The 117,352-nt window shown below is 33.6% G+C and overlaps 4 protein-coding genes and 1 long non-coding RNA gene across 8 annotated transcripts; 2 read left to right on the top strand and 3 right to left on the bottom strand.

The window, feature by feature from the left end:
- Window positions 1-15,116: 15,116 nt before the first annotated feature.
- Window positions 15,117-18,819, bottom strand: LOC128228908 (uncharacterized). Its single transcript, XM_052940452.1, has 5 exons — window positions 18,691-18,819; window positions 17,700-17,955; window positions 16,566-16,663; window positions 16,136-16,225; window positions 15,117-15,918 (listed from the first exon to the last, which is right to left on the bottom strand). Exons 2-5 carry the CDS (start codon window positions 17,864-17,866, stop codon window positions 15,875-15,877), a joined length of 399 nt encoding a protein of 132 aa, XP_052796412.1. The 5' UTR covers window positions 17,867-17,955; window positions 18,691-18,819; the 3' UTR covers window positions 15,117-15,874.
- A 12,864-nt stretch (window positions 18,820-31,683) lies between these two features.
- Window positions 31,684-36,113, top strand: LOC128228355 (neuroplastin-like). Its single transcript, XM_052939636.1, has 5 exons — window positions 31,684-31,881; window positions 32,114-32,212; window positions 32,608-32,898; window positions 33,101-33,230; window positions 33,977-36,113. The coding sequence occupies exons 1-5, from the start codon at window positions 31,731-31,733 to the stop codon at window positions 34,020-34,022; spliced, it is 717 nt and encodes a 238-aa protein (XP_052795596.1). The 5' UTR covers window positions 31,684-31,730; the 3' UTR covers window positions 34,023-36,113.
- Window positions 36,114-36,756: 643 nt separating this feature from the next.
- Window positions 36,757-62,096, bottom strand: LOC128227897 (uncharacterized). 4 transcript variants are annotated; one of them, XM_052938830.1, is made up of 9 exons: window positions 62,004-62,096; window positions 61,538-61,575; window positions 52,811-53,573; window positions 52,443-52,509; window positions 51,602-51,715; window positions 46,648-46,716; window positions 46,370-46,501; window positions 44,570-44,642; window positions 36,757-41,980 (listed from the first exon to the last, which is right to left on the bottom strand). In XM_052938830.1, the coding sequence occupies exons 3-9, from the start codon at window positions 53,534-53,536 to the stop codon at window positions 41,839-41,841; spliced, it is 1,323 nt and encodes a 440-aa protein (XP_052794790.1). In that variant the 5' UTR covers window positions 53,537-53,573; window positions 61,538-61,575; window positions 62,004-62,096; the 3' UTR covers window positions 36,757-41,838. The 4 variants fall into 4 exon arrangements, with proteins under 4 accessions (XP_052794790.1, XP_052794789.1, XP_052794788.1 ...); XM_052938829.1 differs by lacking the exons at window positions 61,538-61,575; window positions 62,004-62,096 and adding an exon at window positions 61,218-61,330; XM_052938828.1 differs by lacking the exons at window positions 61,538-61,575; window positions 62,004-62,096 and adding an exon at window positions 60,995-61,110.
- Window positions 62,097-65,525: 3,429 nt separating this feature from the next.
- On the top strand, window positions 65,526-88,984 carry LOC128228212 (AP-3 complex subunit mu-2-like). The gene is made up of 12 exons (XM_052939375.1): window positions 65,526-65,646; window positions 68,271-68,349; window positions 69,109-69,214; window positions 69,997-70,109; window positions 70,718-70,842; window positions 72,755-72,914; window positions 73,714-73,827; window positions 77,083-77,156; window positions 78,020-78,125; window positions 81,504-81,713; window positions 83,075-83,143; window positions 87,323-88,984. The coding sequence occupies exons 1-12, from the start codon at window positions 65,612-65,614 to the stop codon at window positions 87,386-87,388; spliced, it is 1,257 nt and encodes a 418-aa protein (XP_052795335.1). The 5' UTR covers window positions 65,526-65,611; the 3' UTR covers window positions 87,389-88,984.
- A 5,297-nt stretch (window positions 88,985-94,281) lies between these two features.
- Window positions 94,282-113,276, bottom strand: LOC128229267 (uncharacterized). The gene is made up of 2 exons (XR_008260064.1): window positions 112,399-113,276; window positions 94,282-97,962 (listed from the first exon to the last, which is right to left on the bottom strand). It is a non-coding gene; the product is annotated as an uncharacterized LOC128229267 (long non-coding RNA).
- Between the last annotated feature and the right edge of the window lie 4,076 nt (window positions 113,277-117,352).

The raw sequence follows: 117,352 nt of genomic DNA, 5'->3' as shown, positions 1-117,352 counted from the left end.
ACCAAAATTTAAAATCATCTCCCCTCGTTGTATCCATAATGAGTCTTATAGATTGTAGTAGATAATAAACACTGTTACTGAATAACTCAAACGAACAGAATAAACGGTTGAGATACATTCAAAATAGCTATACACAATAAATAACGATTCATTAAAACGAGTAGAAATAAAAAATGATTTGAACAAATAGCAAGGCATATCACAGATAGAAAGTTCATTGGTTGTCAACAGAGCCAATCAGCAAATTAAACATAAGAGTTTAAATAGCCGAGTGTACAGAACGAACCAGCAATCCACAACCCTGCAATTCACCAGAAGTGTCCCATAAAGGTTTGAAATACAGAACGGATTAACCAGCAATACACAACCCTGCAATTCACCAGAAGTGTCCCATAAAGGTTTGAAATACAAAACGGATTGACCAGCAATCCACAACCCGGGCAATTCACCAGAAGTGCACCATAAAGGTTTGGAAAAACGGATTGACCAGCAATCCAAAAGCTGTTCAAACCAGACCGGATGTGTTCAATAATACAAATACACTTCCTAGTTTAGCGAAACCTCGTAGTTATTGTAGAACATATTTTCCTCAAAATGGGACACCCGTCCATCACCTGAAAGTAAATATTACAATCCTTACTGTATTTGTTTTTCTAAACTATTTTAATCGTCTGATACTGAAAGGTATGTGTTATGAGTAAATATAATAACAGCAGCCAATCTTACCATCCGTATCAACGTGTTTGAGCACCCAATCCGCGAGCCAGCCACCTGTATCTTTGCAAAGGGTGAGGACTACGTACAGCATGAAGTCATCTAAAAGCGTTCAAGCGGATTGATAATATTTTTTGTAATGATTTCTCACGAAATTATCCTTTAATCAATGAAAAATTTGAAATACAATACTCGTTCCGAATTAAAAAGATACTTAATTACTACAATAAAAAATACACATTATGTTAACACTTTGATACACACAGAATAATATGTTATTCTATAAATCAAAACATACAGCTAATCAAGCGAATTAAAGGTATCATTCATCCTGATAACAAAATCAACGATTCTCCGTACTGTTTATTGATATGAGCTACTTATAGTATATCACTACGTTTGTATGCACAAACCATTTATAAATCCTGAATACCTCTGCATATCAGATGATGAGCAGGCAGTGCCAAGTATTGCCCTCTGGAGCATCTGTCTCTGGTCATAGGTCTTGCACATGTTGTTTTCTCCGAACTCTTGGGCATTTTCTCTGAATACAAAAGCAACAACATACGGTCTTTCTGCTATCATTTGGGCCTGCTACACCATGGAACATTTGAAATATCAATTTAACACTTTTTGACGTCCGTCGCTTGTTTGAATTAACCTCCGTTCTTGTATGTACTTGTATACTTTAATTGAAGGCAAACGAAGGTACACGTTCATATAATTGTATTACTTTCGTCCTGAGTTAATATTCATATATTTACACCTCAACTTCCATCCCTTAAATGAACTGCCATTCGGTAATTGCGTGTATCAATCGATGGGTGCAACATCTTCAGATATGTTCGGATCGCAATTCACCGCATAACAATGTAAATGAAAACAATTGATCTTGTTATTGTTTGTATTGTGTCAGCAGGTCCCGTAAAATATAAATCAACATTTTAGGATGTGTTAAGTTATTATATTTTAAACGTTTAGTTCTCAAAAGAGTTTCAATAATACGTTTAAAAATGAGTTCAAGTGATTGATCTTTTCCCGCATTATTGTGACGTCATTTGAAAAAAAAGTTTCCGGTTACAGTCGGATCGTTCTATTAACAGAATGGTTAAGAAATGATTTAAAAGGTTGTCCAAAATGAAATGAAGTATTATTAACGTTTCTTAAATGAAATAACGAACTATTGGTGTAAATATAAAGAATGAATTGCGGGGTTGACGTCATTATCGGGGATACGAACGCAAAAGGCTGGTCAAAGTACGCGTGGAGTCCTTAGGACTCCACACATTTAGAACAGCCCAATTGCGTTCATACCCCGATAATGACATCAACCCCGCAATTCATTCTTTAAATTAACTCTTACTCTTATGTACAATAATGTCTTTCGAAAATTATTGTTATTTAAAATGCACTATTTTCTGACGAAACAAAACGTGATACTTCATAATGACAGTCAAACTAAGATACTGACGGCAGGAAGTTTTTAACAAATTTTGATATATGCTCAAATAATGTCTTTAAAATTCAAGATTGTAACACTTTTCAACAAAAGTCTTATAGGTCAATTTTTTTCTCAGTTTACAAAGAGTCCTCATGGGCGAGTTGTTTTGTTGTATTTTTTTCTTTTTTCTTGACCGTACAGGCGTGTTTTCGCCCTCCACTCAAAGAATTTTTTTTATACTCTATTATGTTTTCCTTCAATAATGGGAGTATTTATCAAGTTCGATAAATATTTATTTGTGTAAGTCAGCAGTCAGTCAATATAATGTCGAACACTTAGCAAATGAATATGCATTGATCAAATTAATGTTTAAATGATAAAAAACATTTTTTTTTAGAAACACAAACCTATAATTAATTAATAAAATCAACATATACTTTGTAGTCATTAAAGATGCTACTTACAAATAGTGGAAGGACTTTCCAGATACACATAAAACGTCCATTCCGAAAACAGTCAGAACCAACACGACAAACAATTTCATATTGTGTTAAATCTGTAAGTAAAAACAAATGTTAACATATTTCGCACCATTTTTATTACCATAATTGTCGAAAAATAAACAATGAAAACTACATGGAAAAGCTGTAGTCAAAACGCTAACGAAGGCCCCGTTAAAATATCCCGTTTACATACACCGCTGCATTTTTATTACCATTATTGTGAAAACATAAACAATGAAAACTACGTGACAAACGGATAAGGTCAATCGGACAGGAAGAGATATTCACGTTACAAACTAAACTTAATCCGATCCCTATGGTAGGATATTACTGCTGATAGATAACCTGATAGTGTACGCGAATTGTTTCGTCTTTACCACTTGATTTTCGAGATAATTATCTAGCTATCTAGTTAATTTTCACGATACTTTTTTTGGTAAGATAAATATAATTATACTAAAAACAGGCGTAAACGTGCACATAACTGCCACCTATTACCCTGTTTAGCTATCCAATACTCACAGGTTATAGTTATGGTTTTTGAATTCCACTTGAGAACGTTACATACTTACTGGTCAACTAGATAGGATTCGTGGTACGACTTAGCCATAAATGCACTTTTGGCTTCTAGCAGTAACTGGTTATCTAGTTATAATTTGCGAATTCCACTTGAGAACATTACATATTTACTTGCTAACTAGGATTCGTGGTATGACTTAGCCATAAATGCACTTTTGGCTTCTAGCAGTAACAGGTTATCTAGTTATGATTTGCGAATTCCACTTGAGAACATTACATACTTACTTGCTAACTAGGATTCGTGGTACGACTAAGCTATAAATGCACTTTTGGCTTCTAGCAGTAACTGGTTATCTAGTTATAATTTGCGAATTCCAGTTAAGTAACGTGATAAGTGGTTAACTTGATAAGATTCGTGTTTTTATTAATTATCGCGAAAATGGGTGGTTCAAAAGAAACTATTCGCGAATGCTATCAGGTTATCTTACGGCAGTAATATGCCACCATGGGTGCCTAAATGATAATACTACGGATGTCTTGTTTGCTTTCGAAACATTTATCTTACTTCAAAATTAACTAATACGCGCAATAAACTTCATCACATAATAAACGCATCAGTATATAATATGAATTGTGCAGTTACAACCAGCATCAATGTTGACACAAATTCACATTGCAACGAATTTTTAGGCTTTATATTAATACAAAATCAATACACATGCCTTTTATTTTGTTAATAATTGTCTTACTTTATCTACCATTCATTATCATGATTAATCGTTTAAAATTTAATGATACTTATTTGAAGGGTTTATTAAAAACATTCTAACAAAAAACTTTGTATTAAATCAAAATGTAAACAACATATTAAATATCATATCAGATCGAAATAAGTAATAAAAATATCGAATGATATTACCTATTTTCCCTAATATAAGCTAAACGTTTTGTTTTGTTTTTGTTTTATATATAATCCAAACATATAAATATATGTATTATGTAAAACTGAATGAAACCTTAGATACTGAAACTGAGCTTTAGTGGGAAGTGAATCTTATTTTATAGTAGATTTCATTTATTACTCAGGCTATAGATTCCCATCGAATTATAATCCCTCCGTACGCCTACCGGAAAAGTCAATTAAATCACGCAAGTACTTCCACCCTTACATATTTATCAATATATTGGTCCGACTATGAATGCACGACATAAACCATGCATTTCTGTGGTAACACACCAAGATTATCATTTTCAAACTATGACAAAAGTTAATGTAATATTAATTGATTTTAAGAAAATGGATAAACCGACTACTGGTACTGACAAATTTATATGAATGAATTTATTTGAAACTAGACAATTAGATAAACATCATATGTCCCATATATTATAATTCATATCATATGCCATAATGAGAGTAAATACACTGTTTACGCCGCTTCATGTTCTTACTATTGTATAGAAAGGAAGGTAAAAATTCCCATTTGCACTCTTCTTAATATGTAATATTATATACCAAACAATTTATTTGTATGTCTGATCGCACCTTCTCTGAACCTTAACTGTTAACACAAAAAAAGATTTAACAAGCTTACAGACAGATTAAGTTGAATGCAAATTGTAGTGTTTTTATTACTGCTGCCTTCTTTTCCTACCACACACTCGCACTTGTCCATCATATGGAAGCCACTAACGAATGGATCCATGCATGGAGTGGGTATTTATTAAATGTTCCTCCAGGTTTGAACTCCGATTCGTTGTTGCAAACACAGTAACATTTAATGAACACATTCAATTAGACCGAAGTTGTCTGTCATTTACACATTCAGTTTGAGCAAATGACCAAGAAAACTGTTTATCAGTGTCCTGCTTTTGAATGATCGAAGTATTTTTAAGTTTATGCCATATATGTCTATTCTAATATATTGGGAAATATGTGAGCTAATTTAAATGCGTTATGATTGCAATAATACTATGTTCCAGAACGAGGAAGATACAATTGAATAACATAAATATTGTTGGATATATGATATTTAACAATGCCTTTCACATTGACTCACTTGATCATTAGCGCCCGTAGTGAACGTAGTATAATACTTTGGCACTTAACTTAATGACAGTGTCATTAATATAATGCTAGGTGTGTTATGATTCACTCTACGTATAGCTCAGATTAAGTTATAAACGATGACAGATAATGAGTAATTCTGACTATAAGCTTATTACAAGGCAAACAACATTATCTAATATTGAACATTAAAATTAGCTTTCTCTATATTAATATGGGTCTCAAGTATCAATACTAATGGAAACAAATGATTAACTACAAGTAGACGAGAATTATGGGAATAAAGTGCTGAAATAAGGTATCATTACCAAATGGGAAATTTTACGAAAATTTAGCTTAAGATAAAGCTACACATAAATGGATGCCCCCTTATGCCCGTGTTTCACGAATGGGCAATATATTGTCCAATTCATAAAAAGTAAGTTATCGTTTATCAATCGAAAATAACCTTTACGCATACAACATACTTTTGTAACAAAAATCGACTAGTTAAACATTGGGAAGATGTACGCTTTGAACAGGGCCTGAAAATTATCGAGGTATATATTATCTTTATTTCATTTGTGAGATGTATTAGGCACGCGTGTTTAAATTGACCGATTTTAAACAAGACGATGACTACAATCGAGAAGGCTGGAATGTGAGTTTAGATTAATTTCATAGTAGTATGCAATACCGCAATTGTTTAATTGTAACGTAGTCAAGCATATCAAATGTGAACTAGGCAGAAAAGCCGTTTGTTTCGGGTCATGTTATCACTTTTGAACAGGTTCACCTTGTAATTTGATATTTTACCATTTAATCATGTTTCATCAAACTTAGGATACCCGCTTGAACCATGAAATGTCTCATGTCTGTAATTAATATATACTTCTTGTCATAAACCACAATAACCGAACATTAAATGTTTCAATTAAAATCTAATATCGACATAAATTAAAATCAGATACAGCAACGAACAACCAAATGATTTGAACGGTTCTCTGCGGTGCAAAATAAACCAGAGAACTGCAATAAAGTATCTTTTTAGTATTCATCGCCATAATTTGAAACAGTTTTGGATTTCAATACATATATTACTTCATTCTCTGTTTTTCTTTGGATCATCAAAATGAAACTATAATTTATCAGTTACTCGGCCTGTAAATATGTTTAACATACGTTGCTAAGGCGAGTAATGTCAGATGGATGTCCTTGGATGTCTTCAGTGTACCTTTTAGGAGCAAGCACTGCTGCGCAATATGATTCATTTGTTTTATGGTGATGCATCCGATCATTGAGTTCTAGAATTGTTAAATTATGTGATTATTTATAAATATTAGACAGGATTGATTTTTTGGTCATATAAATTAATTTGATACCCTGCCAAGGGTAAGGGTTAGCCTTACCCTTGACGGATGCTTCCTAACATATTTGTTTTTAAATGTTTGATCATTGGGGTTTTGCCCCTTAAGTTTTCATTGTTTTATTATCATCATATAGTTTTACACTATGATAAAGTTACTAAGTAAAGTGTGAAATAAACAATGCGGACATATAAAATACAAGTTGAAGTTTGTGTTCTGCTCTATTTTAACTGAAACTGGACATACAATGCCACATTGATAAAATATGATTAACCTATTTTTCTACTCTGTTGTCGTTTCTTAATACCAAATATTGTAATTAAGAGATGTGAGCTATAAAAACAGTGTTTTTTCCATTTGTTTCGTGTCTTTTTAATCAATTGAAATTAAACAATGTCAGTTATAAAGCTGTTTAATCAGTTGGCTATCAGTTGGTTTATGTATGATGATTATGATTATTATGATAAGAATTATTAAATTATTTGGAACACTCATTCCAGTGTACTGAGGCAGAAATGTTGACAATTTGACAAATTAATCGTTATACTAACCCTTTAGTACCGCTATCAGCATTAATATGTTCAATCACTAAATAGTCCTTTTATAGAAGAGTCATTTGCATCGGCGACATGTATCACTTATTACATCGTATATCTGAACGTGTCATAGTATATATTACCAATGTATCAAATTCATCAAAGAGTGGGTACCCGTTTAAATCATTCGCTGGTTCATATTGGTAATTAAAGCATATTTCTTATCGTCAACGCGTGTCAAGAGAAGTATATTAGAAATTTCTTACATGCAGTATCTGTATAAATTAAACTGTTTAAAGAAATAATTCGGGACCGACACTAATTTAATCTTTTCATTTCAACTAAAGTGTAGCTATCAGCAACGAAGTGTTTTTATAAGCGGTTTTTCCTGAACTAAATATTCTAATAAGGCGTTTAACGACTTAGTTTCACTACGTAAAAAAGTTACACGGTTTGGTAAAATATCAAAAGTTTCACCATTTTCGTTTATGTTTTGTTATTTATAGCTCTGATGCTATAATGCACTGAATCAGGATAATACATGTAATGAGTCTTAGTTAATATCTAGACATTGTCGTTATTGTGCTAATAAAACATTCCAGACCAGAGCCAAATATTTTTTTCAACCGAGAATAAACGGTTTGATGAAATTGCATCCGTTTTGATATGACAAAAAAGCTTCTCTCTAAATACAATCTCATGGTGAGTCTATGAAGATAAAGGAAAAACCTAGTAGTCATAAATTTAATGAATACCATGCGTAGAGGAACATGTTTAGGTCAGACACTTAACGATAAACATATAACGGTACAATCAACAATGATGGAAAACATGCGCATACAAAAACCCTAATATATCATTATGGATGACTGCCACTGAATTGTCAGACAAATAGGAATATACCTGGAAGGGAGGGGCGGGCTTTGTGTGGTTAAAGAAGTAATTAAGTAAAAACGTTATCAATAATTGCAAAATTTAAACAACATCAAATCGGAGCGAGCATCAACTTACAGGCAATGGAAAATAAAGTAAATCATCAATCTTCAACTTTAAAACTTCAAGTACCCAAGGACCATGTACATTCACCATCGTTCGAAACTAAGTATAAGAATGCCGTTTATACAAAACATAACCGACAAAATTATCGCAATTGAATGTCTATTGCACTTCATGGTTTATGTACATACCTTAAAATGCAATAACCATCACTTCTTCTTCTCACAAGAAGAATATATGCACTTAATATCGTTAATAAAACGAAACGAACTAAGACATTTATTTTATGGTTTACGACATAAAAGCGGAACAGTGTAGAATTACTGAGTGTTTATTATCTATGACGTTATTGATGTCTCTAGCATCTTATGTGTATTATATTAACAATTCAGTTGCAAAGAAGTGTCAATGACCGAAAACCTGTACCAACGTTTATATTTCAAAGATGGAACATTAAAAACCAGTAACAGTAATAGTTATTTATTTTAACTTACGATGCGGAGAGTTTGTGACATTAAAAGAAATTGAAAAAAAAAACAAAAAAACACACACACTCGTAAAGTTTATTATCTGAAACGTTTCGGCGTAACGCCTACATCAGTATAAAAACATTAAGACATTCAAATCAAATTCTGAGCTTTAACAGATGACTTTGGTTTTACCTTTTTCAAGTCAAGTTTTAACAGTGGGCGCCATTTTACTGAAACTGACCGTTACAACCTATAAAATAATGTTGGATTGTTTATATATTTTACCAGGGTCTGAATTTTTTAATAATTTTTAAACATGGTTTTATTCAAAATTGAAAATTGAAATCTCGATTTCATGACATGCAGCATCAAAAGTTAATCCAGGCCAATTCTGGTCTTGACATACCAGCCAGGTAAGATTTGGTCAATGAAATAATAAAATATACAGTGAAAAGCCCTGAAATAAAAAAAGACAATTGCCAAGTCTTTTCAGTGGTCATGACAAGGATAATTTATATTAAGGACTAACACATTCAGTCTTAAGTTTGTAATACTGGGAATTGCACAAAATATGGGCAAGAGCGTCATCGTGTGGCGTCAACACTACGACAAACCACACAATATTATCTTGATAATCTGTTTAATCAATTGACAAGTCCACTTAGAAGTTATTGCTGCTCTAGAACGTTGCTTGTTGAGACTTATAAGTCTAACCATTGGACAATCATACGATATGCAATAATCAATTCTTTAGATATGGTCCTATAATTGGTGAATTGAGCGTTTGTATCACAATTGCCAACTGGTTACAGTGACATATGCTGCACAGTTTACATCGGGGTAACGTCATCTTGATGGTGATAGTGTTCAGGTATTGCTATTTTTTCCTCACTATTCTTGTTGTGGTTAATGCTATACGTCGTTTGACAGGTTATTTATCCAGATGCCCTCTCCATATAACCTTCTGTTGTTGTAGAATATCCTCTCAAAGTGCGATATGTAACCGTCACCTGCGGTATAAAAAGTACATTAAGTTTAAACGACATCATTATGGAATGTACAAGCTCAGTGGATAATAATTTAGAACTGTATTATCAAAAGCGAAATGCATACCTTAATGCATTCTAGAAAAGAGAAATACATAGTTCTCACCACATGTAATTTACATCATCAGTTAAATATTGTTTATGCATACAGATTTAAATTATGTCATTAAATCGTAAGGATTGTCCGGTTAGCGGAGTGGTTAACGCACTCGCTTCTCACAAAGGCGACCCGGGTTCAATTCCAGGCCAGGACGAATTTCCGTATGAAAACAGTTTTCATAACGGACGTTTCTGCCATTGTCAAATGACATTCAACTAATTCGGACCTTTTAATGGATAATCATTTCGTTTCATTCATTTTGACGCTGTCGTATATAATAAATGAATGGTTTTATAGACTTCCGTAAAGAATCATTTTCCGTATTTTTTCGTTTAGCCTGTTTTCAGAATGAAAACGCCTGTTTTCAGAGTATTTCATATTTCCTATTTTTTCCATTTAATTAAGACGATTTATTATCGAAAAAACATTTTTAATCGAAAATAATAACTTTTTAACCTGTATGAAAAAATGTTTAAATAGCAAGATGAATTTATTCAACACATATTTGGAGTCTTACTGGTGAGCCCAAACATCGTGCAAAACAGCGGCAGAAAACAGCAAATATGTCAACACGTAATACTAATACCTACCGTCTTTGTCGAATATTTCCCTTACCCAGCCAATCAGCATGTCACCCCCGTCTCGAACACAGATCAAGGATAAAATTGACCCGCATTGTATCTGAAATAAGACGTATTAGGAGGATATTGTGAGAAGGAATAAAAATAGTGACGGTCTAGCAGAAACGGAACGCGTTATGCAAACCTTCTTTAGCTGTTTGACTTACCACTATGCTACGAGTCCATTCAATTGGGCATAAAATCTGGTGACCCCATATCGCTACGTTATGACATTATTTAAAAACTTCTGTTTTATCATTGAAAACTGGAAAATACTAGAATATCTTGTGTACATATAAAAGGATCCCAGCCTACACATTCATCTGAAATAATCAATGCTGTTTTCAATATTCAAGTTTTGAAAGAAATACAATTTATTGCAAACGTATTAAGGATAATTACGTTGCATTCATACCTGATATATTTAGAAAATAGTCTTCAAGTGCCTTCAGGAACGTTATCGTTCCAGGAGTATTACTGCATAAAGCGTGTTCTGAGAAGTGCTTTAATGTTCTGAAAGAAGAATGATAGTTTAGTTTATTAACAACTAACATTATCAAACTTGAATATACTACCTAAATGAACATAACATTATTTCCAATGCGCGTTAAAATATGTGTATATACATGCATAAAAAGTCCAATATGAATGGCAATGTATGACTACAGCTAAACACTGTAGTACAGACGACAAGTAATACCATGGATATTATGAACATGTGAATATGTACAATTTTACTACAATTCAAGATACTGGAGCATCTGCTGAAGTACGACGTCGTTTAAAGACACAAGGGTCAAAAACGGGATAAACTCTTTTCCCGGCATAATACGTTTTTAAACAAAGATTACAGCAAAGATAAACAGCAAAAAACATGTACGAATAAATATCATAAAACTCACATTCGATGATAATGATGATGCCTGTCACCGGTTGGGTCAGTCTGTAAAGTAGTGTCAATCCCGGACATTGAAGCTGCGTAAAATCCATCAATTAAAATTATCGTTACAACTACCTTCAGAATGGATTCCATATTCATTAATAATTGCGCAATATACTGTCCATGTACAACTATATAGTTTTGCTCAAAACAACAACAGATTTTCGAGAATATTCACTCCGTTTAGGGTTATTTCCTCTTCATTTAATTCTAATGTAATTTAATAATGTTTCTTTCTGAATGAACGTGATTAACATTAGATTTACAACACGAGAGTGTACAAATGCAGCAGTAGACTGCAGTTTAAATAGCCAAGACTAAGTTTAGAATGTGTAAGCCCTCGTACACTCCTGCAGAATGTCACTATAGGTCTACGTAGGATGCTGCACCTAAATGTTGTTCTTTTAAGCTCGTCCCAGATTATGGCACAGATAACAACAGTGGTTCATTCGGTTTACTGAAATGACATTTGAGAGCAAAATATAATGTAAACAATATGCACTTTAACGTTTAAAGTATGTGTTACATTGCACTTTATTAAATCGTTTACATTGGTCATCAATATCACTTCCTAGAACCAATTAAATTTGTCTGTGGTGATGATGTTGCACCTTTAACTCTTTCCGATGTCGAGACATGAATTTTCATTCTGCATCCAAGTAGCTTTTAGTTTTACCGATTTCGAGGGTGTCGGCTATTGCCTATTAGCGCGAATATATGGCATTTGTTTAGTGAAGTATCTAGTTTTAAAATTAATTTCGTGCATTAACTGTTATTATTTGGAACATAAGATGCATTCACAAAAACCATTGCCCAATTGTTGTCACTTAAACAATTAAACAAAACTATTTGAGAACTATTTCTCCATGTGCCGGAAAAAGAAATGCCTTTTCGTTAGGGGTGTCCCACAGGTAGCACTTTTGTTTAAGTACACCATTTTGAATGAAACAAAGGGCAGTCTAAGCCTCTTAAAATTCCACGCCTTCGGTTTATTACCGGAGTTTGATAAGGTGCTTAACTTCATCAAACACTTCGACAAACCTGTTTCCAAAATAATGTTTTGACAGTGCTCCGTCAGACGGCCATATTGCGAAAAGGGTTGTCGAAGCGTTTTAAGAAACTACACTCTCAGTGTAAAAGACCGAAGGCGGGGCTCTGTTAGCAGCGTAGACTGCGCTATGTTTCCTTGAAAATGGTGAAGGGATAGGAAAGTTTTCTTTGTTTAAAGTCTTCATTCGAGGCAAAATATTGCATTCCGACGTAGCATTTATGACGCAATTTATCACGTGGTATACACACACTAGGTAGCAGCTTAGAAAGCATTTGTTTTAATTCAGTGTAAGATCGTAAAGACAGGAATAATATATATTTTCACTCGCATACTACAATTCATACAGCGTGTTTGAATTAGTTGCACTTATTGCATGAGCCGAAACCTTACTTTTAATGCTTTTGTGTTTGACCGCCATAAAAGTTCGTAATTGTGTCTGTGAACATTTTAGGTCATTGATTTGCACTTAGCTTTACTTCTGCTTAGAACTGTCAAATAGACACCAACTGACGACATACTACGAAACGTTATGTCTTTTAACCTGCAATATTTACACGTCAACTTCCATTCCCTAAATGAACTGCTTTTCGGCAATTGCGTTTATCAATCGACGAACGCAACATCTTCGGATATGTTCGGATCGCAATTCATCGCATAACAATATACATGGACATTTTTGATCTTGTTATTGTTTGTATTGTGTCAACAGGTGCCGTTAAATATAAATAAACATTTTAGAAAGTGTTTAAATATGATATGTTAACTGTATCGTTGCCATAAGTGTTTCAATTTTACGTTTAAAAGTGATTTCAAGTGGTTGATCTTTTCCCGCGTTATCGTGACGTCATTTGATAAAACGTTTCCGGTTACAGACGGGTCGTTCTATTTACAGCATGGGTAGGAAAGGATTACTGAAAGGTTTTCTTTAATGAAATAAAGTATTTTTTTAAACAACTATCTAATGAAATAATCCTTCGGACTCCACACACTTTGACCATCCCAATTGCGTTCATACCCAGGTAATGACATCAATCCCGCAATTCATTCCTTAAATGTAGAATCGCATTGCATGCATATCGGCTTCCCTTCCGTGAATCCGCGAGCAGTGTCTTTAAAGATGAATCTATTAAAATAACTATACTGCTATCTTATGGATAGAACGGTTGACTAATTGAGTGCGAAAAAATAAAGCATCCGCTACGTTATGCTTAGAAATGATAGGTCACAATATTATCATACAAAACAATACTTATATATAATTCATGTTAGAGTGATCCTTGTTACCAAGAATTTCAGTAAAAAATGAAATCGTGAGAAAACGTTTGTACTTTTAAAAGTATACATCATTTTGTTAATAACCAGCTTACCTATGCGTCAGTTATCTTAAGAATTTTAGCCAACCAGATGGCAAATTTATGAAGTTATGAGTTTTTATATTCAAAGATCAAGACTAAAGTGAACGTGTTGAAGTTTTGATGACAGCGGACCCAGAGTGCATATTGATAAGGAAAATGATATGGAATTATAAACGTTATTTCATAGGTAACTTATTGCGGCTTCCTTATTACATTTAAAGTGAATCGCTCGGGTTTTGTACTAAAAAAATAGTTTTCCCGGTAATGCATCTGAAAACACTTATTTTATCATGATTTTACTCTATGATATCGAAATTACAGAAAAAATACAGTTATAGCATAGAAAAGTATTTTGGTTTTAATGGAGTTCGAACCCACGGCGGTAAAGTCATACAAAAATAGAAAACAGCAGGTAGTCCACATGGCCACAGGGACTTTAACACAAGTGGTTGGTATGTTGACCTATTTAGGATACATTAATAACATCACGTGATAATGTCAGTCAAACAATCTCGCGATAACACAGCCGTACTTTCCAATCGGGTAATAAACGCTAATGGAAATTGTGGTATTCAAAGATGATATTTGAGCAAAATTAATAAAATTAACATTTCCTTATGGGTTCCAGCTTTTGGAATTTTTGTTTTAACTCTCCTAACAATATGCTACAGTATTTCGTAATTAAAGATAGCATTTTACAAACCATGAGCGAGTTACTTTAACCATAGACTGAATATATTTTTAATATTTTTGTCTGGTGGTATCTACGTATACTAAACATTTATGCAGATACTTAATTAAACTAAAATGTTAAATGTTCGGGATATATGGTTATGTCGATGAGTTAAGTATCGTCACGACACATTTATGATTTAAACGTGTACCTAATTTTGGCTAAAACAGGATAAGGTGGTAACGCAGACATTGATACTGCAAGATAAACACTTTAGAAAGTAATAAGCTTATCCTAGATAAATAAACCTTCTTTGTTATATGTAATGCTTAACAATCTAACAATTTAACGAGTGTGGCATTAAATATTTCTGCATTTAATGGTATACCATTCATTTTTCTTTATTCTTCGGGACGAATTGAGTGTGTACAGTACAAAATCAGCAAAATATGTGTGTTGCGACAACACAAAAAATCAGATTGACATTAACTGTTGCAATATGCGATACAAACAATGTACATTTTTTTGATGCGTCGAATATTGGAAGTACGACAGACCTCTCTGCACCAAGGTTGCATTTCATTATTAAAAAATAAAAAATGTTTACCGTGCCTTAATAAAAGTGGGGTTTTCTGTTCAAAGTGGCTTTATAAATCTGGCGAAGTACGCGGAGTCTTGAACGATGTATTTTATACTGTTCAACAGGATCCTCCTTATTTATATAAAAAATGATAGACATACAATTAAATACATGTAGTTTTTAATCACATATAAAATTGAAACATATTTCAATATACATATAAAGTAAATATGTACACATGAGTTTTTTAAATCAAATGTACGCAACACTATGCGGTCGATCTTGTTGTATTTGTGTTTTTTTGTTGTTGTTTTTTTTTATTTTGGACGCGCATTAGAGTAAATAATAACATGGTGGAATAAGGGATGCAAAAAAGCAAAATATAATTTAACAAAGATGACTAGACAATGCAGTGTCTACACGTGTTCGTGTTGTCTGCGTACAACATATTAAGTATGTTTGTAAAATGAAAACAACAACATTGACAATCAATGAATCCACAAATACCCCGAAAACAGGGTTATCACAGACTGTAGTGATGTGCATAAGGATACGCTAACGTAACGAATCGGAAACATTGGCAATATTTAGAAAGGTCATTTTGTCAAAGAGAATTTCTCGTATATTTTCGATGTTCTCTCAACATATGTTCGTTTCTTTCTTGTTCTTGAAACTAGAGGGTTTCTGGTAGTATCGCATACGCCCAGCACATTGGAGAATTGTATTCAAAATGTTAAAGGGACTTAAGATTTAGACACGCTATATTTCCATTTTAATCGTCAGACCGTAACATCCCTTTGGAAGGAGACAGATTTTTCCTCAATAACGTATCCGGTACAAATATACTGTTACACGTTACACAGATGTATTACATAGCTGTTCTTCATTGTGTGTGACGAACGCTGTCGTAATGGGCTCATCTGTCTATCTCCCTTTCAAAATGGCTGATGTATCCGTCACCTTTGAAATATAAACGTAAAACAATTTGTTTAGAGCGAACGTAAATGTGTATCTTGTTCGATTGCTGAGCAATATACATTACAATTTATGACCTCAGCGTAATAGTACTTTTAAAAAAGCAAATTGCGTATATTATAATCACAAATTCAAATGCCTGACGAAAATCAGACTGGTTCAGAATTGCTTTTCTTTAAACCAGGTTAGATTAAGAACATACCGTCTTTATCAAATATTTCCTGAACCCACTTAGTAAGCATATGATCTCGTCTCTTGCAGATATCAAGGACAAATGCGATTTTCATATCATCTGAAACAACAAATATGCATTGAAATATTATGTAAGAGACAAGCAAAGAGAAACCCCTATCAGATATACAGATAAGATAAACTGTCTGACAAATTGCCTGTACATAATATTGTCAATATGTACTTTAGTATAATTTTATACGAATAAAAAATACAGCGCTATATGTGCTGTGACTCTGTAACACGCTTTTTTACATGAACAATACATTCCACATACGATGAGTCATAATATTCCAAGACATACATATAAGTTGTACTACGTACTTTTAGGTAATTAGCCAATTACAACATAGTATATTCAATACAATTAGTGTAATAAAAAACGAATGTGTTTAACGAACCTGATATGTTATGGAAGTGCTTCTGGAGCGCCCTGAAGAATCTAACCTTGCCGAAACTATGGTTACACAGACCGTGTCTGGCGAAGTGGTGTACTGCTCTGTTGAATAGGAAAAAGATCTTATAATAAACTCATATATCACGAATAAATAGCCTTCCTTTCGCCAGACGTATGCTAACAGCAGTTTGCATGTGATCGATTCAAATTATTGATTTGATTGACTTATGCTACACGCTCGACGCAATTTCAACGATCCATAGAGAGGATACTACTACATTTTACAGACACCACACAACTCATAACGTTATTTTTATATTTGAGCTGTTATTCACATTCACATCAAATACAGATATCGAACATGATCGGATTGAGAATAAAGGAAACACCTACACCTATTTGATGAACCACCTGCACAACATTCATCTCATACAACCATGCATCCGAATTATGACTGTTATATACAGATATTATCAGTATTGTTGAATAAAGCTGCATTTCCAATTTACGAGATTTTTTTTATAAGTTATTTTAATAAATCACTGACATTTCATTCGTTTCTAAAGGAATATGTGTTGTAAATATTCGAAGTGTTAACAAAAACGTTAATAAACTTATATTGAAGGGGCTATACACTGTATGATGAAATAGCGAAAAAAAATGTCGAAAACTGACATTTACTTGGTATCGATGTGTACAATGCATTGAAAATAACTAACTGAAGTACTACATAGTTTACAAATAATTTATTTTTTGCAATGTTTTTCATAGTTTTCCATTAAAAAAAGATTACTTGGTATGTATATCTAGTAGAATTCATTCTTATGCTTGATTGGCTAGTCGATGTTACCACGTGATATTATCAAGTTAGATATACAGCTTTGGATACAACACTGGGCTGCAATTTTGGCGACATCGGTTTGAACCCGGTCCCTGACTTGATTTCTTACATGTTGGTATTTTTTTTACAATTATAATATCAAAGAGTAAAACATTTTATTAAAAAATTGTCCTGAGAATCGTTACAGAAAATAATGATGCCAATCTTTGGTATAGTCCCCTTTAAGTACAGTGAGTAACAAACAACTTAAACAATCTAATAGAATAAACTATTATGTAATTCTCTTTTTCAACTTACGGTCCATTGTATTTCCGCAAACCGTCTTCAGCCATTATGATAAGACCATCATTTTGCATTTGTTCCGCACCAGAGACGTTTGACTCAAGAGACCGTCCCGCCACAATAACCACCAACAGCGCCAAGGTCAGCATCGGAATAAATCCCAAAAAGTTTACGGGCATCATGTTTTGTTTTTTATTTCTTAAGTATTTAGCAAGTTTGTTCTAAAAATTCCTCCCTTCACGGCACTCTGGTTTAAGAAGTTTACAAAAAGCTGAAAATAAAACAAATTTGATGTTTGATGATAAGTCACACAAAGTATATCCGAAGTGTTTTCAGCTCTCATTCACAGCATTCATACAGCTGAAATTATATTCGGTTTTTAAGCACAACCGTTCCAACAATGAGTTCTGAGTTACATCGGTATCCTGAGAAAGCTGGTTATGTCATTAAATGATACAGACAAATAAACATCCTAATATAGTTTCATTATCGCAACCGAAATTACTGCGAACACAAATCATGTATGCGTACGACAGATGTAATTCATAAAGTTTATACTGGCAAAATAAGTAGAGAGCGATTAAGCTAGTCGTCATACTCTATTATTTGTTATCGTAATCCAAACATTTCAAGGTTTGTATGAGTAATATCTGTACTTGAAATGAAGCCAAACGGATACAGTGTTTGTGTGAGATGTATTGAACGTCGCCTGACCTTGTTAACAACTGATAACCCACCCACTTGTAAGGTCGACGATAAACCTATTGGGAAATTTAGTAGCAAGTGGTTTATTTCATATCAAGCAAACGTTAAACTATGTCCGTGAATAGTCATGCTTGTGTTTATTCTTGTATGAAAAATCGGATATATATTTATGAATAAAATCGAAATATATATTTCTAAAAGCTTCTATTCTTTTTCCAACATTAAACTTAAATCTATCTATCAAACTAATGCATTTGGCTTATGTATTAGTTTAATTATTAAATTACTAAAAGTTGGTTACCTTAGAGAATTATTGGAATAATCCAATAGTATTATTTTAATCACTGATGTTTTAGTATTTTATTAAATCAAAAGATTAAGTCAAACTTCTATTTAGTATGATTAAGCGGCACGTACAGCCTTATCCCGTTCGTTGTATTCAATTATTGATACTTCAGTAGCAAACTAGCGGTTTAAGTATGTATGGAGTGGGTTATAACAGAAAGCTACCACAGAGGCTACGGGTGTTATGTTTCCCACCAGTGTGAAATGAGATCAACACAGAAACTGGAAATACCATTGACATGATATAGCTTGGCTGCTCGCTGTATGAAACATCTCGAATAATAGAAATAAACAATTGCACTTTTGTGAAAAACTTTTCCCCTCTCACCATAGATTCGTAACACAATGACGAATGCTTAATCTTATTCACAATATTCTTTTAGACTGATATTAAGTGTTGTATATCGCATATTTGAGGATAATATATTATTGCCAATTTGCTTCAATATTTTTATACCTTAATATTTATTATACATTTGATACATTTTATACATTTTATACATTTTATACATTTTATACATTTTATACATTTTATACATTTTATTTTCTCAAGATTTCTTTTTCAAACTGCATTGACCAATTTCTAACGTTCAATTAATCAGGTGCATGTTAAGGTATACTAAACGCCTTAATACATTAAATTATACATATTTATTTAGATACCCACACTAATGATGCGGTATAGTAGAATTGACAGTAATGTATTAAAACACGTTCATTCAAATTTATTCCGAAATTACACCACTTCCTTTATGTTCCTTTATATTTAAATGTATGGGATTTTAAGTCAGTTTTTATTTAAACTGATGAATACGCACTGCAAATTGGTCTGATTTCATTGCGTAGTTTCTCTACTTTAAAACTTCAACGACAAGCTTACAATCTTTAAGGTTTGTTAAGTGGTCTACATTATACTGTGTAAACTACTTACTAACTTGGCTGGTCACTGTTTATATCTACTGCTTCACCTAACTAAAAATAATGTTGACTGACTGCTTAAAATATATTAGAAAAATATAGAAATACTGTCTTCTCATTGAACAAAATATAATGTTGACCATAATTACATAAATTACCGAGGAAATTCAGCAAAATTCTGCTATGTAATCCTTATCAATTTACAGAGTGTCACTTGACAAGTCATTAAATTTGCACCACCAATTTTTAATAACCTTCTGGGAATGTTGGTTTTGGCATTTTTCTCTATTAATATAGTTCAAACGAGGACAGTGTTAATCGCAATACCATACCAAATAAGGACGCTTTTGTTTCGTTTATAATACCCAAAGCCTGTCATAAAATATCCTTAATAGTTTAAATAGTTGTGGGCAGCGTGGGGGCTCACTGTTTTGAAACCTTATACTTGTTTATATCTTTGATATTTATAGTTTATTTAAAGTAGATCATTTTCAAACTGCATAGTCATATATGACAGGAAGTAATAGTTGATATATGATGTCTTAATAATCCAGGCCGAATAAAATATCTTAATTTATTTCTAAACTAAATCAATTTCCTTATATTTTCACAATGAAGAAATTTGAAGGGTCCAAGTGTATTTAACATAAAAATCATGTTTATTACATGAATGAATGTAAAGAAAGTATTTTAGATATGTTTAAGTTATTCTATCGTATGACAAATAATATACTTAATTAGGGAAAATAATTTACGTTATAAATTGACCTCTTATACCTGCCCACTTAACTCAGTTTGTTGTATTTACTGATAGTGCGCTAGATAAAATGGTTGCACACGGTAAACTGTGAAAAGAAAGATTGTACTTTAATATGACAGACAATGCGACGATTCGTTTGTGACATTTAAAGGGCACAAGCGGATGTTATTTGGTATTTACTGTTTTAAAGTCTGATATGGACACATATGTACTTTAACTTTAGTTGTGAATTAAATGTTTGAGGTATTCTCTGGCAAAATCAAAAGATTTTCAACAATCCAAAAACAAGTCTTAAGGCATTCATTTGCATTAAAAATACGTTTAAAATCGCAGATTAGTTTGCACGCGAATATCATACCTCGCGACAATTTATTTTGTGTTTTAAATGTTCATATATTCAGACCTTGAATTTTAAATTAGCATTTTAATTACGGGATGCGCGAAAACATTCAAGACGAGTATCTAAGTAAGATTCAGCTTAGCATAATAAGATATGGTTCCTACACCGCAGCAGAGTAAGATATGTTGCCTGCCTACACCAAAGCAAGGTAAGATATATCACCCGCCTACACCATAGTAGAGTAAGATATGTTGACTGCCTTCACCATAGCAGAGTTAGATATATTTACAGCCCTAGCAGAAATTGACTAGCTGTACAACCTTTGCAGAGTAAGATATGATGCCTACCCAAAAGCGGAGTTACACATTACACATCGTTATCGTAGCTCATATTAAGACGAGGTGCGTTCAACTTATCCGAATAAAGAATGGTCCGTTAATTATAGCATTTTAAGGCATGGTGCTTGCATATTATCGAACTATAGTCATATATCTTCGCGCTTTGAGAAATAGTGCGTCAATTATATCGGATAAAACCTTTTGGCATTATGTGTACCTTGTGAAGCTAACCGGTTATCGCAAATTAAAGGCCCCGTTTGCGTACGAAATAAAACCAATTTAAGTACATTTAAATAGATAAATCATTGAAAGCCTTTTATCAAAACAATACAATCCTTTAAAGTCTACGTGATATTAAATATCACAAACTTATCTCCGCATTGTATGTCATATAAAAGTACATGTGTTATTTATTACTACAACTTAGTATAGCGAAAACGTTCCTACATGAGTTCGTGGAGTTTTCTACGCCATAGATAAACAGACTTTATCGTAGAACTACTTCTGATATTTGGATTTAAAATTACAGCAGCTGCTGCTGTGTAATATTAAAGGTTGTAACATGTACTCAGTTATTCTTTCTTCCAAGCTCTAAAACATTTACGTAAGTTGAATACGAATTTTTGTTCAATTACTTCTGACATACATTACGACATTGGCAATAAAAAACTTTCCACATCATTTGTTTTGTCATACAAAACTTTCACACATTGTATCAGCTGTCTTTCTAGTAACAATATACGGCGATTCCATGCATTGTGTTGGAAGGCACATCAAACTATTCTGCATTAAAGGGTACTTGTGTTCCTTCATACACCATGAAGGGCATTTCAGATTTAATAGGGAAACGTTTAACTTCGACCCTTCTGTTGTCAGCGACTTGCTTCAAATTTATACTTAACACATCTAATGATCAAGTTTCATTATCGATTGTTAAAGAAACAGCTTCATTTGGTAAAAAAAAAAACAATTCATTGATTGTTTTATATTTAATTCCTTTAGTTATTATTTACTTGTTGTTCATATGATACGAAAAAAAATGTTCAACATAGACATGGATGAAATATCACAGAACAACTTACTCCTGTTTAAAGCTTTAATCTCGAAAAGTTTCTTATGACAAAACCTATTACATTTTTAAATTTTATAAACGAAGACATGGCAGCTAGACAATTGCTCATTACATGTCACACCATGTTAAAGTGGCTTTACTACACCATAAAACAATGTATCAAAGTATGAAAAGCAGATGAAGAGTACATAGGCTTTGATAGCCAATAGCTGTTCTTTGATTATAATGCAGCGCAGATAACAGTATTTATACGCTTGTCGATCTCATTAGAATGTAAGCGGATAGTTGATATTACTTTAATTAATTACTGCTCAGGAGGTTCAGTAATGTAAAAAGTAGATTTTACTAACCACGATAAACTACTTAATGATTCAAACGGGTACAATGTCCTTGTTGAAAACTGATATAGAGGCAATATAGACTACGATACAGCATAATAAACGTCATAAAAGAAATTATTGTCGCTGAGACGAATAACTTTTCGTTGAAGGACATATGTGATTATTGACAACGTAATGATGAAAATAGCGTGGTACTGAAACGTTTAATGTTATAAAGTTCCCTGTTTCTTCGCTTTTATTTTAATGGTTAAAAATTAAAGTCATCTTCATTTGATCAGTTCGCTGCAATTAGTGTGATCCAAATATAATGAAGTAAATCACGATCACTAAGTTAATGACGATCATACCTTATCAATTGTTTCAGATTTAAACCAGTCAATAACTTTCTCTTTACACATGCAAATACCTTACTGGTCAAAAGAATTGAGGGGACATGGATTACTAATTCACATCATATTTTCTGTCGCGTAACAATACTTGTAAAGACGTGACGTATCAATCGAATCACGCTAAAGTATTTTAACGGCAACCTTTGAAATTGAGACAAATAAATTGGATCATGCTCGGCAGTTTTAAAAGAAAAGACATCGGACAGGATCCATAAGACGCCATTTTCAGTTAATTATCAGGTAAGGTATTAGGTAATTTGGGAAATTCCGAAATTCGCAGAATCTAGTTATTACTTTCGAGGGATAATTTTCTGTTCCTAAAGTTAACGCATTTAAATGCTGTGTAAACTATGTTTTTTCGTTTGCTTCGGACGTAAATTCGACATAGTTAATCAATCATTATTCATCACCGCTTCTTTTTAAGTCATAAAATAACCTACAGAAATTATATCAGTTTGTATTTTGTTAAAAAATATAATGTGCATCTATGCTTGATACTGGAAGACCCATTAAACTTTATTGCATTTTAAGGGTTCTTGTGGTAATGTCCATACACCATAAAGGGCAAAGAAATTTCAATTATAATCATTTGAACCCCGTTGGTTACGTCGTCTGCGTCTTTCTGCAGAATATTACACATTAAACTATTCAATCTTATTAAATTCTAATAAAAAAGTTGCACTTTGACAAAGAAAATTGAACAAGATGCCGAATTTTCAGATCTTTATTGAAGTTAACAAAGTTGTTAACGTTATCATTGTTAACGGTTTTTTTGCGCTGAAATTGTTTTTGATACATTTGCAATCTGCAGTGTTGCTAACTAGACTTGAGACAAAATCTACTAAATATATTTGAATATACAATAGATTGCGTTTAAAAGTTAACAATGATGCCATTAATCACGTTGATGATGCACACTTACTCCTAAATAAAATTGTCCGCAATAATACAACTGTTTTGATATACAAAAAGGATGAATAAATATCTAAAACAATGGTTCTTATGAAGGATACCGAGATTAATTTGAAACACGGTATTTCTTCCTTATGAGATGGTAGTAGAACACTGTAAATCTTACCATTCACCAATCATTTAATATTTTCGCGATGTTAGCTATTAAATACACATTTTCAATATTGTTATCAGTAAATAATAGTTTTCATAAATGCATTATTTAGTAAGTTATAAATGGTTTATCACTCACAATTTATGTTTGTTATACATTTGCATGTATTGATATTGAATAACAGTGTGCCCTTAACAAAATTCTCAACAATCGCTCCATTATCACATATCAATTTACTCTCGTTTGCAGATTTAGTCTGGAATATTTCTTTACAACACTCATTATCTTGACTTGCAAATACAAAGACACGTAAGCTATGCATTTCCTCGTTGCATGTGACGTCGCATTCAAGTGCCTTTATTACACTACGTGAAGTATGCGAACCTACCGGAAATCAGATGAAGAATATGACAGTCGATAGCTGTTCTGTGGTTTTAATGCACCGCAGATAACAGTTTTAATACTCTTGAAGGTCGAATGAGTATCATTAAAATGTTTGCAGGCATTTGATTGATTACATTTAATTGTTACTGCTCGGGATATGTGGTGATTCAAACGGGTATCCTGTCTTTGTTGAATACTTTTATATTGGCAATATAGACTATGATTCAGCAAGATAAGCGTCGTAAAAAGTAGAAATTTCGGCGAGACAATGACTTCCTTTGTAAGACATAGATGATGCTTGACATTGTAATACGTTTAACAGTGTGGTAATGTACAGTTTGTGGTTTATACTCCTCATACCACATACATGTAGTCATCTTCATTAAACAACTACCCTAAATAAAGTGGGATTAAAATAACCTACTAACCTATTAGTTATTTGCGGATTATTCATTACCACAGATGTATCTCCAATACAAATTAATCAAAGCACATTGTTTCATATCAGTTTTACGATCCAGTATGTTTTGTCGTCACACTGCTAAAGTGTTTGGTAAACATAATTTCATATCGTTTAAAACGTTTAAAAAGACCCTTTGAGTTATTTCTATACATGTGTTCCTTAGCATACAATTATGTTTAGTAACGAGCACTCAGAAGGCCACCAAACACAAACTACCCAGTCATTCAATCACAGTCCTGTCATGCCGTTACTCAGCTACTGAAAGGTCACCGAACATGAACCATGTACCAGGGCCTTTTTCATACTGTCAACAGGGTCTCCTAGTACAAACTCATACTTCAGAAAATGTTTCAGATAATGCGTTAGGTACTGCAATATCGACATCTGCTAATATACACACCGGTATATAAGTGTGGTTACTCGTGCGCATTCCACAAACACGCCCAAGACCACGTTACAAGCATGAGGTCGATTAAAAGCATCTGCATTCAAAAGGTTCAGCCGTCCAGCTGTTTCGTCCGTTTTAGATGGATTTTACCTTGTTAAGAATACATATACAGATAAGACTTCACCTTTTTATAATGAGAGCATCTGACTTGGAATGCATCTTAGGCCTATGTTGTTATTGGTTGTTTTTCTTTAATGTCATATGACCCTCACTGGTGTGTAATATTCTTAACTGGAAGAATATAACACACCCAGTATACGCTGTTTCTATTTATCCTTGATAAAAAGGAGTACAGTACCTATTGTACACATTTGCATTTCAAAACATAATTGTGGAGACTGCAGAGTAATACGGATTTTATTTTGACAGTTTCATTGATTGAGGTTAGGTAAATCACAACTGCGACTGATATCAAACCACCTCAAAATCATTAAAAAGACAGATATGTCGAGATGGCGCCAATCAGTTTTACTTGATATGATCGGGTTGTTAACGATAACCACACAAGTGATTTATAATAAGTTTATTATTGACGCTATGTTTTATTAAACCTCAGTTTTATTTTCAAAATCAGTTCAACTCAGTTATATAAGGGTAGGTTAGGGTAGGTTATAGTGTCGAATAGAGTTCACGAATACTAATAACGTGGGCGTGTTTTTTCAGATTTCATAAAAATGGCATACTGCCAGAAGTAACCAAATTACTTTCAATAAATGAATAATAAGTTTAGCCCACTCACAAGAATATATTTGTTTGCTGTAAACAAACATCCATAATTAAGATTGGTAGGAAAATATGGAAATTTGTAAAACATGATCATCTATTTTAATTGCGCTGAAGGAAAGAATGGACCAATTGGCTAATGTGCATTTTAACCATTACATTTTAATCAAAGTTACCCTTTTACCACTTATTGAAATTTGAAAATGTAGATCCTTTGATCCCTTTATTAGTATCTCTTTTTTTATTAACTATCGCATTTTTACAATATTAGAATTTAAATAATGCATCTGAAATTATGAAAATATCAATTGTCGGAAAGAACCTTTGGTTTCCTATGTAGCATGATATCCACTTGTATAGGCTTAATATTTTTTTAACGTAATCAACTTTGTCAGAAAACTGCGGAAATAAAATCATCTAATCGTGCAACACATTTCTTAATGAACAATAACAAGAGCGCATGATAACTTGAACTCGAGGCAAACAGTGTGGAGAAGTCATACACAAGTCATAATGGTCATTGGCCTTTCTGAGAGTGAATACAGACGGTCCTTCCTGATTCAGCTGAATACAATCGATAAAGAAAGGCCACAAGAGAGCTTACCCCCATGGATTAAAGTGAAGAAGCAGACTTGATTGTACATGTTATCCTTAACAACGTGTCATAAACCGACTATTATACGTCAACGAATTTTAGTTTAGACAGATATATTAAATATTTTATCATCAAAAGCGGTATCAAGAGGAGTTTAAATGCGTTTCTTCTCGCATATCATGTAAATTGGTTTTATGATAGAATTTATCACCATCTTATTATGTCATATATTAAGCGAAATGTCAGAGAACAACTAAAGCAATGTCTTCTAGTTAACTCAAGTGTTACCGTACATTACAAGGCGGATATTTCACCGTGTGTTGTCTGTTTTTGTTTGTATATTTGTGTTTCGTTCAGTTTCGTACGTTATGTCTCCATACAGGGATAATACTTGATTGTTTGACAACTTGAGTTGTCGCTTCAGGTTCATTGTAGTTGATTCAGAGTGTTACAATGGTGTTTTGCTTCGTATGGTTTCTAAAGGTAAAGGTATCCGACCCAAAAATTTGTGAACGTTGTGACAGTTTTGGTAACGCTATGGTATGTTTTATATTTGAAGTATACAATATGAACGCATTGTTTATTTTACATACTTATTAGTTACTTAGTACAGGTAAATAACATGAGTCGAGTAATACAATTATCCAATTGAAACTACAGGGACAAACCCTATAAGCCCTGTTAGGAGGCATGTGGCAAGGGCCTAAACGACAAATTTGTGGTGTTTGTATTTATAAAAGCAATATTTGTGCGTTTGTGTCTCTAGTTCACGGTCGTTTGGGCTCTTCCAATGCGGTTATCCCACCACTATCGGTAAAGCTTTTTTGATGCTTGTGTTTGGATGGTGGGATAATAGAACACGATTTCATTTACAGAGGTATTAAATTGGTTTATATGGCCAAAGCATCACACGTATCCCAACATGTATAAATAATCGCAAAATTAAAAATATAAGCTTCATCAGAGCATGCAATTACATGAAACAGTGAAAGTTTTAGTAAAAATAACATAGACACTGATAAAGTAATTCCAAGAACTCTATGACCGGATACAAAATTCACCTGAAATTGCGAAAAAGTGCTAGCTCATAATGAAATGACGTCTTGACACATGAATCTGTTAAACTACTTTTACAAGCCGAGTTGATAGAGATTATAGCTTAATTATGATGAAACAAAGAGAAAAGACTTCTGAAAACATAGTAGTGACATGCACAATCAGTGAGCAAGAAAGTGATTTTTATTGCAACACGAAACCTTTTTTTAAATTATTACACTTAAAACTACCAAGATACTTTAGTGCAGTTATCTAATTACTTTTGCACAGCAGATAACCGTTCAAATTAATTGGTTTTTAATGGCTGTATCTGTTTTTAATTTATGTCGATACTTTATTTTTAATTGAAATGTTTAATGTTCGGAACATGCGGTATATGACAAGCCGTCTATTTTGATTACAGACACTAGACCTTTCATGATTCAACCGGGTATCCTATCTTTGATGATATATGACAGATTGAATAGTAGAATATAATATTACATGGTGAACCTTTTCAAAAGCGATACCATGACCCGAGACAAACGGCTTTTCTGTCTAGGTCACATTTGATATGTTTGACAACGTTACAGTGAAATGTTTTCGGTATTGCAAATCAATAGAAAATAAATCTAAAATCAATTTCCATATTTCTTCATTTGAGTCATCGTCTTGTTTAAAATCGGTCAACTTAAACACGAGTGACTAATATATCATACAATTTATATAGATAGTTTGTATATACCGCGATAAGTATTCAGTACTTGTCTTTGTAGGCAATCGTTTATTGTCTATATAATCGATATTATTTTACACTTGAGACTTATAATTATATAACAAATAATGATCCTGTAGTTCAATATAGTTTTGACTGTTTCTGGTAAGTACACACGAAAGTACAAGTAAGTGAAGCGCCAAAATTGATAAATCATTTTGTTCCTTATTATTTTTCCTGATTATTCTATAACTACATATAGAAAAATGAAGTTCAAAATAATTCCATTAAATCATGATATCAATACATACAAAGCATACTTTCGTATATGTATATTTGCATTATAATTGCGTTATTTGTGAATATTCAATTTCAATATCATTTTCAAAGGATAATAATTCAAAACACTTTCAAACCTTATGTTGTCAATTTATTGCTAAAATTGTTTCAAAGGAGACACTTGTCTTCTACACCAATGCAAATGGCAAGTTATTAGAACACATGGACACTATTGTAATGTTTTGTTTTAATGATATTTGCTTTTATGGTTAAACAATGATACAAAACGCCTATATAGTTTTTTCCTGTGGTAATATACTTCATTTGTAGGGCTTTATTACTTATTTGTATTGTCACCAAGTAAGAGATGAAATTAATTGTTTGTGGTTAACAGGCTTTTAAATATAATTGATAACAAATTTCAAAAGCGATACCATGACCCGAGACAAACGGCTTTTCTGTCTAGGTCACATTTGATATGTTTGACAACGTTACAGTGAAATGTTTTCGGTATTGCAATTCAATAGAAAATAAATCTAAAATCAATTTCCATATTTCTTCATTTGAGTCATCGTCTTGTTTAAAATCGGTCAACTTAAACACGAGTGACTAATATATCATACAATTTATATAGATAGTTTGTATATACCGCGATAAGTATTCAGTACTTGTCTTTGTAGGCAATCGTTTATTGTCTATATAATCGATATTATTTTACACTTGAGACTTATAATTATATAACAAATAATGATCCTGTAGTTCAATATAGTTTTGACTGTTTCTGGTAAGTACACACGAAAGTACAAGTAAGTGAAGCGCCAAAATTGATAAATCATTTTGTTCCTTATTATTTTTCCTGATTATTCTATAACTACATATAGAAAAATGAAGTTCAAAATAATTCCATTAAATCATGATATCAATACATACAAGGCATACTTTCGTATATGTATATTTGCATTATAATTGCGTTATTTGTGAATATTCAATTTCAATATCATTTTCAAAGGATAATAATTCATATGCAGATATATACATCGGTTATTTATTTTGCGCTGTTGATGGTACCTTGTACACATTGTTTTTTTACAGCTATATTGGAATAAGCAGAATTAAGAGTTAAATTTGTTACTGCTTGTTATGATCGTTTAACATAGTCTTGGGCATTCACAATTACTTGCCACTTCACCATTTCACCAATTTCTCACCTAAGAAATTAATTAAGGCAAATACACCTGCTAAAGATGGTTATTGTCATAAGCAATTGTTTGCCTAATTTGTTATCAATTATATTTAAAAGCCTGTTAACCACAAACAATTAATTTCATCTCTTACTTGGTGACAATACAAATAAGTAATAAAGCCCTACAAATGAAGTATATTACCACAGGAAAAAACTATATAGGCGTTTTGTATCATTGTTTAACCATAAAAGCAAATATCATTAAAACAAAACATTACAATAGTGTCCATGTGTTCTAATAACTTGCCATTTGCATTGGTGTAAAAGACAAGTGTCTCCTTTGAAACAATTTTAGCAATAAATTGACAACATAAGGTTTGGTACTGATACATTCTTTTGTTACTGTGTGGTTGCAACTTGCTGTCACTTTGTTTGTACAAATATGTTGATAGATGTACACTCACTGTGTGATAAAGCAGCAGAGGTCTCTACTTTTCTACTGTGATATTAGTCATGTAAATTAGTTAGCAACCATCTGAAGCCTGAATCTAGTATTTAGATTTCCTTTTAAAAATAACATGACCAATAAAGTGATTAAAGTATATAAATTTGAGGTATGCAAGAAAAACATCCGACCCTCTAGAACACTGCTTATTTAATAACTCAGCAATCCTTGTTACTTATGTGCATGCACTTGGTTTTAGATTATTTTCTCTATAGACCAGATACACATAATAGGTATATTATAATTGTTATTCTGATTCATTATGAAAACCTACTGTGCATCTACTGTGCATGTATTAACTTGAGTAAGTGGCGCCGGGAATATTAAACAGATACACTCAAGTCATATCACAGAAGTTTGTTTAAGATTATTCAATACTGGCACAATTAATATTAAGACATATACTGCCTATGCTACACCTAGTATTTCTTTTTAGCCTAAATTTAACCCATGGACATGCTGCCCTTTTTCTAAAATATGTTCTCTGTACACAAGTTTATTGTTGTTGAATTAAAGTTATAAAAGAAGCACATAAATAACCAGAAGCAATGAGAGTTTGAGTATATTCAACTTAAATACTTTTAGATTGGTGTAAACATTGTCACAATATGGTAGTGCCCTTTAAATATACCATGCCCTTCAATCCTCGATGAAACACTTATCACCTGTACCAGTATTTCAGTAAGAAAATATGAACTGATGCTGAACTGCCTATTACACTTCAGCAAGCCTTGCTATTAACTTTTGCCGTTGTGGATATGATGCATCATGATGATACACCATGATGGGCATTAATTAACTTAATAACTATTAAAGATGTCTACAGACACTTGTTATTTTGTAATATTTGTTATGAACCAGGGGCCAAATTCAATAAACAACTTAGAACCATCTTAAATTTAACTAAAGAGAACAATCTGGGTGTTTTGATTGGACTTTAAAAATTAATTGACCAAATGACTGAATGTAATCACTAAGGCATATCTAAGAATAAGGCTGAAAGCTATATTAAATAACACACTAGACCATGTTTTGCTGTTGTACTATGTTGTTGTTATAAAAGGGGCAGAGTTACTGTTACAATATCATGTACTTGTGTATGTATGACTTTTTGTGAAAAATTGAAAAAGCAGAGCACAGGGTATATTTTTCAATATTCTGATATATATATATATATATATAGTTGAAACAAACCTTCAATCTCTACAAAATAGGGTAGTTTCACAGCAGCCAGATACTGGTGTTAAACCTCTTGTATGAAATGATGCTGAAACTGTTGAATTTCCGGTATTAGTTGTTTGCAAGACAGATGCAGCCCTCATACATTAATAGAATGTGAGTACTTATAATAGACCACGATTTTCAATAAACATTATTCTATTCTGTACAATGTATATTTTCACATTTTAGTGGACTATGAAACTGCAAACCTAACAGCCAACATGCCAGAGGTGGAGCTGAGGTGTACTCTGTCGGGGATAGGGCCTGCAACTGTCTTTGAGTTTGAGTGGAAGGGGCCTGATGGTAAATTGCTTGAGGGCGACCGCTTCAAGAACTTCCATGGAAATGGAACCCTCGTCATTAACAAGCCTAGTCAGTATAGTTTGAATGATATTCTCTAAAGTGAAATAAGATTTGTTGTCAGTAATTTATTATTGCTGATAATTTCAGATTGTTTCATTACATAGCCCTTTACACACATATTATACTTTTATTGATGCATAAATGTACTTTTATGCAAAAAGGCTGTAGATATTGAACTCATATGATTGACTTACATGTATGGTATGTATGAGTTCTTGACATTGCCATATGACTGTTACAGCTCGTGCTGACATGGGGGAGTACCATTGTACAGTAGTGTTCAACCCAAAGAATGAGAAGGAGAAGCACTCAATCACACCAAAACCAGTCTTCCTCTATGGTAAACATGAAAGTCCAATATAATATGGGTGCAAGTTACAACTTAAGTATATCTTGCTGCATGTATTCTTTGTTGCAGAGAGAAATATTGGTCTTTTCTGTAAATGCATGAAATCAACCTCCGTGTAAGACATGTTGCGTCAATCTTCCAGGAAAAGAAAAATGCATTATTTTATGAGTTTTCCTTAATTTCTTTGATGATCCAAAAATGTTTGAATAATATATGAAACAGTTCCATCCATCTCTCTGAAGTAGACATGAGTTATTCAGTCATCAAAACCAATCAACTATTATCCTTATTATATGACTGTTTGGACTGAACATTTTAACAAGCTTGTAAACTCTAATGATGTATATCAATGGGGATGTGCCTAATTGTCTGATTTCTGTGTGAAGCTGGGCCTGCTATAGTAAGCAACGACAACAACAAGAACATGGTAGAAGGTGACAAGCTGGAATTGAAATGTGAGGTGACAGGCTACCCAACCCCCACCATCGGCTGGTACAAGGGTGACCAAGTGCTCAACACCACCATCACGATCCAGTTTGACAAATACAAGGGCATTGACAATGGCAAATTAGTCATCTTCGAGCTTGGCTATGATGACGCTGGCAAGTACAAGTGTGAGGCCATGAATGACTATGAACCATTCATAGTAGAAGCCGTGATGGAGGTCCGAGTTAAAGGTAAGATTAGTTTGAACATTAAATATTCAGCATTGATTACAAAACTGTATTAAAGTAAAGTCTTACAAACATGTTTTACATTGTTCAAAACAAACCGGTTTACCGCATACTACATGCTGGTATTGATCATATTTTATTTGAAGTTCTTTGAAATGTTTTCAATCTTATAAAGACCTTAAAATACTGTTTACTCCCTCTACAGACAAGTTGGCTGCCCTGTGGCCATTCCTTGGCATTGTTGCTGAAGTTGTGATCCTGTGTGTGATCATCCTTGTATACGAGAAGCGTCGCAGCAAGAAACTCGCAGAGGAGGATGAAACTGATGGACCTACGTAAGTCACTTTTTGTTTTAATTTACAGTTCTGACAAATTTCTTAGTGAAGTCACACAATTTCCCTGTCTTAATAGTATATTGCACTTTTGACACTCCTCCAACTCTGAATATTTGTAAATTCATGCATATTAATTGTCAAACCTTCATGTCTGGGATTACTTTGGGATTAAGTCATCCTCACACTCATTTCAGTCAATAGATCGATAATGACCTGTTGTAAAGTCCTTACACATGGTATTCACATTGGTCATTGTCATAAGGTGAACTCTATTGATAAAAGGTTAATAGGTTAAAGGTCAAGTAATGGCGACCCTCATAAGAAACAGTTTCCAACCTATAACCTCACCTGTGAAAGACTTGTTCAAATGTCCTCAAACTTTGTATGGTCATGGCCTAGGTAGATAACCTCTAAATTGTATTGAATTTGGGATCACTTTGTCAGTTGACCTTAACAAGAAAAAATGTTTCCCGCTAAGTGTGTGGAAAACTCTTGACTCCTACAGTCCCCAAACTAAGTGGGATTATGTATATTGGCCAGTCGATGACCTCTTGATTTTATGGTCGGTAATTTAAAGGTCAAGGTTGTAGTGACTCCATTTTCATTGAAATTGGTATTAAATTTGGTTCAGCAATGATGGGTTCTCTCAACAGAAATGACATCTGATTAACATAGTTGTATCTCAAAATGGTTGCTTCAGTAATGTGGAAAACTCAAATAACATGCCTTTTTTATTTGAACTGCAGGGAGAACACAGTTGACCACAAGGATGTCCGCCATAGAAGGACTTAGACATTGAAACAACAACTCTCAGATATCTTGAAACATTTCCAATTCCTCAGACCTATTGTCAACACTGCGAGCAATCCACAACTGCAAGAACACTTCATTGATCTCTGTCTGAACAAGCAGAGAGGCATTGTGTCAAATTTCTCGGATTTATCCAGTTGTTAGTAGTGTTGATGCAGTCGTCTTACTATCAATATTTTGTATATTCAGTTTAAATTACTTACCATATTAACGAACTTATTCAAATTTTTGTGGAGATCTCATTAACAGCTACCTTCTTAATTATTGAATTTGTAATTAATACTAAAACCCATGAGCAAACGTATTCTTTGTGTTTGTTCTATATTTAAGAATTTAGCACTTAATTGGTAAACACAAACATAATGCGGGTTTCATAAACTGCTACATAGTGCAGAGTTGCCATAAAAAGTGCACTACACAAAAACTTGTGTATATGTTAGTAGTCTCACCAGCTGTGTGAGCAAATTTAATGTTTTAGGGCCTGCAAATATCTATAACACTTGTTTAATGTTAAGATTGTAAATCAAGTCATAATCAATGTTTTATTATGCAGAATGAACATAATATTTTAAAAAGTAGTCAAGAAACTGATGAAAAAAATGTGTTATATCTACATGTATCAGAGAAATTGGTTTTGAAACAAGTGTATTATGTTCAAGATAAATGTCATTAAGCAATGTTTATGATAAAATGTTGTAAACTTGTTGATAAGAGAGGTCGCAAATCTGCATTGTTGTAAGATAATAGCCACTCTAGTTATTGGTAGATCTTAAATCTTATTTTAAAGGTGAATACTTGTAGAAACAAATGCTTGTATCACGAAAGGAAAGGACAAAAGGTTGAATTATAAATTTATGGTGTGTTTAAGTTTCGTACATGTTATATTCATGTAGTATGAATGTTGATTGAAAACAGGTGTTATTATAATATTATTCCAGTAAAAATCCATTCGGGTCATATGTTATCTATACTTTGTTTGATTGTTCACATGTCACTCATGATATAAAAAGGCGATTGTCTTTTGGATTTGAACTGTATGGATTTTGTTATTATTTTCAATTAATTATAGAGTTACACTAGTTTAAACACCTATCATCATACTTGATATCCAGACTGGTAGTAACTCATAATTTGTATTCTATTGATGACTTGTTTACCAAACTGGCGTAACACCTCTCGAAAGTCCAGGACTACGCCAGTATAGGAGTACTGATTACATATTTCATGTATTTGAAATACACGATTCAAACATTATTGCTCCTTTATAAGAATAAATGGTTTAAATTTTATACCAAAGTGTACATCAACACTCTGTATACATTACAACCTCACAAGATACGTGTAAGAGAGTGTCGAGAGAATAATGCTGCTCATAATGAATGGAAATGGATTCTTTGAAGTTTTTATATACATATATATTGTCCCATATTTGCACCAGAGTATATATGTTTATTGTTTTAAAACTCATGTACTTAAGAATTCCCGTATTTGCTCTTAGATTGTAGATATCTCCAATGCTGTATAGTCATTGATAACAGAGTGAAGTGTTTTTTTATTGAAATTTCCTTATTTTGTCTTAGTGTTGAATGATTTTTGATGTTACGGTGTATACATGTTGTAAAAATACCTTTCATGGATAATGTTGCTTGATATACTTTTGTTATAGATTTGTACTTCACATGTACTTGCGTGCAATACCTATTTTTCTAACAGGGCAAATACTGGAAAAAATCAAATTAAACAAAATTTGTATATACTTGCCAAAACCATTGCAAGAAATAATACTGAAAAAAGATAATTATTTATCACATGATTATATTCAATTTTTAAATATATAAGTATTGCTTGAATAGAAATTAGTTCACCTAACATAAGATAGTATCAGTATAAGCAATGTTATTCTGCAATGATCTATATTTGTTTCCGCACATATGATATTTATACCAACTGTGGTAGATTAAGGATTGTTTGGGATTCCGTTTTTTACTTTTAGAATGTTATGCTTGTCTGTTACACAGCGTATGAATCATGTATTGTATATAGATCAGACAAATAAAACTCCCCCACAACATACACAGGTTCTTGTTGTTTCATGATGACTTATAGTCAGTCATCATAATCTTTTGACTGTTATTCGAGAGGAATAAAGCAATACTGTTTGTTTGTGATTCGTCTGAATTATGCAACATCTTACCCAAACATTAGACTTGCATGAAACTTGGATCACATGTTCAAATCAGGGACAAGCAGACTGCATATTGAAACTTCCCCTGGGTCATGATGGTTACAGCATAAGGTCAGGGTTTTTTGGGCTTTGCATTTGCTCTGCAATTTCGACTACAGTGCGTTGAAAGGTTTAAGGGTGCAGTCTTGAACAAGATTGCTTAACAGCCAGATCACTATTCACTCGCTGAAATATCCGATTCACACAATTCTAGGTAAAACAAATTTACCTATGAGTTTTATATATGATACCACACAAGGTAAAGGTCTCGGAACATTTCTAGGTATTAAGCTCACAGTTCATGATTCAGGGTTTGAGCCCTACTCCACATCTCTACAAGGATTTAAGTGAAACGGGTTCATACATAGTACATATTTTTTATCAATTTAGATCTTTAGTAAATAAAACAGTCAGGAATATTGGTCAAGATTTATAAATTCAGATTTATTCTTGGGAATAATTGTTCTTTGTGAATACACAAAACCACATCAGTTAATTTCTAGTTTTATTGAAAATCCAATGAAACACTCAGGTATGACAATCTCTCACTTATATGGGTATGGTTGACCATACAATTGCACAATGTGTTATTGATACATTCAAACGCTTTTACCTGTCAAAATTATGTCAGGTAAGCTTTATCAGAAAATAATCATTCAAGTTGATACTCACAATGACCTCTTTCAGAATGTTAACATTATTTGACAATTGACACAATTGATAAATAATAGTTTTGTCAGGTAAATAGCTTTGACCAAACAGAGTGATTGTCAATTGTTAAAATACAAAATATTGAAAAATACATCAATATATGAATTGTATACATATCCTGATTTAAAAAATATGGATGAAAGGTCAGTGAATAGAAAATTGCTAAAAAAGGTGATATTTAAAAAAAAAAAAAAAAGATTTAATGGCAAATTATCACAGTAAAAGGATTTGACTTTCATGATTTGGCCAACTGTGCAGAACTTTGTTATAGTTAGCAATATGAATGACGACATTGAATGACGACATTGTTTTGAAAGTCATGTTTCATGATATGCTCATATATAAAAAAATTCAATAATTTTGTTACAAATACTGCAGATCACAAATGTCCATAAAATGTCCAGAGCAATGAAGATTTGAAACTTAACAACGATGGTGATAACAAACTTGTTCACATTAACAAAGTTCTTAACAATCGGCCCAATGTGTATGCACAACATAATCAAAATTGTCAACAAAATGCTTATTATTTAGCCTTGTCTATCCTTATTTGATATATAAAAGGCATTCCTCAGTGTATCATAGAATCTAGTTATTGCAATAAAATAAACAAACATGGTTTATTCAAATTTTCAGAAACATGTCATTTTTACATCTTCTAAAAAGTCAGTAAATTGAAACATCTTAATATTAGGTATATGTAGTACCATAAAACTAGATATAGCAGCAATGAAGCACACTTGCATAAAACATGTCTTAACTGTGCATTTCCTGAAAGTTTTTCTTACAACAGACAATATCCGGTACATCCCTAAAAAGTTTGATATATTTTAGTCAATTTAGTTGTTATATTATTGAGTTACTGTTTGTCAGTTTCCGAGTTGCATGTTTCATGATGATAATTATACTCATGATCTGGACAGCATAGCACCTATATAAGCTTATTTATATTTGGAAACATAGCCGTCGAGCAGTGTCAACCACAGCATCTTTATGAGCTTATCTATATTTGGAAACATAGAAGTTGAGCAGTGGCATTGTGCAAACACCATGGTTGGGTTACCCAACTTGGGAATATTTACTGGAGCTGCATAAACTTAATCTAATATCAGCCTGCCTCAAGCTTTGACTTCAAATTATAAATATATCTCAAAGAGTTATTTTTGCTGGATAGAAAAATTGAATGACATTTGTATGTCCATTCAATATTCTATGCTCTGTGCTCCGTGAATATATTCATGTATCCATGTTAAGTTAAATGTTTTGAATGCATTTTTATTTCTGTGAGCTTAACTGCTTAACACGTAAGTGAAAAAGATTTCTAATCACATCTTCTTAGTCTAGTGTATTTGTGCGTCATATAAAGAAAATATATGTAAGTGAAAAGATGGCTTATCAGATCTGGTAAGTTACAGTGTATTTGTACATCATATGTAGATAATATGTAAAATGTCTACAATTTACTGAGACACAACTCATACTGTAAAGTATAACGCGCAATACATTGTCTGACATTGAATGTCTTTATGCTTTTTTGTCTCAAAATATAATTCAATTATGATAAATAACTTAAAAATCAGATTAACAGAACCAGGTCAAGGTCAGTCCCCTTAAATCATTTATTGATTTTCTGATTAAAAATATAACAGTGACTATTGCAATTCCCCTTAGCTAAGGTATATAACTAATACAAATTGCAAACCATCATAACAATAAAATAGACAAAGCTAAAAATGGACATGGTTATGGCACATAACAGTAAAACTCAGACAAACCCAGGATATATGTGAATATCTTAAAACTCTTGAAACTCTTTTAGGTAAAAATTGTCCTACCTAATATTTGTTTACTGTCCTACTTAAAATTTGCATACTGTCCTACCTAATATTTGCATACCCTTCAACCTAATATTTGCATACTGTCCTACATTAATATTTGCATACTGTCCTACTCAATATTTGCATACTGTCCTACTTAATATTTGCATACTGGTTTACCCAATATTTGCATACTGTCCTACTTAATATTTGCATTCTGGTTTACTCTGACAATATTTGTATACTGTTCTTTCAATAATTTTATTTGCATACTGTTTTACTAAAAATTTGCATACTGCCCTACTTAATATTTGCATACTGTAATGCTTAATATTTGCATACTGTAATGCTTAATAGGACATACTACTTTTATTTCTTGGTAAAAATAGGGTTAGGGTTTCAAAAAGGATTTTAGTTGGTTTAAGTCGTACATTAAAATGATCTTAGTGTCATAATTTCATAATTATCTACATTTTTGAGTGAACTGGTCTTTAACCAGTATTTAAAAAGACCACAGAGTTGAGAAAATAAAAAAATATAAAAATGTTGCCATTTATGACATTTATACAGGTTTAAGGTTTTTGAAAGTACGACAATAATCCTTAATTGAAACTTGCTACAGGAGAAATTTTTTATAACTAGTAAGAGGTTGTGTAAAACTGTCCCTAGATTTTGTTCCTCACTACACACACACCTGCACACAAGAATACACAATACGGAAGGAACTTAAACAATCCTGAACACAGTAAAATAGAAGTACATGTACACATAATTATGTTGTGTATAATAAGAACATCACATATGAATCTGAAACAGCAAATTCATGAGAACTTCAATAACTAAGAAATTTTAATTCTTGAATTAAAATCATAACATAGTCTTTGTCTAATAACCATTTAACATAATTTTGGTAACCTAAAAATATTGATAACTGCCAATTCCTTTGATCTAAATGATGAGCCCATCAACAAGTAATATGTTAAAAAAATGTCTAAACATCGAGTTACAACAGATTTAACTTATAAACCACATACATTTGGCCTCTAATTAAAATTAAATTGAAATCAACATAGCAAATCTAAACACACAAAAAAACAACATTCAAATAAAAAAACAACAGTTCCATATAATATGGCCTGATTTTACATTAAGGTCGGATAAAAATAGAGGATCACAGAAAGCATCAAACTTGAGACAGTATTAAGCTTTAATACTGTACATATGATTATTGATATGTACAAAACCATATCGAAGGGGTTCAATTCTTCACACAGAGGTTTACACAAAGAAGGGGTTCAATTCTTCACAATGAGGTTTACACAAAGAAGGGGTTCAGTTCTTCACTCGGACGTTTACAAATATAAGGGTTTCAGTTCTTCACATGGAGGTTTATACAAAAAATGGGTTCATCTCTTCACACAGAGGTTTACACAAAGAAGGGGTTTGGTTCTTCACACTGAGGTTTACACAAAAATGTGTTCATCTCTTCACACAGAGGTTAACACAAAGAAGGGGTTCAGTTTTTCACATTTACACATATAAGGGTTTAAGTTCTTCACATGGAGATTTACACATAGAAGGGGTTCAGTTCTTCACACAGAGGTTTACACAAAGAAGAGGTCCACCTCTTTACACAGAGGTTAACACAAAGAAGGGGTTCAGAGGTTTACACATAGAAGGGGTTCAGTTCTTCACACAGAGGTTTACACAAAGAAGAGGTTCACCTCTTTACACAGAGGTTTACACAAAGAAGGGGTTCAATTCTTCACACAGAGGTTAACACAAAGAAGAGGGTTCAATTCTTCACAGAGGGGTTAACACAAAAAGGATTCATTTCTTCCAACAGTGGCCAACACAAAGAAAAGGTACAATTCTTCACATAAATGTTTCCAGAAAGGAGTTCAATTCTTCACACAGAGGTTAACACACAGAAGGGGTTTAATCCTTCACACTGAGGTTTAAACAAAGAAGGGGTTTGATATTTCACTCAGGGGTTTACACATAGAAGGGGTTCAATTCTTCACACTGAGGTCTACAGATAGAAGGTGTTTAATTATTCACACTGATGTCTACACATAGAAGGGATTCAATTCTTCACTAAAATATAAACACAAATAAGGGGTTCAAAACTTAAAAATTATAAAAGCCAGTGTTATGGGCCTTGCTACATGTACAGATCTGTGTTTTGTTTCTCACAACATGTGTACCAAGTTTCATATGAATATCATGACCACTTTTTGAAATATGGCCAACGTTAAAAGTTTTGCACTTAACAAAGCTATAGTGGTTAAATTAAGTGCTAAAAGGTTTGAAGCTCAACGTCAATATACAGCATGTTTGTCATTCAAACAAAAACCTAAAATGAAAAAAAAATGAAAAAGCACTGAACAAATTTTATGAAAAATGAAATACTTTCCTAATACTTAAACTTAGTTCAAAGATTTATGGTATTTCATTGACATTTTTCTCTTGCATAAATGATAATGAAAGGATGATTTCCAAAACAAAATAACAAACTATAGCAATAACAATAAATGAAGTGAATAAGATGCATTTTTCAGTAAATATCACAACTAAACTAGTAATAAAGCACATTGAGAATTTTCTACAAATATTTGAGGCCCTGATTCCTCAAAAGTTTCACAGAATTAAGTAGCTTTTTTTGTTCAGCAAAATTTCTAATTTTAAAATGAACTTGATAAATAAAACTTTCCTTTTCATGATTATCAGACAGCTACCTTCAGATTACAGTGAAAATACTTGAAAATAGCAAATATTTCACAAATTATAGAAAAAAATAGTGAGCTTAGCTTAATTGTGTTATAACAGACTTAAGATGTTTGAAAAATCGGTCCCTGCAGAATATACGGTGTCTTTTTTTTATAATAAAAGTATATATGCCTTATGAGTAATGAATGCAGACTTAAATAGAATATGTTAAACTTGATTTGTTCCCAAACAGAATGACATGTTCATGTAGTTAATAAAAAATGTTCCTTTTCTGCATTTATCCTTATCTCCTGTATTTCAGGTGTTTTGATTTCACCTATGCACACAGTGACCTGAAGTAGATCTTTTTGAGCAGTTCAGTGTCGTCATTGTTCCTGAAGATGGCCGATATCTCCAGCAGTTTGCTCTCCCCGAACAGTTCCCGACAGGACTGGATTCGGGATAACGCCACCTCAAGCCTGCAAAGTCACAATTCATATCGATGGCACCATCAAAGCCGAACCTATATTTTTTGCTTTTTCGGGGTTTCCATCTTTTTATTAATATATTTTAGTTTGCCGCCTTTTCTGAAAACACCGGACTTAAAACCCAATAGAAATTGAGTTTACTGGTCAGAAGAAGTTGCAGAAAACCCGAACCTACATGTCATTGTATATGTTTTTTGTATCTCCTGAAAAAGTTCAAAACTATAAGTTCAGCATTTTTAAATGGTGCCATCGATATGAGCCAGTCTCTGTGAAAACCTAGATAATTACATAACATAACAATTGTGAAGTATTTCAGAATTATCAAAAACATGATTTTACAAGGCCATCAAAAAAATGTTTTTCTTGTTAAAGCCTGTTCTATTGTTAAAGTAGCTTTGATCATAATTGTTCATATATATAAAGCATATTGCCATAACGACAGTCATTTTGCGTATTTCTTTTAAAAAGCATGTTTCATTTCAATAAAGGTCTTCTCCAAAAGAAAACATAAAGTTTACAGTTCCTAACCAATGTAATAAGCACTTATATATATCAGAAATTCATTCACCTTTTTGTAAGATTACTTGATAATGTTTGTTTGTTTTGACCATTTGATTTTTATAAAATGATGTCAGAATCAGCCAGAATTTAACGACGACATCTGCACATAACTTTGTGTTGCTTAAAATTACTTCTTCAAACTTTCAGTAGGAGGATTAATAAAAAAAAATATGCGTTTCTTATTTTCAAAAGTTGTATTTTAGTCATTATTGCATGTTTTCACAGAAACTGGCAGATAATTTTTTTTTACCTTAAATGGTATTGGTTACCAAAATATTTCTTTAATTAAATGCCTCCATCAAATAATTCCATAATTATAAGCACTGTTTTAATCTTCACCCAGAGAAGCTAGCTGCACTTGGTTTTACAATTTCTCATGAATTATTAATTCACCATTAAATCAAACAAGAGGCCAATGCGGGCCTATGCTTTTCTTGTGGTCATTTTCAATTTAGAACATATATGTATGGGTAATAGGCAACATACTTATAATAATACTAATGTTAAGTGTTTGGGTTGGCTGAAAACGTTTTATGTTCAACATGTGAGGACAGGATATGTAGTAAGCTGATTAGTTTGATGAACATTTTTTTGTGCCAGTGACAGTAGTTCATAACCAAAGCATGTACATACTAGAAACAGCACACAATCATTTTTAATTAATCATGGTTCAAAGGACAAAGGGAGACAAACACTACAATAGCACACAACTATCTGTAACATGTTGTCTCCCTTAGAGTTTACTCTGATAAGGCTACCATAATCAACTCACACATGAGCAGGTCAGGCTGGTTTCAAAAGGAACAGAGCACACATAGATATCAATCTGCTGTATGTGTTTGATTGAGAAACAAAAACAACAGGGCTATGGTGGCCCTTAATCACTCATCTGAGTGAAAGTTTTAAACCTTTGATACCAATAAACAATGTCACACACCAAACATCTCAAGGGGTTTTCGTTTCAGACTAAAATATTTTTTTCCTTTATATATTTAGGTAATAGATGTGACCCTCAGGATGGGGACAATTTTGAACCAAGGGGCATAATGTGAACAACCTTCAAAACTTGTCTTCAAAACTGTACACTTCGTCCAAATTTCGTTACTATAGCTTCAAAAATAAGAATGTAGATCAAAAGGTCACCTGTTAATGTCAATATTGATATTTGTTTTCAAAACTGTACACACGGTCAAAATGTCAATGCTGTACCATCAAAATAAGAAAGTAGGTCATAGTCAAGGTCATCTAAGCACAAGATTGATATTTGTTTTCAAAAGTGTACACATGGTCTAAATTTATTATGCTGTAGCTTCAAAGAAGTAGGTCAAAAGGGGTGGGACCCGCTTTAACCCCAGGAGCACAATTTGAACAAACTTGGTATAGGGCCATCCTATGATGCTACATAACAATTAGCATACATCTTTCACAAGCAATTGTGTTTAGACAGACGCATGAGCAAAATACACTGTGCCAGCGCAAAAAGTCAACCAACCCACTTAAAAAAATATTTTTCACCTCTTTCACAAAGGCAAGGGAGAGATAACATAAAACCAACTGCACACTCTAAAACAGGTTGTCTCACTGCAATTCTAGATTGAGTAACAATCAAAACTGAAGATTGGATTTTACTCAATGGCAATTGTTCACAGGCTTAGGGACGCACAGATGGCATACACCTCACCATGGCATAAGCTCTTCTGGCCTTAGGCCAGTAAGTCTAACAAAAGTGGTGTGATACGGGTTGTTCCATCATGGCTTGATGTATTTTCAGTATTAGAAATGGAAAAGGAACACAATGGGCATATCATATAAAAAAAAATGCACACTGAACTAAAAACATACAAGTCAAAAATGGAAACTAGTTTCAAAGTTATCATTACGTATTACGGTACTTCATTGACTCCGTTTTAGGTTTAGATCAGACTCATTTTTTAAAGAAAGTACAGTGACCCATGTAAGGATCTGCACAAAATGAATGAAAAACAGAGTACCATACAGAAAACTAAAAGCAAAACCTACTGTCTGGATTTCAGCTGATCAGCTACATCATCTAAGGCTCTCTGCAAATGTTCTGCATTATCTGGGTCCAAACCTGAAATATATAACCATCCTCACCCTGAAAGTATTTATAGGTTTTTATTATTGTCCGTAAGAATTCATATTTCAACAATGAGATAGCACCAAGCTTGTCTGATGTTTTTCGGTCAAAAAGGGGCACTGCCATATTCAATTAAAGTTAAGAACCTGAGTTAAGGGCTTTCAGCAAATGTGCATTATGTCCATTGCAAAAAATGAACCAAGTCTCATTTAGATATCAAAAACGACTTTGGAGTTATAGCCAAGATTAAAGTTTTGCAAATAAAAACCACCACTGACAATAAAAAAAGACTATCAACTTTTAATCTACTAAACTATTATTAATATAAGTATATGTAAAAGATGACAAACCTTACATTTATTGTCATGAACAAATAATCGACCATTATATGTAAGATTTATACCCTGTCCTATATACCGGGTAGTCATTTGTATAAAAAACCCTCTCTAGCCAAAGTTTATACAATTAGCTATATTTTATGACTAGTACTTGCTATGTAGAATAAAATAAGAGATGTTTGTCATACATTCTGCTCCGTAATTATTTACTAAAGATTGTTTACCCTGATATTGACATTTGACTTACTGACTTCAAACACAAGATGGTTTATCTACTGACGGGGAAAAACCAACCACTGAAGTCTAATGTTCTTGAGGTCAAACCATTCTCTCTTTTTTTAACCAAGTTTTCGTAAGATCATAACCATGACCTTCAACCCAATGACCCCAAAAACAATAAGGGTTGTCTATTGGTCAACAGCAACCAACCACTGAAGATTGTTGGTCCTATGTTAAACTGTTCTTGAGTTATTGTTAGTGTTGAGAACTGGTTCCAGTTTGTCTATTGAAAATCAGTTTACCATTTATTGATATAACAAATAGTTTTTGACAATAGTTTTATTTTAGTTCAATTATTGTACAATAACTCGTAATCCTTAACTATGCTTATGGTATGTGTATGTTTGAAGTTATTAAATGTTCTTGTTTCTTTCGGCCTTATTGTTAAAAATAACTACTAAACGCTTCCAAATGTATAAATGAACTCAAAGGAGAACATTGGCAGAAATAACCCAAACTTAAATAAGAAGAGGAAAGAAGAGAAACAACTCGCCGGTTGAATTGATGACTTATTATGACAAAATACATTGTCGCCAATTAAAGGTCAATTTTGGATTATAATGGATCATCAGAACATCACTAGTTATTGTGAAGACAAATGTTTAATACAAGTGACAAGTCTTCTCATGACAAACATTTGTGCCAAGTTGTTTTAAAATCCCCCAATTCCTGGTGAAGTAACAGCCCGGATGAGCCAAAATTGAAATGATGTACAGATGTACAAACTAACGAACTAACTCACAGCAAGTGGGCTCAACAACAAGCAGGCTAAAAATCTAACTGTTGATTGCGACCTTGCCCTTTTAACTTCTGACTTAGCAAATTAAAGGGGTCAACTACTGGTCAAGGCAACCTGCAGTTTAATGGTTCTAGGTCACACTGTTCCAAGTTATCGTGCATAAAAGACTTGGTCTACAGACCAACCTATAACTGACCTACCAAATAAATGATAAACTCTTCCAAACCTATGTGTCTTTTTTTCAAAAGGGGGATACAATTCAGCAAGCCCTTCAAACATTCTTCCAGTGCATAGATTTGGCTTCCCTTGAGAGCTGATATTATTCATTCAGTTTTGAATATGATACAATTACTGCATTTACATACCACCACTGCGATGATCAGAGAGGGGAATCTTGCCATCGGACTGTATCTCTTCGAGGTCAAAGGCGAGGGCCAGCCACATCATCTCTGTCTCCTCATTACCGACAAACTGGTCTAGTGCACTCTGCAACTCGCCTTGAACAAGGACAATATTAGCATTACTAAGTTTAAACAACAAAACTATTACTCTTAAGTTAAAATAGTACCAGAATAAGAAGTCATCAAGTTTTAACACAAATACAATAAACTACAGAGCTGAATTACAGCCTCTAAAACCCTACCATCCAGCTTGGTGGCTTCATTCCTGTCTGCCACATACTTGTCTGCCTGATATTCCCATTGATGTCTCACTGAAACACAAGAAATATTTAACAAACCTTAAGTTTCATTTAAAAGAAAGTTTGAAGATGGCAACCAGGCAACACTTTAACTGATATGAATTAAGCCACATCAACTCATTTTATTAAATTACATACTACCCACTTCCATGAAAGTGCATACGGAGGATGTTCGGGAAGTTTGCGGAATTTTAGCATACAAAATTAATGATGCAATCTAAATCAATGAAAGATATATAATGTATTTTGTCAAATACAACATCTAGATTCCTGATATCTATGAAAACACATAAATGCATACTTGATTCAACATTTTCAAAAAAGATACCATAATTATAATTTCTACAATGTAATAAGAATATCGCAATAATATATGCTCCTGGGATTAACAACAGATTTTTAGTAGGGAATTTCTTTATTATGCCAAATATTGTACATTATCGACAATTAGTGATTGTTATCTTAAATGAACAACTTATAAGAAAACACACCTGAGGAATCTTCAACTAATCACAAAACATCAATTTTTGGAATTATTATGTTCAAATCATAGTTTATGTTCACCTGATCTAGTGATGGTAAAGTCATGAATTTATTTCATTAATCCCTTTAATTATCAATGGTTTTTATTTGTGTAAATCCATTACTTCATTAAAATACATCAACATTCTTTAATCCTTCTATCAAAAAAACAAGATGTCCGACCTTAAATGTTGTTTGAATTTTGGTGCTGAAATTCGCTTGGATTATCTCTGATAACAAATCAGCCTCATTAGAAAAAAAATCAGTTTTCATTAAAAAGAAATCAAAGTCATATCAATTATGTAAAGTAAGCAATTTACAATGTATTATTTTGATTGGATGATATTATAAAATTGAAATTATGATTTAATTGATTGGTTGATTCATAAATTATTATAAGAATTAATTACTATTATTTTTACTATCATTATTATAATAATTATTATTATTATAACTATTATAATTTTTATAATTATTATTATTATTATTATTATAATTTTTTATTATTATTATAACTATTATTATTATCTGGGAGTAGGATTATTATTGGTCCCAGTTATTATAATCATTATTATCATTATTGTCACCTGGCCGACTGGCCGACTCACTGACTCACTTACTCACTGACTGTATGACTGACTGACTGACTCACTTACTCACTGATTGACTCACTGACTCACTTACGCACTGACTGACTGACTGACTGACTGACTGACTGACTGACTGACTGACTGACTGACTGACTGACTGACTGACTGACTCACTTACTCACTGACTGACTGATTGACTCAATGACTCACTTACTGACTGATTGACTCACTTACTGACTAACTGACTGACTGACTGACTGACTCACTGACTGACTGACTGACTCAATGACTGACTGACTCACTGACTCACTTACTCACTTAATCACTGATTGATTGACTCACTGACTCATTGACTGACTTACTCACTGACTCACTGACTCACTCACTGACTCACTGACTCACTCACTCACTGACTCACTCACTCACCGACCGACCGACCGACCGACCCAATAAACCCACCCATGGGTATTCGATGAAAAAACATAGAGGTTTTCTTAGAGGCAATCTTTAACCATATACAAAACACACAGCTTAAGGTAAGCTTTAAATAAACGCAGGAAGCTTTCATAAAAACAAGAGGGCCCTGAAGGCCCTGTATCGCTCACCTGATCCTTGCTGTAATAAGTTCATTCTGACCAGTTTTCATATAGATAAAGTAGAAAATATGGCCTCAACAGTGTTTTCTATGATTTGACTTCTTGACCTAGTTTTTGAACTCAGGATACCCAGTTTCAAACTTGACATAGACATCATAAACACAAACATTCTGACATAGTTTCATGGTGATCAAAGAGAGAATGTAACTTCTACAGTGTTTAGAAAGTTTTTCTATGATTTGACCTAGTGGCCTGGTTTTTGACCTCTCATTACCCAGTTTCAAACTCTACCTAAAGATCATCAAGAATAACATTCTGATCAAGTTTCATGTACATATGGTCATAAATGTGCCCTCTAGAGTGTTACCAAGCTTTTCCTTAAATTTGACCTGGTGACCTATTTTTTAACCGTACATGACCCAGATTCAAACCTGGCCTAGAGCTAATCAATATAAACATTCTGACTAAGTTTTATGAACATACAGTCATAAATGTGACCTCTAGTGTGCTAACAAGCTTTTCCTATAATTTGACCTTATAACCTAGTTTTTGACCGCACATGACCCAGATTTAAACTTGACTTAAAGATTATTAATATGAACATTCTGACCAACTTTCATGAAGATACAGTCATAAATGTGACCTCTAGAGTGTTAACAAGCTTTTCCTTCAATTTGACCTGGTGACCTAGTTTTTGACAGCACATGACCCAGATTCGAACTTGACCTAGAGATTAAATAATATTAACATTCTGACCATGTTTCTTGAAGATACAGTCATAAATGTGACTTCAATAGTGTTAACAAGCTTTTCCTTTAATTTGACCTGGTGACCTAGATGACCCAATATCGAACTCATCCAAGATTTTATTGAGCGTAACATTCTGACCAAGTTTCATTAACATTGTGCCCAAATTGTTACCTCTAGAGTGTTAACAGTCAAATTGTTGACGACGGACTTCTTGCTCAGGTGAGCTAAAAGATGCACCTTCATAAACAAAAAGCATAGCTATGGAAGAAAAGCACAGTTTTAGAGAAAATAACATAGCTTTAGTGATGCTTTTCCCCAAAAAAACAGCTTTTGCTAACCTTTCTTAAAAAGTGCAGCTTTTGCTTAGTCTTTTAAAAAAAATAGCTAAAAAAAGCTCAGCTTTTTGAAAAGCATAGGCTGAGCTAAGCTAAAACACTTTTCAGGAAGCTGCGCTTATTTTTGGCACAGGCCATACGCTCATTTTCTATGAAGAGGCAGAAATTGTAATACAATGAATGTGCTGGTAGAAAGTAAATTGTTGTAGCATTATTAAACTCAACTTAAATACTTCATAACCTGGAAAAATGTAGGCAGGTTTGAGAATTATACTTTAAAGTACATTTCAAGTGATGAAATAGAAAAGCAGCAATTTAAATTCACATTTATCCAAGATATGGCCTAGACAAAATCTTATTTTCAAAAACAATCAAGAATCAGGTAAGGGGAGTTTTAGGGAAGATAACTAAAAATGTAGGGCAGGTGTATGGTTCTTCAGTAATGCACTTTCTCTTATTGCCATCGATCTACATTTAAAGTTTCATTTTAATTGATTTAGTATTTTATAAGATATGGCCCGGACAAGTACAAATTTTTGAAAAATATAAGGCAAGGGGGATATCACTAAAAATATGCAGGACAGGATTATGGATTTTGTGCACTGCACTTCCTCTTATTGCCATCTATCTATGTATGAAGTTTCATTTCAATCCTTTAGTATTTTCCAAGATATTGCCCGGACAAGCACCAATCATGAAAAAGTGGTTTAGGGGAGATAAATTAATTAATGTAGTTAAGTTCAGTTTCACTTTGTCATTTTCCGATAAATGTCAATGTTATGTTTGTAATAACGTAGTGAAGCATGACAAAGAAATAGCCTAGTCTATCAGTTATTTTAAACTCATTATGTAACAAAAAAATCCACTGTCACTTTCATAAGTATAAAAAATATGCTTGTTGTTTGTTTGTTTGTTTTTTTGTTTGTGTGAGTTTATCAAGGTCTACCCTGGCTCATTCGCTGCATTATAACATGACCCTGTTGTGACGCCACGACTTACATTGTTGTTTAAATGCCATAAGTGACATGAGATAGAAGTGGCAACAATTCTCAGTGAAATCCAGACATTGGAAGACATGGAGAAACTGAGTGATGAGAAATTCGGGCGCAATACCCTAGCCCTTCGCCTATACCTCTTAGTTCTTTAACTGGCTCTGCGTAAAGCACCAATATAAAGGATACAACTTTCCTGGGTTGAACCAGTACTGAGTACACCATTTTCCCAGTTCTACCATTTAAAAGCCAAGCACTAGACAAGGAAGCACTAGACAAGGAAGCTACTGGTACCATTTTTTAACATTGTCGGTATGACGCGGCTTGGGTAAAAGGAATCCCCGACCTTCCACACCTGAATCGAAGCCTCTACCGGGCTATCAGGGTGGTAATCTGTTTGTCCAAAATGACATTAGTTTTTAACACAATGTGAAGGACTCTTAATATGGTACATGCTCTCTTATTGGAACAAAAATAGTTCAACCAATGAAAATTCACCTTTCATCTGACCAGTCTGCTTGACACTCATTACGCAATTTCCGTCAGTGTTTATCAAAACAACGAACCACATGTTTGTCAAATTATTTCACCTCATTAGTTGATAATCCAATTAAGCTTCATAGAAGAGCATTACTTGTAAACATACTAATAAAACCAACTGTCTGATAAAATTTGCGTATTTTTTTTTATATATTCTTTTTCTACTTCCGGGGGATTATAGTCTGTTGCCGGGGGGACAGAGGGATGGATTAAAATTTCTGGTGATTATCCCCCTGTCCAGGAGAAATGGCATGTAGGACTTAAATTCAGTGAGCTTCTTGAACAACACATCGTAATTGTAAATCAATGTAAAAAGTTTACTTTTATAAGCTTCTTTCAGAGCAATAGGATATTTTGATATTTTGTATATTATTTGCATACTTTTTATGCTCATATCTAAATAGAATATGTTCTTACCATGTATTGATTATCATTAAATCAACTTTTCTGAAAAAATCTTGGCAAAATTCTGCAATGTGCTGATTTAATATTTTGTCATTAAAAAAACAAAAAGTGATATCTATATTATTAATAATATCATCACACATGATGTTTTTTTTTTAACAGTTTACCTGGTGTAATGCTAGATGCCTGGTACTGGTGGGGCCTGGGAGGTTGGTCCCCAGAAGCTTCCACCCCTCGGCGTGGTTGCAGCTCCCGCAGTGAGCTCACCAGAATTTCAACATCTACACAAACAAACAAAAGAAAAGATTTACACGAGACTAATTAATCATGCTTAGATTATCGGTATCATCTACTATAAGGTTTACATTTAAAATGTAATAAATTCATATAAACACCACCACTGCGGAGGTGGGGAAAGCATTTCTTAGAAAAACATAAAAATAAGTGCAATATACATGTACGTGTGGCATGCCTTGTTCACTTCAAAATTAATCTCATGTTTCCAGATTGGCCATTCAAGATGGCATGAATGACCCCTGAAATGAATTTCAATCCTTATATTTTCATCTTTCTTTGTTTATTCTACTTGTTTTGAATTAAAGCTAAAAGTAAAATTATGGAAAATAATTATTGTTTTTTTGCATTTTAAACAAGGTTTATGAAAATAATAACTGCTATTTGAAACGTAGATTGCCATTGGACAAATAACACTGATCTTGTCCAATCAACGATAAAATAAACAATTAGTGTATAACGCTGTGTGGTTCATGCAATATGAATAACAGTTTGGCTCTATAAACAAGACTAGGGCAATGTGAATTTAATGACTTAACTAACATGCTAATTATCCTAATAATCAGATCATTACAAATGACTGTAAAATTTGGAACAGTATCAAACCATTCTTTCTTTTAATATTATACATATTAAAGAGTAAACGTATTCATCTACTCACACATGTAATCATTCATTCAAATAAAATGAATCACAATAATGATGCAGTATTACCTCTCAACAAATGCTGTTTTATGGGCCTCGTGTTCTCAATATGGTCTACCAGGGTCCGATCAGTCACCTGTATTTAAGGAACTAAGCATGATTAGTATTGATTATATCTATGAGCATATTTCAATCTGGCTCTAGAATTCAACCGCCAAATTAATCTTCAGTTTAGAACTGATCAGGTCATTTCTTTTAAACTCGATCCCTGAAAATATTTGTTGCCCATAAAAACACTATCAGATTAAATGAACTTAAATTGTGCTTAAATCTATGTTTTAAAAAGAAAAAAGATCTAAATTATTATTTAATAATAAGATGAAAAATGAAGAGACAAGCTCTGTAAGCTTGAACATTTCTATAGTTGAAAAATATACCAGTTCGAAGGAGTGCGTCCTGGTGAAGAGGGAGATGCGGTTGGCCTGTGTGGTGGGGTCACAGGTCAGTTTGACCCTCTCAATGCTGTCAGGGTTAGCAATTGACCAGAACATGAGACGATATTTAGGGACCAACATGGAAGATTCATACAGGTAGATTCCCTCTTTATCCATCACAAGCAGCACTTTCCCACGCAGGGGCTCAAACCCATTCAAAGCTTCTGCACCCTCTACAACATTGCCTTGGTTGTCCCCAACTGAGCTGACCGTGGTGTAGACTTGTCCAATAAACAAAGGCTGATAGTTCAAAATCATCAGGATCTGGTCCACTGTTTCTTCACCAGTGTGAGCATATTTTGCTCTTAAAATACCCCTGAGAGCATTCAGACATGACAAGCAAGTTTCTTCTCGACTTGTATCTGTCATGTTAAAAAATATATTATTCACCATTCCATCCTCATCGCAGTAAGAAATAATGAAAGGTGAAGCATGCCAGAAGGATGTAGGACTAGTATCCCTCACCTCCCTGTGAATGTATCTTATGCGGCCAATATCAATGGTCACATCTGCAATATTTTCATCATCACAAGTTACTTTAAGGCTTTGTCCTGGCACAACAAACAACACACCCAGCGTAAGTGTGTCTTGGTGTTGGCTGATGCGTATGTTGATGGTGAACGCAAGATGATCTTCACCTGGTCCACTCTGATCTGGGCCTTCTGCCATGACTGAACACAGTACAGTAGCTTATGCTGACAACTTACTGAAATAAAGTTGTGAGTTTAGAGGTTAGAGGTTAAAATTGAAATCAAGTTTAAACAAGAGACCCATGAGGGCCTGTTACAGGTTGCCTAATTTGTTCATTTCCTGTATGAAGATCATAAGACATTTGAAAGCAATTGAAGTAAAAAAAACAATACAAATAGTAAAAACATTTTGTGGAACATAAAAAGTCTGTCTCGCGCAGACGGGAATATTATCAAGGTCTCTAGTTTGTTGGTCAAGTACAACAAAATGCCATTTTTGCATAAATTGTTAAACCTACTAGAATATTAACTATATCCCCTTAACAACTGTAGTAGCAAATTATCTAACACTGAAATGTAACTATAGAGGCGTGTTGATTTCAGAATCAACTAGCTATCAGTCAGACTATAAATTTTAAATGGCCATAATCCTGTCATGCATGAATGAATCTGGCTGTTAATGAAAGCAACAATATTTTAGCTCTAAGTTCGGAAAACACCTGATAATAAATGTAGGCACTATTTTGTTCATATCGCCATCAAGTAAGCTCTTCTAGCCTAATATGTGCACAGGTATCTCCCAGACTGACAATCACTTTTTGATTGGACAAACACAGTCCATTGTTCTGAAAGGACAGCACTCATCTAGCAATATCATGACCTCTGGAGTGCTGAAGGGAACAGTATTAGTGCCGAAGCTATTTCTCATTTACACAAACGACATGGGTAAATGTACAGGTTATTGATTGCGTCCTGTATTGGAATATACACTAGACTGAGGACGTTACCAAGATTCAACAAATTCTACATTGGGAACAAACATGGCAATTGAACTATAACCAAGATGAATTCGAAAAGATCAGAACAGCAAAAACCTCATGAATCAACATAGTTACAGTCTTCATGTACAAAATTAAGAAACAGTTACAAGAGCAAATCAACATACAGTATTGATGTTAGAAGGGGCCTAACTTAGGGGGCAACCTTTTCATGTATGCCTTTCCTTCAGAGCCAAAATGTGTATGGCATTAAATATTTGCATGGGGTTTTGAGGGTACTCCCGTAAGAAATCTTTAACAATTTATAGTCTGATAGAGTGCTTTATAAACATATTCTTTAACCTTTTTTCTCCAATATTGGCGTAAAAATAGACTTGGATTAAAGGTACGTGTCTTTGGAGTAAATCCTTAAACAGACCTTTACACTAACACATTAACAACACAACATGCATTGTAGCAAAAAAATAACCTCAGAAGAAATTCATCAGAAAAGAACCTACAGCTGCCCACCATACGTAAAACTTGTGCTAAAAAACCATGGTACATAAAAAATTAGAATATGCTATTACAGTCTGGACCCATTTACTCCATTAAAACATCAGCAGATTTGAATAAATTAACTATAGCAGAGTGGCATGATATGTCACCAAAAAAAACTACCAACAGATCAGCAGTGTCACAAATATGTGAAGGTTATTTTCTTTATGTAAAAAATAGTGTACCATCAGGTTGCAATACCCAGCTGAGTTATCTAATACCATCAAATGTGGCTCATCTTCATTGAGATGGACTCAGACTTTTTATCTTACATTATCCAGGCTTGTATTACATGTATATAGAAATCATTCTTCCAGATGTGAGAAATGGCCAGCTGAACTTGTTGCACCCATAACACTGATGTCTTTAAAGTTGGGCTGCCTGCCCCCTTATGTTTCATATTAAAATGTAATATTAACTTAATTTTACACAAGTTTGTCCTGAAAAACATACGATGATATGTACAACTTCGAGGCCAATAAATTATTTGTAAGCTGAAGCAGAAACAGTAGAAAATGTTTACATATATGTTGGTTAGGGAACTTTTTTCACTCCTACTGGTTAGGGAGCACTTTTTTGTCCATAACAATTAACATGACGCAACCTGTCAGTCAAAGTAGCTGGTTGATACTGTTAACCCCACTCTTGAAGAAGTAAGAAACATTTTGATAAACTGGTTTTCTTCCAATCAAATGAAGGTTAACCCTGACAAATTTCCAGCAATTACATTTGGCGTCACAACTGTTAAAGAAATAGAGCAATTCAATGTTTATGAAGAGCAAGTTAAACTTTTTTGAGGTAGGTATTTTAAAATGTTAAAGCCCAGATTTCTAAATTGTGCAAAAAGCAGCTTTTATAAAACAACTGAATATCCTTCAAAGACTTATTTCTGACAATCAATACTCAGCTTATTATTTTTAAATCTCTTATCAGATCCAATTTAAATCACCGTCCTCTAGTTTGGCATTTTTGAGGCAAAACCAAATCACAAAAAAAGATTCCATACAGAGCTTGAAAAAAATTCTCTTATGATTACACCTCAACTTATTAAAATCATAAGAGTTCAATTGCCAACATTTCATCTGAGCAAAGTTAGATGCATTGCTATTGAAACTTCCAAATGTCTGTATGGTATCACACCAGAATATGTTCAAAACCGTGTAGCATTTAAGACATGTTACTTTAATTTCAGATATGAACAAGAGATGTTTGTCAAACATTATGCTCCCCCTGAGCGCCATGTTGTCAGGATTATATGGACAATTGAATGAAATATGCATGGACCAAAATGACAGCTGATTTGTTGCCGTTAAGGCAGTTTTAAGATTATGACCATTAAAGTGTGAGGATAGAGTGTGTTATGACCATGACCTTTGATTCTATGAACTCAAAATCCAGAGTCATCAGCTGGTCACCAGAAACCTAAATGTCAAGTTCGAGGGCCATGGGTGCAGATATTGTCAAGTTATCACACAGACAAGTTTTTTTTTCATTCAAGGTCACTGTGACCTTGACCTTTGACCCAATGACCCCTTTAATCAAAAGGGGTCATCTACAAGTCAGATGCAACTCCAAGTCAAGTTTGAATGCCATGGGTTTAGGCATTGTTGAGTTATCACTCAGACAACCTTTTACCATTCAAGATCACTGTGACCTTGACCTTTGGCTCTATGAATCCTAAAATCAATAAGGGTGATCTACTGGTCAGGCTTAACATCCATGTCAAGTTTAATGATCATAGGTCAGGCATTGTTGAGATATCGGTGGGAGAAGATTTGTTAACTTTTTTGCGTTAAAGGTTACTGTGACATTGACCTTGGCCTGATGACCCCCAAAGTCGATAGGGGTCATCTATTGGGCAGGCCAAACCTTCATGTCAAGTTTGATGACCATAGGTCCAGGAATTGTCGAGTTCACTTTCAAGGTCACTGTGACCTTGACCTTTGACCCCTAAAATCAATAGGGGTCATCTACTGGTCAGGCCCAACCTCCATGTCAAGTTTGAGGGCCATGGGTGCAGGCATTGTTGAGTTATCACTCCGACAACCTTTTACCATTCCAGGTCACTGTGACCTTGACCTTTAGCCCAATGACCCCTAAAATCAATAGGGACCATCTTCTGGCCAGGCCTAACCTCCAAGTCAAGTTTGAGGGCCATGGGTGCAGGCATTGTCGAGTTATCACTCGGACAACCTTTTACCATTCCAGGTCACTGTGACCTTGACCTTTGGCCAAATGACCCCCCAAAACAATAGGGGTCATCTTCTGGTCAGGCTAATTCTCCAAGTCAAGTTTGAGGGCCATGGGTGCAGGCATTGCCGAGTTATCACTCGGACAACCTTTTACCATTCAAGGTCACTGTGACCTTGACCTTTGGCCAGATGACCCCCAAAAACAAAAGGGGTCATGTACTGGTCAAGCCCAATTCCAAGTCAAGTTTGAGGGCCATGGGTGCAGGCATTGTCAAGTTATCACACGGAAAACCTTTAACCATTCAAGGTGACTGTGACCTTGACCTTTGGCCCAATAACCCCCAAAAACAATAGGGGTCTTCTACTGGTCAGGCCCAACCTCCAATTCAATTATGAGGGCCATGGGTGCAGGCATTGTCGAATTATCTCTCGGACAACCTTTTACCATTCAAGGTCACTGTGACCTTGACCTTTGGCCCGATGACCCCTAAAAACAATAGGGGTCATCTACTGGTCAGGCCCAACCTCCAATTCAATTATGAGGGCCATGGGTGCAGGCATTGTTGAATTATCACTCGGACAACCTTTTACCATTCCAGGTCACTGTGACCTTGACCTTTGGCCCAATGACCCCTTAAATCAATAGGGACCATCTTCTGGCCAGGCCCAACCTCCAAGACAAGTTTGAGGGCCATGGGTGCAGGCATTGTTGAGTTATCACTCGGACAACCTTTTACCATTCCAGGTCACTGTGACCTTGACCTTTGGCCATATGACCCCAAAAAACCATAGGGGTCATCTCCTGGTCAGGCCAATTCTCCAAGTCAAGTTTGAGGGCCATGGGTGCAGGCATTTTTGAGTTATCACTCGGACAAGCTTTAAAATTATTTTACCATTAAAGGTCACTGTGACCTTGACCTTTAACCCGATGACCCCCAAAATCAATAGGGGTCATGTACTGGTCAGGCCCAACCTTCATGTGAAGTTTGATGACCATACTACCAGGAATTGCTGAGTTCGCTCGGACAAGCTTTAGCTTTGGTCTACCGACGGACGGACGGACGGACGGACCGACCGACCGACCGACCGACCGACCGACCGACATGCCTGTGCAAAGCAATATACCCCTCTTCTTCGAAGGGGGGCATAAAAATGTATAAATGTGCCATCAGTATTTAGAGCAACTGAATATGTGAAGAACTCTTTCCGCTTTGAGACCATGAGTCAGGTATAGAAAGCCTCCTATAGGAAATAAAGTACTCTCAAAACTGCCAAAAATTTGGAAGGCTGATCTACACCTTGACATGCAAGTCCTTCTTGTAAATGCTCAATGTGTAAATAATCTTTTTCCAAGGATTTTTTTCTAGCAAACTAATGTAAAGAAACAAAAATGTAATTAATTTATTTTGTTACCAACTACATGTACACTACTATACCATGCTGTGTTTTCCATGTAACTATTGCTACTTACAATCATTGCTCTTTAAAATATATACTATATAATTATTGTAATCCTTAATTAATAATCTTGAAAGAACTATGGTAAGCTTTTTTATAGTGGTATGTCAACTAGTGGAACGGTGCTGTGTGGACAGGCTGTATAGCCAGGAAAACTAAATGATGTTATCATAATGTATACAGTGCTCTTATCCATCTAAAAATGTTTTTATAATTATTTGCATGAATAATATCAGAAACAGCCTTTGAACAGTAGATACTAGGGATGCAAACGAATATTCGAATATTCGAATATTCGATCAAACGTTTGGTATTCGAATGTCAAAATCGGTATTCGAATATTCGATGGGTTTTTTGTTGAATAATAATAATAATATATTGCCTACAACTATGTTGTTGTATTTAAGATTCGTTTGTCTTGTTTAAACAACGATTGGCCCATAATGCCAGAGGTGTGAATGTGATGACAATACACTAAACACGCGGCATGTATCATTTAGGGACATATCGTCGGGTACCATAAATAGTCCCCGTGTTTTTACAATAACTAGCTTAATGTAAAAACACGGGGAGTGACAGAAAACGACAAGTGACAGAAAAAAAATCCAATTATTTTAGGTAAATTGCTTCTACCAATTAAGAAAATCTAAAATAGACTAGTTCCCAAGTTGGTTTAGTTTTTCCGTAGTTTATATATTATAGGTCAATCCCAGAACGAGGCTGCTCGTCCTACGGAGACTCTCCATTGGCACATAACGCCATTTGACCCAAAATCCATCTAGGTTCACGTTGTTTACAAATATGAAGGCAGAGGAATATTAATAAAAAGTTTTTGTTAATTTTTCTCTGTTGATAAAGTATGACTTTTTGTCTTTCTGAAATGAAGAATTTCAGAGGCTCATTTGGTGTTATTCAGGGTTCGCCACGCGTAGTTATTACGACAAGGAAAAGCTAAAATGCCCCGGCTATTACTTTAGAGAATATTATAAAAGTTTACTACAACTTTTAAAAGATGTATTTTGGTAATCGAATATTCGAATATTCGTTCGAAAGAATTACCGAATATTCGAATATCAATTTTGCCATTCGTTTGCATCCCTAGTAGATACTAATTCAATAAGTATATACAATGCATTATCTTTTAAAAACTATATGCTTTTATTTTCAGGTCACCAGTTAATTGTTAAGTTTTGTTTGAAAATTGATCACTTTGCAATCAATACTTATATTAACATTTCAAATTATTATTCAATATGATTAAATATTTGCAAATTATCTTCTGCAATTGATTATAAAATCCCAAGGCTTATTTATCATGTTGGGGGAACTGTAACTACGGTAGTGATAACTAACAAAAAAAAAAATCCAAAAAATACTATAATCTTTGTACAAAAATTTAAAAAATATTGTTTTCATCATTATTTATAACTTATAATAAGCCTGGGATTAAAGAAACTAATATTTTATAATTTCTTCATAACAGAGAGGACTAGAAAGCCTGTTCTTGTTAACTGTAAATTTTCCCATATCGGCATATTCGTGACGCAAATTTTCCCAAAATGTCTACTGGTTGACGTCACAAATCCGAACACTTTTTGAGGTTTTTCACAATTATCTTTGAGAGTTTTTGTTGTAGTAAGTTTAAATTGCGTATGAAAAATCTTTGGTTAATGTGACAACATCTGTCAAAGTACAGATTCACGATCTCATCAATTTTATGCCAAAAATCATTCATTTTATAGACAGTAAATCACCCTTAAATCTATGCTATGGAGGGCACAAATACCGAACACTTGAAAAGCAAAAATACATGATCATACAATTATAATTAATAAGTATGCTATATGAAATAAACTGCATAGCTATTTATTGTTTCCGATGTTTTTCAAAACTCGAAATTACAAATGTAAAGCGTGATTTCTGTTTATAAATATCTTGAATGTAGGTCAACATAACTGCAAAACCTAAAGATGCGCGTGTGCCCTCTGACGTCATTCCCCCGTGTGCTACATTTTGATCTTTAAGTGTATAAACATTGAATTGCCCTTTTTTAGGAAAATACTCAACAAAACAAGATGAAACTTCGCAAGTGTGACCAAGGCAAGCCTTTGTATTAATGTAGATCATCGAATAATCGATCACGGTTAAAAAAGCGTGTTTTAGCTGGTGTTCGGTATTTGTGCCCTGTTCGGAAAACTACCGTCAACCAGTAGGGTCTTTTTCCCAAAATGGGCAGAAAAAGCCATGTATGTATAATAAGAACATCAAGTAACCGACCCTTGTGTATGTTAAGGTTGTAAGTCAGACCTGAAACGGGATTTGTATAATATTTTATTCTGTACAACAGTTTAACATTAACTAATCATGTTTCTTGAAATGTACGAATTAATGTGTGAATGCTGTTGCTGACTACAAGCTGGTAGGTGGAGCTTATCAAATCATGCAGAACATATCAGAGATCAATATACATACGCGACTTCAATAAAGATTCTTGTATCAGAGACCACTACACGTACCCAACTTCAGATAAAGATTGGTGTATATTGTGTTTTTCTTTAGATCAGCGCCAAAGACCCTAAGAAAATATTAAAATGGTTATCAAATTATTCAAGAAAAAAACGCTTAATTTTCGGACGAAAAGGGATCCCTTATCAATAATCAGTTATTTTTTAAGTGTTTACAAACATTTGCTAACCTGTATCTGTTAAACTATACCGATATATAAATTTGTTTTTCAGATTTTCCTACTTTCGCTTTCGATCAGATCGTGTCATTTTGCTACAAAGGGGAATAACAAAGAGGTTCCCGTTTTATTCCCCGGAAAATTCGCACATCACGGGAAATCCCAGAAATAAAACAAAATAGCTCCGGACCTTATCGAAGATGCAATTAAATGCTCATTGACGTAAGAAATCAAACCACTTGTTTCGCATTCATGATCATTCATTTTATTCACAAAAAGATTGTAAATTAAACATTATTAATATTATGAGTTTCCCTTTAATCGGCTCTTACTTGACATCGTCGGGAAACCCGACCGAACTCAGCAAAGTCAGGGGCGTAGCTTGACGAAACTATATGTGTAGGCCACTTTCTGAGGAGGGGGCGGGGTCACGAGGGCATGCGCATGCATCCCCGGGATTTCGTTTTAGCTAGGTGGTCGTGGGTGCGTTTTAGCGTATATTTCTTTGTTGTTAAAACATTTATGACAGTAACGATATCAATATGTTTTACATTAAATAAATGTTGTATGTAATGAACAGCGTCAAAGCGCAGATTACTGGTATGCAAATTTTGACAAATTATATACGTAACATTATTGTCGTATGAATGTGTATTTTTGTGAAAAGGAAAATGATAGATTTGAAATACCTGGTTTCCGATATAATAATTAAGTTTTTATTGCAGATTTGGCATTTTTTTCTGAAAATTGTGTAGGCCGCGGCCTACACGGCCTTTCAGAAGCTACGCCTCTGAAAGTATTGGATATTAATATACATTTTTAATGTATGGATACTGTACTCTTTTATTATCATTACAAATAAATGCATTTACAAGTGGTTGCATTTATGTACCTCACATTTCTTAAATCAACATCACGTGACAAATACGTACACCTGTAATTGTTCAGGCAAATTGTCACGCGTATCATGATTTCGCCCATTGTCTAACATATTTTTACAGCCAACATATACTAACAATATTTTAATGTCTCTCAACATCTCTTTCGGTTTAAACGTGCTGCCTTTCAAGCCTTCTACAGCGAATCCGGGACAAATAACATCTTACTCCCAGTACGAATGAACCCATCGATGGAACCATTTTCATCTTATTTTACTGAGCTAAATCACGCTCATCACCCTTTTCTTCCTCTTAAGATTTATCACCAATCTTTGTAGCATTCCTAGCATTAAATGTTATTATTTTGAAATTTTATTTCGTCAGTTTTATAAAATTCTCAGGCCAGTTCATCAATATTGACAACGGTTTAATCCGATTGTTACAAAAATGTTTTGTTATTGGAAAAACACTGAACAAACATAGTCAGTAAAAGACAAAAGTAATATAAATTTATTTGTATTAAGCACTCCTACATTTTAATGCTCACAATGGCAGGAAAATTATGTCAGTAAAAGATTTAACATCATTTGGTAATGTATCTTAATTATATTTATTTTATGTACGTTCTTCGTTTTCCACTTTTAACGGCCGTTACAATAAATTGCAGATGAGGTCATGAACGGTTTGACTATAATAATGTTTTGATCGAAGTCGAAAATATGTACTTTATTTTTTTTAGTGTATACGAGCGGACCTAGTCTAACCGAAAAATATTTGTTTTAAATGGTTTCCATAATTCGCTTAACTCTACCGGTATATTTTAAAACGCGAATCACTTAAATAAAATGTACCGATTCAGCGAGAATTGAAAGTAACAGTATGTGTTAAAATGTTATAGATTATTTTTGTTTAGATTGCAATTGTATTTGTGTGTGTCATGTTTCATCATAAATTGAGCAAAACTTTCAATGAAGTGTTCAACTAACCGCAATATTTCTGTTGCATGTACATGGATTTTAGCCTCTACTGCGGAGCATCATCTGCAAAATCCGATGAATACATAACGACCATACATAACAGGCAGTTGGTGGATGCTCTCTGCCACATGACATGTCTCGCGCTGCTGTGATTAGAGTCAGATATTAATTAAGATAAGCGGGTGTTCCGTGTAGCTAGCCATAAATAAACACAGGATGAAAAATCACATGATATAAAGGGGTTCTCACAATGGTCACCGTGCACGGGTTACAACCGATGTAAACAAACGAGTAAGGGACGATAATTTCAAAATATTTTTGAAAAAAATATATGGAAATATTTCTTAGCCCATAAAATACTTTAAGAGTTATCTGAACAGTGCATGCTGTATAACAAACTGTAACAGTATTTTATCCAATACACGTTGATGCTTTTGTGTCGATTAAGGGTGCTGCATGCCCGCCTGATTCGGTGAGCATCAAATCTGATTCCTAGACGTCTATGTTCAAGTTCAACGATTTTTATGCCCCCACAAAGTGGCGGCATATAGGGTTGCCCTTGTCTGTACGTACGTCTGTCTGTCTGTACGTACGTACGTCCCGAAGATTGTTTCCGATCTAATTCTTGAAAACCGTTTGTCCAATCCTCACCAAACTTTAAACACATGTTTGTGACCATAATATCTTGATCAAGTTCGATAGTCATGGAAATCGCTTTAGTCATTTAGGAGTTACGGCCCTTTTTTGCCAAAAATACTTCAAAAATATATGTTTCCAATCTAATTCTTGAAAACTGTTTGTCCAATCCTCACCAAACTTTAAACACATGTTTGTGACCATAATATCTTGATCAAGTTCGATAGTCATGGAAATCGCTTTAGTCAATTAGGAGTTACGGCCCTTTTTTGCCAAAAATACTTTAAAAATATATGTTTCCAATCTAATTCTTGAAAAGTATGTGTCCAATGTGGATCCAACAAGTTTTTTCCTGCCTGAATGGCGCCATATAACCTATACAGTCTTGCGATGCCGTAAAACCCAACTCAACTCAACTTATCCTATATGTGCAGATTATTTATAGAAACGGCCTTGTGCACCGAATGAAGAGCAATTGCTTGTTTACGATGACGCAAGTTTAAGATAAAAATGATGTCTTTTTAAAAAAAATTATCTCCTGACTGAACACTGCTTCTCCTTACGATGCTTACCGCCAAGCTCAATGCACTTTATTATTCAAAGCTACGATTTTATACCGTTCTCATTCGTGCAAACCTCATCCAATACCTTGTTTCGGTTAACACCAGGTATTGTAACTTTTTTCTGAGAGCAGGTCGCCAGTTTTGGGATAAATTGGCACATTTTGGTAAATGCATGCTTACAGGTCCACTCTGTACATTTTACAACCCGGGTTCACCCTCAGTCTGATAAGTCTATTATAATAGAAGACTTTCCTTTGATGCATGCATGATGTATTTGAAATTAAAGATTAAAAAAAGAAAAACAATAAGCATTGAACCCGCAATTGAAATGGGAATTATTTAAACTTATAACATTAGCAAACAATTAAAAGACACAACTATCCATATAAAATATCGTAGGACTTTATCAACATACGTGCGTGCGTGGGTGCGTGCGTGCATGCGTGCGTGTGTGTGCTAAATGCATACGTACGCGATTGGTACGTGTGCGTTTTTATGTGTGTGCGTGGATGTGCGAGTGTATGGATAGCTTTGTTTAATTTAGAACTGCATGTTGAAATGTACACTTAAAAATGAGTAAAAAAATAACCGACTATTTATCATTTTATGTCGTCGTTGTGGACATAAAACCATATGTGAATTATATGACCCTGATTGCAAAAGCTAAACTGACATACATATTGTAGTTTCGAAAAAAAATTGTCTTTCCTATCTTTGAAATTTCTAAAAAAAAATGCCTACTTTTCACTTCTTTTAGCTGCCGATTTTCTATCACTTTCTTGGACCTATAACAATAGTACTACTCCGACTTTTACAGATAAAATTGCCAAATAAATCATATTATTAACTTTATCTTTGTAATTCGAGGGTGATGCAAAGTCAACTTGTCGATCATTGTAAATAACGACTGTTCGGGCAAATGTGATTTATTGTGATACGTTTGATTGGTAACGTAAATGTCAAGATGTGAAACGTTCTTTGGTTACGAGGTCCATAAAAAATAATATATATTATATGGTTTGATTTTAATAAATTTACAAAAGATTTCTTAAAACCAACACGCACGTGTTTGATTTGATATGTAAGAAATGCATTATATGGACTTAAATATTTCAGCCTTTTCGAATTCAAATGTGTTCCTTACTTATGATAATTAGCGATAAAACCTTTACTTGAAATCTTTAAGAACTTTCTGCTACAGAGGGAATAACTTCTCTTTATTTGTTTAGTTTAGTTGTATATAACCAAACATCACTTGTCTCGTGATTTTCTTGGGCTTTAAATAGTGGGAGCACTTCCGTGTACTGTCACCAAAGTATTTTTTTCGGTTTATTTCATATTTCAATGTTAAAATGATCCACAGTCTCTTTATAATCAACAACACAGGGTATGTATACTTACTTGAGTTAATAAACTCGATGTATTTTTGATGCGACGATCCACCGAATGAATTAAGAATCTGAATAACATTTCGGATAAGTTTTTCGGATGCATTGTAAACAAGCCAAGGAAAGTCCTTATTATTGATGACTGTTAATTCATTATTCTTCAGAACATGGATAATATTGTGTCAGAGCCAAATACCAATGCCTCAGATTTTGAACAATCATCTCTGTTTTTTGTTATCAAATTCGTTTCTGAAAAGTTGTCACATTTCTGCCAGTGGTAAAGGGGCTGCAGTAGGCCTCATTATGGGTCAAGGGTAGAGCCTTTGTGGGTGTTCAGAGGGGGCATAGCCCCCAGAAAGCTTCTTGGGTTTAAGTCTTAAGAGCCTTAGATCACATTTAAAATCCCTACACATGTTGATGTAAGACAGACAAAAAGAAGGAATATCATTTAAATTTATTATATGATAACACATGAAATTAGCACATTGTCTTGCAATAATGTAAATTTTATTGTATAAGAAGCACATGTGATTGTTACTTTGTCATTCAATAACATATCATATTTTTATTGACAAAATTTATTGGTATAGAATATAGATCTATACAAAATCAATAATCAAATATTTAAAAAAAAAAAAATGAGACATACATGTATATATTGCATTCTGTCCAATGCCTACCAGTAGGCGAGTAGTTCTCGGACACTTTTAGAGGTTTTATCGATAAAGTATCCTTATTTTAAAAGATATATGATATTCCAATGTTTATAACAAACTTCAGCTCTTCTTCTGTTGAAATAATGCAAAATCAAGTGAAATTGAACAATTTCAGTCCATTCTCATAGGCTCCGAATGTTGTGCTCAAAAGGGGTTAAATTCTAGTTCGACAGAAGTAGTTCTCGGACACTCCCTTAAATGATCAACAAAACTGGGAAACATGCGCTGAAGTGATTTTTTTTATTTAAAATATTTCAAAGTGGAATTTTCAAACCAGTAGGTGATATATATCTTATTCTTTTTCATTAAAAACTAATCTAATTGTACATATATACATAGACCATGAAGCTCATAAAAATGAAATAAATGGTATCTATTTTTAGCACATGTGTAATGTAAATGCTTGACTTAACATGAATATTTTTGTTAATGCAGAATGTCGTCTGCGTCAAAAAAGGAAGTATACTGAACTAATAGTTTAACCTAACTGTTGCCCGTATTTTAAGTTGTGCTTTTTGCGCATGCGCACTAAAATTGTGATTTCCAGCGGAAGTAAAATGTGATTTTGTAAACAACTGGAAACTTTTGGAATTTAACGTCTTATAATACTTACCTAATGAAAAGATTTGGTACCTGCTGAAACTTTTCAAACACCTGATTGATTTAAATCAGGTGCTTGATATGTAACTTCCAAAATGAGGCGAAAATCCCGAGTGTCCAAGAACTACTAGTGTCCGAGAACTACTCGCCTACTGGTACATGCAATAGTGTCATAAAATTAAACAGTACAATTAAGAAATTATGAGATAAACTTAAAATTAATGGAAGCTTAATCAAATATACATTGTCAAACTGAGGCTACTACCATACTACTATCATAATCCAAATCCATCTACTCTTTACTCTAGCCCACTTCTTGAAAGTCTTATCAAATGGGAAGTCATCAGCCTTTCTAGCATCTTCGGAAATCCCCATTAATTTCTTTAACCTACAACTTTAAACTGACAACCTATTACTAAATTCTGCTTGCTTAAACCTTTGGCGATTCATTTCTTCACTGCATCATACAGTAACAGTAAAAAATATCATTCTTTCCAATATTGCTTATTTGAGCCATAATTATTAAAAGTTGTCAATGTTAATCCATGAAAGCCTTAAATTCCAAAGTAAGTAACTCAGGAGTGACTGCATGCCCCAGTGGTTGGAGGTGTTGTCAAGACAATGTGCTTCATATATTGTAGTGACTGAATCGATTATCATGCAGGCCACATGGGAGCCACTTGCATCATTTGAAGAAAATATTTTGAGAAAAAATCTTTGTTGCTATAAATTCACCAAATTTGAAATATCATTACCACTTTTGCCTTTTTTAAAATATTTTTTTTTTTGCGAATTTGTCCTCTGAGGCTTTTTATTGCCCTTAGTTATTTCTAAGACTATGCTTCCGTTGTGTCTAAGTGTTCCCCACCCTCTTAATTAGCTGTAGAAATGCCTTTTGATACACTTTTACCCAGGGATGTAAGGCACTTCCAATGGCCTTGCTTTATGGTGGATGTCGCAAAACTGAATGCATATTGCAAATAATCTGTAACCAGAGCAGAGCGATGCACAGGTGCAGTATGGTGCAACAAATTGACAATGTGCACCTGGTGCGTGGGCGCTTGGTGTTTTAGTGGTCAGCAATAGCTGAGAGAACATGATCTCTATAAAATATGTCGGTAGCAATACTGTGCTCAGATACCAGTACAACATGTATTAAATATCAGGAATTGTGTGTATTAGGAATTGTTAGCAAAGGCATTGCAGCAGTGACTGAAGGAAGTCAAATGGTTATGATAGATCTTCATTCAAGTATGCATGTTTTCACCTGATTCCACAACTTCAATATAAAGTGTTTTTACTTTCAGGGATGTGTTTATGGAAAAGCACTGGAAGAGTGTCATTCACAAGTCAATATGTGACTATTTCTTTGAAGCACAGACAAAGGCAAGTTCATCTATTGTTTGAATTGAAAAAAATATCATTTTCTGAAGAGGGCAATCTGTTATCTAAGGTTTTGTTATTTAATAAAACAAGTTTATTATATGTTGCTTTTTTAAATACAACAATTGTCTTGTGTTTACATCATATTAAATACCATTAATAAAGTATGGAGACATATAAAGAAGATTTTTAATCGGGAGGTTGTGAAACACTACTTGTAAGTATACTTGCCATGTAAGGGTTTTTCGGAGAAAAAAATTGGAGTCTAAATTCAGCCACATTCACAATGCTAAAACCTATATTTTACCAAAAGGTGATCATAAAATTCCATAGCATTTTAAAACATTATTGTTCTTTTATAGGCAAAATTGTACTCAAATTAACATGTTTTTCCAATTATTCCCAGAAAGGTTAGAGAAAAACACTACTGACTTATACCTGTGCAAAAATGTAAGGTAAATGAGGTTTATTAGTTTCCTCTGGCTATTGTACATGCTGTTGTAAATTTGTGCGATGTACAGATATCTGGATGACAGTGTGCAAAATTATACCTTGCTGCTGGTACACATTTCTAAACAACCTTTGCAACCACTGTAATAATGTACCGTAAGCTAAAAGAGCTGATTTTGGGGCATAACAATTAATTACTAATAAATTTTTACCTACATTCTTCATTTACCATTACTACCCATTAAGTGAATTAATATGCATGCCATGACCCTTCAAACATAACATATTTTATATTGTACCAGTGTATTGCAGGCTGGAAGCCCAGAGGACATTTCACCAATCATTGCAACTCCTCATCACTACCTCATCAACATCTACAGGAACCAGCTGTACTATGTGGCAGTTGTCACCACTGAAGGTAGGGCTCCTATTTCCTCTGGGGTTTCTAAAGGGATGGTAGGTGGCCACAGGGAGGGTGACGGAAATTTATTTTGATTATTTTTTCTTATCTCATTTCTTCTTACACCAGACTGAAGCAGCACAAAGATTTTAACATGAGGCAGGTATGCTGACACTGACACTAAATAATTATGGAATCAAGGTTTCCAATATTACTATCATTACTATACTTTTGTTACTCCTCATATGCTGATTGAACCGTGTGCCTTGTCATGTTGTGATTTCATAGCCCCAAGGCATTAAGGTTTTTGTTATGGTTGCTAGTACCTGATTTTTTGTCGCTTTGATATTAAAAATCTGAAATCCAAATTGTATCCAAATCACGTAACTATCAGAAAGCTTTGCCTTTGCTGCTACATAATCCCCCCCCCCCCAAAGTAATCTCATTCGCTATTCAATTCTGATTTAAAAACTGATAAATTATGCCAAAAGACATTTAGTAAACCAAACAGGTAGTTATAGACTTTAAAGTCTCTGCATTTACTTACCCTCGCAATACTCTTCTTGTCAATCATACAGTGCCAATTTAAAAGACAGTGATTAAAACCAAACAGGTTGGCTTAAAATTAACTGTCAATATGCCGACACCCTTTAACAGCATGCAGTATTCTACTTGGTCAGATTTTGAAGGAGCCTACACCCTTCAAATTGGCCTGGGACATATATTGTCTACGATACATGAAGAGCTTTTCCTTTACAATCATTTCCTTAACATTCGGTCTGTATGCTCCTGTATTTCAGTGCCGCCCTTGTTTGTGATAGAGTTTCTTCACCGTGTAGTGGATGTTTTTGAAGACTACTTCCAGGGCTGCAGTGAGTCTATCCTCAAGGAGCACTATGTCATTGTGTATGAGGTAAACATGGCTTCTTAACCCTTAAATTGGCAGTAAACCATTATTATGCCTCCCTTCAAAAGAAGTAGGGTTATAATTATTGCTCTGCACATGTCAGTCCCTTGATCAGTCAACCAAACTTAGTCTCAGTAGTTTGATTGATAACTAAAGTATGCTTGGGCCTAAGGTCTGTAAACTTGGTATGGGGGTTGGTCATGACCAGCAGATTACCCTTTTGATTTTATGATCAAAGATTAGGTTCTGGTGAACTTGAACAGGAAAAGCTTTTTCCAATTTATAGCTACAGTTTAATCTGTCCTACAGTCTTCAAATTTAACTATTGATTTTGAGCACACCTGTATAAAACGTCTGTGCTCACTTATCTTTGATCCCATTTAGACTCCCTTAAACGAGTTTTGTCGTATAAACGAGTTTTGTCGTATTTCCTTGACACATTTACCAATAAATATTCTAGGCCTTTTGGGCTTGTGCCAATTTTTGTCCACTGCTGTTTATGTTGAAATCTATACACATCAAAGAGTATAAAATAACCCATAGGTACATGTATGATTTAATCAGATGACCAATTTCTTCAATGTTCAGTACAGTTGTGTGAATTCTGTTCCCAGCTACTGGATGAGATGCTGGACAATGGATTCCCACTGGCGATGGAAGCAAACATCCTCAAAGAACTCATCAAACCCCCCAATTTCTTACGAACAATCACAGACACCATCACTGGCAAGACTACTGGGTAAGGCCTTGAGGCAAAGGTTCAAGTTACTGTAACAGTCTTGCACAAAGATTTGATATTTCCATTTTGTTTAAACTTTCTGGCAATTAATTTATTTTACTTACTTTGTGATTTAACAACAACTGTTCAGTTTTGTAAATCTGAGCCTAAATTTAAAATATTTTCAATAGCATTACCATACTAGTGTTTTTGGGGGAAATAGTGCGTTTCTCGTCACATTTTACATACACATACTTTTTGTTTGGCAACAGCTTCCTGCTTTCATGACAGTTCTCTTATCTAAAAGCATTTCTTACCCAATCCTTGCCAAACATGGCCACAGTGTGTATGTGTGTTAAATCTCATCTGATTTTGATTTACAGTCAGATTGCATTATAAGGAGTGATGGCTTTTATTTGTCAAAGTTTTACAAATTTCACTTAGTCTGCTTTCTTACTTGAGCATTTCTTGAGCAATCTTTATCAGCTTGGTTAAAATGTGTATGGGCCAAATATCGTGACTGTGCTCGGTCCATAGCCAGACAGTTATGACTGTGAACCGCCAACTATTTTTCAAATTTGCTCTTTTAAGCATATTATTGTCCAACTTGTTTGCAATGTTTAAGAGCATGCTACCTGAGACAAGTTTGATCAACTGCCAACTCACACTACCGTATTCACTCTCAAGTTATAGTCCTGAAATTGGCATTTTTTACCAAGTTCACATGAGTGTCTTTTAATATTCCTTTATTTATTTTCCAGTCATATCAAATGGGTTGACATCAATGAAATACTGGTCACAATATTAACTTTTGAGTAATTGCCCTTTAGTTGTTAAAATTTTATCAAGATTATTTAGTCCACTCTCAAACTTGAGCATTTCTTATCCAATCATTACCAAACTTGGTTTAAATATTTTTGGCCATAATATTTATAATCTGTATTGATATACTATATAATTGTTCATTTGTTTTGTTCTTGAAGTTTGGCAGCCTTGATTCAAAAGAAAATATTTTCTATAAGTTTGCCATTGAACAATTTTTACATGTGTATGACGGCATTGGTCAAAACTTTTAAACAAGATTTCTCAAAAATATGATGAAGCATATAAATGTTGTATGATATTTTCTATATCTATTCATTTGATTGAACCTCTTGCATTTCAATTCTTCTGTAGCACTCAAACATGGCATGTTTGGTAACATAATGAAATTTTCTGACATTCTTAAATGCTATAATTAACCATGTTTTCAATAAAACTTGGTTGGTAGCAAGCTGACTTTGAGCTGTACCTGAACAGAAAATAGTTAAAGGTTTCTGTTTTAATAACTTTGAAAATTATTTGACTGATAAATTTACATATGACATGTAGTGATGAACTTGAGACAATTACCTTGGAATAACATCTATGGAAAATGGGGTTATGTTCAGTGTTTCTTAAAATACGAAACAGTTTCCATGCAATAATCTTATCTAGGAGTTGTGTAAAGTGATGAAAATTTGTGAGTGAGTTGAGTCAAGATCACTCTTACTTATAATAGATGAACATTTTGTTCTCAATAACTATAAAAATGGATCTTGGGTTAGAATGGTCATGGTCAAGGTCATTTTTTTATCATAATATTTTTTTTAAAGAATCACATACAGAGATGCAGTAAAGATAAAGAGCAAGCTCATGCAGATATGTACTTTTGGGTAGTTACAAACAAAATAAAGGTCAAAGTTGCTGATTGTATTTCTAAAGACATCACATTTGCCATAACTTTCTCATTGCCCTCTTGCCCTCGTGGCATTTTTTGTTCATACATAGTTACTTAAAGGTAGATTATTGAGTGACTCTTTGTCAAAAAAATAATTTAACCAGGTCACATACATGTCATTAAGATGTACAGATCATATGACCCCAAATGTGGGATCTCTACTTCTGACTCCAGTGTGAGTGCCACCCTGCCAACCGGTCAGCTGTCCAATGTTCCATGGAGAAGGACAGGTGTAAAATACACCAACAACGAGGCATACTTTGATGTTATTGAGGAGGTGGATGCCATCATTGACAAGTCTGGCAGCACGGTCACTGCAGAAATACAGGGATATGTGAGTGTGACTTAACTAACAGCTAGCAATACATTATCTCAGCACTTACCGGTAGATATTAAAATTGACCAAATCTGACATTTATAAGCAATAATTGTTTGAAATTTGCAGTTCACTTTTACAAATTGTAAGACAACACTTTGATTGTAATAGGCAATTGACATCATTATGATCTACAATCGACTCTATCTATGATCTCCTATGAGGGTGCAATGCTTTGTTACCTTATTTTCTATTTTGTCGAGTTATTGTGATGGCCTTATCACTGTTGTCAGTGAAACTGTTGGCATGCAAAACTTGCCATAATTCAAACGCCTTTCAAATAGTCAGATTAAACTTGGTACAAATGTTGCCAGACACAATAAACACATGTATATTCTATCTTTAATGACTGTTATGATAAGCCCTTATATAATTTTGTCAAAAATAAATAGCTTTTGAAGATAATCACAGAAAAGTTTGTACACATGTTATTAGTAACAACATGCTTATGTGCAGCAAGGTGCAATCATGTATTTGGCAAGTTCTGCCCTTCAATAATTAAGAAAATATCCAAACTTTTACTTACTCATAACTTAATAACTGTTCAAGATAATTAAATGAAACTTTCTATACATTTAATTTGTAACAACAGGCACATATCTTGCTAAGGCCCATAACTCTTGCTTTAATAATTGTTGAGTTATGCCTCTTATTTGACCAAAAAGGATGAGCATTATGGTCCAATCAGTGGTGCATTGTTTTAAAGTGTTGACATTTTCTAATAAATAAAACTTGAATGATCATTTTTTTCCCACAGATTGACTGCATGGTGAAACTCTCAGGGATGCCAGACCTGACTTTGACCTTTGTGAACCCCCGTTTCCTTGACGATGTCAGCTTCCATCCATGTATACGCTTCAAACGCTGGGAGGTAATGTTTTGAGACTAACTGAAAATATCTATAGTTAAGTTTGCTTTTAGTTTAATATGCATATTAATCATATATGTCAGACATCAACATAAGTCAGACATCAAAATACAACTTATTTTATAAAATCAAAATTCACTTTTCCTTCATTTTTCTTCAGTTCTTTTCTATTATGAATTATATTTGAAAATGTTCAACTCTTGTTCTTGTAAGACATATTGTGTTAAAAATAAAACTACCGTATATATCGTGTTGATAATTTAAAACATAGTATGGTTCAAATGTTGGACAAGCATACTCTTAAAATGCCAGTGAAATACAAATATTGCAAGTGACTTGTGGAAGCTCACAAAATTGCACTTAGTAGTATATAGTTCATTGTCAAAATTGGCTACCGGTATTTATTTACCAGATACAAAACATTGTTTGAGATTAGCCAGCACTGGTAGTGAACAAGATGTAACGGTTCTACATTATCATTGGCTGATTGGAATGCTTCAGTTAACAATATGTTATAATATGTATGTGTAGGACCGTTATTGACACAGGCGTGTACATAGGTGGATGTAATTTGTGTCATCTGCATATTTATGGTTACACAATATGGAGACATCATTGTGTGATGTTTAACCAGTTCGTGCTACCTTCTAAAATGCTGGAATAACTCAAGAGTATAGACAGAAATCATATCAAATTGAATCACTTTGTCTTTGGTATGAAGATGGTGATTTCACTGGTTCTAGAGGAAAATACTGTAACCTGATTATATAAACATTGGCTAGATTTAATCATAAGTTAAAGGTGCCCAGCGATTACTTAAGACTAAGTTGGCCATTTTGGAAAAAATGTTGATCTGTTTGTATAAACAATAAAAATGCAGCTGCTATGTTATGAAACTTGGTTGTTTCTAACCATTTATTCTTTGTTAACCAAGACAAATGGGAGTGAAAAAAAACTAATTTTTCAAAGTTGTCAAAATCATTTGTTTTTCATGGCAGCTTATTTGTGTATGTTTCCTAGTTACCTTTTTGTCATTTTACCAGTTGGGCTTCAATGATTGTTGAGATATGATATTTCAAAGTATACCACCCTCACGATAGTGTAGCTATTTTTTTAGCACAGCACTTGAGAAATCTTTTATTTCCATATTTATTTACTTAAAACACTGCACATTGACTTCCCTTTTATACCTATATAATATCCGAGTCAGAAAAAATAAATCAGTCATTGTGGTTATGCTTTTTATTGGAAATATCAAACAAATAAACTGCAACCATAGTAACATTAACTGAAAAATACAAATGACCTGTGTTTAGAACATCGTAAAAACACATCTGTCTTTTGTATAAATAAACAGCATATCATATATAACAGTACTATGTGTCCCGTTCATTTCGGTCGTTTGATTTGGTCTTTCAAATATGTTAATTAAAGTGAACTTTTATATAATTGTTGTGCACTTACAAATATCAATGGTGTTGAATGATTGTTAACGCATAATAAACCGCCACGACTTCTGTCATAAATAGTTTACGCTTGTTCTTACATGTGTTTTCATAAAGGCCTCGTTCATTACTTAATTTAAATTACGCTGCAGACCAATAAATTGTATCTGTTATTTGACAAGGTTGGTTGATATGTTCACAAAAAGTAATAGTTATTTTCAAATAGTTGCCTTTTTTGATGATTTTAATCCCCGATAGCACCACATATGATATATGTTTTGACAAAGCATGACCTTAATATTGCATTGTCCTGTCGATTATGCTCATTTTGCGACACGGACGTAAGTCAAGAAATTTGTATGAACATCGGACAATATTTAAATGTTGACTGTTTTATCTCGAATTGTCACCATAACATTGTCAAAAAACCTGAAGAAGGATTTGTTTCAGGCTTAAAGACATGTATGCTGAGTCCAAATCAAACGCCATGCCATAAAGGCGACATGGACATTTGGCTACCCCTACTGTCATAAATTGACAAAAATTTACAATTTTTCATGGTTTTAATAATTTTGATTTTTTTTGTGATTATTGACCAGGAATTCTAAAAGTCAAAACAGTAAGCTTTGACAAAAACATATAAAAAATTCCAGAATACGATATCAATAATGGTGGCGACATCAATTGTCCAGATTAACATGGAATGAGTGTAACCTAACCAAAACATACCACAATGCACTGGATAACATGCTTTTTGTTTGTGTGTGTTTACCGCATGTTTGAATAAACGTTATTTACTTTTTTTGCAAATGCAAAAGCATTTCACAAGATATTGCTAAATTTTAATTTCAAAGAAGCCACTTTAAAACCACATTTTAACACCATGACACATGAAGAAATTACATATTTTTTAATAAAAGCCATAAATGATGAAGAATCTTTATGATTTTCACATCATAGTACAGTAGTGTCAATTAGATACTTTGGGATCTTTTGCTCCTTATGGAGCCGTATATTAAAACAAGAGCACTGCCTGCGGGTGCTGAAAGCTCGTCTGATTTGATCCTTTTTCGGTTTATTTATTTCATATTGTACATTTGATAGTGAACAGGTATTCCAAAGTTTGAAAGTGATAGCTTTGATAGTTTGCTTCTAATTGACCCAAGCACAAAACTTAAAAAATCAGACTAGCTAAAAGTCCAAAAATACTAAAATATCCTCCACCCTCCCCCTACACTTCGAAATGTATGACTCAAAAACCCATTTGACATTTAAAAGGCATTATCTATTTATTGTCTGTGAAAAAAAAATGAAATCAATTTAACAAAACTTGAAGAAGCTATTTCCGATTCTCAAAATCAACCAAAATCATCAAAATTCATGTTTTTTACCGCCAAAACCAGGTGAGACTCAGCATCTTTAGGGTACTATGTGAAGAAGGGTATTCGATGAACAAGTTCCCCAAGGTTTAGTTTGATAGCTTTGATAGTTTCCATGTAAGTGACCTAAACACAATATTTAACCAACGCCTCCGACGTCGACAACAATCAAGTGACGACAATAGCTCATCAATTTCTTTAAAAATCAGACGAGCTAATGAAACTGAGCCTCTGCCTGGAAATGATCATTAAATAAACACAGATTTTGCGAGTGTGTTTTGTCATTTTGCAAGTAAGGACGAAAAGCACTCAAAAAAAGTGATTGCATAGAACTATTAAATTCTTACCCTGCACAATTTTTTCAACCAGAATAATAAAAATAGAACTACTGTTAAAGGCTGTAATGTTACAGTGATGTAAAATTTTATTTCCAGACTGAGAAGATCTTGTCATTTGTACCACCTGATGGGAACTTTAGATTACTTTCTTACCACATAGGATCTAACAAGTAAGTTTGATAATTTGAACAGACAATATATACACACAATCATTCCAGTATTAGCAGATGTGGGAGACAGAACAGAGGTCTCAAGTAAAGTAGATACATGCTAGTGTTAACATGCAGTTGTGATTAAATCTTGTTTGCATAAATACCTTTTAAACTGTTACTTGTAAGCTCACTGAGACTAGAAATCTGTCACATTCCTTATGCTATTGTTAATGTCATTCTACATTTCGACACTGTACAAATGGATGACGAAGTAAACAAAAGGTGCACATACACATACACTACCAACCAGGCATCTTTTGCAGATTTTGCTTATCGCAGCAATTTATAATTTACGCAGATGTTATCTTTTTAATCTATTTTTCACTATACTCCACAATGTGGAGTCAACACTATGGGCTGCATTGCAAAGGGTTTATTAATGATAATTTTGCAGGTTTACTTTATTATCAATTCATTAATTACCAAACTGCTTTAAAAAACACTGTATTTTCTAGCAACCTAATTATTACGAGTGGGGGATGAGATTGTTTACCCTGGTAATTGAAAATGAAAGTCATTTTGCGAGCATGGTACATTTTTCAATCTTCTTTTTGTACCCCGCCCCCCGGTACCTGTTAAATTACCTGCATGTAGCATTAAGCCGCATTGCGGCGATATGCCATATACATGTTTTCCGAAGTCATACGTGGTATCAGCAGATGATACGCGTACCACTGCTTTGCTGCCAGGGAATATATCCCGGCAATTTATGTTTGCTGCCATGGAATTATTTATATCCCAGCAATTTACCGCGATGACACAAGTAGTGTTTCACAACTTCCTCATTGACCAATAACTAATGGCCGTGTCTTCTCTTGCAGCATGGTTGCCATACCTGTTTACTTAAAGCACAACATATTTTACCGAGAGGGATCTGCAGGACGCTTTGATGTAACCGTCAGCCAAAAAACAACCATGGGCAAAACGGTACTGTACAGCACCTCTTGAATTGTCCAAGTCTTAATGTATTAACTGTACTTTTATATAATTTTTTTCATTTTCATATTTTTTTCATTGTATATGTATGTATTCATTTTCATATTCTTTTCATTGTATATTCATGTAACAACTTTTAAAGGGAGTTATTATACCCCCCGAAACAAAGTTTGGGGGGGTATACTGGAATCGGGTTGTCCGTCCGTCTGTCCGTCTGTCCGTCCGTTTTTTTTTTGTCCGGGATTCATCTTTGTCGTTATTGAACAAATCTTTTTCAAACTTTCAGATATTAATGGCCATGATGTAAACTTGCGCCTCTGTGAAATTGGTACGGGTCACATGACCCTGACCAGAGTTATCTCCCCTTGATGTGTTAAAGTAGGCAAAATAAGCCCTGTCCGGGATTCATCTTTGTTATTATTCAACAAATCTTTTTCAAACTTTCAGAAATTAATGGCCATGATGTAAACTTGCGCCTCTGTGAAATTGGTACAGGTCACATGACCCTGACTGGAGTTATCTCCCCTTGATGTGTTAAAGTAGGCAAAATAAGCCCTGTCCGGGATTCATCTTTGTTATTATTCAACAAATCTTTATCAAACTTTCAGAAATTAATGGCCATGTTGTAAACTTTCGCCTCTGTGAATTTGGTACAGGTCACATGACCCTGACTGGAGTTATCTCCCCTTGATGTGTTAAAGTAGGCAAAATAAGCCCTGTCCGGGATTCATCTTTGTTATTATTCAACAAATCTTAATCAAACTTTCAGAAATTAATGGCCATGTTGTAAACTTTCGCCTCTGTGAATTTGGTACAGGTCACATGACCCTGACTGGAGTTATCTCCCCTTGTAGGCAAAATTAGCTTTGTCCGGCCTAACTCCAGGGCAAACAACCTAGACATGGAGGGGTGGGGGGTATTCGTTAGCCTATGGCTTACAGTTCTAGTTTTATAATTGTATATATATTTATATATGTGTATATGCATGAAGCTATATGAGGAGATTTCTAACACACAAGTTTATTTTGTAGGCAAATGTAAGTAATAAACAAGCAGATATCCATCAGCTTTACAACTCCATTGCTAAAACCACATAATAAAAATATAATTCCTTTATTATATGTTTACATATAAACACCTGCAACCCTTCTAATGGCTCACAACCATACCTTAGTAATGATGCAATTATTCATGTACTATTATAACAAGAAATAGATTTAATAAATTTCATTTATAGTTTCTATCAGTATATACCCAATATTTGATAATATCACACGTCCAACATTAATGACACAACATCATTGGTTCAGAATTGTTCATGAGGTTACCCCATTTTTAGACTATCTGCGCATGCGCGCAGGTAGTCTTAAGACCACAAACTCCAAAGAACTACTTCTATTCATGTCGTTTTAACCCATTTTTTGTCTCAATGCGCTCTATGTTTAGCAGAATGACGTCGAAACCATAAAAATAGATTGATTGTGTTGCAGTCCGAGTATGAGTTTTTGCTTGTTCGGCTATTTCCGCGCTGTAATTATGTATCCCGGCGTTTTATTTTTAGCAGAATATAACTATTTTTAGATCGTTATATTTATCAGATTAATGAGAGTCAAGATAGGAGGCTCTGGTAGGAAGATAACATATTGATATTCACTCTGAGTTTAGCCCATGATGTTTCAGAAATGATTACTGACCGCAAGTGTCCATTCGCCTGCAGGATTTGTCATTATTATAACCTGACGTGACCCTGAAGCACGCTTATTTGGAATGGTGCTTCTTTATTTGACTTTTATGAGATAAAAAACAAAAATAATTGTCAAAGTTTAAAATTGTTGTATCTCAGGTTTGGCATTGCTAATGCTTTAAATACTATACATTGTAATTTACCTGCAACACAATAACAAGCTACTATTCATTCTATGATTTTAGGCGTTTATATTTCTAATGAGATGTTTTCATTTTTTGCATAAAAGCTTCGTTCCGGTGTATTCTTGGCATAGTTTTAGACATTAGGCTTTCAATTTATATAAGCACACATGCCCTGATACGACAGTGAGTCATGCATACGTTTGGTGAAGCAAAGTAGTTCGGTTTAAACCAGTTTAACATCCAAAGAGTACGAAGCATTCATAACAGCACTAGTACTATTTCTACACAGGTACTTACATAAAACATTAATAACATTAAATTTATCAATAAACTTTAAAAAGCACAATCATATTCTCATTCATAAAACAGACAAGTTCCGATAATCTAAAAATAGATTCAACTGCATTAACTGACCGGTATTCTAAACATAGTTTCTACATACATTAACTGACCACATGTTTGTCCTCACCGCGGGAAAATGACCATCTGATAAGTTCTGCATTTTAAAAGGTATTATTGCTAAAGTTGCTCGTAAAAATAGAATCATTTTCCTTAAAGAATTAAAACGTGTAAGTTCATAAAACTTGTCTAACGTATGCTATCTAATCAAAACACCGAAAAACCTTTAGACGCGATTGAAAAGAGCATTTACTGTAACTTCAAATACATGGGGATACGTCGACTGAAGTGATAAGCTGTGTATTTTGAATGGAATTATTGCTGAAGTTGTCTGTAAAAACATGATTGTCCCCTAAACAAAACGCTTGAAATGGGGCATGCATTGTAACACTAAATACATGGGGATAGGGGATTACGACGATTGAAGTGACATTTACAAAAACAAAATGACACAAGACGCCATAAAGATATAGATATGTTTGTTTCCTCGCCCAGTGTGGGCACAAGCGCTCTCGGCACATTTTTCACTTTTATTTATGTGCCCTTCACCCATTCCCATAGTTCAAATAAAATTTGCAACTCTCACATATTTGCCCGCAGATAGTCTTTCAGCGCCTCATGCTTTGATTACCATATTTGGTCACTAGTTCTTATATCGTACAAAAAAAAAGGTCTTTTTTTCGATTCCGATGAACAAATGAAACATTTTCCAGATAGGGTTGGTGTCTTGATTAATGTAAACAGGCTGACAATGTGATATGTGGTGACCCAATATGGGATATACAGGGTGAAGGAAACCATATCCGGATATTGTTTCCTTTCCCCTGTATATCCTATATCTGGTCACCTACTAAGCCTGTTACTTATAATATTTGCAACTTTATTAACTATGCAGATTATAAACTTAACTGATTATTCAGGATTGTTGAGACACCCTTTGACACACATTGACTACCTTTCATACAGTTATTATAGCCTAGGAATTTAGATTAAATATACTCTTCAAAGTTTAAACTTTTTCCAATAAATGAAAAATAATTCAAATTCATTTTCCTGTAATATGATCAAAATTTGTCTAAATGATACATAAATCTATTCTAGGTGGAAAATCTAGTCTTAGAGTGCCCATTTCCAAAGGCTGTGCTGAATGTGACCTTAACCCCAAATCAGGGCAAGTACACATTTGATCCTGTAACCAAGGTGATGACCTGGGAGGTGGGTCGCCTAGAGACCACAAGGTCACCGAACATCAAGGGCACAATCAACCTGCAGACTGGCAGCCCTGTCCCTGAGAGCAATCCTACCTTGTCTGTAAGTAGTTATGTATTATACCAATGTACATGTTTAACTGGGTATACGATCTGTATATTGCAGCCCTTATACTGTCTCCCTTTAGAGCTAGCTTTTATAGTGACGCCGTAGTGTGTGCATGCAGAGCGAGAGGTCATAGGCTCGATCCCCAACAGGTGCACATAGCAATTTTTTGCCATCTGTTACATTTGGCACCCAATAAGGGACCTGTGTACAAGATAGCTCTCAAGATAATTGCGAATTGACCTTCTACCTTTTGAAGACAACTTTAAAAATGGAGTGTAAAAGGGTATAAAATATGTATATAGCAGCACTTTTACTGTTCCGCTTTAGAGCTAGCTTTTATAGCAATTTGTGCATTCTGTTACACATATGTTTATGTACTAAAAATTATAAAATTTATAATGAATAGTTTCAAAAGGATTTCCAAAGTTTTTAACCAATCTTCATGAAACTTGTTCAGAGTATTTGAAAGCATGATATTTAAGACAAGTGTAAATATGGGTTATCTCTGGTCAAAAACTAGGTCATTAGGTAAGATATTAAGAATTAAGTGTAGAAATTTCTGATCCCTTTTACAAAATTTATTGGATTTCATGCATTTTTCAGGAAACTCAAAATAATTCTTTGCATGATGGTTAGGAACTGTGTGAATATTTTGAGTGAGAAACTAGATCAAATCCATAAAAAAGGTTCATTCATAAATCAAACAGTGTTTGTCCAATCTTAATGAAACTTGGTCAGAATATTTTTCAACATGGTATTCAAGATAAGTGTGAATATGGGTCATCACTGGTCGAAAACAAGGCTATGAAATAAATCATTAAGATAAAATATTGTATGGAAGTTTCTTATTCCTTCGCAAACTCAACAGTGTTCATCCTATCATCAAGAAACTTAGTCAGTATATTTATTAGCATGATATTTAGGACCAGTGCAAATATGGGTCAGATCAAATACTAGATCGAATCAGTGTGAATATGGGTCAGCATCATTCGCTTTTCCTCTATAAACCTACATTCTACTGCAATTTGAATGTAAATTGTCAAAATGAAAATCTGGCCTTAATACAGTTTTTGCATTAAAAGTGATAATTATATTTCTTCTTTCTGTCATGTGTACATTTCATTTAAAACTATATTTTTGTCTATCGACTGTACTGTTTTTTCTATGCCTTTCTTTTGTAAAAATGCACATCGAAAATGATTGATCATTGAAATGATAATAAATAAATCACATAATTATTAATTAGATAAGGATTTCTATGTACATGTGTACATGTATATAATTGACAATTTTAACAATTTGTTAATATTGCTATTATCCCAAGTACTGACTATGTTGCATATACATTTCCTCAGCTGCAGTTCACAATCAGCACATTGGCGATATCTGGGTTGAAGGTGAACAGACTGGACATGTATGGGGAGGTAAGTTAAAAATAAAATGCACTGTGAAAATGTGGAGGAAGTGTAGGTGTCTGATTTCTGCTGGATTGATTGATCCCTAGTCTTTATAATCTTTTGGGAATTATTTGAAACAGCTTAAGTTATGGACATTGTTGTCACTTTTGTTTGGAAGAGTTGCGGAAGAGTTATGGCCTTTTTCTTAGTTAACAAAAATATCATTCAGTGATTTGTATCAAAACTTCACAGATAAAATTGTAGCCAGCCGGGCTGTGCTTATTTCAATTGACTTTTGAAGAATTCGGCTGATTTAGTTTTTAGCTCACCTTAGCCGTAGGCTGAGGGTGAGCTTTTAGGATCGATGTTTGTCAGTCGTCCGTCGTCTGTCGTCTGTCCACACTTAGTTTGTTATCCCCCGCCTTGAAAAGGCGAGGGGATATAGTAATGGTAGGCGCGATTCCGTGTGTGTGTGTGTGTGTGTGTGTGTGTGTGTGCGTCCGTCCGGCCCACATTCATTTCTTTGCATCTCCTCTTACATTTCTCATGCGATTTCTACCAAACTTTCACAGATTGATGATCATGAAGTGAAGCAGCGCATATTGTCGGGCTTTCCCAATTTGACCATTTTTGAAAGAGTTATTGCCCTTTGCTTATTTTACATATAAAATTGGTTTCGCAACTCCTCTTACGTTTTTCATGCGATTTCTATCAAACTTTCACATATTGATGATCATACAGTGAAGCAGCGCATATTGTTGGGCTTTCCCGATTTGACCATTTTTGAAAGAGTTATTGCCCTTTGCTTGTTTTACATATAAAATTGGTTTCTTCGCAACTCCTCTTACGTTTTTCATGCGCATGTTGTCGGGCTTTCCTGATTTGACCATTTTTGAAACAGTTATTGCCCTTTGCTTATTTTACATTTAAAATTGGTTTCTTCACAACTCCTCTTAAGTTTTTCATGCGATTTCTACCAAAATTTCACAGATTAATGATCATAAAGTGAAGCAGCGCATATTGTCGGGCTTTCCTGATTTGACCATTTTTGAAAGAGTTATTGCCCTTTGCTTATTTTACATATAAAATTGGTTTCTTCGCAACTGCTTTTACGTTTTTCATGCGATTTCTACCAATCTTTCACAGATTGATTATCTTAAAGTGAAGCAGCGCATATTGTCAGGCTTTCCCGATTCGACTATGTTTGAAAGAGTTATTGCCCTTTGCTATTTACATTTAAAATTGGTTTCTTCGCAACTGCTCTTACGTTTTTCATGCGATTTCTACCAAACTTTCACAGATTGATGATCATGAAGTGAAGCAGGGCATATTGTCGGGCTTTCCCGATTCGACCATTTTTGAAAAAGTTATTGCCCTTTGCTTATTTTACATTTAAAATTGGTTTCTTCGCAACTCCTCTTACGTTTTTCATGCGATTTCTACCAAACTTTCACAGATTGATGATCATAAAGTGAAGTAGTGCATATTGTCCGGCTCTCCTGATTTGACCATTATTGAAAGAGTTCTTGCCCTTTGCTTATTTTACATATAAAATTGGTTTCTTCGCAACTGCTCTTACGTTTTTCATGCGATTTCCACCAATCTTTCACAGATTAATTATTATTATCAAAATTGGTTTCTTCGCAACTCCACTTACGTTGATGACTATAAAGTGATGCAGCGCATATTGTCAGGCTTTTGCAATTTGACCTTATTTGAAAGAGTTATTGCCCTTTCTTAATTTTAAGCATTTCTTATGTTCCTGAGAAACTACCCTTACCATTGATTCGCTTTCGTTACAAAAAAATGCCCCATGAGGCGGGGGATATAGCTGTCTGTGACCGCTCTTGTTAACACTCTAGGGGTCACATTTTTGCCTCAATTGTCACGAAACTTGGTCAGGATGTTTGTCCCAGTAATTACTGAGACGAGTTCGAATATGGGTCATCTGGGGTCAAAAACTAGGTCACAGCGCCCAAATATGGAAAAGCCTTGTTAACACTCTAAATGGTAACATTTTCAGCCCAAATATCCTGGAAAATTGTCAGAAAGGTTGTTTTGTTGATTTCTAGCTCAAGTTCGAATATGGGTCATCTAGGGTAAAAAACTAGGTCACCGAGCCCAAATATGGAAATACCTCGTTAACACTCTCGAGGTAACAATTTTATACATCAGAGAAGCCAAATCCCTGTTATTGCCCTTTAATTATCAACAAGTCTATAGCACAAAGTTTTACTGAGGTGAGCGATATAGGGCCATCTTGGCCCTCTTGTTTACTGTGTATTGCCCTTCAGGATATTAAGTTTCCAACAATTTTACTTGGTTGAGCTTCATCTCCTTTATGCTTGGTTAAAATTCAATGCAATTTTAATACAAGCCTGATTGATACTTAGCCAAGTTGAGCATATCAGTAGCATGATTTTTAGCTTGTCTGGTTTGAGAAGTAAAAAGTTGTCATTTTCAACAGCAATGTAGCTTGCGAAATTTTAACCTTGGCCATACCTCAAAACCTTTTGCACCAGATATTCTTTTTTCATAAAGTTTGGGTCAACATAATGGGTCAAAGAGACAGTTAAAACCAAGTTTTCAAATTGTCTTTTATTTTATAGACATGATCACAAGTCCTTGTCCAATAATTCTGTCTGAGCAATCAAAAAATAGCATTTATACTTATTGGCTTCACAAGCATAACATAACATTAATTGTCTTACTGACAGTTGTCATTTACAAACTCTAAATTTAATAACAATACAATTAATTATTTTGCCACTTGCACTTCAGTGTTGCTAATCATGAGTAATGTGAACTCTACTTAAAATATAAACTGACTCTTAATTGCTATTTTTGAAACATCTCTAATTAAGTATACCTGCAATCTTGACATGATTTATGTGTTTACTGAATATATGGTAAGGAATTTATAAGCTTTACAGTATGCACATACTTAACAAATTAGTACTTGAAAACTATATGCACTAGGTTTAAATAGTTGAGTTCATAAGGTTTGAAAAAAATAGAATCTTGGAAAAAAAAAAAAAAAACACAGTCATTCTATCTTGTGACTTATTACCATGACACCGTAATAAAGAAATAAACTTCAACAATTAACTAAAGGCCACTCAACAACACAGTATATTATTACTTTTATATCTGTTCTTATTTTGTCCGTCTATCTAGTATATATAAGATCTAGCTGATCATGTTTCTAGAACACCCTGTATATAAAGAAATCATACTTTAAATTCTGTCTGTCAATCAATAGCTCTCAATAACTTATATACCACCAGGGTATATTATTAAAGTTAGTAATAACTCGCTTATGGTTTGTAAAATGCACTCTTTTTTAATTAAAAAAATAAAGTGTGGCAAATCATAAGAAGTGTTAAAACAAAAATACCAAAAGCTGGAACGCTTCAGCAAATGTTGATATTTGCTCAAGTATCGTCTTGAAGACCACAATTTTCATTAGAGTTAATGACAAGTTGAAAATTAATTAATGCTGTGGTGTTGCGTGATTGTTTGATAGACATTTTCCTTGAAAAACATCTCAGTAAAATGCCAAATAAACAATTGTGGTCGTTTATTAAATTTAATACAAGAAATCACAGGATGCCACAAATTGGCATAGAATACCACTTAATGAAATAGTATATAATCATTGCAATATTAAAAACTTGACAAATTTCACTATTTGTTTGAATGTAACCTTTTTAATATGAGCATAATCAGTTTCTCAGATCATATTTTATAGATATCCCAAAACATATAGGTTTAATGAATAAATTAATGAATTCAAGCAACAAGTAAATGCAGACGAACTTGTATAGATTTCAACTATTTTTTTCAAAATAAAGTAGTTGGTTGGTTGTAAATACTGAGTCTGTTGCAGCGATACTGATATGATAATTACAGAAAATTTGTACGTTTGATTTATTGTGTTTATTTTTTTGCACTTGAAAGCATAAACTAAATGTACAGCTCTCAAGTGACTATTTGTTAGAAATTCAATGAAGTATATATATAATAGGTATGTACTAGTAAGTTAGATTCCAAGTCAAATTCATGACTCTCCGATACCAATGTTGGGTATTACATTCTAAATCTAAACATGTATCTGCCGTCATGCTATATATGTATATTGTATATAACTCATGTGCCTTACATTATGGTATGAGTGAATAAACACTGTTTGACTTTATATTTCAGAAATACAAGCCATTCAAGGGTGTGAAATATTTAACAAAAGCAGGAAAGTTTCAAGTACGGACATAGTTTGAAGTTCTGTTTAACCTAAGTGCAATACTGGTTCCCGTTGTTGATCTTTGATTTTCAGAGTTAACTGATTTTCATGAAAACCTTTCATTAATTGTATGTGAATGTTTGAATGCTAAATCACTTTTCCAATTAAGTTGACTTGTAAAATGGTTATTACAAAAATGATATTTAGTAATATTAGCGCTGAACAGCATGATTTGATAAGATCTTTCCTATGTTGAAAGCTGTATAAAAATTGACAAAAGAATTGCTTAAAATCATTGAGCAATCTTCCCAAAATACATTCACGTATATAAATATTATCATGACAATTCACTTGTAGGATTTTTGACTTAATTATAATATTAAAATACATAGCTTTATGTATCTATAAATTTATAGCTTTTTTCATTACCCAAGATGTTCAAGTTATAACATTCCAACATAATTTATTACCAAAAGCTGCCGCAATGTTGAATTGTAATATAGTTTATGGGAATTTGATGTGTTTCAAAATTTGTTTTATTTTGCATAAATTGATATAAAGTTTTATTTTATCATTTTATACTCAGTGTGGTGATGATAATGGTTGCACAAGAGACTTTTTTGATAATTTAGTGCATGTTATCAGTAATCTGTAAGTAATTCACAATTATGTTGTTAATGGCAGTTTTGTGTATGCTTCAGTGTTATGCTTGAATATAATTTTATTAAATATTATGTGCGTACTCTTATTATATGTGAAATAGACATAAAAATGATTTGGAATATCAATTTCATGATATAATGTGTTGTATTTCTATTTCAGAATATTCATATATTGTAATAATGTGACAATAAATGTCAGTTAAAGCTGTAAAGTGTTGATATATATCAAATCAGGCTACAGGTTGCTTAACAAAGTTTTAAAACCAATTTTCATAAGGTGAATTTTTAACTTTATGTGAAAAAAAAACTTGGACCCATATGACTTACAAAAACGGAGTATCATTGAGGGCCTTTCATTGTTACTTTGTAACTTCATGATATTCAAGATTCACTATTTCAAATCATAAGAGATGTGTTTCAAAAAATAAACCTTGTATTAAATAATGTTTTACCTCATAATTCTGTTTATTTTAACCCTACAAGGATTTGTTTTTGTATGAATACATGTACAACCAACACTGCAGGTTAATGCGGCACTTTCAAATTTAATAACCATTCCTTTCAAAAGTTTTTGGCTAAACGTCATAATTTACATGAATAGACCATGTATGTTATACACTCGCAAACAATAGAAAGAATACTTTTACATGTTTTTTTTTCAAATGTTTTTACAAATGGTCTCTTTTGTTGCAAATGAAATATTGTTTTGATGATTTGTCATTGCAATGGACATCATATTATCTTTAATACAAATCTATAAATTAAAAAAGTAACTATTTGTTGTGTTAACAAGTACAGACTTTGTTTAAAAATGGAAAAAATTGAGATGAATAAAAGCTGCTTGTTCAATAGAACATTGCTTAAAAATACCACCAGTATATCACCTGTTGACTCTAATCTTTAAAATAAAATGTTATTATTTGTGTATACCAAATAAATGTTAAAACCAAAATTTGGGTTATTTTCCATGACCATAGTGAATACATTTATTCACATATTGATGGATATGATGAATGATTTTTTTTTGTCCCATTGTGAGATGAAGTACTGGTATTTCTGGATTCGTAGGTACCAATATGTTGTTGTTGTTGTTTTCGTGCATAATTCAGTGTGCTTAATAGCTACCATCTTAGAATGGCTTTCTCAATTTAGAAGTATCAGGTAGACATTTTTAAAACAGCAATTAAAATTTATGATTCATATGAGGTTGAAATGAAAAACAATTACCATGGTCATAGTTTCAACAATTTTTTGTAGCAAATATGACATTTTATTTGAAAAAATTGGGTCACGGTATATTGTCTGTTAGCTTTGCTTTTAATTTAAATCAATTTAGCTAAAGTGTTATCTTTATTTTGGGCACTTTTGATGATGCCCAAGTCTTTGGCCTAATATCTTTCTGAATAGTAAGTTCTACATCATTCATATTTGTTGTCATTGTTAAAGAAGATTTTGTACATTTACTCCGGTGCAGCTAAATACTTTTTACAGTTAATGGCGATTTACTAGCCAAACCATATGGTAGCATAAAATTTCAAGTCTTGAGCCCATCTTATTAAAAGTTGCCTTTTACTTGTTGAGTTTTCACTTCAAGGCTGTTTTTATTTTAAATGTTTCCTTTTTATTAAAAAAATATTGAAAAAAGTTTTTTCATAAAAGAATAATGGATTTTCCAGATATCTAAAATTAAAGCATAGCTATCCTAAGGAAAACTGCTTGCATCTATGAGTATGGATTGCCTCATATGTAAATATTAAGCAGCCTCATAGGAAACATATTCCCTGAAGAAAAAAAATGTTTGTTGTTGAGTGTAGTAAAATTATTTTTCATAAAAAACTTGTATATGAAATTGGATAAGATTGCCCATGCAGATAGAGCAGTTGTGTGTTTTCCAGACAAAAGAAGGTAATTGTACTTTTGATTTCTAGCTTTCAGACCTTGTTACTCTTCTTATTGCCTTGTCTAAAAAGTGCTCTTGGAGTGTGGATATGATAGTATAAACATCATTGGGAACAAAGCGTGTCTGTGCCTCAACCATTTACCAAGGGAGACCATGCTGGCACTTTTAAAATACCAAATTTCTTTCAAAGGCTTTATACTGTTGAGTTACAACAAAGCGATTTTTCTGTATCTGTTTGTGGTTTTTATGTTATAAACCATACAACACAACATTATGAACTTCCCTCATCCCAGCTTTCGCCTTCAGACTGTTTTTTGCAAAAGCATTTTAATCATTCCCTAGATTTTCATGATAATGTTCAAATATTTATTACTTAATCAGATTTTATATCTTGCTTCAATTTTGAAAAAAACTTTTACAGAGCTCTAGACGAACAAAAAAGTAGAAAGAACTGCTTCATTTATGGTTATCATGTGAGAGTTTTTTGGTTGTTACCATCTGCAAAGGCCAGCAAAATGGTTAATAGCCCGAGTGCATAGCCATTTATGGTTATCATATGAGAGCTTTTTTTTTAATAATAAGAATTCTTTTGCTGAATTTTGATTCAGTCAATTTCACGATAAAATCACATATAAAATTTTCATTGTTACATTACTATTTCATCACATCATTATTATTGGGTTTTTTTTAAATAATATATCAACATTAAATATTTAGAAGTGAGGAAATAATATTAGCATTTATCCCCTCAATACTTAAAATGATAATGTGTGGTCTATGTAGTTTCAATGTTTTTGCATGAAATAAAATGTTAAACCAACAAAATATCTAAACTGAATGATACTGTAAAATAATAAAAGAAACCAGGCCTTTCTCTATAGTTCCCACTATGGGACCCATTCCCAAAGCAAATTATATGATTTTTTGTTTGATTTTTTATGCAAGTCTTGTTATCTTAACTGGTTCGTTCAACATCTTACTAAATTATGTAATTATTGAATTCAGAAATCGTTAATTTTCTTCACATTCAGAGATCAGTATGAATTATTATCTGTCATGATTTATTGCAATAGATATTAATTAACACCCCAATGATTGATATTTCAGCTGTTTCCGATCTTTTAAAAGGGAAAAGAAACTAATATATAATAATTTCTGTATTTGCAGGAGACTGAAACGCTTGTTCTTTTAATTGTAATATCTCCCTATTTCAGCATATTTCGCGATGCAAATTTTCCCAAAATTTCTAGGGTGTTTTTCCCCAAATGGACAGAAAAAGCCTGAGAAAAAAAGCATAGAGAAACTTATCCTAAATATAAATCATGGCCCTTGAATGATTAAGGTTAAAGTTTTAGGGCGCATTGGGTCCACAAAAAAAGATTGGTACTGAATATCTTAAGTTAGGGTTGAGATATTGCGACCAAAATACTTGGTATTTAGGCAGAGGTCATACAGACCTTTCATGGGATGGTGTTTTGTGCACAAAGAGTCATGGTTACTGTTGCAATAAATAGAAAAATGGTCAGTATTGAATAGTTTACGTTGGAGTTGAACTATATTGACAGGAAGAGTTTCTTGCGCTGAAGGTCACTGTAACCTTGACCTACTGACCTCGAATTAAATGGACACCATCAACTTATCAAGATCAACTAGCAAACCAAGTATGAAGTTCCTGGGTGCAAGCGTTCTTAAGTTATTGAGTTAAAACCCTTGTTTTACTTCACGGTTACTGCGACCTATACCGCACCCTTGACTTTTTCTGATATCATTAAGGGTCATCATGAACAACTGGCGTATTAAGTAGTTAGGTGCAAGCATACTATAGTTATTTAGCGGCGGGGGGAGGGGACATTTCTTTTACCTCAAGGTCATCGCGACCTCGAAATTTGAACTACGAATCCTAAAACTAACAAGGGTCATCTACTTGTAATGACCAACAGGCATACCAAGTATGTAGTTCATGGGTGCAAGAGATCTTTAGTTTTTGTAGGAAACTGTTTTCCCCTCAAGGTCACGGCGACCTTAACCTTTGACCTACTGGTCCCAAATCTATTAGGGTCATCATCTATTCACGACCAACTTGCATACCTAGTATTTTTTTACCTGAAGGTCACCGCGACCTTGACCTTCGATTAGCTGATCTTGTACTGATCATGATCGACTTGCATACCAAATATGAAGCTCTTGCATCAAAGGATCTTCAAATTGTTGAGCAAAAACCATTTATTTTCACCTCAAGATCACCGCGACCTAAGCCGTTGGCCTGCTGATCTCAAAATCAATAGGGGTCATCTTCTTGTCAATACCAACTGGCATACCAAGTGTGAAGTTCCTGGATGCAAGGGTTCTGTAGTTATTGAGGGGAAACCATTTTTTCAGCTTTATGGCACCGACATCATATCGATTTTCACCTGAAGGGCACATTGACCTTTGACCTACTGATCTCAAAATCAATAGGGGACATGTTATGGTCATGAACAACTTGCATACGAAGTAAAAAGTTCCTGGGTCAAGCGTTCTGTAGTTATTTGAGCGAAAACTTTTTTTTCAGCTTTAGGTCACCGACAACATATATTTTTTTAACAGGAAGGTCACCGCAACCTTGACCTTCGACTTACTGATCTCAAGTCAATAGGGGACATGTACTGGTCATGGCCAACTTGCATACCAAGTATGAAGTTCCTTGACTTAAAAGATCTTCAGCTATTGAGCGGAAACCGTTTATTTTTACCTCAACGCCATCGCGACCTTGACCTTTGACCTTAATTCCTGGGTCTGAGCGTTCTCAAGTTATTGAGCAGAAACGAAGTGTGACCTACGGACTGACTGACTGACTTACTGCCAAAAACAATATATCTCCCCCATTTATTTGAGGAGACATATTTGGGCGTATGCATAACATGTTCAATGGATATATATCGTATGTCTAACTTATTAGCAACCGGCATATAACTTATGGCCTTCTTGACCTATGCCAAACGTATGAGTAACTTATGAGAAACCTATGCACCGATGATCACGTGACTTTCTGCATAAATGTGGCGCTGTTATCTGCAGTAACGCGTGTGGCAGATCCATGGTCTAGTGGTGTCATACTTAACTGTCAATTCAGGTTCGATTTCCCGCCGCACCCTAAAAACTAGTCGTCTTCTAGGAGGGACGTTAAATAGGGGTCCCTTATGGCAGTTCTATACACTGGTGTACGTTAAAGAACATGGATAGCTCTAGCAAGGAATACATTCTTTATGTGCACTATGCTCCAAAACCTAATATAACTAGCAACCGTATCGGATCGTGCGCCGAATGAGCCTTGAGGTCGAGTATATATAAACTTACTACCCCCACCCGCACATTACTACATTCATACAGTTGTCGGCGAGCTATCAACACGAAATACCACTTATAATGTCGTAGACGCGTACGTGTGTTTTTGAACAACTAGTTTGTATTCCTACAAGATAAAAGATACAAGAATCTTTATTTAAAGTCGGATATAAGATAACAAGAAACATTAACACAATGAGCTATAATGACAATGTGTTGTACGGGTATTCAAAGTTCCCGGAGAAAACCCCCTTGTCCTGCTTGCTGACAACAAACTTAGCTTAGAACACAACCAACAGTTTTAGCCAATGAGATTGAAGATAGGCAACCATTAAGAAGTAGACTTAATCATTAAGAATTTCAACGTTCGCGCGTGCTTTAAGGTCCGCCTACTGCCAATTATCCGATACACACTCCCTGCGTCAGATTTTGCGTCGACAATGTATCAGCCAATAAGGTTGTATTCTAAGTCAGTTAGATGACATGAAGTGAATTCTTTATGATTGAGAAGGACCCGTTCGCTACGCTCACCCCGCCCAATCTTAATCATTAAGAATTCACTTCATGTCATCTAACTATTACTTAAACTAGAGCACCATACACCTTGTCGAGCATAGAGCGCGCTTACCACTGCGCGTACCGGACAACCTAATCGCAATATGAAAGAAATACGTTCTGCCATAAACTATTTAACTGTTTAATTCGACTTCCTTAATTATGGTGAACAGGTTATTAAATTCAATGTTAAATACACATGTGTGCCTATGCACTGTACAAAAAAATAGAATGTTTTGTATCCTAGACGTTCATGATTTTTAAAGTCAATATTTTTTTTTTAATTTATTTATAAAGACGGCTTTTTATATCATATTAAGTCCACTTTATGGGTAATCTAACAACCTTATACTTTATTACTATATTTCCCTTCCTTACAAAAAGTTTATACAATGTAAGCATAATATTGATCACCCAGTGAAAAAAGGCGTTTTTCAGGGTCCGGGTTTCTATCTTCCAGGGGAATATTCAAACTAAAGCCCAGTTGAATTTCTATTTTGTTAATAGCAGTTAACGTCATATATATGTTTAACACGTTTTATAGTATTGTAACACACAAGTCATTCGTCAAAGCCATATAAGGACATAGAAAATATGAATATGTTACTTTACTCCTAAGCTCAGTAAAATTGTACGTTAAATTAAACTCAAGATGAATGAGAATATTGCCAATCATACAATGTTTCTAAACAAAAAAAATGCAAGAATAAGAAAGCGACAAGTACATTATTAAAAATAAATGCCGTTGAAGCATATCGATGAAACGTGATACAGTTCTATGAGTAATGTCGGAATACACGGGTGTAGTACAAAGTTTCAGTCGAATATAACGCAATATTGTTATAACTTTAATTTGTCCAACACTCACTTAGAAAGTCTCCAAGTAAAACTGAACAAATGTCGAAAATATTGTATTTGATTGTGATAATATTCAATTGCAGTAGTAACAACTTCTCAGGAAAGCTTTACTGGGGTGTATCCTCGACGCTTATCAAAAACAGAAAATCTTATAATCATACCCTTTGTTTCTTACAGACAAACAGTATCTACCGCGTGAACGCCATAAAGCTGTGCAATAGCTTATATTTCATAAATTATCTTTAAGCTATTACAAATGACAAAAACATACTCTTAAAAAACTTTCAAACATATATGTGACGGGTAGGTCTGTTTTAACAAATAACCTCGGTGTCCTGCTATTGATAACCTCATATTGACAATTGTCTCTTTGCGATACTATATATCGGGTATGAAAATCTCAACTTGTAACACTTTGAACATAATAAGCTACGACGACAGTATCACGAACAGCTTCATTTTTATGCTCCAACTGTGAAAACAAATGTTACAATTACATTCAAAGTATTCTAGGCACGTTGAAAATACTCGGAATTCTCGGAAGATGGGACACGTTCGGCCCGGAAGTTAAATTGAACGGCGTAACAAATACGTCCTTAATGCGATATCTTACTAATCATTAAATAAAACCTAAATGTAAATGGTTGTAATTGGAACCGGTTGGTACATGTATTAACCTTTGGTTAATTATTAAATGGAATTCTAGATTTATGTTAACATTGGCGCGCACTTTTGATGGACGTGCTTTGCCAAAAGACAAGAAAAATATTTGTGCGTACAAGTTCGCCCGGATTCCTCGTGTTCGGTCTGTAACTTTGTGGAATAAGCGATTTTTAAATAACTTTGCATGTGTATTTGACCTAATAATAAAATGTTTCGCGTATCAAGTCTTTTTGGATATACCTGACATTCGTTATTTATTTTTACGTAACAATTTGTCGTATGTTAATAATGGAATTGTGTATTCCTCGTATACAAAACCGTATATACACATTCAAGTAATATTAACGTAAATAAACAAACGAAACAAAAACACACTTTACTTAAGAATATAACGAAAAATTCTACCTGTCGACTTTAAGCACATATTTGGCTAAAGTATGATTAGTCCTTTTTATCTTAGCACGTTCCTTTTCAAGATCAAAGAATTTTCGTTTTTTAGACGGCATTTTCACATACAGACGAACATGAATGAAGTGAAACTATGATATGATTAAGATTTTTTCTTTCTTTTTTTCACCTGATAAAAAAGGTCTACGACACCAAAATATGACATGTGCGTCAATTAATTAGTTTGTAACAACATCCGCATCAAAGATGGACATTAAGGGGTACAACTTTCATGTCACAGACAACGGGGCCCACGAATAATGTGTCATAATGAACAGCAATTAGCACCCTGATAAGCGTGAATTACCGTTAATCCGACCCGCGGTGATGATGGTCGTATGCCTTATCACGTGCTGATCTGTGACGGATTAGGAGACGGCGACACTGACCAATAAAATGTTTTGAGGGAGCAACTTTGTGGTAAAGAACGATCTGAATGGCCAGATGAGCGTAAGAGGGCGGGGAAAAAAACGATAGGGCGGGAAATAAGGGGCAGCGGGGCGGGGTCAAAAAAGGGCAGGGCGGGCCGCCCTTCCATTCCGCATTAGCTAAAACACTACAAAAGGTTATATATAAATGTAACTGAATTATAAAATGAAAATATAAATCACATATATTAATTAAGCTTTAAATGAAGTCAAAAAAAAGAGAAAAGGTACAAGTAAATTATGGCAAATAGTTCAATTCTGGGATGAATCTCCCAAGTGCATTTAAACGGTGTTTATGTTTAAACTTTCGGCTTCTGAGCTTGATTCTGTAGTTTTTCATATTAATATTGACACGAATTCAGGCCTTTTCTCTAAATGACGAGAGCGACCTCGCTTAACTTCCCAGATTTTTGGCCAGCACTTTCCAATTTTTGTTATGCTGGGTCTTTTGTTGCATTGTTGTTTTAGATATGCAGATTTTTAGTCCGGAGCTGGAGCGCTGTCTAATGTTAAGTGTGTGCACGACTAGCTATGTCTGTTTGGCATTCTTTGTGTTCCGTGTGAAAGATAAATCTGGGAGACTGACATTCAACAGAATTGTTTTGTAAAGTTCTTATATAATATGTCTTAATGAAGCAAACAGCATACATTCAGCGGTCTTTCTGTTCAAAAATGCCGTAATCCCACGTCGATCGCGTTTAAATTTCTTAGCCCAAAGAAGTGATAATAAACAAATACAGTCCGTTCTGGACGACACACATTTTGCCTTTTTGGGGATACACAAGCAATATTTACATCAACACGCTGGCTCTGAAAAGTATCACGTCGATGCTGACGAAGGGAACTCGCTGCGGAATTTATGGATTTCAAGAGCTAGGTCGAAGGGAGTGGTGGAGATACTCTGGGTGGGTTATCTTGTTTGGCTTGGTGAAAGTACGGGATCGGGGCAGTTTAAGGAGTATAAACCACCTGGAGTCTCCATCAATTGATCATACCATGAAACTTCATGCTACGAACGTAAGAGTACTGTCCGTTATGCACACAAGTAAGTTTAAGTAAAAAATAATGTCGCAATGTTGTTATAACAATAATTTATCAACACTCACTTTGAAAGTCTCCAAGTAAAACAGCATGCAAGTTGTCAGTAGTTTATTTCATTGTGCTAATTATCTATACCAGTGATAAAAATCGTTGTCGATAGTTTAAAATGTTAATGCGTTATTCTTGAAAAAAATATGAAATCCTAACAGAGGTGTATCCTCGAAGCTTGTCAAGAACAGAAAATCTTATCGTCTTACAGAGCAATAGTATCTACCACGTGACCGCCATCAAGCTGTCGATTGGCGTATATTGCGTAACGTATCTTTAAGCTATGCGCGATGGCAACATCATGCGCTTAAAGGCCTAGTTTAAGCCTTCTTTAAGTGACACCCCCCCCCCCCCCTAAAAAACGTGTATTCGTTCACAACCTCTGTTAATTGATCTCAATCTAATTGCCTTGTTGTCTTATCAGATCTCATATCTGAGTATCCGGCTGTGCAGTTTGGAATATTTTAAGATATAAGTGGACCTAAATGGCCATGAGCCAATAAACGAATACACAGGAAATTGGCCCCTACTGTGACACCAGTGCAATTAGCAGGATATGCACAGCAGGTTGATTATCATGCCAAACACTCCTTAAACTAGGCCTTTAAAATATTAATAACGAGTTAAGCCTATTTGTGGCGAGTAGATCTGTTTCAACAAAAGGTACTGTGTAAATGTAACTGAAAATATAAAATCAATACATAAATTAAATATATTAATTGCAAAAAATGAAAACTGTAAACTTCTAGCCCGGTAAAAGCAAGCATTTTTTCCTGGTCCGGGTTTTAATCCGTCACTGGAACATTCAAACAAAAGCTCAATTTAGTTTCTATGTAATTAAAAGCACATAACGCTATAAATATGTTTTAAACAGTTTTTAAGTATTATAACACCGCATTAGTTTTTTTGTTGGTCTCCATATTAGAATTATATAAGTTCGTTAACTCCTTTATTATTTTTCAGATGAATTTTTTATTTATACTAGGGCATCCACAGACGAAGCTTCCATCCGGGATAGCGAGACAACCTGCATATAGTCCAAAATTGTATAGTGGCATGTGATCCTATAGAAGTAAATCAAGTGTTTTATATACGACGCGCTTAAAATGACCAATTTCCAGGGCGTCAGTTATCTTCGCGGGTAAACATTAACATTGCATTTCAGATGACATGATAATCACATAAAATAAATAAGATGATGTTCGATTATTATAGATGTAAAACAAAGCCCTTTTACAATGACATTTAGAGACAAACGTTTTAGTCTTAAAATCGTTCTTCGTCCATACGTTACTTTAGTTCTAAGTTCAATAAAATGGTAGGCTAAATTAATCTGAAAAGAAAGGAGAATTTTACATTTGTTTTCTATAAAATGAAATTTAAGGACAAAAACATGCGACAAGTAAATTATTGCAAATAATTGATGTTGTAGCATAGTTAATAATTAATAATAACCCGTCTGTTGTTTCTGTTATAAATCGTATGTTGTTTGAATAGTGTATTATACATTTGATATAAATAAAACATTTTATTTACTATTTAATAATTTCGGGTAACGAATACGTACATGTTGTAAAATAAAAAGAAAAGAAATCGCCATTAAACACTTTTAAGTGAAAGAAAAAAAAAATAAGAAAAAAAGTAAAACAGTTAGAGTTAACACTGATTAAACTATAGTTTTATGATATTAAAATCAATTTATTATGAAATGAACCTCTTTTAAAGCCTTATATCTGTAATTCTTAAAATGTGGAGAATATTTTTTTTAAATAGCCCCACTGAAAAAAATATGTAGTATTTTTAATAAATTAAGTAGTAAACATTACCGTCCCTAGTATCAATATCGAAATTATTAAACAATACTTAAAGGGTATTTAATTTATAAGTTGATTGGTAAACTTTACTCATAATAGTGAAACTTACTAGAAAATGAAGTACTTACTTCTTCCTTAAAGTCCCACCATGTTTTAGTGATGTAAACTTATTGTTATTTGTATTTCCGAATGGCATCTCTTCGCCTTTTTGATATTTTTAACCCCAAGAAGGATAAAAAAGCAATTACAATATGCAACAAAACCGAAACTATAATCCAAATATAATCTAAATTTAACGCGCACATCGTCATTACGAAAGTTGAATATCACGTGACTTTCTGAATAACATTACTTCTATGTAGCTTTAAATACTAAACATCTGCATTTTTTTATGTTTTGGGTTTAAACAGTTGTTTCGGTAATATAGTAACAGGCCTAACAGTGTTAATAACTCTTATTTTGATCAATATTTTACTCTACGATATCAAGTTTCAAAACAAATACAGCTTGAAACAATTTTGGTATAACTGGAATGCGAATCCACGCCGTTAAAGACAGGAATAACCTATATCTCCAAAACCTGACCACGAGGACTTTTATACCTGTTGGCGATATTATAACATGTTGAGCATTCATTCATAACATCACGTGATAATTGAAATCAACCAATCACGCAACAACAAAGTAAAGTATGGTGTTCAAAGATGACATTTGTGCTAAAAATCAACATTTGCCGAAGGGTTCCAGCTTTCAGTGTCTTAGTTTTAACACTCCTAATTTACCACATTTCCCTATGCACAAACAGTGCATTTTACAAAAACATGAGCAAGCACCTTTCTGCGATGTTTCACTTAACTACATTGATGCTAGACTCCGCCCACTTACCTGCCTCATAAGCATATAGTCAGTGGACCAGTTTGGAATTTCTTTAGTATTTCCCATACATTTATTTTTGATAAAGCATCGTGTGGATCTCGGGAATTTATCAGACATTATATGTGACTCTATCATAGTATATTTCATCCTAAGTATATTTCATCCTAAGTGGCACAGAGGCTTTTAAGTTAGTAGATTTATTTGTAAGCGGTAGGATCAGTATAGTTAGACTGTTTGACATATTAAAATAATTAATGCGCTGCGGTTACAAAAGTAGACGTATGGTGTCATGCGGTTTAAAATAGTGCGAATTTAAAGACCGCTCTATTTTAAAAATAAAACAACAGTACGTGAATGTTCATTCTAACATTGAAACGTTTATGTGAATTTGAAAGCAAGAGAAGAATCATGAATAAATTGGGTGATGAAACCGATATCTTTAGAAAATAACGCAGAAAATAACGCAGAAAATGAAAATAAGTTAACTTAAAGACCCTGCCTTACTTAACCTACTATAAATAGGCAGAAATTCCTCAGTCATTATCGGGTTTCATATAAGTGACTTATACTAGCAGATAACTTGTGAGGTTAAAGCAATGTTCATATATCTAAGTACATTTAGTTTTATCAGATACTTATATGAAACTAGTGAATTGTATACGTATCATCAATTTAAACGACCCATTCTCAGGAAATAACAGGCACTAATCGGTTACAATTTGGGGCCATACTAAAGATTTTAGGATCCGATTTTAATTGCTAAGCAGATATGTATAATAGAAAAAGCATGCTTGTTGTGCCTAGAGACGTTCAATGCTTTTATTCAGTTAAAATAATCATATTGCTAAAATAGTCTGTATCAATTAAGCCTCCATTTTATTTCTTTTTCATGAAGCCTCCATTAACGGGGTTAACACCAAACCTTTTTTTAGTGATTATGAACCGATTCCCGAATCACAATCAGAGTAAGTGTTGCCATGTTCATGTCGGTATCATTCCGTTCAAAATTTTAAGATTAATTTCATTATCCTATGCAAATTATTGACATAGTTTTGTACATTGATTTTTAAAAAAACTCACGTCATTCAATTAAATCATGGGCCGAATCGGTAGGGTTTTAATTATTTCAGACACTTCCGGCTTAGGCGTACTTGTAACGGCCCCGATACCCCATGCCGTTTTACCTTTGAAATTTGGTAGCCTTTGTCACGTTCGACATAAGTCTTAAGTCGATCTGCAAGTAAAATACATAAAAGAACTTTGTATAAGATATTACGATTATAAGAAATTACAAAAGTGCACATTTAGCTTACTTTAAAAAAAAATAGCATTTGATTAAAACAATTTAAGAATTAACATATACGAAATGTACCTATTTCGGTGATTAAACTCCATGAATATCAGTTTCTTCTCACAGAACTAATCGCAATGTTCTGAGAGCATGAAACACTGATACATTCTCGACAGATCCAAAACGCAATTATGAGCGCACAAAACGACTGACATTGAATATCCCCCCTAAAAACCCCACACTCTATCTAAAACCTGCGCATGCACAATGGATGTCAAACAATATTATGGAGGCAAAACAAAATAATGTTAGCGGCTTCCGTCACAGTGCTTGAAACGAACCGAAATCAGTTAAGGCCACACCAAAATAATGTTTAGTTCCTCGGATTTTTGCCCAAAAAAATTGGAGCGAGCGAGCGAAAAAAAAAGTTTGTCAGTTTTCATAAAAACCGAAGCGAGCGAAGAGCGAAAAATATATTTTTCCTTATATTCAATATAAATAAGAAAGATTGTTCAAAATAATTGCCCTTAAGCCCATTTTAATGCCATCTTGAACTGAACCTCTAATGGACATTGGGAAAATGCTGGAATACATACTATTTATTCATCCGTGTTTAGTACAAACATTATATCGATAAATCTAATGTCTTATATAATTAAAACGTACTTTAATATGACGATCATTTATAATAATAAATAACCCTGCTTTTAGTAAAAAGTTTGAAACGACTTATATAAATCTACCTGAATCAGTTTAACATCATATGCAACTGTATTTAGACATAACTTAGGATTGATTTGGGATTTGTCAAAAATGATCACTTACGCAGGCATCATCAAACATCAGACTCCATATAACATAGACTAAATTTTGTTTTTATTATCACAGGAAATGCAATGACATGTGCTTATTAAAACAAAAAGAACAAGGGTATTTTTCAGAGTACTTTTTTGGGTTATTGAGATGTTTTTATGCACCAGCCAATTCCAATTGTATATCCCCCCCCCCAAGTCCGGAATAGCGGGGACTTTGACTTCCGGTCTCTCAAAACCCGGGTAAAATACCCGACCTGCAGGGACGCACTACTGGTAAAATCCCTGCGAAATGGCCCCGCAACCCCGAATACCTATGTGAGGCCCACTCCTGTCTATCTTCAATATGAAGACAAAACCACTTTCACTAGGCACTGTGGGGCCACCTGAAAGGTAAAAACACAGCCCATTGCCTATTCTGTCCCCGGTATACCCCTGGAACAAGGGCGAGGGGTGGGCGGGGCGCTGGTTACAATTGACAAGTATATTACAATTCCGGATTATGCTGCAAATAAAAACAAAATATAAGGTGATAAACTTAGCCGCTTACTTATGTTGAGGTATATCCAGACCTAGCCACAATAATGCGCGTTTAGGGAACGTTTTTGAACATTTGGAGATATATTGTGTGCCCTATAACGCCATAAGTCGATTTATTTATACCAGAGTATAAAATATTAGACTATTACATTACAACAACACTGAATTGTTAAAAGAAAACATTAAAAGGATATACTGGTTAATACCTTTTATTTATAACTTAAGTTTTCCATGATAAACTGACGCTGATCGGCTTCTGTCAACTTTTCACTGCCATATTGGGTTAGCCACTATTAGTATATTTATCCTACGCAGTGACCTCCCCTGTTGGGACATCGATATTCTTGATACATTATTCATAAGGTTGATTTTTTTTCGACTGTTTTCCTGATTAGTATATACATATATATAAATGTATTTGTTTTATTAAAGCTTTTAAAAAACCTTATTTATATGTGTTCACATTTTTATCAAATATTGATGTCCTTAACTGAAGATGACTACCTGATTTCAAATGCGCATTTTATTAGTGGAGTTTAACCGGAACAGGTGCGCGTTATCTTTGCGCTAAATATACTTAGCGCTGGGATCTTGGCTAGGAAAATAACAAGTGGTATATGGACGCGAAACACAACACAAAAATTATCAAAGACTCTGAAGCTGCTGTTTATATGGACTAATCCAGACCAGTGTTTATATCGCTATTTGTGAAAAAATATTTTTTCATAACTGTTGTTTTGTCAGAATTTGATCAAAAATGAGCTTGATACATCAATTTGGCACAAACAATGACTCATATTCCAGTTAAGTTGACCTGTCCGATTTCCATTCTAAACGAGTCACTAATTACGCAATATTATCGCTACCAGTCTTAGATACACATGCTTTATTGCATAATGATTGCTTTAAATAATGATCCTTTAGTGCATGAGACGATCAACAATGACTTTAAGCATGCTTAAAACATATTTATTGTAAAAGTAAGATTTAATTTCCAAACATCGAGCCACATTGTTTATACGATTCGGAGCTCCTCGGCCATTTTTTTCAAAAACAACCTCGGATGTATATGGACGGTTTACATACTTACAAAAGTGGTACGTTTGAGTCCGCTGCAAATAGATCGCGTAGTAATCTTATTTAGTAGTTAAAATTTATGACTTAACTCTTGGGAATCGTAATTATGTTTGCAATAATACACTTCACTGGCAATCAATTTAAACTGAGAGCAATGAATACAACTCTTAAACACTACATTTAATTAATGCTTTTATTAAAAAAAATACGGACTACTTCAACAGATGTACCGGCATACATCCGAAGTTGTTTTTGAAAAAATGGCCGAGGAATTCCCAATGTGTTTATACCGGAAGCCGCCATTTTGATTGAATTTATTGAAACCCATGCTAAACCGATCGATATACAGTATAAAAACACTACGCATCGGTAACTTCCCTTTACAAAAACACGAAAACTAGCGTAGAAAAATTATATTTGATTATTTTTAGCCTTTAAATAAATTATAACCTGAAAAAAATCTACTTGGCGATCAAAATGGAGGTGCGGGCGCACAATAAAATAAAAATATTTTTTTTACATTTTCAAAAAAATAGGAGCGGTAAATCCGTGGAACGAAATATTAATTTGGTGTGGCCTAATACATAAATAGTGAATCCTGTTTTACTACCCACAGACCTTCATTTACTAGTCTACTTAGTGAAATTTACTAAAATAAAGTATGTTGATCTCTTGATAATAAAGACATATATATATATATATCACTGCTTTTTAAGTTTTACTAGGTAAAAATTAATAACACATTTGCCATGCAGGGTTTTCTTGTAACATGTAACATAACAATATGTTTGCTGGCTTACACTTAAAAATGTTCAAACTTGGCGTTTTTCACCTCGGTACCATATTTAGATATACATATTTAAATGAAAAACTGCAGAAACAAGCTCAGTAGCCAGACGTTTAAACATTAAACCCGGTTTAATGGCACCGGGTAAACGCCAAAAACATACTCGTAGAACACAAACACATCACAAACAAGAAACATGGAACAACAGCACAAAACTCCACAAACAACACATTGCATTTATACTATATAAAAAAGACTAGGTATGTTTATCAAGGATTGTTATGTACCGCCTTGGGACGGTGTGTAAAATACAGATTTACTGGGGGTTTACACCACTTTACGTGCACAAACCTCACTCTTATACCAACAATCCTGAATAAAGTATAAACGTAAAAGGTAAATTTTATCATAGTATGCATTAATTTGAGGAAACTTAATAATAAAAATGTTTTATACTCAACAATTAGCAAAAATATAATGATCTCAAAAAACAAACTGTACTGTATTCAGAGTGATGTTAAAAGTACAAAAGTTTCCATAAAGAGAGTAAAACTTCAAGATCTTTTAGCAGTTAAAGAATGGAATAATAGTAACACTCATTATTTATTTAAATTTAACCATAGTGCTCTTTTATGTTTTAAGTCCCAGTCCCAGTATCGTTTCGTAATGTAAACTTATCAAAGTGTATCCTAATGACTTCTTTCATGTTTTCAACATGTTTAACCCCAGGTTTGATAAAAACTTAAGCGCAATATCAAACATGGCACAAAACCGAAAGAATAGTCTTAATTTAGCGCGCATAATGTAAATACGAACTTGGTTTTTACGTGACTCTTTCATGCAATGATTACGATATTGTCATTTTTTATTATAACAAAGAAATAATTTGTTTAAATAATTTTGAAAATAAAACAATCATACTAACACTATTATTTTCATAAACTATTTCAATTAAATGCTTAATTAGATTAAATTGAAGAAAGGGAGGTAATAAGACAATAGTACGGTCAATACTTATCGCATAGTTGGATAAGTTTACCCTTTTATTTAAAATCAGATTATTTTAAATCAGCAAAATACAAAACCCCGAAACTTTTCTTTGCTTTGATGAATCGTGACTAAGGTTCGTTAAACAAACTATAAAAAACCCCATAGCCTTCGACTTTGGGGTGAAGTTATTAAATACCTATTTAATGTATTTAAAGGTTTGTATATTGATGTTTCTATTTTTCTTGAATCAGTTTACACAGTTGTTTGTTCATAAAGGTTTTTTGTAATCAAACTTATCTTATAGTTTTATTTTAAAATAATAATGTTTGACTGGTCCATTTTGATCACGTGACTCTCCATGGTAAAACATCTATTCCTAACTTATGTCGCGTTTCATAAATAAATCTATTGCTGTAGGAATAAAAGAACTTGAAAATAACTATAATGTTCTGCGAGGAATAGTAATCATGGAATCATATTTTATATATGGAATACCAAACGTTATTCTACTTAAAAGGGTTAACCTAGGATTTCACATATAAGAGAGAGAGTAATGATAATTGTAATGAAGTTCTAATCTTAACATCAACAAAAATCTCAGTTGATACATAGCAAATATAAGGCTAGTGCCGTAGAAAGAGAAAATGTGTCTGGCAAGGCGGAGGAATTTATCGGGCGAGCCGAAAATTAGTTGTATTTTTTTATCCATTCACTTGCATACAAATCAAACCAGTCGTGTAACGTTTGCTCTATAAAGTCAGTCGACAACGTGATGCGTGTCTACAGCTAGTGGTCACGAAATGGATTTTTTTTCTATTTTGAAACTTCAGAGGATGAGCACAAACAGTGCTCCAACATCTGATCAATAGCATGCCAGCAACCGACCTCAACCATCACTCGTCCAAATCGTTCCATCCTCCTGCAAGATAATGGCACTGACAAAGAAAATCGGCCAAAATCTACAAGTAGTGATATACACCTGATATACACAATTGCTGAATAATGTGCAGCATTCAACGACAAGTATTTCTGGGTTTAAATGGCAACAATTCACTTACAAAAGAAATGACTTCACTCTTTTCCGGTGCAGTTCAAGACAATTAAGACTTTAATTGGGGTCGCGTAGAAACGCGTCAGTTTGGAAAAGGTTTCAATGTTGAACCATGGTGCACATGATCAAAATAGACCAGCCGACATTTTTATTATTATTATATATGCTCTTGGGCTGGTCATTTTCTTAGGTTAAGTATTTCACTGGTCATATGATATAATAAATAAATATTATCTGAAATAATTTATTTTCATTAATTTTATGTTATACACATATTTTTATGTTAAAAAGTTTTTCTGAATGTGACCATGACCATGCCATGCCCCCCTTTTTACAGTTACTTGCTAATTTATAGGTAATACCTTACCTTAGGTCGTAGGATTTAACATTAAAGTCATTAATTCTATGATCAAACATATTTTACATCCCTTTGGTACCCCCCTCCCCCCAAACGAATTATGTCCGTTAAAGTATTGCAAATTATGACACAGTCACTTGAAGGGATTTAGCTCCTGCTTTGGTGCGATATGACCTGTACATTTTTAGTGACACTTAACCTCAATTCATTCGGTCCACAATTGGTACAAGCAAGTGTTATTGTAAGATTGGAGTGTAGGTTCCATGTTTTTTGGTTGAATCTTTTCGTTTGGGTAATTGTCTTGGCATATTTTTCGTTCTCCTCATGACTTTTCGCCAGTCGCGGAGTAGTTAAACTTTCAGCTATTTAGGCATTCCGAGATTTCCAGACATTGTTTAACTGCTAGATGTTAGACCGTTAGTAGGAGTAACCCCTTTGATAAATCTGAAGAAAAATAAATACTTTTACCTTAATGTTTATAAATATTTTACAGGTCATATGACACCAAAACAGCTGTTAATTATCTCCAAGTGACTTGGTGACTTGAAATTACAATACTTGGTTCATCTCGATGGTTAAAAATGTAAATTACTTTAGTTGCATTCACAGGGTAGTACATTTTTATTACCATAGGTGGCGTACCTCCAGGGGTAAAAAATGTAAATTACTAGTGTTAGCATATCATAAGGGGTAGCCGAAGATGTTAGTGTTTTATCTGTTTGATCACTTATAGTTGCTCTTGATTGTGAAGGAACAGTGAATAGAAGAGATTATTCGTCAGTTCATTCAGTATGCTATGTGACATTTAAAGTCGATTTTTTCTTTTGCTAAGGTGAGTTTGATGTTCAACTTTTTTGATATTGAAAAATATCCATATTTGAAAATATGGAGGAATTTTTAAATAGTTCTTTTTGAACGTTATTTTTTGCACACGTTTGTTTTTCGTTTATGAAAACTGATATGATTTCCCTTTAAATTGGACAACTACTTTTTTCTTTAAGCATAAAACATAAAAATTTGCATTAAGCATTCAGTTTATGAACTCCACAAAATATGTGTTAATTCATTTGTATTAAAATGTTAAACACTTAAGATATCAAAACATTAATAGCACTATTTAATACTGCTTTACATTGACAAATTTAAACAATTTCGTCTGCTTAACAATGTTAATATTTTCAAAAAAAAGCGGGAAACCAAGTTAAGCGGAGCGTATATTCTGAAGACAGTGGTCGATGTATAATAGTAAGTTAACCCTTCCGATACGGACGTCAAAATCACCTCAGGCGTACTGGAGGCTATAATATACTAATCATCGTTTCCTCAGGGGGTCCAACGGAAAATATACTTTTGCGGACTTTAAAGTGAGAGACATGCTCGGTGCTGACAAAAATGGCGGTATTTTTTAATTTTTGAAGGATAGTTTAACCTGCTAAGTAGAAATATACCACTTTTTTGCCAGACGTGAAATTAAGGTCTTCACGTTTTTAAACCCATGTTTCTAGAGATATCGACAAAAAAGTAATATAAGTAAGCAAGACATGGGCTGTAACAAATGTTAAAAAATATAACAAAAGGCAATCTTTCACCCAAACGTAAGTATGTTCAATGATAACTTTGCCCTACGTGCTAGTATCCTGTCTTTGGGCGTCAAATCACCTCCTTCTAGCTGTATATATATATTAACCCTAAACACAAAGACCAAAATACTGGCTTAAAATAGCTAACTATATAGTCCTTGACCATGGAGTCCATTTTTGTCCACCTAACCCCAAACTGGCCCCTTTTCGCTGGTACAAGGTTTTAGCCGCAGATGTACCATACATGCCTTTATCCGGTCTTTAGGCGTCACATTATCTTATTCTAGTAGTTTTTAGGACAAAGTTGTCACGTAGACCTTTTCCGTTTAATTATGTTTAAGATACACCCTCCCCCCCCCCCCCCCCCCCCGTTACCTTTTTTGCTCAAGTAAAGTGTGGGCGTAGATAATTTCGCATAGGAGGTTTCATCAAAATTTGCCAATTGGTTTAGAGGGAGAAGCGTTTTAAGCGAACGGTTGATGGACTGAGGGACACGTAAGGGGCTGAGGGACACGTGTGGGACTGTGGGTGACAGAAAATGTTCCATAAGAGCTCGTTTAGGCCAATATAATTTAAATAGGGTCATCCAAAGAACATATCATTGTATGCAAAGTTATTTTTAAAGAAGGCCAGTAAAGGAAGATGATTTTGTAGTTTTTCCTATACACTAAATCTAGCATGTGGTACGGGAAGTCCCTGTAAAGTGTAATCACAATCGGCTTAACGATTGAGGGGGAGATGCGTTTAAAACAAACTGTTAACGGACTTAGGGACACCTGCGAAGCAGTGGTTGATGTGAAATGTTCACCATGAGCTCTATGTATGCGATCATGTGAGTTAAAACTAGGTAGGAGGTATTTGTAGCCTCCTTGCACGGTTTTGAGAACGTTGACCAACGAATTTGTTTCATCCGTCCTTCATAAGAATTCAGGTTTCATGTATTTGTTTTACCTTTAAACAATGATGTTTTAACTCTATACAATGGCGTTTTAGATTGATATAATGACGTTTTTGCTTTCTATAATGCTGTTTTACCATTATATACTGATGTTTAATGCTTGATACAATTACGTTTTGGCTTCATGTTTTACCTTTATATACTGATGTTAAACTTTATACAATGATGGTTTACCGTTATATACCCTTATGTCTAAGCTTTTTACTATGACGTTTTTGCTTTATATAAACAATGTTTTACCTTACATTCTGATGTTAAAGGTTTATATAATGATGTTGAAGCTTTATATATTGAAATTTCTTTAAGCTTTATATAATGACGTTTCTGCTTTAAAAATGATGTTCAACCTTTATATACAATGATGTTTTACCTTTATATATTGATATTTTAGCTTTATGCAGTGATGTTTTAGCTGTATATAATGATATTTTATCTTTATACATTGATTTTCTACGTTTATATACTAATGTGTTACCTTTATGTCATTATATTTGTTTAATCCTTTTATAATGACGTTTAACCTTTATATAATGACGTTTAACCTTTATATAATGATGTTTTAACTTTATATAATGATGTTTTAACTTTATATACGGATATTTGTTTTATCTTATTAAGACGTTTTAGCTTTATATAATAATGTTTTACCTTTATATAATGGTGTTTGTTTTACCACTGTATTTTTACGTTTGACTCTATATACTGATGTTTAAACGTTATACAATGGCGTTTTAGATTAATATAATACCGTATTTTAATATATAATGATGTTTCACCGTTACATACCGAAGTTAAAGCTTTATACAATGACGTTTTTGCTTTATATAATGACGAGTTTGCTTCACATAATGATGTTTTACCGTTATATACTGATGTTTAAACTTTATACAGTGACGATTTAGCTTTACATAATGTCGTATTTGCTTCACATAATGATGTTTTACCGTTATATACTGATGTTTAACTTTATACAGTGACGTTTTAGCTTTACATAATGTCGTATTTGCTTTATATAATGATGTTGTACCGTTATAGACTGATGTTTAAACTTTATACAGTGACCTTTTAGCTTTATATCAAGATGTTTAACCTTTTTATACTGATTATTAAGCCTTATGCAATGACGTTTTTGCTGTATATTATGTCACATTATCTTTATATAATGAAGTTTCACCTTTATATATTGATATTTGAGTTACTGTTATATATGACGTTTTAGCTTCAGATACTGATGTTTTACCTTTATAATTTATATTGATAATTGTTTTACGTTTATATTATGACGTACGTTTTACCTTTTTTATAATTATGTCTTACCTTTATATACTGATGTTTTACCCGAAATAATTACGCTTAAGCTTTATGGCGTTTTAGATTTATACTATATGCTGAGCTTTATATATTGACATGTGTTTTAATTTTATATAACGACGTTTATGCTTCATATAAAGATATTTTACCTTTATATAATGACATTTAGCTACTTATAATGATGTTTTAGCTTTATAGTTTGGTATTTGTTTTACCACTTTATTATTACGCTTTACCATTATATACTTATGTTTAAGCTTTATACAATGCGTTTTAACTTTATGTAATGACGTTTTACCTTCATATAAAATGTTTCGGCTTTATAATGCTGTTTAAACTTTACAAATTGATAATTGTTTTAGCTTTATATAATGAAGTTTTTTTATTTATAATGGTGTTATCCCTTTATATATTGACCTTAAGCTTTTTATAATAATGTTTTACCTTCATTTATTGATGCATAAGCTTTAAACAATGTTAGTTTAGCTGTATGTAATGACGGTTTTGCTTTCTATAATGACGTTTTTGCAATACATTATGATGTTTTATTCTTATAAACTAAAATTGAAGCTTTATATAATGGCGTTTTTGCTTTATCTAACGATGTTTTACCTTTATATACTGATGTTTTATACAATGACATCACTGCTTTATATAGTGACGTTTTAACTTTATGAAGTGCATCTTTATATTATAATATTTAACCTTGTTATAAAAAAGTTTTTACTTTATATAATGAGGTTTTACCTGTAAACAAATGACTTTTGGTTACTCTATAATAATGTTTAAGCTGCATATAATTCACTCCAAAATGTGTATAATGAAGTATTTCCTTTATATAACGAGTTTACAGTATGATACATTATGATACTGATATTTTATATTTATGTTTAAGCTTCAAATAATTACACATTTTCTACATATATATCATTTATACTTCTATGTAATGAATTCGTAATGAAATTAATGAAAATTGAATGCATCAGACAGATTTGGCGTTCCATATTAATTAATGCCTTGTTAGTTAGGGCATTTTTGTTGATACCAAACCAGTTTCAGTTTTGGTTTCAACAGTGTCGAAACCGGTTTTGATAGTTTTGCTTGAAGAAACAAATGCATGGTTTTGTGTACAGTTTAAACAACATGGCGGTGCTACTGCATGTAGCCATTATATCTAATTATTGATAGTACCTTTTTCATTTAGCTCATTTGCCCATTGTAAGGCATAGTTATCAAAAAGATTGAATTTCAACAAACGTGATTGATCACTTTCCGCCATGCTGTTTACAAAGTAAACTAGTTTTCGGATGGAACAAACAGATGAAACCACCTCCGGTAGGGGTTTCGATAGTTTCAAAAACCGGTTTCGGTTTTCGTTAAAAAGAAACGATAAAACTGGTTTTGGTTTTATTTGAATCTGTAACAACAAATACACAGTTCGTGAAACCGTTATAACAGTCAATCTAGCCCTATAAGATTATTTTCAAAATCTTTCGCATGTTCATACTGCGGCGCGTTGTATTAAAAAAGTTGAATGCATACTCATAAATGACTGTCGCGTCTGCCCTGTATTAATTTTAAAAAACTATATTTTAATAACAAAATGTCAGTTTGATTTTCCACGGATCTTCTTGTGACTGTCACAGTTAATGGAACCTAAATGGTACTCACTGTTTTGGTTATTTATTTCCACTAATATAATCCATTTTTGATGTTTCATGTTATTTACCCACATTTTATCGTCGCACGGTAAAATAATTTATTTTCCCACACTTATTTGCGAGACATAGCTGGACATTTTCTCGACGAATCATGGTACGCATGTCACAAGACATAAATTTCGCCCCTTTAATCTAATCCAATTAGGCAGATCCAGTCGATCATGCTCGAACGTGTCTCTTGACCAGTTCGCTCTGTCTCGCTATTGAGACGGCTTTTTCCAAGGTTAAATCTCCTTATTGCATTTTCTTCTTCTTTTTAAGGCTGCGTTGAACTTGCAGCCCTAAAGCGAACGATTCGACTTGTGTTTGGTTTAGGAATGGAATTCTTTTATGAATAATGTATTTCTTCTGTGTTAAATGTTCGTTTAATTTTCCCTATACAGTTTCCGATTGCTTTTGTGCATCTGCCAAAAGTCTAAAACTTTAAAACAATGTATTCCGTTTTTTTTATAGAATTAAATAAAAAATAATTTTCTTTTCAGATATCTTCTTCTTTGTGCAATTTTGTAACTGTCCTAACACATATGAAAACGGTCTCTCAAACTTTCCCATTCAGTCGGCGATGAAGAGTCAAAGATTTCCGGTGAATGAAATTTGTTCCTTTTGAAATCCGTGTTTTAATCCGATGTTCATGAAAAAAACTAATTTAGTGGCACTGAATATAAACGCTTCTAAGTCTGATTTTGTCTATTCCCATTAGCAGTGAAATTCATCCCACTTTTGACACCATATTATGAAATTGGGTGGTCAGCATATTGAAACAGAGTTCCATGTTTAATACTTTAATAACAATATACGTCTCATGATGGTAAACGCAACTCTGCAATGTAAAAAGCCCATGGTAACAAACACTATAATATTAGCCAGAAGGCGGAGCGTAATATTCATTAGGAGCTCTGAATAATCAAAGCAGCACATGATGTGAATGGAGTACCAAGCAGGGCTTTAATGAGTAAAAGGCTGTACTGTCCGTTATCTATGTAGTATTACATTTATCTAAATATTTTGAAATACAAATGGACAAATGTCCTGATACGTGCCTCATTCCATGCTGTTAAGAAAGTTTATGAATGCTTTCTTACATAAGAATTCGATTTCAATCAAACAAAAGCATGAACTTTCCGTTACCCTAAAACGTATTTTGTTTCCATTGAAATGAGCTATTCTTGGAGAAATTGTTCTTTGAGTGCAATGAATGTGTTAATGTTATATAATCTAATAGCTTCATTTGAAGTATTAACATATGTCAAACAGAATAGGTATGTAATATTCGAACCTCAGTATACATTACCTAAAAATGTATGGGTTTTTTTTTAAATTTGCTTTTTAGTACGTTATTTCTTCAACTATTTAGTACATATGATGTTTATTGTCAATGTGAATCTATTTTGTTTTTAATCTATTTTTTCCATTCCAACTAGTTGCGAAATTCATCCCTATTTTGACACCATGTTTAGAAATATCGTTGTCAAAGTATGAAAACAAATTCAATGTTTCTTAGTTTAATGACAAACTACGTCTCATTGTGGTCAATATCCCTGCCCTGTTAAAAAACCAACGGTAATAATAAGTATGACATTTGACACTTCGACGATCCAACTTGCATCTCTGAATAATCATAGCAGCATATGCTGTGAATGGAACGCCAAACAGGCTTTAAGGAGTAACAGACTGTATTGTCCGTTATCTATGTAGTATTAAATGCATCTTTATATTTAGAAAAAGAATAAGACATATTTCCTGATGAGTGTCTTATTTAATGCTGATAAAGAAGTAAGAGAATGCTCTATTACACACTTTTAATCAAACAAAATCTTGAACTATCAGTTATCTTGAAACGTATTTTTTCTAATATAAAAAATATTTTCTTAGGAATAAGCTACTTTGAGTGCAATTTATGTCTTGATTATATATTATCTAATATCTTAATTTGAAATATTAACATATGCTGAGCAGAATAGAGTATGTTATATCCGTACTTTAACATTAGCGAATTTAGAAGGGGTGCACCCGGCGTGTGCCCCCTCTAAAATCATCCAAATTTACTGTTATCATTAATATGAGAGAAACAAAGGTAATAAAATAAGCTTATAATGCACCATTTCCGAGTACAAATTGTTAAAATTAACCCTTAATCCCCATACAAACAGTTCATGCCATATACTTTCGGTTCTGAGTGAGGGGCACATGGCAAAAGTTGCGCCCCTAAGTTACGCCCCTTCTAACGTCAATTTCTGGATCCGACCCTGCCTTAATATGCATTACCTGAAAAATGCGTGTGTTTTATTCGATTTGCTTTTAAGCCCGTTATTTATTCAATCATATAGTAAATAATGATTTTTATTGTCGACATGAATATTTACTGTTTTTAAATCATATGTTGTCTCTCCCACTAGCAGTGAAATTCATCCCGTTTCTGACACCATTTTTTAATTGGGTGGTCAGTGTATAAAACAAAGCTTATACTTTAATAACAATTTACGTCTCATGATGGTAAAGGCAACACTGCCATGTAAAAAGGCCCATGGTAACAATAAGTATAACATTAGATAGAAGGCGGAGCGTCATATTCATAAGCAGCTCTGAACTATCATCGCAGCATATGTTGTGAATGGAATACGAAACAGGGCTTTCAGGAGTAAACGGCTGTATTGTCCGTTATCTTTATAGTATTAAGTGCATCTAAACACTTTAAAATATAATTTGAAATGTGTCGTTAATGAATGATCTATCACATTATAATTTGATTTCAATCAAACAAAAACTTGACTATCGGTTACCGTAAAACGTATTCTAACTATTTAAATGAGCTATTTTTAAAGAAAAGTTTTTTGAGTGCAATTTATGTCTTAATGCTAAATTATCTAATATCTTCATTTGAAATATTAGCACATGTCAATCAGAATCTAGCATGAACTATATGTAACAAATTATACGTTACCTGTAAAAAGTGTGTTTTTAATTCAATTTGCTTTTTTTAGCGCGGCATTAAGACTGATATAGTAAATTATTATGTTTATTCTTAACGTGAATGCATTTCAAGCAAAACAAAGCATTTAATATCCGTAACAAATTGTCGTTGCTTTAGTGAAAACAGCCTACGGTTTCTGTAAAATGGATGATCTTAAGTGTGTCAATTATTCTTTTATACGTATCTTAACGTGATTATCAATAACTGCGCATGAAGTCGTGTTCCATTGTGCTCACTTCCAATGATGAGAATGTAAAAAGTAATGAATTGACCATATTATACTTGAATTCGATTCATTTATCTGCTTACAAGTTTACACTATTTGTATATATTTTACACTGAATTGTATTACTGAAGCCTTTTTCTGTTCTGACAAGGCATGCCCGTTGTCATAGAAGGGTAAACTGGACTGTGGTAAGGCTTGTATAGAAACCCTCTTTATGCACTAATCCAATGACTTACGCATTTACGTTTCTTTACTTACAATCATGAATCTCAAGCCGTGAGGATTGAATGTTCGAATTTTGGTATATTTGACTTGCTGCTTTTATAAGCAATTTTTATCGTTATTTATATTAAAAATATGTTGATTCGTATAACGTTTGTAAATACATTTATTATATTTTTTTTAAATAATCAGACTGGAAAGGGTTGAAAATTGGCAACTGTACTTCGATAGAAATATAACAATGTTGTGAGTCTGTTACAAGACATTTCCATCTGGTTTCAAGCATCTTTTTAAAAAAAAAAATGTAATAGGCCTGAAGTGGTACCGGTACTGTCGGCGGGACGAGAGCTAAGGGGTGTCATGTAATGCTTCAAACGGACAGAGAATTATAGTCCATTGCCGCCTCAAACACGCTCAGTAATTTAATTACAGATAGCTCATTCCTGTTTATTTAGCATGCAAAAATAATGAAAATAATAATTTCTTATTTAAACACATAACATTTAATGTCTTTTGAACCTTTTCTAACCTGTGTTATTTCAAGTTATGTCATTCGTATTTGTATGCGCGCAATTCAACACAACCTACTTGAGCTGTGTTCCATGAATCACAAAACATCACAAGTTTAATGGTTACTATTCGAGCATTTATATTGTCCCCATTAATCCAATAGCTCCAATAACGGCTATAGAACGTTTACCTAAAATATATAGCTTTCAATAACATGTAAATGATTGTTCTGAGTTTGTGTTAAAAAATATCTAAACAAGCATCAAATGTAACCTTTCTACTTGTTTACTATTCTGTATCCCTATACTTCTGATCCATAGCTTACAATGAATTTTCAAAATATCTTATCTATGCTTAACGTACATAGTAGGATATTTAATTGAACGGCTCTTAAACATTGATTGTCCTGATAATGTTTCAAAAATGGTAAAAATGGCTCACTTGGTAAAAGCAATCCATATACATTTTAATTGATACCCTCTAACGTATATATATATATATATATTCACTTTCATTTTGATTTGACTGATCATGGAACTGTTGCTGATTCACTAAGATAGCAACACGTAATATATTTGTATGCTCATGTATACAACTTGTCAATCAGTTTTTTTTTCTTATTACCATTTGTGTTGAAATCAACACATCTCTCGGTTATCTTTTAGGTTATGACGATTTCCCAAAATAGCACAGGCCATATAGTTCCAACATAGAACAACGTAACTATACTTTGACAAACAACACTTACAGTTTCTGCAAATGAATTATTGTTAATTTACAGTGAAAACGTATCACATTTTATGAACAATGACCCATGGCCGCAGTGTGACTGTGTTTACTGAGTATTCAATCACAATATTAGTTGTTATTCATAATTGAAAATGTATTGCTTTATAAATAAAACAGATATTGTTTTTTGTTGTCGTTCAATTTTCTGTTCGAAACGTATATGTATTTCGAAGTAATTTGTGTAAG

The sequence above is a fragment of the Mya arenaria genome, chromosome 3 (assembly GCF_026914265.1).
Source record: "Mya arenaria isolate MELC-2E11 chromosome 3, ASM2691426v1".
Classification (NCBI taxonomy): Eukaryota; Metazoa; Mollusca; class Bivalvia; order Myida; family Myidae; genus Mya; species Mya arenaria.
This window is presented reverse-complemented; position numbering and strand designations above follow the sequence as displayed.

What these genes read in the sequence shown, in the direction of transcription:
- LOC128228908 (XM_052940452.1), bottom strand. Translation starts at nt 17,866, where the DNA reads ATGATGCCCGTAAACTTTTTGGGATTTATTCCGATGCTGACCTTGGCG. An exon ending in TTGCGGAAATACAATGGACC is followed by an intron (nt 16,664 to 17,699) that starts GTAAGTTGAAAA and finishes CCTATTCAACAG; the next exon opens with AGCAGTACACCACTTCGCCA. An exon ending in GCACTTCCATAACATATCAG is followed by an intron (nt 16,226 to 16,565) that starts GTTCGTTAAACA and finishes TTGTTGTTTCAG; the next exon opens with ATGATATGAAAATCGCATTT.
- LOC128228355 (XM_052939636.1), top strand. Translation starts at nt 31,731, where the DNA reads ATGCCAGAGGTGGAGCTGAGGTGTACTCTGTCGGGGATAGGGCCTGCA. An exon ending in AAAACCAGTCTTCCTCTATG is followed by an intron (nt 32,213 to 32,607) that starts GTAAACATGAAA and finishes TTCTGTGTGAAG; the next exon opens with CTGGGCCTGCTATAGTAAGC. An exon ending in GATGAAACTGATGGACCTAC is followed by an intron (nt 33,231 to 33,976) that starts GTAAGTCACTTT and finishes TTTGAACTGCAG; the next exon opens with GGAGAACACAGTTGACCACA.
- LOC128227897 (XM_052938830.1), bottom strand. Translation starts at nt 53,536, where the DNA reads ATGGCAGAAGGCCCAGATCAGAGTGGACCAGGTGAAGATCATCTTGCG. An exon ending in TGAAGCCACCAAGCTGGATG is followed by an intron (nt 46,502 to 46,647) that starts GTAGGGTTTTAG and finishes TCCTTGTTCAAG; the next exon opens with GCGAGTTGCAGAGTGCACTA. An exon ending in GATCAGCTGAAATCCAGACA is followed by an intron (nt 41,981 to 44,569) that starts GTAGGTTTTGCT and finishes GTGACTTTGCAG; the next exon opens with GCTTGAGGTGGCGTTATCCC.
- LOC128228212 (XM_052939375.1), top strand. Translation starts at nt 65,612, where the DNA reads ATGATCCACAGTCTCTTTATAATCAACAACACAGG. An exon ending in TTTATAATCAACAACACAGG is followed by an intron (nt 65,647 to 68,270) that starts GTATGTATACTT and finishes TTTTACTTTCAG; the next exon opens with GGATGTGTTTATGGAAAAGC. An exon ending in GACTGGACATGTATGGGGAG is followed by an intron (nt 83,144 to 87,322) that starts GTAAGTTAAAAA and finishes TTTATATTTCAG; the next exon opens with AAATACAAGCCATTCAAGGG.